The sequence below is a fragment of the Primulina tabacum genome, chromosome 15, assembly GCF_025594145.1.
Source record: "Primulina tabacum isolate GXHZ01 chromosome 15, ASM2559414v2, whole genome shotgun sequence".
Taxonomy (NCBI): Eukaryota; Viridiplantae; Streptophyta; class Magnoliopsida; order Lamiales; family Gesneriaceae; genus Primulina; species Primulina tabacum.
In genome coordinates, this window is record NC_134564.1 from 28802736 (window position 1) to 28946914 (window position 144179).

The following is a 144179-nucleotide window of genomic DNA, read 5'->3' on the forward strand; positions in this document are numbered from 1 at the left end:
ATTAAAAACGGGGAAAGAAAACGAAGAAACAAGAAATGCAACACAAGAGCAACAGTGCAGGCAGATTACACGCAAAATCAAGAAACACGCAAACCCACAAAAACAAATCTTCAACGAATCAAGAAACTAGTAATTCCCGGATTTCTTGGTCATATAGAGATGATTATTGGAGTACTTGGAAGTTGGAAGAAGAAAGTGCTTGGAAGGAGAATATGACGCTCACAACGCCCCTTCAAAGGAGATTCAACTGAAGTTTCAGGTAAAACATGGGATTTTTTGAATTGGTGGGGAAATTGGGACGAGATCTAGTGGAGGAATGGGAGTTGGAGAAGAAGGTTTTGTTAAATTTTTAAAAATATGCTAAGATGGTCACCACGTCAACGATGCCCACATTAGTTGCTTATAAGAGGAAGTTCTGTATCCTTCGGTAGATTGAAAGATACATATCGGTTGAGAGAGTTGATTTTGCATATAACGTTGTTGATCCGCTTTCAAAACCTACATCATGAAGCAATGAATTTGAGATCTATAAGTAGTTGACTATATGAAAAGTGAGATATTGTTAGAGTAGGTTTCCAGCAAACCAACTAGTTACTTGACCTTTATTGACTCTTATGTAAAAATAATTTTTATTTTAATAATATTTTACGGTTTTATCCAGTTATGACATTTAATTTATTCGTATACTCATTCAAGCTGCATAGATAAATCCATTGAATATATTATAGTATCATGAGGTGCACAAGTCACATTGATCATGAAATTTATTAGATATGTATGTATATTTTAAATGCGTTCCAAGTCAATTCAACTACCTAAATTAAGGAAAAAGACTGCTCAATCTCAAGATTAACATCTCTGATGTTAATGCCACGTTTCATTAGTACAAAAATGAAGATATCCAAATATACAGATTGATGAACATATGATAAGTCAATGAACAACTCTCCATCGGACTTTCCAAGTGGTTATCATTTATCTAGTAAATAAGTACGTGGTTATGATTGTGCACAATTAGTCCTTTGAATCGGGATAACATAGAGGCTCTACATACTAACGCTACACTTTGATTCGTTTATCTACTCCGTGAGGGTCATTAGGTGGTGACGTTGAGTGTAGTTACGATATATGTGGAAGTCGATGCTTTGTAGTCGGGGATTCACCGTTCACTTAAATGTGTAAATATCATGTGTGATTTGATGAGTTAATAGTACAAAAATCTGGTCAAAGTAAGAAATGTTTTACGGAAAGTGATTCCCTAATTGCACATACGATGTCACTAATATTACTCAATGATGCATCACATCGTTATCAAATTCATATGCAATTCTCTATGTACCAATTGCAGCAGATTCGACCGGGATATATAAGTTGAAGGGACCGTACTGTACTATAACCATAACCTAATGGTACTTCCATACATTATTACTGATATTTAGGGAATCATGAAGTGATACTACTTGACGCTCTTATCATGATTCGATGGGTGCAATCAGAGCTGGGTTCTGAAGTCCCTGTGACCAAGAAGTTGATGCAGAGAATGAGACAAATAAGGGTAAGCTCGTATAAAAAATAAACATTGTCTCGAGTCACATTAGTTGAGAATCCACGACTAATTGTATATATGAACCATTGAGAGTCACACAAGTATTTGATTATATGTTCCCGTTGAGATTGTCAAATTTAAGGAGTTGAATTTGATTATTAAGTTTGATGAAGGTCAAACATATAGATTATAATGGATTTTATAAGTGGATTCTATATTTGAAAGTTGTGGAAGTTATCTTGAATGCTAATTTTTTTAGAAGAGTGCAACTGTCTAATTTAGTGAAATAGTTCCAAAAATTGAATCAGCGAAAATTTTTTGGTCTTCGAAATATTCACTTTACATCATAATAACAAGTTTTGTAACATCGTCATATCAGAGTTGTCTGATAGTCAATCAAGATTATGATGAAATCATAATCATGAATTGTTTGATTAATTAAACTTGAAAGTTTCTAATTAAACATTGATTAGTTGAATTTTAATGAGACAAATCACCTAAGGAAAATTTTAAAAGGTTGTAGAATCTCATGGATAGACAAGAGCTTATCTAGTCCTATCAAATCTTGTCAAAAATTGATAAAATAAAAATAATAGATTTGACAATGGAGAAACTCTTAGTTTTAGAAAGATTATGTATAATTGAGATATATTAAATAAATGTTATCAAAGGTTGATTAAACACAACACAAGAAAATCTACACCTAGATTATGTACTCTCTCCCCCTCACACAACAAAACCTCGACCACCTTGTTGGACAAGAAGCCATGTCCAAGACCTTTCTGTTCCACCACAACACCATCGTCCGCCGTGGTTTCTCCGTCTTCTGGTGATTGATCTCAATGAAAAATCTTCCTTAGATTAATAGTGCAATCTAAAAAAGAAACACAATATTTGATCGTGAACTTAATAGAGCGATTGAAGAACGATATACGATCCAATTGATTGTACATAAGGAGATACAAGAAGAGCTATTACTTCTTAAACATTAGCATAGTTGGAGCCAAACAATAATCGCCAAAGGTAAATTTTTAATAAATACCATATGAATGGATTTAGAATCACACGACACCCAAATTAAGTATCGAACGTCAAAACCAAAATTTAAACTTCCGCCGCGTCTTGAATGCGAGAAATCTGTACTCCAACACGAGTCGCTTTATCATTGAGCCATTATAATTATTTAAAGGTAATAATTTTTCTATTAACGGATTTCTGTTTCATGATAAAAAATCATTGATCCCCAACCATGGAATAAACTCAATTTGATTCCAGATCGATTTCTATCTAAGATTATATTACTATGAGTAGATCTAGAAATAAAATCGTGCATAATACAACACATATTTAAACAAGGGCACGTTAATGAACTAAATCGCATTCATCATTTATCTTTTTTTATAATTTTTAGTATGCTCGGGTCAAGGTTCGAATCCGAGCTTTATTTGTTTTCTTCGTCCTAATTATAGAACTCTATTAAAGCAAATGTTCGAATTCTAAATCGAATCAATACAATTTTAATATACTTAAATAGATAATATAATATTAATATTAATACTAAAAAGTATCATCAAAACTTGTAGACGACTTGCTAGATATCAAATAAATTGATTAGGCTCAAATTCAGCTTGAAAGAATTTTGAAAATCGAAAATTCCATATATAAATCGAAAAATTGAGTTACAACTGATCGGACGTGAATTCCAAGCCCAGCCCAAATATTAAAATCGAAATTCCCCTCAATGGCATTATTACATGAACACATGTTGCCAGCAGACCTGCCTCAGCTCACACTGGAGGGTCGTTCGTAATCGGAGTTCAATCTCGGGATTCCGGTGAAATGGATGCCGGAAATTCTTCGGAGTGGCTTCCTCCGGGCTTTGCTGAGAAAACTGAGGTGAAAAACGGGAGGATCGTCAAGGTAATTTGTTTTTTTACTTCATTTTGTACAGCTCTCGGACGAATCCGATCTGTGGAGTGTTTTGCTCTTTTATTCCATCTATTGTTTCTCGGTAAGCTTGGTTTTTTGTATCGGGTATGATAGTTCATTTGATAGATCAAACTGGTGGTGTAACGGGTGTGATTATGATTTGCGGCATATATAACCTAAAAATGGTCAATTGGCACCTTTTTTCTCTTTAAGATTTAAGATGACATGGAGATCCCCTGGTGTGAAATGACCAGATTAGAGATAGGTGTTGGTTGTTTGAGAATTGAGCGTAATTAATCGTTTCTTATTGTTTCTTATTATTCTGCTGCTAGGTGTGAAATAACACTGCATAGTGTTGTTTTCTAGTTGTTGGGCATCAGGTATATGCTTTCTTGTGTTGGAATTTGGGTCAAGAACGTTACATAATAAAAACTGAACTTCTATAATTCAAATATCTCATTAAACAATAGAATGATATTTTTTGTGTTTAACACGAATCGATTAATTTACAAAACACAAGAATGAAGCCTATCCCATTACATCATTGTGCTTTATTCCATGCTAAATCCTCATCTATATTAAATGGATTTTATCTTGTTTTATCGTTGCTAACCTAATCTTCTTTGGTCTTAATCTTCCTTGGTTAGTGTGCGTAATTGTCGTGGTCTCTCATCGCATAACTGCATATCTGGGACATTTATTGGTCGCCTAAGTACATGTCCATACCATCTTAATTGCGCATCTTTAAGTTTCTCCTCAATAGGTGCAAACCCAACTTTCTATCCAATGTTCTTATTGCTTATCTTGTTTATCCTCGTATGTTTGAACGTCCACCTTAACATCCTCATCTCGGCAACTCTCATCTCTAGCTCTGTTCGTAGCCCAACATTCAGCTTCATATAACATATCAGGTCTAATTGTCATTTTGTAAAACTTCTTTTTAAGCCTTAGAGGTACCTTCGATCACAGAGAACACCTAATGCACGCCTCCATTCCAACTATACTGCTTGTATTTTATTTAATACATTTCTATCCATGCCTCCATCCTCTGCAAAAAAAACAATTCTAATTCTAAATACTTATGCCAGTGTTCTAAAAAGCGCGACTAACGTGAAGAGAAAGCTTTAATTTAGGTAAAAACGTGAAGAAAACGTTCAACCTAAGGTTGAGCACTTGAGCCCATGAAATGCCATTAAACATGAGTTTTTTAGATAAAATTTTAAGTTAACTTTTAATATTGAATTTTGAGTTAACTTTTATTTAATTTTATATTTTTGATAAAAGATGTTAAAATATAATTATAAATATTAAATATTTGATAATAAAAAAAATTTAAACAAAAGAATTTTAAAGGCACCAAAATATTGTTTATTTTTACTAGTGATAGAAAAATATTCTTAAATTTATACATTTTATTCTTAAATTGTGTTATTGAATCAATTGATGGACTTAATATAATAAAAATTAGGATAAAAACTAAAACATTTTTCACGCTTACTCTCCTACTAAACCCGCTTAAGCTTGTAAAGCTTGAACCTTGACTGTGACACTTCGTCAAGGCTTGCGCTTTTTAGAGTCTTGCTTAAAACTCACTTATATGTAACTTTTCATCTCCTATCGTCTGCTACTGCCAAACTTAAATTCCATATATTCTGTATTTACTATACTAAGCTCAAAACCTTTCACTTCCAATGTTACTTGCCAAGATTCATGTTTAGTATTTACTTGTTCACGTGTCTCATCTTTCAAGACAGTGTCACCTACAATCAACATGCACCATGGTATTGTTTCTAGGATGTGTTCAGTGAATTCTTCCATGACTAGTTTAAAGAGATAAGGTCTTACATTTGATCTTTGATGTAATCCTATCTTTATATGAAATTCTTTGTTTAGTCGTCTGAAGTCTTCACTCTTGTCATTGCATCCATATCTTTATTTGCTTCAATATATGCTACTTCAACACCTTTCTTTTCTACAATTTTCATCATAATTTCCATCCGGACTTTGTCATAAGCTTTATGTAGATCTGAATACCACGTGTAAGTCTTTTCCCAGTACTTTTCAATTAGTTGTCCGAGAAGTTTTACAGCTTCTTTTTCTACCTTCGAGGCATGAAACATGCTTTATAAATTATTCAATGTTGAATCTCTACTAGTTATATACTTCAAACCTCCAAGCCTTCTTGGTGTCACTTGTAACTCATTGTAGTATTGACCACGAGGGCATTCATAAAACAATTATTGTGGACGTTGATGAATAAACTTGTGAATATCACAATATATTCGCAAATAATTCTAGTGTTGGAATTTAATTGGAATTCTTCTTTTGAGTTTCATCAAAATTGTTCTTTTGAAGAGTTTTACCTCAATAGAGATCGTTCCTAATGGATATTCCTATGCCTATCTAGCACAAGTCAACAAATGCCATTTGTACGTGCGTTGCCATGTGTTTTTGACAGTACAAATCTAATTAATTTTCTTTTCCACTATAGTCCTGATAACTTATAACTCTTTATCCTTGGTGCGAATTCTTATTCGAGCCACCAAAGAAATCTGATTGGACTTAGTTCGATTAAATTCCAATAATCAACTTTGACCAATCAAATAATTTATTAATTTCATTCTATTATACTAGAATGTGATTGCACTCTCTATTTAATTAGAACTACTGAAGCCAATAATCAATATATTGTCCTATGATTGATCGATCCAATATCTTGAACGTAATCGTGTGACATATCTCGAAGAGAATGCTAATAGAATGAAGTTTTAAAATTTCAATGTGCATTGAATTTGGAATTCCAAATATCATGCTTATAGCATTCATTTTCCCAAGGGGATCGGGTCACGTGTCTACAAATGATCGCCATTTGGTTTTATCCTCGTTGTGTGGGGTGCAATTGCTTACTAATCTATACGGAATGAGATGCATGATGCCTAATTTATTTCTCGCCTTCACTTTGTGCTTATGATAGTTACTGATGTTTATATCGAGCCATAATTATGGGAAAATTAAAATAATAGTTGAAGCAAAAAAATCCGAAATACGCAAAATCATTGGTACATTGGACACATATTTGATCAAATTGCTTTTGGAACTGTATCCGTTGGTCATGCTGCAATCATTTATCATCTCCGGAACTTAAGCATTTCTTGTTTATTTCTGGGTAATTAATAACTATTGAGTTAAAGATAGGAAAAGAAAAATACGATTTTATAGCATTATAAAGTTTTTTTTTTCAAATTATTTTACGTTCTTTAGTTTTTTCTCTTCCATTTTCATATTTCGATGTAGGTTTTCATCCGCAACCTGTCCTGCCATAACCCACAACCTGCGCGGGCTCAACCCGATTTGCCCTCCTCCAAATGGGTTGAGATTTCCCCAACTCAGCCCGCCCCATTTTTATTACGGGGCGGGTAGACTCGGCGGGCCCAGCCCAACTCAACAACTCTAGTTCATTTGATTTGTTTCCTTCCTCCCATTTATAACGTGGTATAATGTCAAAGGAAACATTTAATGTAAGTTTTAATACGTGAGATTTGGGAGAGGGAATCTCTTATTTCCACTGAATAATAAAATGAAGTACAAAGCTGAATAAATAGGCTAGGCTAACAAACTAATCTACCCAAATATTTAAAATACAAGGATGAGATAAAAGATATAACCATCAAACAAATCAACCGATATGATTCTACCAACTAATAAAAGATCCTAATCTAATCTGATCTTAATCTTCAACACTCCCCCTCAAGTTGGGTGGTAAATGTTGATCATACCCAACTTGGATACCAAGTTTTCAAAGATTGGTCGGTACAAGGCCTTAGTTAGGATGTCTGCAACTTGTGTGTGGCTGGGGACGTAACAGATTTTCAGTGTCCCTTTCTCGAGCTTTTCACTTATGAAATGACGATCGATTTCAACATGTTTAGTTCGATCATGGTGGACTGGATTCTTGGCAATACTTATTGCTGCTTGATTGTCACACTTTAGTTCGATCACTTGATGTCCTCCTACTTTCAGTTCTGCTAATAACCGTTGTAGCCATATTCCTTCACACGTACCATTGGCCAAGGACCGAAATTCGGCTTCTGCACTGCTCCTTGCTACCACAGATTGTTTCTTGCTCCGCCATGTTACAAGGTTTCCCCATATGAATGAGCAATACCCAGATGTGGATCGTCTGTCAGTGGAAGATCCTGCCCAATCAGCGTCACTGTATATCTGTATATCTCTTAGAGCTGTCTTCTGAAAACATAGTCCCTTTCCAGGTGATCCTTTGAGGTACTTTAATATACGAAAAACAGCATTCTTCAGTCGGATTGTTCATGAATTGGCTAACAACACTTACAACAAATCCAATGTCAGGCCTTGTGTGTGATAGGTATATCAGTTTACCTACTAATCTTTGGTATCGTCCTTTGTCGATCATTGGACTTTCCTCATTCTTTCCAAGTTTTATATTTGGATCCATAGGAGTATCAACAGGCTTGCATCCCAACATCCCAGTTTCTTTCAGTAGATCAAGGACATACTTTCTTTGAGAAATAAAAATCCCATGTTTTGATCTGGCCACTTCCATCCCCAAGAAGTATTTCAACTGCCCTAGATCCTTCATCTCGAATTCTTTTGAGAGTAGTTGCTTGACTTGAGTGATGTCTTCTTCATGGTTCCCAGTAATTATAATATCGTCAATATATACGATGATAACAGAGATCCTGTCTGGGTTGGAGAGCTTGACAAACATAGTGTGGTCTGATTGGCACTGTATGTATCCACTTTCTTTCAATATTTTCGTGAATTTGTGGAACCAGGTTCTCGGAGACTGCTTTAAACCATAAAGAGATTTCTTTAACCGATAGACTTGATTAGCCGTTGTCTTATCTTCGAATCCAGGTGGGATACACATATATATCTCCTCTTCCAAATCCCCATTTAAGAAGGCATTTTTGACATCAAGTTGATATAGGGGCCAGTCTAGATTTGCAGCAATAGATAGAAGAACACGAACCGTATTTAACATGGCGACATGAGCAAATGTCTCCTGATAATCAATCCCATATGTCTGAGTAAACCCTTTGGCTACTAGTCTAGCTTTGTATCGTTCAACACTCCCATCAGCCTTATGTTTGATTGTGAAAATCCACTTGCAACCAACAGTCCGTTTTCCAGGAGGGAGATCTGTGATCTGCCAAGTGTTATTTTTCTCAAGAGCATGTATTTCGTCAAAAACTGCTGCCCTCCATTGTGGATGTTCCAGGGCTTCAGTGATGTTTGATGGGACCTGTACTTGGTCTAAATTCACAATAAAAGCTCGATATGCAGGAGACAATAGATCAAGAGAGACAAAATTGCTGATAGGATATTGAGTGCATGATCTGATTCCTTTTCTTAATGCAATAGGTCTATCATCGATATCATGGGAGTTGATAATTGACGTACCATGATTGTTTTCCAGAGGATCTGGGATCGAGGGAGTGCTCTTGGTTTGCTGATTGTGTGGTTGGTCTTGAGGAGAATTCCTACGAGTGTACACATGATCAAATGGAAAGATTTGGGAATGATTTGGTGGAAGGATTTGGGAATGATTTGGTGGTTGGGAATGATTTGGTGGGATAACGTCTACACCATCAGTATGTATGGGATCCAGATTCTGAAGGTCATAAAGGTCATGGCCGTGAATTCCTTGCTCCCCCTGAGCTGAGGAAGATGGAAAAAACGGATCAGACTCATGGAAGGTTACATCCATGGTGTTGTAGAATTTTCTTGTGGTCGGAGAATAACATTTGTACCCCTTTTGATTGGAAGAGTATCCTAAGAAGATGCATTTTAATGAGCGTGGGTCAAGCTTGCTTCTATGTTGGGAATGTATATGCACAAATGAGACACACCCAAAGACACGTAATGGGAGATTGTGAATTAGGTGTGAGTTAGGATAGCTGCTGAGAAGAGATTGAATGGGAGTTTGGAACTTAAGGACTCTAGAAGGCATTCGATTTATGAGATATGTGGCTGTGAGGACAACATCACCCCAGAAGTGATGGGGAACATTATGCGTGAATAGTAAAAAACGAGCTACCTCAAGGAGGTGTCGGTTTTTTCTTTCAGCGACACCATTTTGTTGAAGTGTGTCAACGCAGGAGCTTTGATGAATAATTCCCTGAGTGGTTAGGTAGTCTCCAAAAACAGTGTTAAAGAAATCTCGAGCCCGATCAGTTCGTAAAATTTGGATATTGGTGGAGAATTGTGTCTGTATCATGGTGGAGAATGTTTTGAAAATTGTAGACGTCTCACTTTTGTCTTTCATGAGAAAAACCCATGACAGACGAGTATGATCGTCAACAAACAGTAGAAACCACCGAGTACCCGTAATGTTTTTTATACGAGAAGGACCCCAAATATCGCTATGTATTAGGGAAAAGGGTTTTGATGGTGTGTATGTATGTGGTGTGAACGATGTGCGAGTGTGTTTTGAAAACTGACAAACATCACAATAAGGCAAATGAGAAGTTTTGTTGTTTACTAATGATGGAAATAGTTTCTTGAGATACAAAAAATTTGGATGACCTAGACGATAGTGCCATAACAAAAATTCGTTATTCCTAATGGATTGGACTGCGGAAGTATGGTGGTCAGGGGCATTGGAAGATGACTCTACGGGCGGCTTCATCGTGAATAGGTAGAGACCAGCACAACACTTAGCATTGCCAATCGTCCTCCCCGATTCCAGGTCCTGAAAAACACATGAGTCAGTCGAAAAAATGGTCGAGCAATGTAAGTTCTTGTTGAAAGCACTGACAGACAGCAAATTACAATGAAGTGCAGGAACGAACAAGACATTATGTAAGCATAATTCTGGGGATAACCAAATTGAACCCGAACCCAGAACTTTTGTACAAGAACCATCTGCCACTCGAACTGATTTAGAGACTCGTGAGGGGCTGTATGAGGTGAACATCTGTAATTGGCTGCACATATGGTCTGAAGAACCAGAATCTACTATCCAGTAGCTAGATAAATTAGTCTGGGAAATAAGGGTGAGGGGAATATCACCTGGGATTGCTGTACTACCCGTTCCGATGACTGAGGATGGCATCACATGCTGGGAGAATAATTTCTGTAGCGCCTCCAACTGTTCCTTGGTGAAAGGCGCTGCTATGGGAGGAGTCGGTTCAGAAACCACCGCTGTGAGCGCGGGGATCTCTGGCTGGCTTCCAATCAGGTGGTTTCCCATGTATCTTCCAGCAACTCTCGATGTTGTGAGTTGGTTTCTTGCAATATTCACACCAAGGACGTCCTGGAATCATTTTTCCTTTTGTGTTGCTTGAAGACTGCCCTTGATGAAGTCCTTGGGGGGCTGTAACATTACTAGTTGGAAAGCTATTTTGGCGTTGAACGACCAGTGCAGAGTTATCAGATGACTGAGGAGATGAGCCCAGCATCACCTTGCGTCGGCTTTCCTCCTGGCGAACCACTGAGAAAGTAGCACGGAGGTTCGGCAGGGGGTTTGTGCTAAGGATTCTGCCCCGGACGTCATCGAAGTTGTTGTTGAGACCCATGAGGAACTTGAAGACTCGTTTGTTTTCAATAAATGATCTGAACACCTTTTCGTCTTTGGAGCATTTCCAATCATGTGTCTCTGTCAAGTCAATGGTTTGCCAATTGCGGGTAAGAAAAGAGAAATACTCAGTCACTGTGGAGTCTTCTTGTCGCAGATCATGAACCGCCGATTCGATTGCAAAGAGTTCAGCCGTATTGTCGCGGCAGGAGAAGGATTCACGGGCAGCCTCCCAAACCTCCGAGGCAGAGGGATAAAGGAGAAAATTCTCCCCGATCTCAGGAATCATGGAATTGATTAACCATGCCATCACTTGGTTGTTTTCAGCCTTCCATGTTTTGTAGTTTGGATCGGTGGTTTCGGGCTGTGATGAGGAACCCGTGAGAAGCTCTTCTTTCCCTCGGCCGCATATGTACATGAATACAGATTGTGACCAAGGTAAGAAATTCTTGCCATTAAGTTTATGGCAAGTGATTGAAAGGGGTGATGCGTCGCTTGTGATTTGAGGAGCGGGTGAAGAGGTTGTGATTTGAGAGGTGGAGGCCATCCCGGATTGCGTCCCGTATTTTGTCATGGATCGGCTGCCAGTGACTCTGATACCATGTAAGTTTTAATACGTGAGATTTGGGAGAGGGAATCTCTTATTTCCACTGAATAATAAAATGAAGTACAAAGCTGAATAAATAGGCTACTGAAACCCTAAGGCTAACAAACTAATCTACCCAAATATTTAAAATACAAGGATGAGATAAAAGATATAACCATCAAACAAATCAACCGATATGATTCTACCAACTAATAAAAGATCCTAATCTAATCTGATCTTAATCTTCAACATTTAATTGCTCGTGGAAAAATGATAGAATCTCGACAAACCCACAAGAACTCATATTTTTTGTGTCTGATTGATGTAGTACTACTACAATGTCACCACTGGTGTAAAGTATCACTCCAAGAAGGATGTCATACATTGTGCTACTGAAGATTTTTTCCGTGATGCTCCTCAAAAGACAAACTTTGATGATAATGGGGATTCCTCTGACAATAAATTTGATGCTGTGAGTCTGCTGGATAATTATCATATTAATATTTTTCTGTATGTTGCCCATTAACATAGTTTGATTCTCCTGTTCACAGATATCTCCTAAATGGTTACCCGATGGATGGAGAATGGAGGAAAAAATACGAAAGAATGGTTCAAGTGCTGGATCTACTTACAAGGTATGTAACTGTGTAGAAGGAGTAAGTTCAAGTGCTGGATCTACTTACAAGGTATGTAACTGTGTAGAAGGAGTAATGTCAATGCTTTATGGCAAAGTTTCAAGCTGGTGAATCTTCACTTTATTTTATTGCGTCTTTTTTGTATGTTGTGAATTGATTAGTAAGCTACGATCCCACGAACAGAGCACACTTTCTCAAAATTTGGCAGATAATTAAAAGGAAAATTCCGAGAAGCTTGAGTGAATGCCTAATATGTACAACTATCATTCTTTTTTAAAACATTTTTTTTATATAAGAAATGATATTATATTGATTAATAAAAATAATTTAAAAAGCGAATCAGAGGTCCATATAAAACGAAGTGAGATCCATAGTCAAAATAGATTAACATAATACCAGACCCCAATTTTTATACAAATCTGAGACCAAAGACGATTTGAACTGTACAATCCTCGAACTCCAGCATGAAACCTTGAATTTTATCTTGTCCCAACTCTCCTGAATCAAATCTTCTCGATCTTGAAAGATTCTTCTATTCCTCTCCATCCACAAGGACCGGCTCAAACATTGTACCACCATATTCCGAAAAATTCTTCCCTTCTTCCCCAAATCCCATCCGAGATATGTTTCGAATAAATCCCAAGTTGATCTTGGAGATAACCTGAATCAAGCCGAACTCCGCCAAAGCTTTAAGCAAATGACAAAGTGAAAAAGGACAATGGATGATCAAATGGTCCCGAGTCTCCTCCTCTCACCGACATAATACACCAATTTGGACAAAGAGAACAAGAAGAAAACTTTTTTTGCAACATCTCAAACCAATGTAATTTCCTAGGCACTCCAATCCACGAGAATACTTGCACCTCGGATGGAATGGGACCTTTATAAGTTGCTGATAAAGAGAAAAAAAAGATAACTAGAATCTGAAAAGAAAGACTCGAAGAAATATTTTACTGAAAATTGCACTGAAGAATCCCAAACCCACTCATTCTTGTCTTCTGCAGTCTGTACCTTCGATCAATCTGACCCTAACTAACTACTCGATCAAAAAACCTAACTCAATTGCTTTCTCATTCTTGAGACACCGCTTAAAAAAATTATAAGAAAAAGTAGAAGGGTTGGATGAAGAATTGAATTGTGCAAAGTAAGAAATATGATGATTACGGACCTCGAAATATGGAATAAAGATGGGTAAAGATCATGAAAAAATGAATTCTCCTACCATCTATCTTCCCAAAACCTTATCTTATCTCCCCTCTTGACCACCGATCTCATTGATAAAAAGAAAAACCGGATAGATAGCGGAGATAAATTTCTAAGGACTTTTGAGGACAACACTTCTTGGAATAACCGCGTCCCACCCATTATTTGTGTCCTAATATTTGCTGAACACAATTTTTATCCGGAATTACTCCCCTTCACTAGAAAATCCCCACCATTATTTCTCTAGTAAATCCTTGTTCCTCAAACAAATATTGCCAATACCAAAACCCAGGGATGTAATCGAGTCGAGCCGAGCCGAACTCTTGAATGTTTGAGCTTGGTTCGTTTATAATCGAACCGAGCTCGAGCTTTATTTAACGAATATATGCATGGCTCACGAGCTTATTTAAGCCTTTATCGAGTCTAAACAAGCTTAATAAATATGAATTATACATTAAATTTTCATTATATTAATTAAAAAGTAAATTATATATTTAAAGAAAAATATATTATTCTTATTAAAATTTGTAAATTTATTTTAATAAATAAATTTAATAGATTTTTCTATATATTTTTTAAATAATATGCAAAATCAATAAATCAAATATCAAAACTATTATTTTTTCATCTAAAAGATTACTCATGAACTTACCAACGAACATGTTCACGAGCTAACGAGCCGAATACTGTAAAGCTTGAGTTTGGTTTGTTTATCTTAACGAGCCTCATTAAACGAGCTCAAACGAGCTTTTATCGAATCGAGCTTCGAATAGCTCACAAACGGTTTGGTTCGTTTACATCCCTACCAAAACCCCTTCGCTTCTTTGGTCTGCAAACTTGATCTCAAGTCACCCTGTGACCATGGTGATCCCCATCCGCTCCATCCCACAAAAAATCTCTCATTATCTTCTCCATGGCTTCTGCTAAACCTCGGGGTACCCTAAAAATGGACATGAAAAACATTGGCAACGCCTTCGACACTGCTGAAATCAAAGTCAATCTTCCACCTCTGGATAAGAAAGCAAGAAAACATTCTTCCAACTTGCCAACTTATTAACCATCTTAAAAAGGATTTGCTCCCAAAAAGAAACCCTTCAGAGGATTCCAGCCCAAAGGAACCCCCAAGTATCTTATGGGTCACGACTCCTTCCCACAACCAATTTCACAAGCTTAACATGTTCACATCTTCTGCTTCGCAATTGATCTCCAATAAAACGCTTTTTTCCAAATTTTGTCTTCAAACCCGACATCTCACAGAAAGAGTGTAAAATCTCAGTCAGAAATCTCATATGACTCTCGTTCTTCACAAAAGTAGTTCATCATCCGCCAACTGAATATGGGATATATCCACCCTCTCTATTTGCTTCCCAACCCCTACAAAGGTCCATCTTCTTTGTCTTGTCAGCCAATTGCCCAACACATTGACCTCCAAATTAAAGAGGAAGGGTGATAGTGGATCTCCTTGCCTAAGTCCTTTTTCACCATTGAATTTACCCCGAGGCCTGCCATTAATAAGAATCGAGAAATATATACTTGAAATGCATTCTTTAATCCATTTCTATCATCGCTCCCCAAAACCTTTCTTGAGAAACATAAAATCCAAGAAGCTCCAATCAACATTATCAAAAGCTTTCTCAAACCTGACCTTAAAAACCCATCCATTACTCTTCTTCAGCATATATTACTCCACCAACTCATTTGCAACTAGATAACAGTCTAGAGTTTGTCTACCCTCAATAAAGATATTATGAGAATCTGTGTCTGAGATAGGTATTATCTTCTTTAATCTTAGTGACAAAACTTTAATAATGATTTTGTAAGGACCAATGACTAGATTTATGGGCTGAAATCCTTAATTTGATCCTATTCTTGTTTTCTTGGTATCAAACAAATATAGGTCCTATTGATTATTCCATTGATAATTCCCCTTTCAAAAAATTCACTAAACACCTTCGTCAAATCCCCTTTGATTGTATCCCACCAATGTTGGTAAACTGCCATTGTGAACCCATCTGGGCTAGGTTCTTTTGTTTCATCATGTCAAAGACTGCTCTGTTAATCTCTTCCTCGGAAAAATATTTCTCCTAACCTGTCCTAGAAACACTGTCAATGGCGCTCCATTCCACTCATATTCCCCACCCCGTCAGTTTTACTATATTAATTTTGGAAGAACTCTATTAGATGAAGCTCAATCTGTTCTATGTCTGAAATAATTGATCCATCAACCCTTTCCAATTTATTGATGATAGTTATGCTCCTTCGCGAATTGAGTAGCGAGTGAAAATATTTTGTATTGCAATCCCTTCCCTGACCCATTTAACCTTAGCCTTTTGACTGATTATTTGGTTCTTTTTACAGATTAAATCTTATGAGGGACATGTAGCTTATCTTTTCTCATTTGCCAAAATGATCGATCCCTGACCTTAACTCTCCTTCTCGTCCACCTCACGAATCTTCTTTTCAATCTCCACACTCGACACTTGTAAATTTCCAAAGACCTCTCCATTCCACTTCGTAATATCCGTTTTTAAAACCATAAGCTTCCTCATGAATTTATATCCTTCCCAACCCTGAAGATCTTTTTTGTTCCACCAATTTGCAAATCTTTCTTAAAATTCTTATGCTCCAACCACACATTCTCAAATCTGAAAGGAGACGGACCCCAAATACCTTTAGAAGTGTCCAGAATCAAGGGGAAGTGATCCGATGTATTTCTGGGTAAGACCGGTTGTCGATGATATGGAAAATAATGCAGGCGCCCCACTGAGAGCATAAATCTATCGAGTCTACAGAAAATGAGAGATGCTCTCAAATTAGACCAAGTGAACTTTGCATTCCGAAGAGGTGAATCTCACTACTCCAACTCCCTAACCAGAGAATCAAAGCAAAGCATATTGCTAGTCAAGGAAATATTGTTCATTTTCTCACTAAGAGATCTGACCACGTTGAAGTCCCCCCACTACACACCAAAGCTCACCACATCTCACTCTTAATCCAGCCAAGTAATCCCAAATAGCTTGTCCGTCCCTCGGTTTACATGGCCCATAAACAGCTGAAAACCACCATTTGGTAACGTTATCATTTTCAACTTTTATGGATACTGAGAAGTGAGAACTCTCCTATCAGACTATCCTTAACCAACACCGATCTGGTATCCCATATTACCAAAATACCCCGTGATCTTCCAATAGATGGTAACACTAACAATTCCACAAATCTAGGGTTCCAAATGCTTGATACAAAACTCCTATCTACCCCCGTCTTTCAATCTCTTGAACAACTAAGATGTCCGGCTTTTTTTTCGCCCAACCGCTTGTATCAATCCCCTACGTCTACTTTAATCCAATCCCCTTAAATTCCAAGATAGGATCTTCATTTACCACTTCAGGGCCCCTATGAATCATCACTTTCTTGTAATTTATCCCAAAGTCCAATCGATTTAACTCCTTGTTTTTAGAAGTCTTCGATCCATTCCATTTTAAAGTTACTAGCGGCACTTTCTCCACCTCCAACCGAGATAGACAATTATCATAGACAGCCAATTGCTACCTCTGAACACTCTGAATCGCTTTCACCCCTTGATTTAGATTCACACCATCCTCTTCTAGATATTTTTTTACTCGAATCCTCCGGATTTTCAAATTCGAGTGATTTTGCTATATTAATCACATCACCATGTGACGAAACAAAGAAATATAATGGCGTAGGAAGAATCGAATTGAAAAGGTCGTTTAAGAGGTGAAATGTTAGAGCATGAACTTACCTTACCCACCCTAATGTCAAGAAAATCCTCGTAGATCAGCCTATCATTTCGCGTAAGAGTAGGAGATAATGCAAATAAGTCCCTCATGTTATCCAATCCTCGTGGAGTCGATGTCTTATTATCTGAGCATAAGGATTGAAGACTGTTCAAAACAAACAATTCAAAATCCTCGAGAGAACAAATTTCGATCGAAACATTATGAAGTTGGTCCTCCTCGATCTCTAAATCCTCACTGGTTAATCCCGGACTCTCTCGAATTGCTCCTCTCCCATTTTTTTTGTCATTTGCACATAAATCCAATCCTTCAAGAGTACGAGAGGGATAATAAAAAGATGAATTGACCTCATCACAATTCCTAGGAAAGGAATTGAACACCTCTTTGACTTTTCCGCAGCTACCCTCAGCGGCATGGTTTCCTATCGAGGCCTTCCTCTTCTGCTCTTCTCCAATACATTCATCTACTACATCAGAACTTTTCCTTAATCGTTCTTCATTTGGATTCAAACCCCCGATCTTCTTTCTATCGACCTTCTCCTCCGATCTTTTACCCACAACCTGAGCATATGACCGACGATCGTTAAAAGGATTGGCTGGTAGATGAACATAATCTAACCACAATTCGAATCAAGATAGGACCAAATTGTGATTGAATTTGCCTGGAACTGCTTATGAAACCATCTTCAGGTCCTTCGACTTTGATTTTAGCAACCGAAAGGTCCATAAACAACATAGTGTGTTTATGGATATCCAAACGACCCCCCCACACTTCTCGGCAATAGATTGCATCAATTCTGTCGACCACAATGTCCATGGAATCCCGAAAATTCTGATCCAGCTATTCCTGCATTCCATCACTAATTCCTTTGCATTATCTTCCTCCGTCCACTTCTCAAAATTCAGCGTGACTCTCATTTCGGAAAACCATCTCTTTAGTTTCAGATAAAATCTTGTTCGGCCACCACATAACTTTGTTGGCTTGAAAAAGAAATATTTCAATTTGCCCAGGACGAAGCGAACCCTTTCCATGATATAGTAATACTCTCCTTGTTAATGATTAGAGATGCGTTCCAATCCTTGTTTACTGATCTGTAAAGATGGCCCCTACTTCTGAATGTTGTCTGACAAACTTCTCCTTCATCGAAGCATTAGGTCGGAAAGATCGAGACTTGTGATCATGTTCCTTGTGAAACGGTTCCAAAGCTTCCTTGTTCCCTCTCAATAATTTAGTCAAACGAGAAGCCAGTCGTTTCCAACCCCACAGAGCTATGCCACTAGGTATGGTAATGTGCTGCCTATACCATGATGTTGAATATTGTTTACCTCCAAAAAATTTCTGTTGCTATTTCTCAACCTTTGAAAAGTGAGCACAAAGTTACTTCTCCTATAACGACCAAAAACCGATCCTGAATTATAATAATTGATGCATTCCCAGAGCATCGAGCAAACCCAAAGTGCACCCTTGAGGTCAATTTCCAAAAAGTAACTTGCTTTCCTAGTTCTTTGATTGAACCGAATTGAAGCCCCCCTATAGCTCACTCTAATACGAAATACTTTGTGTTCTATCTTAAATTCATCTTCCAACGGAATGTATAAAGGATCTCTGAAGTCTATCCAAGGTTGATTAGTCACTCTACACATCTACCTCATGAGTAAGAATCTCGACAACCACAAACTCAACGTTGAAACCTCAAGAAAAAAGCCACTGCCCGAAATAGAACTTGTGGAAACTAAGGCTACAGAGGCAAGGAAAAAGGGACGGTTCTGGGAGGCTGATTTCAGTTACGGTAGGCGCTGAATAATGACTGGACAAAGACCCAACAGAGGTGGCTAGGGTTCGCGCATGGACAGAGACACACAGAAGATAGGGTTTGCCTGAACAGAGTTGCGTGGAAGCTAGGGCTGTGCCTGGACAGAGGTGCACGGAAGGTGGGTTTTTTCCTGGACAGAGACGTGTGCGAAAGCTAGGGTGCTCCTGCACGAAAAATAAGGTTTGCGGGTGACCTGCAGGAGGCTAAGGTGCACACAGGGGCAAAGCGAAAAAATTGCGGGTGGTGGCAAAGGTTCTGCTTGGGAGCAGCGTGGGAAAAAAATTGGACAGACGCGGCACGTGGGCAGCGTAGCAAGAGACCATAGTTCTATTCCAAAATATTAGAATGAAGATACTCGAATCACTTGGAACTGAATTATGGTCTCTCACTACATTAGTTTGGGATTATTGGTTGGTTAACTATTTGGAAGCAATAAGGTTTGCTAGATTAAATGGAGTCAAGTTTATCTCTTAAGCCCACTTGGAGCTCACAACTACACAACTACATTTAAGCTTAGAGAATTTTTTTTCCCAAAGCTTAGAGATTTTTAAACATTGATGATCAAATATCAAATAACCACACTTGGGTTTCCCCAAGTTCAACCTGGGATTTATTTGCCACAGATCTTGGTCGTGCTCTAGGGAGGAGGGATAGAGTTTTCTGGGTTGTAGTGGTTCATTGCTTATGTTGGTCAGTTTGGTTGGAAATGAACTGGAGGATTTTTGAAGATTTATAAGACTCTTCGGAAGAATGTTGGGGCAATTAAGTTTAGGGTTTCAAGTTGGAGCTTTAATAATGTGGAGTTTAAATCGTTTCAATCTCAGACTTGTATATGAATTGTGGTCTAGTATTATTTTTATTCGACTCGTGTGTCTTACCTTACTATGCGGGGACCTCTGGTTCGCTTTTTGTAATTAATATCATTTGATAATATCACATTGTTCCTATAAAAAAAAATTTATATCAAATAACCTCAATATTAACCAGTATTCTTGAGTTTTGGAATCTGCAGATTGACTTCTTTTTGCAGTTTCAATGCATTGTGTCACATGGTTTGATTTATTATTACTAATGTTGAGGGGTTAAATTTTTGATTTTCTGTTTCAGCAATTCTTTAATTATAATAAATCTCTCTGTAAATGACTAGGAGTGAAAGGAAAGCTCCTATAAAAACTTTTGCGCACCTCTTATTTTTGTTTATTCCATTTTTTGATTTTGTTCTCTGTCATCCCTATCCCGAGGTCATAGAAAACCATCTTATGTAATCTGTAGATATTGCTAAATTGTATTTTGATATTTCTTGTTCAGAGTAGGGACTCTCATATTTGTTTCATTACTAAGCTATTCTGTTGTATAAAATTTTAAAGTTATTACGATGGCATTCTTTCAGCTGAGTAGAAGGGTGTTTATGACTTTGGATTTCTCATGAATTTCTTCTCATTCTTGCAGATTTATATTGATTCGTCAACTGGGCATAAATTTTATTCCAAGCTTGCTGTGGCTCGGTATCTCGAAACTATTGATAAGAAAAATGCCACAACCGAACAACCCAAAGTACGCATTGGCTCTTTCGTGAATTTGTGGCACAAGTTGTTTTTATCCTTGTTCCTTTTTCCTGCTCAAACAAACTTCTGTTTCATTCTTCATCGAGAACGCAAATGCGTGGACTTGTCTGCACCCTGTGCTCATCATTGAATATTATACGACGCCTAATCTTATTTTTGAGTAGTTATGTTTGACTGTTGAGAGAATAAATTAATTCTAGTGCTTCCTATATTTCGGTTAACATGTAGGTTGTCACACGCGACGACCGGAAACGTGGTATTGGAATGCTCCCAAAAGGTTGAAGTTAAACTTTTAGAGAACATTAAGCCTCGAAGTGCGGGAACAAATCGACACTAGTCTTTATTCTATGATCGGAAATCAATAGTCTTTACAACCAGAAAGTAAAACAATGGAATGGAACTAACAATTATGAGTACAAAACTAAATTACAGCAAAGGGAAATTTTAAAGAAACAACTGTAACAGCAACTCAAAAGCCCATCAGCAAAACTGAGTTTTTTCTTCTTATTTAACTTCATTCTCATTTTTATCTTGAGAGACCAGGAGAGGGGTAGTGTCACGGGAAATACTTGGCAAATTGGGGTTGCACGAGCAATAAACAACACACACACACACATAACTGTAATTGTAATTTCTTATAAACAGAAGCATAAAACATAAGCAGCTGAACATATGTCTTGGCTACATTCTCATAGAATATAACTGAAACAAACTCATATAAACATTGAAAATTCTTAGTTTTCTCATGGTTACTGATATCAGTCCTCTAGAATTAATCCTTCTAGAGGAAAGGTTAGAACATTGTTTTACCATCACAAAGAGTCTGAAAATCGTATTTTATTTTAGAATTTTCAGAAAAACAATTTAAAATCATTCAAGCATGTCCTACCGATTTAAAATATAAAACACGATTTTAAGCTGTAAACCCACTTATAGAAACTTGCAAAAGTGTCCTAGAAGCGCTGGAATAAATCCAGGAGGCAAAAAGACTCCAAAAGTCGGTTTTTTTCATGTCCTAGCAGAACCTAGTCTTGTCTTAGCCGAAATTTTGTGGAGCGATATTTGAGCGTTTTTCTATGAAACCTAAATATTCCTCTCGTTGGGTATTTATAGGAATGAAAATCTGTGGTTCCAAATGGGAAGTCGAAAAGCAAAAGTCAGATGGTTTAAGGATGGGGATCAGAATTCAAAATTTTTCCACGCCTTAATGAATAATCGATGGAATAGATCAATGATAGATAAGGTGGAACAGGAGGATGGGTCTGTGGTTACGGAGGAGAGCCAGATTGAAGAAAAACAATTATCAGTTTTTACCGGAATCATATAAGAAATCAGATGGTGATGGGTTGGAACGATGTTCTTTAGATAGGCTTGAAGCTGAGGAGTTGGAGATATCGTTTTCGGAGGAAGAGATTAAAAACGCAGTGTTCGATAGTGATGGATCCAAAGCTCCAGGGCGAGACAGGTTTACAATGGCTTTCTATCAAAGTGTTGGGATACGGTCAAAGTGGATTTAATGAAGGTGTTTGCTGAATATTTCCATGGAGGCATTGTTAATGGCATCACCAACGAAACTTACATTTGTCTTATCCCAAAGAAACAAGAAGCGGTCAAGGTTAAAGACTTTTGACCTATCAGTTTGATAATGAGCATGTACAAGATATTGGCTAAAGTCTTAACAAAAAGGTTGAAGAAAGTCTTGAGTAATACAATAGCTGAGAACCAGTGTGCATTTATTCAAGGGAGAGATTACAAATTGTTGTCTTATCACGAACGAAATAGTAGAGGAATATAGAAGAAAAATAAGAAAGGGTGGGTGCTTAAAGTCGATTTGGAAAAAGCGTACCATAACGTGGACGGGAAATTTCTGGATTTTGTGTTACAAAAGAAAGGGTTTGGTGTGAGATGGAGGAAGTGGATGAAGGGGTGTGTATTCAATGTCTCCTTTTCGATTTTTATCAATAGACGGCCACGGGGGAAATTTAAAGGTGAGAGAGGTCTAAGGCAAGGGGACCCATTATCACCTTTCCTTTTTAACCTAGTGATTGATGGACTGGGGTGTTAGGTAGACAGGGCTAAGGCAGCGAATGATGTAAGAGGGCTGGAAGTAGCGAGAAACAAAATAGAGATTTCTCACATCCAATTCGCGGATGACACTTTGTTCTTTGTCCAATCTGAGAGGTATATGCTGGCTTTGGTGGAAATTCTCAGTTCTTTCAGCCTCAAATTGGGTCTGAAAATTAATGTGGAAAAAAGCGTTTTGTTGGAAATTAGTTTTACGGAAGAGGAGGTCGAAGGTTTGGCGTTAGCAATTGGGTGTAAAAAAGGGAAGTGGCCGATTAAGTATCTCAGGGCACCGCTGGTGGCAATCCAAAGAACGTTGATATTTGGGAACCCGTGGTATCCAAAATGTCCAAGAAACTGTCAAGTTGGAAAAAGGCGTTTCTCTCAAGGGGTGGTCGACTTACTCTCATAAAGTCGGTGTTAAGTGCGATGCCAACATATTTCATGTATTTATTTAAAGTGCCAATTCTTGTGGCAAAAAGGATGGAAAAATTAATGAGGGACTTTCTGTGGGATGGAGCCGATGGGGACGCGCACTATAATGTAGTAGCCTGGGATCAAGTTTGTAAACCAATAGACAGGGGCGCTGGGCTTGGGGAATATTTATTTGAGGAATAAGGCACTTCTAGGGAAATGGTGGTGGAGATGTTTAGTGGAAAGGGTCTTTTTGTGGAAAAAAGTCATCAAGAGTATTTGTGGTCTACAAGATAATGGGTGGGACGTGGGGTTGGCTAGGAATTCGACTTTTAGAAGCCATTGGAAATTTATCTCTCGTTCGTTCCCGGCTTTTCATCGGTTGATTAGGGTGGTGCTCAAAGAGGGGAATCTTAGTTTTGGGAGGATATTTTGGGGGGGGGGGGGGGGAGCTCTGTCGTTCAAAAGGCGTTTTCAATCTTTGTTTCAGATTTCTACATCGTTTAACAAACCAATTAGTAACTTCATCAGTGTCGTCAATCTCCCGATTAACTCAAACTTTGACTGTGATGTACGTTTTAGAAGAGATTTAAATGAGGTCGAATTGGGTGAGTTTAACACGTTACAAGGGGTCTTAGATACAGTTAATCTGGAGTTGCGCACAGAGGATTTTTGGGTTTGGCAGGGGGATCCTTCCGGTTCTTTTTCTGTTAGGTCTTTCTACGATTTTTTTTCTTGATTAGCAATTTTCCTTTATTACCGTATTACAATAATATTTGGAAAGTAGCTATCATGCATAATGTTCAAGTTTTCTCGTGGATCGTGGTTTTGGAAAACTGCCGATTTGCAATTCGCTGCAAAAAAGTTGGCTTGTTTGTGCTTAATGCCTGTAGTGGTGTAGTTATGCCGGAAACAAAAGGAGGACCAAGACCACCTATTGATGCTTTGTTCCTTCACGAGGAGAGTATGGATAAAAACATTGCCAGGGTTGGCTGTCGAGTGAACAATTCCAAGAAAGGCGCAAGACTTGTTTCTTTTGGACCAGGCTTACTTCCCAGGGGAAGAAGTAGGAGCTTTTGGTATTTAGCAGTTCATTGCATCTTTTGGTCAATTTGGTTGGAGCGGAACAAAAAAATTTTCACAGACACATCAGAGTCTACGGACGAGGTATTGGAGAAGATCAAATTCAGAGTTGCCATTTGGACGACAAAGTTGTCAGAGTTTAATCACCTTTTTATACTAGATCTAGTTAGGGATTGAAAATTATTTACAGTTGACGATAGTGTAGTAGTCATTATGGGGTGTTTTACATATTTCTCATCCACTTTTTTGTAAATTTTTCTACTATTATAATAAAATTATCGTTTCAAATAAAAAAAAAGAAATTGATGAGTTGAGTATTTTGTTAGGTGTTTTAGAAACTGTTCATTTGGAGTTGGGTAGGGCGGATTTTAGGGTTTGGTTGGGGGACTCTTTAGGGTCTTTTTCTGTTAGATCTTTTTACGAGTCTTTTTTTTTCGGTCACTAATTTTCCTAATCTCCTTTATTTTTATAATATCTGGAGAGAACGTATCAAAGGTTCAAATTTTCTCGTGGACCGTGACTTTGGGGACTTGCAAGTCTTTGCAAAAAAGATGGCCTAACTGTGCATTATGTTCGAACTGGTGTACACTTTGCCGGAACAGAGAGGAAAATCAAGATGACCTACTTTTGCATTGTTCACTCACAAGTGGAATTTGGAACAGAGTATTGCAGGAATTGGATAGGAAGTGGATATTTCCAAGAATGACGTATGATCATAGTTGTCAATAGCCCCCGTAGCCCTCGCTATAGCGAATAGCGTGGCGAAGCGACACCACATCGCTACGGACCGCAACGCACCATAGACTTTGCAATAGCGCTCGCTATCCTCGCTATTGGCACTATAGCGACAATCGCGATAGCTGAAATAGCGTCGCTATTGCAAAACAAAGCTACATGCTTATTTTTTTGTCCTTTTTTTTTTCTAATTTTGGCTTTTTTGGCATGTACTTACTTAGGTTTTTGCTGGAAATTATATTTTTCTGCATTTCTTGATTTATTTTTGTGTCTTCTATGATATTTCAATGAAAAAACTTAAAATAATTTCAGGTTTTAGTATTATACAATTAAAGTTGATGGAATATTATGCTGGAAATTAAGATTTTTGAATTGATGTTACTATATGCTATATATTATAAATTTATATATTTATGACGCTTTACTTTCAAATAACCCTCGTTACGTTATTCGCTATGCGCTATAGCCATGAGCAACCTTTGCGCTACGGGGCGATATGTGCGATTGACAACTATGCGCATGATATGTTTCTTTGGATCCGAGATTACGCAACGGATGGAAATGTCGGATCTTTTGGAATGTGGTAGTTCGTTGCTTATTTTGGTCAATCTGGTCGGAGCGGAACATAAGAATTTTCAACGATATAGCAAAGTTTATAGACGAGGCTTGGGAAAGGATCATATTTAGGGTTGCTAGTTGGACGAGAAAGCTTGTAGAGTTTAATCATTCTTAGCCATAATCTTTTTAGTTACCCCCCACCCCTTCACATCATCTCTACATTTAGTGAATATTTTTTGTAATTTTATGTGAACAATTTATAGTTATTTAATGATTTCTTATGGAAAAAGTGGGCGAACTTCTGTCGTACTAGTCGTAATGTTTAGATTCAAGATTTAGCTTTGTGCTGTGGATAATTATATTTTTGTTGATTTTTACATGGTAGAGATGGTAGAGGGAGATGTCACATGAAGTTTCAATTTACCAGTCTGCTGACTATTTTGCTTTGAAGACTCAGATATTCATGTTGTGTTTCTAATTCTTTTATGTCTTTCTTATCAACTCAGCTTGACAATGTGGGTGAACCTTCTTTGAAACCTGACATGTATCTACAATGCAAATCCTTGTCAGAAGTAGATTGCTTCCATGCAAAAAATTTAAGGGTAAAGAAATCTTCCACTGTAGTTTGTGCTGCAATTAGCTCGATACTATTTCTGTATCTGTTCAATTTATCGTGCAAAATTTAGCTTCTAACTTCAAGAATATATAGGTTGCCTCTGATAGCACATCAGCAGATGGCTTGCCTCCATCAGAAGCAGGTATCATTCCCAGAAACAAATCGAAGAGGAAGACATCCTTCACTATGGTTTGTGCTGCTATGAGCGACTTATGTTTGATCCATGCAAACTATGTTGTAGTATTTAGTTCTTGACTTTTGAATTTTATCTAGGTTGACTCCGAGACCACATCCGCTGATGTCATACCTCCTTCAGTATCTGGTTCCACTCCTGGAAAAAATTCGAAGCGGAAGAAATCCTTCAATGTGGTTTGTGCTGCTATGAGCGACTTATTCTAGATCCATGCAAACCATCTTGTGATATTTAGCTCTTGATTTTTTTATTTTAACTAGGTTGACGCTGAGATCACATCAGCTGATGCGGTACCTCCTTTAGTAGCTGGTTCCATTCCCGGAAAAAATTCGAAGAGGAAGAAATCGTTCTCTGTGGTTTGTGCTGCTATGAGCGATTTATTCTAGATACATGGGAACCATCTTGCAATATTTAGCTCTTGAGTTTTGAATTTTTTCTAGGTTGACACTGAGACAACATCTGTCATACCTCCTTCGGTAGTTGGTTCCACCCCCGGAAAAAATTCGAAGCGAAAGAATTCCTGCACTATGGTTTGTGCCGAGATGAGCTCAATCGGATCAATCTACCTTATATAACCTGACTTTTAACTTTTCAACAATGTCTAGGTTGCCGTTGAGATAACACCAGCTGATGGGCTGCCTTCTGGCTGGGTAAAAGAAATCAAGACCAGTAAATCGGGGAATAAGATTAGAAAGGATCCGGTGATTAGCCTGTTTACCTTAAATTTATAATTTTCTGAGTGAAAATTGATGTGGTTTATGTGAAGCTTCATATTTTGACGTGGCTGTGCTTTAGTGCACTTTCTTACATGTGTTTTTTTATCATGTCTTGTTTATCACTCTGAAAATATTTTATCATCTAAATTTATTTTTTTAGTCTTATATTGTGAACTATGTCTCATTGTTTATGCCATTTTAAATTTCTGCAGTATTACATTGAACCTGTCAATGGTTACATGTTTCTCTCAAAAAAAGATGCTTTGCGGTATTTAGAAACGAATGATATTGGTAGTTGCGCCTGCATGCCAAAGAGGAAGGAATTTGACAAAATCAAGTTGAATAAAAATGAAGTCACTGTGAGTGAGCAACTTGTTTAGCTACTCTTATCCGTAATAATTTTTTTCTTGCCTTTAGTTCATTTTTTTTTCCGATTCATCAGTTGCTACCTTTTGTTTTTATTTATTTCCACCTTAATGTATGAATGTCTTTGGTTCAATTATCCGGTGTTATAAATGTTGCCAGGGTAGATTGCTCGTGCACCACTGAATCTGCTGAACTTGTGAAGTAGAATTTGGAAGCATCAATTAGCCATGATTAATTTATTTAACTGTAAAAATAGAATGAAACCCATTGAAGATCTTTATGCTTTAGTTGCCTGGTTTCACTGATGATTTTAGTGTGTGTTGATTGGAGAACCAAAGGTGATTTGTGGTACGATGATGCAAATTTGACATTACTTTTTGGATAGATTTTTCCTTTGGGGACCTTAAATGTGTGGTTTTTTTGAGGGAGAAATACGCTGCTTTATTCACGTTAATCTGAAAATGGGAAAATACAATGAAATTTATAGAACTCTATGCCTAACTAGAAATCTAAAACTAAGGAATAAAATCTGAAACTAATTATCCTAATCCTAAGATTTAAAATACAAATGCTTAAGATAAAATCATATCTAATCTTAATTAGTTGATAATGATACAATATTTAATATTCAACACTTCCCCTCAAGTTGAGTCATGTAGGTTCAACATGCCCAACTTGGAACACAATTCTTCAAAAATAGGCCGATGAAGGGCTTTTGTCAAAATGCCTGCAACTTGTAACTGAGTAGGAGTGTAACTCAGCTCAACAATCCCCCTTCTCACTTATAAAGTGTCGATCCAGTTCAATATGTTCATTCCGATCACGATGAACTGGATTCTTGTATATGTTGATGGCTGCTTGATTATCACATAAGATCCATTGGGTGATTTCCTTCTAACTTCAACTCATTGAACAGTCTCTCGATCCACATCCTTTCACAAATTCCACGAGCTAACAATCAAAATTCAGCTTCCGCACTACTGTGAGCTACCACTGGTTGTTTCTTGCTTCGCCATGTCACCAAATTTCCCATATTTCCCATACAAATGGACAGTATCCAGAAGTAGAACGTCTATCTGTGGGGGACCCAACCCAATCAACATCACTGTAAACTTTAATTGTTCTGATTGACGTTTTTCAAATGAGTACTTTTCCAAAAGTATCTTTTAAATACATTAACACTTGATACGTAGCTTCCATGTGTTCTCCAGCAGGGTTGTTCATGAATTGACTCATAACGCTCACAACAAATCTGATATCCGGCCGTGTATGCAACAAGTATATAAGTTTGCCTACTAGCCTTTGATATCTTCCCTCGTCAAGTTGAGGACTATCCCGGTTTGTTCCCACCTTGATGTTCGGATCCATGGGTGTGTCAGCTGGTTTGCATCCGAAGTTACGAACATACCAGTTTCCTTCAGAAGGTCTAGAACATATTTTTGTTGTAAGATCGAGATTCCCATCGATGATCTTGCTACTTTCATTCCCATCTAAGGTGTCCGAGGTTTTTCATTTCGAATTCCTTCGAGAGTAGAGCTTTTACATGTGACATTTCTTCCTCGTGATTCCCTCTAAGAACAATGATCTCTACGTAGACAATGAGTACTGTAGTCATTCCTTCCCCCAGATGCTTTACAAATAACGTGTGATCAGCTTGACATTGGGTGTATCCATCTCCTTTCAAGACATTGGCAAATCAGAAAAACTTCGACCTAGGTGATTGTTTGAGACCATAAGTTACTTTTGTAATCTGCACACCTTATTTTTTGTGACTGCTGATGCAAAACAAGAAGGAATGTCCATGTATACCTCTTCTTCAAGATTTCCATTAAGGAACGCAATTTTCACATCAAGTTGATGCAATTACCAATCTAAGTTGGCAGCAATTGATAAGAGGACTCAAACAGTGTTGAGTCTTGCTACAAGAGTAAATGTTTCCTGGTAGTCAAAACCATATGATTGTGTCACCCTTTGGTTACAAGTCGTGCTTTGAACTTTTCTATACTTCTATACACCTGTGTTTGACCGTGAAGATCCATTTGCAATCAACTGTTTTCTTTCCCGGTTGGAGATCAGAAATTTTCCATGTTTTGTTCTTTTCGAGAGCCCTTTTATCTAATCAATCGCAGCAGCTTTCCATTTTGGGTCATTAAGAGCTTCATTAATAGTGGATGAAATCTGCACCTGGTCTAAATTTGAAAGGAATGCACAATATGTTGGAGAAAAGCATTCAATTGAGATAAAATTCCCGATGGGGTGTTGTGTGCAACTTCTAACCCCTTTTCTTAGAGCGAGGGGTCTATCATCCAAGTAATTTTCCAACACAGGAGTATTTTTTCAAGGTTACCAGATTCTAGCAGCTTGGAAGAGTCTTGGACAGTGTGGGTTAGCGTTGGACCTTGGAGACTCCGTTGTGATGTTTTCGTCGAGAGTACACTTGAATTGGTTGAGTGGGATGTGGACCACTAGAGGTTGGGAGCTTACTAGTTGCTGGAGAATAAGACGGCTCGAGTTCAATATGGATTATGGCAGGTGGCTCGAGAGAAGAGATGGATGGTGTGATGGGATCTCAAGTGTTCGGTTCTACCTTGGATTTTCTAGAGGTTGGGAGCTCACTAGTTACTGGAGAAGAAGACGGCTCGGGTTCAATATGGATTATGGCAGGTGGCTCGAGAGAAGAAATGGATGGTGTGATGGGATCCCAAGTTTTTGGTTGTACATTGGATTTCTCCCCCTGAAGCGAAAAGCTGGGATAAAAGGGATCATTTTCGAAGAATGGGACATCCATAGAGGTATAGAACCTTTTTTGTGTTGGAGAGTAGCAGTTGTAACCCTTCTGATTTAGAGAATATTCAAGGAAGATACATCTGACGGCCCGGGGTTCGAGTTTATTGCTGCGGTTATGGGAATGGACATGAACAAATGATGTGCGTCCAAAGACTTTGATTGGGATATCATGAAGTAGGTGCGAGTTGGGAAAAGATTTAAGAAAAGTTTGGACAGGGGTTTGGAATTTAAGGACCCTAGAAGTCATTCTATTGATGAGATAAGTGGCTGTCAGAATGGCATCCCCCCGATAGCATTTAGGAACATTGTTTGTAAACAATAAGGACATGACAACTTCTAGGAGATGACAGTTTTTCCTCTCAGAAACACAATTTTGTTGAGGTGTGTCAAGGCATGAGCTTTGATGATTGATGTCCTGGGATTGTAGGTACCCCCTCAAAACTGAATTGAAATAATCATGGGCTCAATCTGTTCGCAAAATATGAATTTTGGTATAGAATTGGGTTTGAATCATGGTGTGGAACTGTTTGAAAATATGAAAAGTTTCAGATTTGTCTTTCATTAAGAAAACCCAAGATAGACGTGTGTGATCATCAACAAATAATAGGAACCAACGGATGCTACTAATATTTGTCACATTCGAGGGGCCTCAAATATCACTGTATATAAAGGAGAATGATTTAGACGGTTTGTAATGTTGTGACATGAAAGTGGGACATGTATGTGTGGACAATTGAAAAATAGGACACAAGGATTTAGAATACATATTTTTGTTAAACATCAAGGTTCAGAAAATTTGGATGTCCTAAACGATAGTGCCAAATCAAAATCTGACTATCTTTATTTGAATTTGACGTCAAAACAGAATAAGACAATGAAGGTTTGTAGGAATTGGTGGTCAGGGTTCTCTTGAAAATGTTCATCTTCTGAAGATACAGTCCCGCACATAGGTTAGCACTGCCACTCGTCCTACCCGATGCCAAATCCTGGAAAACACAAGAATCAACAAAGAATTTAGACGTACATTTGATATCGCTGTTGAGTAGTAGATTGCAATTAAGATCTGGCACAAATAAATAAGACTGTAGGAAAATATCCTGAGTTAATTGAACCGAACCATAACCAGCCACTCGTGAGCAAGCACCATTTGCAATGCATACTGTTTGGGAATTTTTACATGGACTGAAAGAAGAAAATTTTCCAAATTTCCAGCCATGTGATGTGAGGCACCAGAGTTACTTTCCAATTGTTTGATAATTCAAGCCACGTAATCAAAGCAAAAGAGGAATTACCTCTACGTGCAACATGACGGGTGCTATCCATTGAGAAGATGGTGCTGAATTATTCTGGCAGAACACTTTTTGTAGTACATCGAGTTCTTTTGTGAAAGGTTGGGAATCATGGGATTGATCTTCCGTTGCTGCAGCATTTGCTTTCCTTTCTCGAGCCGGTTTCCAATCAGCGGGCTTCCCATGAATTCTCCAACAAGTATCCAGTGTTGTTTATGCTTTCGGCATTTCAGACACCAAGGGCGTCCTTGCTCGAATTTCTCACTGTTGTTAAAAGGGTTGTGACGAACGTCCAGTACCCGAATCATCAAAAACCGGCAGCGGAGGCTTATGGACAACACTGAGGGCCAATGTGTCTGTAGCGGATACACCAGCTGAAGGTCCAAGCATTATTTTTCTGCTACTTTTTTTCATGGCGGACCTCCGAGAATACCGCGCCAAGACTGGGCAGGGTCTGGTCCCCAAAATTCAACCACGCACTTCATCAAGTGTGCTATTGAGGCCCAACAGAAATTTAAAGATTCTCCTTTGTTCCACAATTGCGCAATATCATTTTTATTGTTAGGACATTTCCACTTGTAGGCCTCAAAGAGATTGAGTTGTTGCCAGTGTCGTGTGAGGATGGTGAAGTAAGCAGTCATTGTAGAGTCGCCTTGTCGAAGGTCACACAGGTTGCTTTCAATGCCAAATAACTCCGATGTATTGTCTCTGGAGGAAATGGTGTCACGGGCAGCATCTCATATCTCCCTTGACGAATGAAATAAGAAGTTTTCTCGGATTTCTATTGTCATCGAGTTGATTAGCCAAGACAAAATCATATTGTTCTCGGAATTCCACACCTTAAACTTCGGATCGGTGGATTCAGGGCATTTTGATGTGCCGGAGATAAAGTCCTCCCTTCCTCTGCCGAATAAAAACGAGGACAGCTTGCGACCATTGTAGGAAGTTTTCTTCATTTAGTTTGTGGCTGAATGTTGGAGCAGAAGAGATATCGGCTGATGTTGGTGCAGAAGCCATTGTTTCGGGGCTGGAGGACTTGGACGGTGAAACCTTGCCGTATTTGATCACGGGGTTTCTCTCGTCTATGATACCGTGTGGTTTTTTATGAGAGAGAAATAGGCTGCTTTATTCATGTTAATCGGAAAATGGGAAAATACAATGAACTTTATAGAGAGCTCTATGCCCAACTTCTAAAACTAAGGAATAAAATCTGATACTAATTATCTTAATCCTAAGATTTAAAATACAAATGCTTAAAGATAAAATCCTATCTAATACAATATTAATATTGAAATGTCGGTTCTGGGTGCCTTTTTTTTGTGATGGCTAATCTTGCATTTACTCGTGTTGTGTGAAACTTTTGTTTTGTTTTTTTTTTTCTTTTTGGGTCAGTCAGAGGAGCAAAAGTTTTTTGAATTTGGGAAAGGTCTTCAACAGAAAATGTTGTATTTACATTTTGTTACCACACTATCTTATTGTATGAGGAAGCAATGTAGTAGCTTTCTTAGTTGGACATTTGACGTATTTTATAAAAATATGTCATTTGGCATTTCTCCTCAATTGTTGGAATCACTGAATTCCCATATTTAGGATATCTGGCGCAGTTTTATTGCGTTGGTACATCTCCTTGATTGTTAGAATCGTTGAGCTTCAGAATTTTGGATATGCAAACGTAGCTAAATGTCCGAATTTCCCTACCATTTTTTTATTTGTATGGTATGCTGATACCAATTATGAAATAGACAGGTTCAACCTATAAACTCATAGTTTTAATTATTAGTAAAACTAAATGTACTTTATAATTTACCCTGCGAAACATCTCTTACTCTAGTTTTGTGACAGTCACCATTTGTGCTGCTCAAGTATTGCAACTAGTTCTCCCATTGATGTAGGATTCTATGCAGATATGTCGCAGATTTCTCGCTTTCTCACGGATTACTTTTTATTTTTCTCTTCGTTAAATTCTTAATGTTTCAGCCTGACAATGTTGGTGAACCCTTTCCGAAGTCAGACACAGTCCTTCAAAGCAAATCCATGACGGATACAGATTGCAGTCCTCAAAAGAAGAACAAGCAATCTTCCTCTATGGTTTGTGCTGATGAGATCATCACTGACTGTAGATTTATTAAATCATTTCATTTGGTTAAACTTTATAAATTTTGTATTTGTCTAGGTTTCTGCTGAGAGGACATCAGTTGAGGGGTTACCTAATGGCTGGATAAAAGAAATTATGACAAGGAAATCTGGGAATAAGATTAGAAAGGATGCGGTGAACAATCCTTTACTATTCTCTTGTATCCATAAAAAAAGCTCCATGCATGTTATTTTGTCATATCTCATCTTTCACTTAGTTTTGTAGTTCAGTCATTTTCTTATGATGTATTCATAATTTCTGCAGTACTACACTGATCCAGTCACTGGTTACATGTTTCGTTCTAAAAATGATGCGTTGCGGTATCTGAAAACTAGTGATATTGGTAGTTGTGCTGTCAAACCAAAGATGAGGGAGTTGGGTGATCTCACGCTGACGCAGAATAAAATTCCTGTGAGTGTGTGGCTTAGTTGAATTCCGTTGTCTATACTTTATTTGTTTTGCCTTTTATTGCTTTGTTTCTGTGTTATTGAGTTCGAGAGAAGTACTTGTTATTCATTTATACTTGATACTTAATTTGGTATGACAAAAAGTCAATTTTTTTATAGCACGAGGTACTTATATTTACAAGGAAACAAGTCGACTTAACATCTTGACCTGGTTAGGGGACCTATTTAACTCAAACTAAATCAAAATAATGTTTCTGTTGAAATTTGGAAGTTGTGTTTCAACACTCCGCCTCAGTTTGAGTCATATACACATCATATGATGATCCAACAATGTTTTTAAGCTTGAAAAGCTTCAAAAGACTGTCTTGGTCAGTCAAGAAAACTAGGCCACTTTTCATTGTGAACCGGCATTTCTTGCTGCCTGGTCATTATTTATTAGGTCTTTGGCGACCAAGACATGTGCTGTATAGTAGCGAGTTGGACGATCAACATGCCACAGTTTCATCATTTGCTCATATCGGACCTAGTCAGGGATTGGAATTTTATTTGTTAACTAAGTCATACTAAATCCCTGACTAATTCGGTGTCTCGTGGGTGTAAACTCTTATCATTATTATAATAATATTCTAGTTTTTTTATCAAAAAAAAAAGACGTGCTGTATAGTATGACAGTTAGCCACTTTTCCATTGCTGATTGGGGCTTGATGATACACTTTTTAGGTTTTTACATATCAAAGCACAATATACAGGGAAAATCGGGTGGTGGAAACACATCTAGATAAAAATTGAAAGTGTTGGATTTTGTAAACTTGGTCAATTGCTCCAACAAGTTGATTATTTATTTATTTATTGTTTTTTGAGAACTTTTTTTAGCTGCCAAGATTTTTCACACTATGTCCTCACGGATCAATTCCTGGATTTATCATTAAAGAAGCCATCAGGCCAGAGGTGGCATACCATCTAACAGCTAGGTGTTTCTTCACCTTATTCTTTTCATTTTTGAAGACATTAAACTTCTTTTTTTGTTACTAAAAAAATAACTAGTTGCTGATCATTGGCCGGTGGGTGTCAAAAAAGTGGTGGCTTCGCTCTGGCACTAGGGTTTGCCACCTTTTTGTTTCTCCCAATCCTTATAACCCTCGTATCACGTGAAGAGTAGATAAATTGGGAAAAAATGACTTGATGATTTATTCTTTTATGATAAAGATACCAGCCATTCTGCTTTCTATTACAATATTTTTCTACCAATTTAATTCATATGTTTAATCACACTTATCATTGTATTTTGTTTACATTGAAGAAATTACTATACAAGAAAAAGTGTTGATCTTGTGGTGATTTAGTATTCTCAAGTTGATAAACTGTTGAATTTGTTTTGCAGCACATAATAGTGATTCTAAAGGCAGCTAAACGTGGTTATCGTCCAATTTAACAAAAAATTACTAGTATCTTACATGTGTTCATGTCTTGAACAAATTAATTAAATTTTAGGACATGTAAAATCATGTGCATATTTTGGGTGGTAACAATTTGAAATGTGTGGAAAATCAAGTCATGAATAATTAATTAGATATTAGGACATATAATCATGTGCATATGTTGGGTGGTAACAAAGGTGAGTTAACACTTTATGTGGGAAGGCTGACCTATGGTATATGGAGTATGTAGAACGGAAAATGGGCATTGGTTGGGAATGATTTTGCAACCTCATCATCGAATGATTTTCTGAAGTAGGAAATAAGGATGTGGTTATTGAGTTCAGTAATTTAACCAAGGAAGATGATCTCAGTTCATATCAGGAGAAATTTGATGAATTATTTTAAAAGCAAAAATCTAGGGCTTACTAAAGATTTATTTCTAGTTTTCTGAGATGATTGAAAACTGAAACAAGATTGGTGATACAAAAATATCGTCCCAGAACACATACCCAAGCAGTCAATATGGCAAGTTGGGAAAACAAATTGTAAGTGATAAAGAAAACTAACGAACAAGCTTGGAAAAATATGGGATGTAGTCATCCACGGGGAAGTATCAAACATAGTTCACTTCCTTAGAGTTGATTAGAAACTACTTATTATACAAAAAACCAGTTACCACCTTCCTCGATGAAGTCTAAAGTAGGTCAAGTCTTCCCTTGAAAAAGTTTACAAGCTTAGTATCAAGCAAGAAGAGAAAAAGAGTTTCGCTACTATTGTGATGATTAGCAAAAACCATACTGGTATTCTCATAACCATAAAGATGAAATAGAGAAAAATCGAGCATGAAATGCTTGAACAGGGTGACACAACCCAGCAATACTCTTTTTGCTTTCTTTTCTTTGCTAGTGAAAAAGAAAGAAACAGTAATAGTCCTTTTGCATCCTTTTCTTTACTAGTGAAAAAGAAAGATTCATCTTGGAGGTTTGTGTTGATTACTGGAAACGAATTGATCTAATAGTCACAAATATATTTCCCATGCCTATGGTAGAGATTTAATCTCTGAGTTGCATGGTTCTCAAATATTTTCGAAGATTGATTTACAACAAGGTTACTTTCAAATAAGATTGAAGGAGGAAGATAGGTACAAGACTGCTTTTGTAACACATCATGGGTTGCATGAGTTTAAAGTTGTGCCATTTGGCTCCACCAATGCACCAAACATTTTCCAAGCTTTAACGAATAGAGTACAAAAAGTGTATCTAATCCCATAATTATCTTACCAAGTTTAATCCTACCAAATCTCATCTAAATAATATAATATTTAGACATCCTGACAGCGATTTTCGATCAGTGACAGATCTAGCCCAACCTGCATCAGTGAATGCACTTGTTCTTCGATGATCACTTTTTGTGAAGAATAGACCTTTGGCAGGTGTCAGCCCCTGAGGCCTAAACTAACTCCCAAGAGGTAACAAGAAAACCTAGTCTGCGCCCTGCGGTCTGTAGAAAGTTTCCCTTGTGTTGAATATCGTTTCGTTTTCTTTATGTGGAATATCGTTTCATCTTCATCATTCGAGCCAAGGGGAAGAGTCTGGCGGTCTATTGATACTTGATACTGTGGAATCTGTCTAGCGGCGCCTAGGCGGCCTAGGCGCTGGTCTGACGCCCGTCTAACGTCTAACGTCTAACGAATTTTAGAACTTTGATCCACCGGATTTCCTTTTAACATTTATCTGTTATTCCCCAACTCAATCGGTGTTTGGCTTGGTCTGCACCCCAATATTCCTGTTTTCTCCAATATATCCAATATATACTTTCTTTGAGAAATAAAAATCTGTTACTTCTAGCAATTTTCATTCCGAAGAAGTATCTTAATGTCCCTAGGTCTGTGACTTCAAACTCCTTGGCCATCATCAGCTTAAGGTTCTCCATTTCTTGACAGTCGTTTTCTGTGACAATTATATCATCAACATTCATTATAAGAACGGTTATCTTCCCTTACGCCGAATGTTTGACGAACAGTGTATGGTCTGCTTTTCCCTAACTGTATCCAAACCTCTTGATGACTTTGGAGAATTTGTCAAACCAAGCACATGGGGATTGTTTGAGCCCATAAAGAGACTTGTAGAGTTTGCATACAAACTGACTTCCAACCTTCTCCTCAAAACCAGGAGGTTGACTCGTGAACTTCCTCTTCCATGTTCTTCATTAAGTAAATCATTCTTCATATCCAGCTGGTGTAGTGGCCAATCAAGGTTGGCAGCCAAAGGCAGATGAGGTATGCATCGAGTATTTGGGTCATGTTATTTCTTGGGATGTGGTCACAACTGATCCTAAAAAGATTGATAGCATGGTCAATTGGCCTATTCCTAAGAACCTTGAGGCACTTGGAAGTTTTATGGGGCCTAATGGGTATTATAGATGTTTCATAAAAGGCTGTGGAGAGATTGCTAGGCCATTGACCAACTTACTTAAGAAAGATAATTTTAAATGGAGCTCAGAGGCTACTGTGGCTTTTGAAAGGCTATCGAAAGCAATGATTGAAGCACCAGTATGGGCTTTACCAGATTACTCAAAACCATTTATATCGGAAACTGATGCTAGTCAAACTGATGTGGGAGCAGTATTGATGCAAAATAATAGACCAATTGCTTACTTGAGTCATGCATTATGTCCCAAAAATCACTCATCCACCTATGAAAAGGATATACTGGCCATTCATGATTGCGGTGACTAAATGGAGCAACTTCCTAGTGGGGAGTTCATTTATAATAAAAACTGATTACTCTAGCCTCAAATTTTTGAAGGGTTAGAAAATTATTATTTCATTACATCAAAATTGGTTGGTGAAACTCATGCAACACAACTTCACTATAGAATACAAGGAGGGAAGGGATAGTAAGGTTGCTGGTGCCTTATCCAGACTCCAAGAAAATGACTCGATGGGTGAGAAGTCTATGGAAATGGATTTGCAGGGTGGTCAGTCTCAATGTTTCAATGTTAATCATATCAGACCACAATGGAGGAAATAATAAGCAGGTACGAAGGAGACATCCAAATCAACTCACTTCTATCACAATTACTTACAGGAGACAACACAAGATACCGGTCCCGTACAAGGTTCAAGTCTTCTCGTGGATAGTGGCGTTGGGGAAACTCCCAACTTGCGACTCAGTGCAAAAAAGGTGTTCAAACTGCGCATTATGTCCACAATGGTGTAGTTTATGCCGGAAACATGAAGAGAACTAGGACCATCTTCTGTTGCACTGTTCGTTCTCGCGGGAAATCTTGACAAGAGTATTGCAAGAGATGTGTCGAATGGACCTTTCCAAGAAAGGCCCGGGACTTATTTATCATGGAGACGGTTTTCCCCAACGGCAAAAGGAATAAGAGCTTTTGGTTTATGGTTGTCCACGCCATCTTTTGGTCGCTTTGGTTGGAGAGGAAGAATATTTTCGGATTCGGCAGAGTCTTTGGATGAAGTATGGGCAAAGATAAAAGTCCGGGTCGCGACTTGGACAACAGTGCTGCCAGAGTTTAATAATTTATTTATTGCAGATTTAGTTAGGGATTGGAAGTTTGTTTTCAGTTGATTTTACTTTAGAGACTATATTTTCATTATGTAATCTTTTTCTGAGGATTACTATCCTTTGTAATCCATTTTCTTATTTTAATAAAATTTAGTTTCGTATCAAAAAAAGTAAAAAAATTGCATGAAACAATATGCGAACAGGAGGCGTTCTGATAGACATTTAAATGTTGGGAGAGTGGGTTTATCTTAAAATACAACCTTTCGGCAGGGAAACCAAAACCTTAGGGAACAAACAAAGCTTTTGGCTAAGGTTTCGGTCCTTATATGATATTAGAAAAAATTGGACCTGTTGCTTTCAAGCTTTAATTACCATATGGCTCAAGAATGCATCCAATTTTCCATGTGTCATTGCTCAAGAGGAAGATCAACCCAAATATCAATCAGGCATTGTTCTTCCTCCAGTTGATGCGGATGGCAACTTTCACATTTATCCCCAAGGGGTTCTAGCTCGTCGATTGACCAAACACTAGAACCGGCCTGTTGCTCAAGCTCTTATTAACTGGTGTAATACACTGCTGAAGGAAGCAACCTAGGAAAATTTGTGACAAGCATAGCACAACAGTTTCCTGACTTTCAAGAGGACAAGACTGGACTAAGGCAGTGACAATGTTACAAAAGAGTTAAATCTTAGAAAAAAAGGAATTTACTATTTATTTAAAATAGAATAAATGGCCCAGATTTTGGATAGAATAAACGTCCCGAATTTTAGTCAGTGGGAGAGAGATCTTTGTAACAACTCACTATAATTCAAGAAATCTCATTATGCTGGACAGAGTGATCATTTTACCATTTTGGTGTAATAAGACTCTTCTTTGTAATCAAATGTCACCAGGCTATAGTTCCACAACCCACATCCAGTCTGCTCCAGGAAGTACTCAAAGCTCAGCCTTAAATTTACAACCATTCATTTTCTAGGAAAATGACTAGCACTTCGCCATACTTATAGTCTTGCTTCTGTCAGCTACGGTAACCACCGAAAGTGTAATCTCCACCAATGAACAATCCAAATGTCTTTCTGTATTATTGTTGGGGAAGCTATGCTTCCAATGTCTATCAAATCCGTTAGAGCCCTTTTCCTCACGGAACTACATATCTTAATGGTGGTTTACTCCTATTTCCTATCAATGATATATCTCCTTCAATCTCTACTTCTCTTTCACATGTTTCTTCTCTGTCCTTTCCCATTGCAGTAACGTCTTTCTCTACTGTGCTGAGATTAAATTGCTTGGTTCTACCTTTATGATTCATTGTATACTTACATCACAGTAGCAGCAAAGCCCATTTTGTTGTCTTGCCTGATATTCAGTGGAGTTGATCTTTTCAATGGAAGATTTGGATCACCTTTAGACTTCTCCATCTGTATGTGGTTACTGGCTGGGGCTGTAGTAATTGAGTAGTTTTTTTTATCAGTTTTGGGAGTCGGAAGTGAATGCCAACCATGTGATATGAATATTTCGAAGCTCTGCCATGACTTACTATGCTCACCATTTTTGTTGAACATTTGGTACTTTACGGTGACTTCAAATGGTCACCTAGTCTTGAAGTTTTGCTCATGAAGTTGGCAGTCTAATGATTTATATGGTCAACATTCCCTTCTTATTTTGATGGTAAACTGATAACTGGTGTAGATTTGAATAGTTGACATGAATTCAGATTCATTTTGAATAAATGTTGAATTAGTATGCCTTCTAAATTTGTTCTTTTATTGCTACATGCTAATTTAGATATCTCGCAAGTTCTTATATATTCATATTTTTTTGTTCCTCTCTTTTAATTGGTTATCTTTCAGGTTGATAATGTTGGTTTTAACAATTTGAAGCCAGCCGTGCCTTCACAAAGCAAATCCATGAGAGATGAAGATTGCATTTCTGAAAAGAAGAATAAGCACACTTCTGCTATGGTTACTGTGATAAGATCAATAATAATTCTATATTTATGTCAAGCTTGGTTTTTTAATTTAGCTTCTGACGTTGGAATGATGTCTAGGTTCCCACTGAAAGCACATCAGCAGATGGGCTACCTCCAGGTTGGATAAAAGAAGTGAAGACCAGTAAATCTGGGAATAAGATTAGAAAGGATTCGGTAATTAGTTCTTTTACCTTTCTAATATACTCTCATGACCAATAATTCGACCATTTATAACATGTAGGTGTATGCACCATGATTTTGCACCCACTATTTGGCATTTGCACGTTGTGTGTGGTTTCTGCATGTATTCAATATCTATGTATAGTTTACCAAGTAGTTCTATTTGTATTAGTTGGACCAGTTCCTGATGTACCATATCTTATCCTTAATTTTATTCTCAATTCTGCAGTACTACATAGATCCGGTTGATGGCTACATATTTCTTTCTAAAAGAGATGTTCTGCGATATCTGGAGACAAATGATATTGGTAGCTGTGCCATCACCCCAAAGAGGCGGAAAATGGATAATTTCAACTTGATTAAGAGTGGAATCCCTGTAAGCAAGCTGTTTAATTTTTATCTTCATCTGTTAGTAATCTTTTGTACACGTAAGATGATAAACTGTTTCTAAAAGCATTATAGATCAATAGTCCCGTCCCTTTATTTGTGTAAGGCTAATTAAGATGTTAGCGAATTTCTGTGTTTAACTCATGTTTTCTTTTTATGCTTTTTTCTGTTGAGCATTCATCTTTTCAGGTTGACAATGAAGGTGAAACTTTTTCAAAACCAGAAACACCTCTGCAAGTCAAATCTATAACTGATGAAGGTTGCAATTCTGAACAAAACAAGGGCAAGCCATCTCTCGCTGCGGTTTGTGCAATATTCAATTCTATATCTGTTCTAGAAGTCTTGTAAAATTGAGATTCCCAGTTTTCAAACATAACTAGGTTGCTGCCGAGAGCTCATCTGTGGAAGGTCTACCTCCAGGCTGGATAAAAGAAATCCGGGCAAGTAAATCTGGGAACAAGATTAGAAAGGACCCGGTAATTTTATTTTCAACTCCTTTTTACCCAGGTGAAAAACATTTAATTTTATTTAATAAAAGATGCACGTTCCTGCAGCCTATTCGGCATGTCCTTTTTTGTATTTCTACTAGCGTTTTAGTCGACAGTATATTTTTAATTTTTGGACTACTTTCAATGTGAGCCATGCCTCATACTTCGTGATATGCTTACTTGTGCAGTATTACACAGATCCAATCAGTGGCTATGTATTTCGTTCCAAGAAAGATGTCATGCGATATTTGGAAACAAATGATATAGGTAGTTGTGCTGTCACACCAAAAAGGAGGGAGCCGGACGATTTGAAGTTGATTGAGAATAAAATTAATGTGAGTCAACAACTTGGTTAACCATTCTCATCTGTAAATAATTTTTGTTTGTTTATTGTTGCTTTATCATAATTTCTCAATTTCACAATGTTTAATTTGCAAAACGAGCAAAATGTTGATCTTTTGGTAATTAAGGCACTCGCTAGTTGACAGATTGTTGAGTTTCATCTCCATGGTCATCAGTGGTGTGGCCTTGAGTATGGAGTATTAGATGTTTTCTGTGTAGTTTTAATTTGGGATAGGATTGTAAGGCATTGTTTGGTGTACATGATAAGATATAATTGATTTTTAATCCTTCACTTATCATGTGTTTGGTACGCATGATTAAGATTATGATAGGTCCGTGCAGCCCGCACTGTAGGCATTATTATCCTCTCTTGTTTGTGGTTGTTTATCCTTACCTTTCATTTTATGATCACTCTTATTATATATCATTTACTTATCCTATCACACGAACCAAACGATGTCAAAGAAGATTGATCACAATGATAAATATAAATTCTGAAAAAGAGAAAGTTCCTCTCAACAGAACTTGATTATAGGATGTGGTAACGTTTTATTATGTGGAGTGCATATTGATTTGAGAGACTAAGAGTGAGTTTACTGATTTCGCAAAGTTGGAAGTAGTATTTAATTGACCTTCTTTGCTGAGGAATCTTAAATGTCAATTAGTAGGGTGGTTTTTTGTAGGGATAGGATGGAATGGTATTGTGTTACCGTTTATTTATTTTATCTTCCCATGTACAGCTCTTTAAATGACGTGAAAATATTTTTGAGTTGGGTACATTTGGAGAAGGGTTTGACATTGGTGTTGGACTACAATTAAAGGGTGTACATACAAGCTGCATGATCAATCTGCCTGAGCTCATAAATTAAGGAGATCTGTTTTTGCTGGATATTTGGCCCCGTAAGATATTCACTGTGTTTGTTTTTATATGTAAAAAGTAGAAATGCCGACACAATCAAAGTCAACAAGCCCAATCATTTCTCCCTGCATCATGATAAAATATTACGCAGTGTAAATTTCAGGTGTTAGCTATTAAATTCAGATTTTCGATGGGTAATTTAGGCATCTTGAGTGACAAAATTTTAATGATACAAACGTTATCAAGTGTCAATATGTCCCACAATTTCTTCTCATGTAGATGGTAAAACAGTGTCCCATGCAAAATTTTGAATGTTTCAGAAAATTAATCCAGATTTTTTAACGGATTTTAATTCATTCTAATTAGCACAAAAAGCTTTTCCTCCAAGGGTGGAGGGTATGAGTGCCTTACATTAAATAGAGTCAAATTATCATAGATCTACTGTCACTTAGTTACTTATGTTCTCAATTGTTCTATAAATCCACTCTCTCCTTTGGTGAATTTAACTTTTCAGGTTAAAAATGTTGCTCGACCCCATTTAATGCCAGATGTGTCTGTACCCAAATCCACTATAGACACATCTTGTACCACTGAAACAGAGAAGAAAAGCCAGCACTCTATCACTACGGTTTGTGCTTTGATAAGCTTAATACTAACTCAGGGTCTTATTTTTAACCGTCTTATACTATTTAGCTTTTGACATTTGAGAAATGTCCAGGTTGCCAATGAGTTCACAACAGATGATGATCTACCTCCAGGGTGGATAAAAGAAATCAAAACAAGTGAATCTGGGGATAAGATTAGAAAGGATCTGGTGATTAAAATTCCCTTTCCTTTTGTTGTGACAAAACCTCAAATATTTTATCTTTTTTGACATGAAAGATCATATCATTAAGGCAAAAAACCATGGAGGTACAGATACACTGGGCATGCTCAGAAATCGAAGACCAATAACAAACCACCAGACTTCTAATATACAAAGGTTACTCAAAACATTATAAAACGGTGAACAAATATCTGTATTTTCCGAAAGTGTCATCAACCCTTTGTTTTTCATTCTCAAATAACCAACAATGTCTTGCACTCCAAGTATGAAAATGACAGCTTCCATAACCATGTACTGCATCTTTGCCAGGGAAGAAATACCTCGGTGGACCCTTATGAATGCCTTTAAAAGAGCTTGTTGTGAGCCCATAAGTTTGTTATTTCTAAGCCATTCTGAAATTTTCGTCGAAGAGAATTCGAGTAGTGACAACAAAAAAACAAATTATCAAAACATTCATTAGAATCGCCACAAAGAATACATTTCTTCTCCACCCCATAAGGCTGTCTATCCCTAGTCTGAAAGTTCCGATGGGCAAACAACCATACATAGAATTTATGTTTAGGAATGAGGAAACTCTTCCATGCCAGGGGTTTCCAAGGTCAGTTTCAATAATTTGAAGCAAAAAAACTATAAGGATTGTACATATCATTTTTTCCATCAAACCAATCACCCAATAGTGCTATAGAATTATCCATTGAACCTTAAACCAGAATCTCATCACAAATCAAAATGATTTTCCTAGCAAAGCAAGAATCATTCTTATGTACCTTTTGTCTCATATGCTTCTCCTTAGAAGAAAAACTTGTTTTATTCATTTGATCCACAAGGTATCTTTTTTCGTTTGTGAATATTACACAATGTCTTGGCAAGTAGACCATTATTCCATGCCCTCAAGTCCCATAATCCCATACCATCATTTTCTTTTGATACACAAAAGGTGGATATGCAATCAGCGGATGATTACTTGTCCGCATAAATTTCCCACACGAGTAAATTGTGTCTATGATTCCAAAAGAAATAGGTAGAATTGTAACCAGAAGCACTCAATCCCTTGAATGACAGCCCTTGTAAGCTCAAGTTTGTCTGAATAAGACAAAGTGCTTCTTGGCCATGCTTCAATACGCGCTGATATACTGTCTACCAGCACATCATAATTGGCAGCACAAAGTTTTGGGTGGCTAAGGAAATTCCCAGATAATGAAAGGGAAGACTCCTACCTGAAAGTCCGTAATCTGCAATATTTCTTCTCTAATCAAAGTATCCACGCCTGTTAAATGAATGTTTGATTTGAGCAAGTTGGCTCTCAACCCAGCTGTACGCCCAAACTCATCCAGACATATCACTAGTTGGCTCTGAAGTATATATCATCATGCTAGTGTTTTATGTATTTATTGCCTGTTTATATTTTACAATGTAGTATTTAGACCAACTTATCAGTGAGAAATGCCTCTGTTTTGATGTTATTTCTACAGTATTACACAGATCCAGTTAGTGGCTACATATTTCGTTCCAAAAAAGATGTTCTGCGTTTTCTGGATACAAATGATATTCGTAGTTGTGCAATCAGACCAAAGAGAAGGGAAACAAATGATTTTCAATCGATCAAGGAAACCCCTGTGAGTGAGAAACTAGTCATTGTTTGCTTTTGTTACTTCATTTTCTTTTGCTTTATCTTGCCATTTTATTACTTTACTCAACAGAAATGGTTGAATAAGCAAATTGTTGCTCTCTGGGTAATTTTTGCACTCTCTAATGGAAACTGTTGAATAAGCAAATGTCAAAATGTCCTATAATTTCTATTTGTGTCCATGTTATAGTCCATAAATATGAAATATTTTGTGAATAAGATCAGGTTTTTAAATTCAGTACAAAAATGCTAGCCTCAAGCACCTAGTGTCAGCCGTTATTATCATTTATTAGATTCAAAATATCTCAGATCTGCAGTCCCTTTATTCCTTAATTTTTTTAATTTCTTTCAAACTTACTGTTTTTTTTAAAAAAAAATTGTTATACTTTATCTTCTCAGCTTGACAATTCTGGTGAATCCTCTTTGAAGCCAGAAGCATCTATGAAATACAAATCTATGATAAATGCAGCTTACATTACTGAAATTAAAAAGAACAGCCAGCAACCTTCGCCTGCGGTTCGTGCTATGATGAACTCTACAATATGTGTGAGCCATCTTATACAATTTTTTTCTGACTTTTCAAAGATATCCAGGTTGCTATAGAGATTGCATCCACTGATGGGCTACCTCCAGGTTGGATCAAAGAAATCAAAACTAGTCAATCTGGAGACAAGATTAGAAAGGATCCGGTGATTAATGATTTTATACTTAGATTTTTAATAGCAGAACCTGAAATATATATGGCAAGGAAGCATATGCCATTACACATCTTGTCAGCATTTTTTGTCTCTCATTCTAAGATATTGCTATGTATTGTTTGGACTAGGTTCTAGTGATCGATGCTCCTCACTGATGTTATACTTAATTTCCACAGTTTTACACAGATCCAGTCAGTGGTTACATATTTCGTTCTAAAAAGGATGTTTTGCGGTATCTGGAAACTAACGATATCAGTAGCTGTGCCAGCAGACCAAAGAGGAGGGAAATAGATTGTCCCAGTTCGATCAAGAAGAAAACCTCCGTGAGTTAAAAACTTGGTCTATCACACTCATTTATGCATATTTTTTTCCTTTAATATTTTTAATTTTCGTCTCATATATATTCTCCATTTTATGATTTGATTTCTGATCGAGTTTTTCTAACACAATAATTTAGAACAATTTAATATCTCCAAATTGCTCGATATTATCACAAGTGTACGTGTCAAGTTTTAATATAGCTTAACAAGTATGAAGTGTCGTCCCACAGAGATTGATGTATGACAAACTTACCTCAAACACAATTATTTAGTTAACTTGGACAAAAAGGTGAAATTTATTAAACTAAATTAAAAGTTAAATAAAATAATTCAACAAACACAATATAAATAACTTAAATCAAAATAATAAACAAACAATTGTTAAGATCTCATTTCACATACCCTTCAATCTCTTCTAATGATTGAATTTCAATTCATAAGTCGCGCTTTTGACGGGATTCCTTAGTTTTTCAATATATTCTGTCAAGCTATATTAATCTAATTAACAAAATACAGTAACCAAGTGTCATTGTGTTATTTAATAATTGCAATCGTATTGACGAACCGTGAAATCCTCTAGCTTTCGACCTATTGGAATGTTTATGAAAATTCTAGATCCATGAATTATGTTACTCTATCATATTATAATCTCATGGCGATCTCAGTTATAACACAATCATTTCGAAGTTGATCATGCTTCAAAGATGCAATAAAAACACAATAATATAATCATGTATGCTTAAAAACAAAATTCAATCTTCAAAAAGAAATCAAAACATAATTGTTTGAGGGTAAAATATCCTTAATCGCAACAAATAGAAAAGAGAAAAGGAGAAAACGATGTGCAGAGTTCTTGTTCTTCGCTTGCCATGTCCCTCTTCCCTCTGCGTTTCTCCTAGGGTGGCGATTGATTTCCCCTGTGGCGTGCGACGCCTGATCTTTTTTCTTTCCTTCAGTTTTGGCCGTCCTAGTGCGAGATGCTCTGTTTACGACCCACTTTTTCTTTAGTTCACATTGGAGCGGTCGTTTTTGCCCGCCCTAGCCTGACTCGTTTTGTCCCTGCCTTATGTTTCCTTCAATTCGTGTTGGGCTCGTAATTTTTTTCACGATTTCATGGCTCATATTCATGCCTCAGCGAATTTTCTGACATACTTCCCAAATACTAAAGCATAACACAAGTCGTTGCACACCCATTGAAATGTACACGCTACATTTTTTAATTAAACGTGAATGTGTGCCTGTTGTATTATTTATAGTAGCATGCACTTCAAGTAGACCACATTCACATAATTGCAAGACAAATCAATTGACATGGTGCAAGCATACCTCTTATGCATCCCTTCTCCACTACTTATTGACGAACAAACACAAATCACCTGGACTTTTCAGGTGTGTAATGTGGCTTAGATGTGTGCTAGAAAAGAAAAGGTAAGATGTTCACAAGGAAGGGAGTACAATGATTAATATTGAATTACGCACAATTAGATTTTCATCTGTCATCTTTATCCTCCATACATTCCCCATTTTTCTTTCCTTGAATTTATTTGGAATCTAATTTCATTCTCTTTTCACGCTTCCCCCCTCACCTTAAATTCTCCGTTTATGTAAGTTTCTTTTTGCAAGAAACTATTTTCACTAGTGCAAATGAACTCCCTGGTACGAATATTTTTTCTCTTGTTTCCATTTTTTTGGATAAATGTCGGAATGTAGCTCGAATGCAAATGATGATGATTCAAATTGTGATTTAAACTCACTCGATTTCCATTAGGCTCAACGGGATAACTAAGGATTACATGTTTTCTGGGTAGGCTTTGAACAACTCACAAGTTGATGAGAAATTGCTTAAATCATGTTCATGTTGCTGGTGTGTAAGATTTGCTTAGAAAGATGTGCATTTAAGTTCCACGAACAACTAATGCTTTTCAAATCTCAAACAATTCATATGAATTTCATGATTATTCACACAATTCACTAGTCACAACATACGTGCTTGTCAGATTCAGCATTCAACAAAAAACTTCATGTTTCAAAAACAAGGGTGTCCTAAACAATGGTGTAACCAAGATCAATGTACATGTCTGTCATAATTTCATATTCATCATCGGCCGAAGGTCACCATCATATCGTCTCGAACTAATTTTTACATGATCCGACACAACTCAATGCATATATATGTGTGCGTGTGATTATTCAATCAACAATAAAACAAAACATGAGAACAAAACGTAATGCAAACAAAACATGAGAACATAGCATCGTGCTTCCCACACTAAAACATTACGTTGTCCCCAATGCAACAAACAAAGACACATGACATAAAACCTCACGTATCAATCCATAATGGTCAGTTTAAATATAAAACGAGATAAAAACGAAGCTCAAAGAACGAGAAGACTCCCCTGATTGATCGTAAGGCGGTGGGCTTGAGGACTGCGGATGGACATGAATCTTCTTCTACTGCTGCGAATTTCTTAGGCCACCAATCTTCAAAATCTTTCATTGTGCACACCTTGCACGAAAATATAAGGGATTAAAGATGATCAAGTTGGTAAGAAAACAAGAACGCGATGCAAGAACTAAACAAAGTAAAAATGAAGTAAAATTCTTGGATTGTCTCCCATGTAGCGATCGATTTTTATTCGTCGGCTTGACCCTCAGAAGCACTCATCAAAGAGTGGCCGACGCCCAAAGTGTCATATGACACCGTATATGGGTCTTGGTTTCATACGCCTTAAAGTCTGGTTTGATGTGCACACTGTAAGTTCGTCACCTCAAAAACACTCCATAGAATGGTAAACATCTGAAGAGAACATTGGTGTTGCCTCTTAGAGAACAAAATCTTTTGAAATCGGTGTTGGAGGAAGAGAATGATCCCGTAGATGTGTGTATGATAATACTATCGATGAACTCAAATTGATAGTTTTGGCAACTTCGTCATCCCCGAAGTTTATTGGTGGCTCATCTTCATATGATACTTCTTCCGACTGAGGCTCAATGAATGGTGCGAGATGCTCTGTTTACGACCCACTTTTTCATCATTTCACGCTGGGGCGGTGGTTTTCGCCTAGCCTAGCGCAACTTGTTCTGTCCCAGCCTTATGTTTCCTTCAAGTTTCCTTCAATTCGTGTTGGGGCCATAATTTTTTGCAGCCCTAGCACGACTCTTGCTGCTCAGTTTTGCATCCACCAACTTGAGTTCGTATTTTTGTCACTTTTGCTTGTAAAACAATCAATTCAAGTGAGAAGTGGCTCATATACACTAACTATGAAATAAATTAACAAAAAACGGATGCGACCGACACAGCAAAACTATGTAACATATTCAGACACGTAAAATCGACACCTATCAACAGAAGATGTTAAGTGAGCAAAGTGTCGCTCTCAGGGTAATGCATGCGTTAATGCAGGTCAAAAGTAGTTGTCCTGAAAATGTATCAAGAAAGCGTTAGTATATCACCCATTACAAGTAAACGTCGTTTAGATATGTCCAAAATATTATACCTGGGCGACTGATAATGGTACAACTAAAAAGACTTGGCATTTGTTTCATATAAGGCTATGTCAAAATTTCCCTGGCCTAGGCCAGATGGATGGTCATTAAGCACGGATACACTAATATGTATATTGATAGTTTACAGTGTGTTACAAAATTAGACTAGACAGGCTGGTCCAAGTAACATGTTTAGCTGGGGAATGGTCTGTCCGGCCCTGGTAAACCTATTTAACCATGGTTTTACTAATGGTTCGTAACTAATATTAATGGATCGATAATCATGGTCGGCTACCCTTAGGCCAGTGAAACTTGTTTTTTACGTTGGTACAGGCATCTTTGTTCCCAGTCCAAAATAATCATCCCTTTCTTCACAGTTTTATAAAATTTATGGTTCGCTATTTTGTTTTCTAAATTAACAAAAAAATAAGTTTATTTGTTTGTAGTCCTCCCCAATTAATAAAAAGTTATCCAAGCAACTAGAGACCAAGACCAAGCTCTTTATTGGTGAAGAATCAAACGCAAATGGTACTTTTTTTTTCCTATTTTAGGATGAAACTAATTCAGTGGTCTTTAGCCATTACAAACATCTGTAGTTCTGACTGGGTGATTCGTCTGTTTTTAGGTGAAGGTGTTTCCAGTACAAAAACTCAAGCGGCATCAAAGGCCGATACCTTTACAGTTGCATCTGCTGGATCTGTCAGTCTTAAAGAAATGTTTTCATGTGAAAATTCAAATAAACGTTTTGACATGAAAATGGGCCCTGCACACACGGAGGATTGCTCTAAACAAGGTGAAAAGGCAATGGCTGACGTTTTAGCTATTTGCTCCTTTATTAATGATACTTTCACTGAGGAGAAATTTCTCGATAGTGAGATGGAAAATCGAACTCATGGAACTCAGTCAGAATTACGAAAATCCAAGAAAAGAAGAGATTTGAACTTGCCATTACGTGCTTCAAAGAGACTCGCGAAGTCCGAACCTGAGATGCTCTCCAATGTGGAATTAAGTGAACGAACATGCAGGGCTGCTACTAAGAGATCCTCTGCAACTAGTGTTCCTCGTGTTCCTCTGCCGTCTGATCTTGGCCCCACAAAAAAAGTTGCAGATCATGCAAATGCCGTCGTGGAAACTCTTCGAGGAGAAGATCCATTAAACAATGTTGAAAAACCTCTTGGAGAGGGCAACGCCACTTTGAATGAAGAGCCATCAAACAAAGTTAAAAACCCTCTTGCAGAGGACGATACTAATTTTAAAGAGCAAACTGTAGGGAAGACCAATGGTAAGCAACCCAATGATGATGTAACATCCCAAGATACGCAGCCTTGCTATGAATTTGGGGACTCCTGGACTGATCCATGCCTAGAATTTGCATATAAGACACTTACAGGGGAGATACCACTGGATGATACTTCACCTTTTCCAGAAATTCGTTACAATCAAGATGGAGGCATACAAACATTAGCATCTGAAGAACCCTCCATGTTTGAGAGTGAAATCCCCCCAGGGTTTGAATCCACTAATCAAAACAATTCTGTTGGAAATGTACCTGCGAGTCCATCCTTCTATCTCTCAGCCGTGGATGCGTTGTTCGAAAGTGAAATTCCCCCTGGTTTTGAATCAGTGGCACAAAACAAGAATGCAGACAAGTCGCCAGCAAATCCATCATTATCTTCCCCACGAGTATCCACTGAAACAGGTTTCTCGGACAAAAGATCCTAGATAGTAAAAAACCATGTAGGAATTTCTGAAGACTTATCAAATTAAACTTTATGTTGAAATAGAATGGCTACTTGAATGAGGAATTTGAACCACCACCTGTCTGTTTTCAGCTAATTGGGGACAAAATGTTGATGCTGTCAGTTTCCGGTGTCCTTTCCAGATACAGTTTTAGACCAGCGCATATTGTTGTGTCAATATTTTGAGGAAAACTTGCAGACGCACAAATGTGTTCTCTCTTTGGCATGATTATAGTTTCTTGAATTGTTTATGCGACAGACAACATTCCAAAACAATGAAGTGTCGAATGTAAGTAACCACTTGTTCTAAAAGTTTGAGCTTTTAGGCGTCACTACATCACAAGTTTATGCGTCAACATGTCTTCTCCTATATAGATTGGAGACTAGGATATAATTAGATCTAGTGAAAATAGATGTCCACGCTCATGTTCATCAACTATCAGCCAACGAAGGCAAAGAAAACAACATAAAGACCTATCAACATAATTAAATGGGAAATCTCTCAAACTCAATACAAACATTTAAAAATTTCATTCTTTTTCTCATCCATACATTTTTCCTTTTATTTGTAATTTTTAAAAACATATATATTTTTAAATTTCTAAAAATAGTTTTAAATCAAAATTATTAACATCGTTCATTTTATTTTTGGAGTTTCAGTCACAAAAACTCATAAAATTTAAAATTATATTTATTTAAAAATTATTACCCTACATAACAAAAAAAATTTAATATTTTATTGACTTATAAATTGAAATTAATAAATATTTTTAATTATTAAAATTAGTTTTTTTATTAATTATTATATAACATTTGATGTTTAAATATTTTATATAATTTTAATTAATCTATATCTCGATTTTGATTATAATTCAAAATTCTTGCACATGATATTTTTCATTGACTTGTATGTGTGTGTGTGTGTGTTTGTGTGGTTGATACATAATTTTAGAATTTTAGCAACATACATATATAAAAATAACTATAATAAATTATATATATTAAAATTTTATAAATTTACAATAATTACAAATATTTTAACATACTTATTTTTTATTTTTAGGTACAAATAATTGTTTTGTTTATTTTTTTTTATTTGAAATATTGTCAAAAACAAAATTGATATATTTTTTTATACAAAATTTTATTTAAAATGAATGAAAGTATTTTAAGTTTGATTATTTATTACTATTGAAAAGTATTATTATGTATTTTTTTAAAATATTAAATATTTAAATAAATATGCTTTGAATTAAATAATTGGAGTTTATTTACAATAAATTTAATACTAAATTATTTATTGTTTTTCGTAAAATCAATATGTAAAAAATATTATATTGAGAAAGAGAAATATTTGAAATAAGTAAAAGTTATTCACGTTCAATTGTAAGTTCAAATAAATTAAAAAAAAAATCACAATAATACATTACAAAATGCATAGGAATTTATGAAAAAGTTTACAAATATAAAAAAAATATTGCAGAATAAATCTACAAGATTATGTGAAAATCTTTAGAAATCTGTGAAATTCTGCAAAAGTCGGTAAAAATTCGTCAACCACAAAAGTCTGTTATTTAAAAAAGTCAGCAAATCTCTACAACGAATACACCTCTTAGGATTTTGAATTTGTATGTCCAAATGTGTTTTAGAGTTTAGAAATATGTTTTTGATCAAGGTTGCATTTGTTTGCATTTAAGTTTTTTTTTTTTTTTTTTTTTTTGAAGTATTTAGTCTTAAATAATTCACATTACACAGGATTTAAAATATCTTGGTTTTGCTCAAAAAATGATTTGATCGTGAAGTTCAATGATTAAAAAATAAGTAAATGAATTTGAAAAGCACCCAAAATAAGTAAATGAATTTGAAAAGCACCCATATAATTAAAAATAAATTTGAATTAGAGGTTAAAAAAAATCCATTAAACTTGTAGATTTTTACTCCAAGAAATTTTTTAGCATATTTGAACTTCCACAATATTTATAAAAGCAAAGTTCGCTAAAATAATAATACACAAAACATTCTCCAATTCGATTGAGAATAATCTCACAAATTTTCCTGTCAACCAAATAATTAAAATAAATTTAACGTAAAGATTTCAAAAAAAAAAATCCACCACTATTTATATTTTTTTATTTATGTTGTTGCATGAGATACATATAAACTAAATATCATAATGAATAAAACGTAAAATATTATTAAAATAAAGATGATTTATAACATAATAATCAATAAAACTCAACCTAACGGTTGGCTTGCAGCACACTACTTTAACAGTTGGAATATCTCTATGTCTATACCAATGGAACATGGTATACGTTATCACAAATATTAGTCTCAAATTCAACGACATTTATCATTTTTTTAGGCGGCTGAATTGATTAGGAATGTATTTAGAATATAAAATAAGTAAATATGTGTTTCATAATATCCACCAAATGTACGATTTCATATTTTATATAATAGTATATTATAGGTCTTTATATTTATATTTTGCCCATAAGAACGTAAAATTTTATTAAAATAAATATTTTTTATACATAGAGTAAATAAAATCACTAAACAACAATTGGCTTACAAAGAAACTATTCTACCAATCTCTTACTTACCTTAGAGCCAACTACTCATAAGTTTCAAAATCATTGTCTTGCGATGATTCTCGAACAGTGTTCCTGGTAAGGGTTTCGTAGGTAAATTAATCATGTTATTTACAGAGGTGACTATTTCCACCACTATGTCTCCACGTCCATCAATCTTTCGGATAATGTGAAACTTCCTTAGTCAATATTTGGATCGCTGATGAGACATTGGTTCTTTTGCTTGCGTTATAGCATCACCTTTTTTTTAGTACATCAAGACTGGATTAATTCCAATGAGAATTACATCCAAATTTTGGCGAAATTCTTCATCTAAACAACCTCATTTGCAGTAGTTGATGCTGCAATGTATTTTTTCTCAGCAGTGGAATCTTGCTTAAAAATATTCTAAGAGGCAACACCTCCATTTAACATGAATACAAATATAGAAGTCGACTTTGAATCCCCATGTCCCATTGAAAGCTATCCAAGTGGAACTACTGGGAAAATATATATAAGTAGTAGTACATACATAATATAATGTAGGCTACAGCTTTTGGATCAAGCATATCTAGGAAAACATTCACATTCACATTCCTTTTACAGTTGAAACGAAATCCTAGCTACATATATTCAAGAATCATAACCATTTCTGCTAGATCTTTAATCAGGTTTCGGATCATGCACAGTAACTTTTTGTTTCTAAAACTGTAAGTGATCAAACCTCCTTTCACCCTAGTAATATGTTATGTTTGATCGGACCAGACAGACTTAATAGTGGTGTCTGTCGCATTTACTTATTATTTATAACTTTTTAAAAGCCTATCCTAGTGAATATACACTAGCTCGCTAGTACTCACTAACATTTTGCACTTTAAAAACATTTTTCTAGTTGACAGTTTTGTCTAGATGGCTGAGAAATATGCCTAACAACTATTAACATTAGCTCGAGTTCAAAATAAATTTTAAAATTGTATATTGATCCCATTTAAACTCTATCTTCAATCCTAAGAATAATTAATACACGAGGCGTGAATACAAAATCCATATAATATCTTATTATTATTACATAATATTTTAACAAGTAATATGCTATGAAATTAAACATGTCGAACGACATTCTCAATTAAGATAAGAGATCTTATTCCAAACTTTTGATTTATCATAGTAAATAATCCACATCTAAATATCTAAAACTACATTGATGTACTAATCATAATAAAATACTAATGTTTCGATATGTATTACACAAAAACTCCTATTAGCTCGTTTCATGAGTTAAATTTTTAGATGAATCTCTTACCTACCAGACAAATGAAAAATATTTTTTTTATGCCTAAATATTATTTTTTTGTTCCAAATATGAATCGAGTCTATCAATCTCACGTATATAGATTCGTGAGATAATCTCACAAGAGACCTATTCCATATATTATACCATGTTTGTAAAATATAAGATAAAGCATAGTTTCATATTTTCATTTAGTAATGATTTATTCAAGATTGTTAATTTTTTTTAAAAAATGAAAATATGAAATAATGAGATTATTTTAGGTAAACTAAAAAAATATCATCACGCCAACATTTTAGTGATGAAGCGGTATAAAACTCTTTCCATAAATTAAAAAAAAAGGTGTTAATTTGATGTCACACGTAAAAAAAAATTCATCCAACAAAGTTTACTTTTACAAGATTTCTCAATCGATTAACAGTAATACATATAAATTTCATTGTTTTAAAGATGGTAATAAAAATACCCCGACTCTTTTCGCATCCTAACCCTAGAGTTCTTCTAATTTACACTCAATTTAAATATAAAAAAAATGAGTGATGGATTTTTATTGATAAGACGGGTCAATCCTGTCAATATTTATAATAAAAAAATAATATTTTGATATAAAAATTAATATTTTTTATAAATGATTAGATTTATCTAGCAACATTGATCAATAAAAATATATATTTTTTAAAAAAATAAATAATTTTCAAAATAAATAAATAAATAATAATTATAAAAGATACGTGTCCCTTAGCCCTTAGTTCTAGCAGTTTCCATTTCCACAGGACAGCCACCTTAAGTTAATTCATCAAGAAAATAAATTAAGAACATAAACCCGACACATCCGGCAAAATCTAGGCCGATCATTCACCTGCCCATATAAATCAACAGCCAAGATTCGACCTCCCTTTCAACCTTCACATAAAGGTCCCTAACCAGATTCTCCTTCACAATTCAAGATTCATTCAGCTGACTGTTGCGACACACACTTGGCCTGTAAATCTATAGATTCGCTTTGCTGTATCTATACCTCTGCTGATGGCGGATCATATCAAGGAAGATGTGAAAAAGGAGGAATCTTTTATGGAAAAGATTGCCGACAAAATCCGTGGTGGCGATTCTTCGTCGTCGTCTGATTCTGAGAGTGAGAAGCCGGCGGGGTTTAAGGATAAGGCGTACCGTCTCTTTGGGAGGGAGAAGCCTGTTCACAACGTCTTCGGCGGTGGCAAAGGTGAGTCAGAATAGAGAAGAAAAAAAGAAAAAAATCCGTTTAAAGTTTTAGTTCATTTTGCGTGCGTGTGTGTGGATGTATTTATGTATATTTTGGAATTTTTTGCTATATTATGCATTAATTTCTGAAATATTGAACCTGTGAAGTTTTTGAAATTTGGGTTCTTATTCCTGAAGTTGGATCCAGATCTAGTTAGTGAAATTGAAGGGATGGTACTGATTAATTTTCTAATTTCGTGTTAAAGACTTGAAGTGGAAATCCACTCGAGATGTTGTATGAACTCTAGGAACGTTAATCATTTATGTTCGATTAGTCAGTTGAGATATTTGAAGCTAAACATGTAATCTAAATGAAAGTCCTTGAAATATTCTGCTGTAGCATGTATCTGAAATTGATCTTTAATGTTCTTGATTCTTAGCGGCTGACTTGTTCCTATGGAAGGACAAGAAACTTTCGGCTGGAGTGCTTGCTGGGGCAACGGCGATCTGGGTTTTGTTCGATGTCGTTGAATACCATCTGCTCACATTGGTCTGCCATAGTTTGATTCTTGTGTTAGCTCTCTTGTTCCTTGTGGTCAAATGCTACCACTTTTATTAATAAGTAAGATGTCAATCTATTTACTATGATATCTTGCGTAAATGGGATGCTAATGATTGGTGTTCTGCTTCTCGTTTAGGTCTCCACCACGAATCCCAAAAGTAGAGATTCCCGAAGATTCGACTAGGCAATTTGCATCTGATCTGAGGGTTGAGATTAATCGGGCATTTGCTGTTCTCAGGGACATTGCGATGGGAAGGGATTTGAAGAAGTTTCTCTTGGTATGTTGTTCCTTCACTTGAAAATTGACTGGTTCCTATGGCTCTCTTGGCTAATGAGATAAGTTCTTTTGTAATTTTTCGAAATTTGATTTAGCTGTAAATGGATCTATTACTGAAGATCTTACCACTGTAATCCCATGCAAGTTTCTAAAAGTAGATTACATTATTAAATCAAATTTCAGTTCATGGTTTCTTTAACCTCTAATCTACTTGTGTGTGGCGATGAGTGAAACTGAGTGGTACTATGTAGTAATTTATATTCTATATCTTTGTTACATTTTGAACTCATTCTTCTACACCAAATGCTGTTACTAAGCAGGTGATTGCTGGCTTGTGGGTCGCGTCATTTCTCGGAAGTTGCTGTGATTTCTTGACCCTACTTTACATAAGTACGTCTGAGAATCAATATGATGTTATCTAAATTGTCATTATTTATCAAAATGATCATGTTCTAACACAATCTTCATTTTACAAACAGTTGTTGTGTTGATGTTCACTGTGCCCGTGTTTTACGAGAAGTATGAACGCCAAGTGGACTCTTTAGCTGAGAAGGCAAATGCCGAGTTTAATAAACTGTACGCAGTGTTCGATGCTAAAGTTCTGAGGAAGATTCCAAGAGGGCCATTGAAAGACAAGAAGGCAGCTTGAGCACATGTCATGTATGCATTTTCTGGAGGTTTGACATGTTCATCTGCTATTCAGGTTTCGTGAGGGTGTCATAATGTTTACATATGTTTGGATGATATGCTATCTTTTTTCGATTTCGTTTAGGATCCCAAGTACCTCGTCAGGATGAAATTTGGAATGTTACACAACACGCAGTATTCGACAATGATGTGAATTTCTGTGGTTGATTGTACTTGGCGTGGCTCATCGTAATGTAATACATTTTGTTCTTGCTTTTCATGTCGGTTTCATAATATCTGTGCGGGTAAATTTAAGTGCAAAATTACGTACGTAAAAAAGGAGAAAGCTTAATATCTCCAGCTTGGTATGTTTTGGCATGATGGATCCTTGCTAATGCTTCATCTTCGAGTCAACTAAGTCTGCCTGGTATTGCGTCCGCTTCTGATTCTATTATTATGAAAATTATGTCGTGACATTATCGTCTTGGTCGCTCTAATTTTAACTGTTTGATATGATTTTTTCCTTATTTGGCAATAAAATTTCTCAATATACTTGTGAATCATGTCAACTGGCTAGGCATAGTCGTACTACTTTTTCTCCAAAACCATATATACATCATTTACATCGTGCACTTTGATTCACAGTGATATTTGGGGTCTTTCCCCACTTGCTAAGTCTTATGGTAAACAATGGTTCATAACGTTCATTGATGATCACACATCGGTTATAAGATGATCCGAAACTTAATTTCACTCTCAGATCCGCACCTTTCGTATTGTTATACTTTAATTCACTTCTTGGTGCCTATCTTGTAAACAATGAGGTTGCTCATGTTCACCAACCATATTCACAAGTATTTTGTGTTTGGGGGCCATTTTAATAGCCACCTTTATCATAAACCGATTACTCAGTCGACACTTCAGCTTTAAGACATTCATATCTACTCTCACTCACCATTTACCTCATATCTGTCATTCTCACCAACTTCCGCTTGAAACCTTTGGATGCACCATCTTTGTCCATAGTCATAATCCCAACCACTGTAACCTTGATCCTCGGGCTTTCAAAAATGTGTCTGTCGGGTACTCTTCTGCTCATGAGTGTTATCGGTGTTATTGTCTTCTGACCAAACGTCTCTTTGTCTCTCAAGATGTTACTTTCTTTGAACATGCCCCTTATTTATCTCCCACTATGCTTCATGGGGAACTATAAGAGCATGACAGATGCGAATTATCCATCCCCATCCACGATTCATTTACCAATTTGAGATAGACAAATATTTCTTCAATTTTATTTAAACTATATTGATACAAAAATCCAATTATATATTCAAATACTAATAATAATTAAACAACACACATATAATAACATTAATAATCCATTGTTTAGTAAACAAGAAATAATAATATATTATTATTACTATTATTATATTAGTATTATCATTAGGACGGGTTCGGGGATGAGATAACATCCCTAATTCCTATATCCACCTCCCGGATCTGATGCAGGATTTGAAAAAATCCTAGAAACCAAACTCAAATCCGATGACACGCTCTCGAACTCACGTGGAAAATTGCCATCCCTACTTGTTGGAATATTCCATATCTCCTTAGCATAACTTAGGAGTAGGTATCTTGTGAGACGGTCTCACGAATCTTTATCTGTGAGACGAGTCAACTTCTACCGATATTCACAATAATCCGTCTCACAAAATACAACCTCGTGAGATCGTCTCACACAAGTTTTTGTTTTAACTTAGATATTGGTGACATTCTTCTTCACAATCCTGTTTTGGACAAATATTCGACATTGGGGAGAATCAATACTTCAACCAAAGCTACAAGTCTAATCAAGGCTAAAAAATTCTCAAGCAAATATCTATGTTGTCAAATCTTACCAACTATCATGAACCTGAACCGATGATGGATGATCAGTGAAGTAATTGTACCATCCTCTTGAGTTCCGTATAGCAGATAGGAAAGGTGTGAGATATCGTACTTAAAATCTTATACATAAATTTGTTTCCTACTCACATCTTTCCTCGTGATCTTATGTTTCTACCTCTAGTTTGTCAAGTGTCATAATTCTCAGGTATCTATCGAAGAAGCTCCAAGTATTATTCGTCTCCCCTTCTTTCTAAAACTAAGGAAGATATCTTAACAAACATCCGAACACATAGCAGGATGAATTACAATTTTGAATAACTCCAGTTCACGTCTAGATCACTTAGCTGGACTAATGACAGGGAGAACACCAAACAACACACGTCCAAATCAAACAGTAGGATGGATTGCAACACATTCAAACTTCACGTCTAGAATACACAGCAGTACGAATTACAAGTGGGTACTATTAAAACACATGAGGAATTTAAATGAAATTTTGTCTTGCTGTATGGTGTTTCTTGAATCAACACGATGTGAAAAATAAATTAGCGAAGGCTATTGAATGCTCTTGAATACTGAGAGAATTAAGCGTCGGTCACATGTTAGTTTCAGTAACTTCATAAATGACCAAATGATGGGTATTTATACCACTTAGTCTGCTGGTAAAAAAACATTTTCTGTTTTTAAAATCTTCAACAGAGTACGGACTGTTAGAGTAGTTGTCCAGCAAGTTAACTTATGACTTGAGTTTTATTAACTCTAACGTAGAAGTGAGATTTATTTTAATAATATTTTACGGATTTTATACATTTATGTCATTTACTTTATTTGTATACACATACAAGTTGCATAGACGAAGACATTGAATATACTTAAGTACCACGAGGTCAATTTCGCGAGGTTGATCATGAAATTCATCACGCGTGTACTGAATATTCTAAATATGTACCTAGTCGATTCAGCCAGCTAAAATTAGGATAAATGTTGCTTGAGCTCGATACTAATCTATGTGATGTAAACGACACGTTTCATTGGCAAGGTCATTGAGATGTCCATTCATACAAATGAGTTCTAATGATATGTATCACTGAACAACCCACCATCGGACTTTCCAAGTGGTTATCACTTATCAAGTGAAATAAATAGTACGCGGTTATGATTGTGCACTATTAATACTTAGTCCTGGGACAACATAGAGGCTCTACATATACTAGCACTATACTTTGACTCGTTTACCAAATTCAGGAGAGTCATCAAGTGGCGATATTGAGTATAGCTTCGAAGTACGTGAGTACCAATGATTTGTAATTGGGGATTCTCCGCTCACCTGCGGATATAGATATTTTATATGATATAATGAGTTAATAATGTAGAGAATCTCTAGCTAGAGTAAGATATGTGCTTTAAGGAATGTGGTTATCTAGTTGCACATCTGATGTCACTATTATTGCTCAAAGATACATTCCATGGTTATTGAATTCATTTGCAACTCTTAATGTACTAATGATTGCAGATTTGATCGAGATTTATGAGTGAAATGACCGTACTGTTCGCTCATAACCTATTGGTTTGTCTAGGCACTATCAATGATACATATGGGGTAATGGGACGATGTTACTACACTCTTAATGTGATCCGATAGGTGCTATCATGCTTGTGTTTCTTGTAATCACAGATATGATGCACATAATAGGGCAAACAAGGATACGATCGAATAAGAAACAAATGTTGTTTCAAATCACCTTAGTTGAGTGAACATACGACTATATATATCCCTGAACTATTGAGGGTCACACAAGTATTGGATTATATGTTCCCGTTGAGAGTTAAATTCAATAATTTGAATTTGACGAATGTAGTTTGATGTAGATCAAACATATTGCTTCTAAAATAGTTTATGAGTAAAAATTCCATTATTGGAAGTTGACTATTAATTAAGTGAGGAGTGCAACCACCAAATTTAGTGAATGAGTTCACAAAATAAGTAACTGTCAAAAATGAATAAGTGAAAAATTTTGTCCTTCGATTTTTTTTTTTAATTATATGAACGAGATCTTTACTCTCGATACATCAGTGTTGCCTCATTATTGATCGGGATTATAATGAATTCACAATTATTTAATTAGTGAATTTAGAGTACGCTAATTAAATAATAATTGAGCAATAGTGACTGATGTATATAAAATTCACATGAAATGTTTTAGAGTCTATAATTAATTATTTAGTTATTTGATTATTATATATAATTTATTATCAATAGTTTATAATTATTTAATTATATCAGTTATTTTCAGGAATGAAAAATACATCAGAATTTTAATAATGAAAATAATAGAATCATTATTCAATTAGGGATTCAAGTTGAATCGTGATTCAAGAATAATCTTGATAGGATTGAGAGAGATTTTATTAAAAACATGTTATCAAAATTTGATAGCATATAACACACAATTTGAGAGTGAAATTAATCAAGGATCTTGAGTCTCTTTCTTCTCTACTCTACAAGCAAAATCACCCCTTACCTTCTTGGAGAAGTTCAGCCGAGCACCACCACAACTCAGTCAGTGCATCGCCTACTGCCTCACCGTGAAGCCGCCGCACCGTCATCAGAGTTGCAAGATTCCGATGATTACTCTCAGCGCAGAATTTCGCATAGATCTCTAGAGCGATACGAGAGACGTAGTATTTGATCGTTGACTTGATTAGGTGATTGAAGAACGCGGATTTATCCAGTGGAACGTTCATATAGATTTACAAGAATGACTATTTTTCAGTTACAATCCGGAATAGTTTGGTGTCCAACGTTTAAATCGCAAATGTAAATATATAAATATCCTATGAATGTTTAATTGAATCATACAACATCCAAATGAGTTTTAATTGTTAAAATTCAAGATTTTAAAAAAAATTTATTGTCAAAACACAAAATTTTAAACTTTCGCTGCTCTTTGGGTGCGAGAAAATGGTAGTTCAACACGCACTTGCTATTACTGATTCTTGTAGTATATTCAAATTTAATTTTCCAGCGAGTATTTGGCCAGACGCTACTGTGAGACCTCCATTGTTCGATTAAGCTTCGATTCTTGAGGTATTGAACTCAAAATTCCAGCTCTTATTCGAATGTATAGACTGCCGAATTTGGGAAACTTATCTGCTTCGATTTTATTCATTTTCTTCGATTGAAATGTGTTATATTAACGTATATATTGGATTATTGTTGTAGTTTCAATCATTGGACGAGTTTGAAGTATAATCTTCAACCGAAAAATTGGTATCGAACTAGTTGTTTGTATATTGGAGAATTATCATTTATACATTGAATATTGGAGCAAGAATTAGTTAAATAAATAGTTTTATTTGAAAAGTTTGAAACTAAACGATTTGTTCAATAATTCGATAATTTTAGTTGAATTTTGGATTTAATGCGTGATTTGGAGAATCGTTGGAAATATTATTCAACTTTGGGAATTTTGGAGAATATTAAGACAGTTTTTGGAATTATTTCGTTAAGTTCGATTTTTAGTAAAATAAATTCAACTTTAGTGATTTTGGGAACTAGTGGAATATTTAGTTATTACCTATGAATTATGGAATTATTCAGCTTGTTTTATTATTTTTAGGCAGAGCAGATTAAATTTGATTATTGTTTTCCGTTGAAATTGATATAGGTTTGATACAGTTCGATAACATACGATGGTAACATATAAATTATGTATTAAACATATTTATGTGATTTTGTAGTTGTTAGCGCTTCTGTGGATTATGAGTCTCTAAACTGGGATATACTCGAACTAGAGTCTAGAAAATTTGAGTCTTGGCCTCAAATGTTTGTTGCGCTTGTGTTTGCTAATTTCCAGCATATTTATATGTTTATATGGTTTGTTTACTTTCATTTTATTTACTATTTGTTATATCATAGAAATGGAAGGAAATAATGAAATTTCTGTTGAGAGAATCATTGTCATGGTCACGGTATACCTCGCACTATTGTTTATCATATTGATGTTGACCAAGCTGCTGGACAGTTAGAACAACTTAGGATAGATGAATTAGTTGCCCATTTCCAGACTATACATCCACCTCGTTATAGTGGCACTGAAAGAGTCGAAGAAGCTGAGTTATGGATGTCTGAGATTGAGGATCTATTTTATTTAATTGAATATCCACCTGAACGTCATCTAAAATTATCAATCCACCAGTTGAGAGATCGTGCTAAGATGTGGCGGGCTACTACGTTGATGACTCTAGATGCTCAGTGGATTGTTCCATCTTGGTATATCTTTAAGTTTAAGTTAGGAATAGTTATTGTCCTCTATATCTTTCTATGGTTCAAAGGCTTCTGAATTCCATAATCTAAAATAGGGAGATAAGTCAGTTGAGAAATATGTTGATACTTTCTATGTTATGCTGAGGCATGCTCATCACATCTCTGCCAGTCAGGAGCCTTTGTTGAGAGTTTTGTTGAAGGATTGAATGATCATCTGCACCATTTTTTTTTCTATTGTGAAGCCAATGAATTATCATGAAGTTATGGAATCAGCTAAAAGAGTTGAATCAAGTTTAATAAGTGGTAATCGAAATCCTACTCATCATCATCATAAGTCTGGGAGGCATTTTCAGTCATCTGGTTCTGCATCTCTTCGTCCGAGAGGGAAGCAATTTGAGAAATCTGGTTCTAGCTTTTCTAGTTCTAGGAATGAAAGTGGACAGTGTTACAAATGTTCTTATTGTGATCAATGTGGAGGAAAGTACTTTAGTAATCACTGTGTTGGAGTTCAAGGGGTTTGTAATATCTGTGGCAGATCGGGTCGCTTTTCTAGAGTTTGTCCTAGTCAATTCGGAAAATCAAGTCAAGCGGTTAATGGAGCTCGGAGTAACATATTTCCACACTATCCCATTCTTCTCAACAATCTAATCGACCAATTCAATAGTTCAGATGACAGAGTGGTCAGAAGCAGAATCAACCACCTATTCGTGTTTTTTCCATGGTTGAGCACTAAGCACAAACAACTACATGGACTCTTATTACAGGTAACTGCATTCTATATGACTTTACAAAACGAGTATTATTTGATAATGGAGAATCTCATTCGTTTATTTCTCATGCATTCGTTGTCTCGCATGATCTTTGCACCACTAGCATGAATTCTAATCTATCAGTTGCTACTATGATTGCAAAAATGATTATCACTGATAATGTGATGTTTAGTGAGTTATTGTTTCATGTTGTATCTGAATCTCATAGTCCTACCTATGCATGATTTTGATTGTATTGTTGATGTGGATGTTCTGACCGATTGTTACGAGCCATACTTGGCATTCAGGTATCTACTTCAAAAGAAACTTGTTTAAAACTACCTGTAGGTGGTAGGGGCCAGGTTATTGATGTGAGGTGGATCCAGAAAAGGGGAGGTTCTAGTTATAATCCAGAAACGATTCGTATATATATTTCACAGAAACGTGAAATCAAAGTAGGCGATAAAGTAGCTGGAAGACACTGGAAATAAGGGGACTGTTATTGAGTAATATTTCGTTTTAGACCAAATTTTGCACCTATGGAATTTTTACGATAGAGGTTATCAAGATAATATTCATTTAGTCTCCTCCATCAAGATGACTCGATTGTTAGATTCTGACCATGAAGGTTTTCTGGTTTATGATGTTGATATATCGCAAGATGACCAACAAATATGACATTCCAGATGTTTGTGAGTTTTTCGGAGGTGTTCCTAGAAGAATTTCTTGGTTTTCCACAAGAACAGAAGTCGAGTTCATAATTGAATTGATGCCAGAAACTGAAACTATTCTCGAGCAATGTACTGTTTAGCTCATGTCGAGTTGAAGGAACTGAACGAATAATTATAAGATCTGTTAGGTAAAGATTATATCTATCCGAGTTCATCACCTTGGGGTGCTCCTGTTATGTTTGTCAAAAAGAAAGATGAAACGATGAGAATTTGTATTGATTATTGACAATTTAATAAGTCTACTATCAAGAATAAATATCCACTTCTTAGGATTGATTACTTGATCGATCAATTGAAAGGTACTTCGATGTATTTTAAGATTGATTTTCGTTCCGCATACCACCAAATACATGTTAGACAAGAAGACGATCCAAAATCAGCTTTTCACACAAGATATAGGCACTTTGAATTTTTGGTATGCCGTTTTGGGTTGACAAATGCTTCGGCCGTGAACTTTGGTATGCCGTTTTGGGTTGACAAATGCTTCGGCCGTGTTCACGGATTTAAGGAATCATGTATTTCATAAATATCTCGATCGTTTTGTGATTGTTTTCGTCTACAATTTTGTTTATTTTAAGTCCGAGTAAGAGCACACAAAATACTTGAGATTAATTCTTCGAATTCTTAAGAAGAAACAATTGTTTGCAAAGTTTTCCAAATGTGAATTATGGTTAGATCAACAAAAATTTTGTAGATCCAAGTAATGAAGTAAAGTGGAAGTAGTTTTGAATTGGGCAAAAAAACAACCAATGTCGAGAGATTTTAAATTGAAGCAACTATATCACAATAAACATGAATAAACATTATGACTCAATATTTGAAGTAGGAAGACGTTCTTCTTTTTTTTTGGCTGAATAAATAATACGGTGAAAGGCAAGATTTTGAAATATTTATTGGATATTTGGCCGGAATCTAGTAGAGATGTACTAGTTAGACTATTAACAAATGTGTGTGTATCAATTTGTCATTTAACAAATAGTTAATGTACCGCATTAATTTTTACTCTTATTTATGATGATTTAAGCACGACTGATGAATTTTGAAAATTTTATATTATTTTAATGATTTATGCATGGATATTGGTTCATTAATTTTGTAATTAAGATTTATATTTTTTGTAATAATTTATGTATTTTTTTAAAAAAAATATTTTTGACAATTTTTTTAATATTTGACGGGTTGTCCCGCCTAATCCGCAACTAGCTGTGGGTTGGGTTGTGTTGGGTTGAGGTTTTCCTAACCCACCAAGATGGCTGCCCGAGATAGGGCGGGCTGGCCTATTAGACAACTCTACTCACGAGTCAACTTTGTGAGATGAATCTTCTGTATAATCTGAACAATGAAATGCATTATTTTTTACGTGAAAAATATTACTTATTTACTGCAAAAGTATCATTTTTTTGTTTGTTATGATATGAAGAAATATTGTCTAATATGTGTCGATTTGATTGAAAAATATTTGACTTATTAACAGTATTATCTTGTATGTCTAAAATATTATTTTCACTGAAAAATATCATTTTTTTTAGTTGTGTTATGAAAAAATATTGTGTAATATATAATGAATTTAATTAAAAGTATTACTTTTATGTCAAATGTATATTTTATAATTTTTGCTGATTTGAGTGAAAATATTATTTCTTATTTCAAAAGTATAATTTTTCACTAGAAGTAATAATAGAATCAACTTGTCATACCAATATAGATATATCAGATCATAGACCTACTTATATGTATAGATATATATGTATATATAATACTATACATTAATGAAACTTTTTAGTACTAACTACTTTGCTACGTTGTGGAACTCTTTTCATAATCATGAAAATAAGTTTTACTTCTTTATATTTTCTATTCTAGCGATTTATTCCTATTCAACGTCTCTCTCCAAATTATATATATATATATATATATATATTCTTTTACATCACATGAGCCAGAAAAACTATACTGAACAAAGATGAACTATTTACACGAAGAGAGGCACACTTAAATGGTACAGATATCATATATTATTTTCCCTTCTACTCACACGAAGAGAGGGGTTTTATTATGCTTAACACACTAACAAACACAGCAACCGCAATAATACAAATTGCATGCCCAATATTGTTCTTATTAAAAATTATAGAACATGGTGTAAGATAATCTTACGTTCAGGTTTGATGTGTGATGGAAGATTTAGCTGGTTCTGATGGACTAGTTATGTCTCTGCTACTAATAAAGTTGAAACCAAGATTGTTCGAATATGCTGCCACTAGATTCCCACCATGCACCCTTCCTTCTGCGGCTGAGCATGCAACAGATGGAGGAGTTGATTGGAAACCAAAATAATTCCAACAGCTGTTGGAAGTCAAGATGCTATTCTCCATCATTGTTATGTCAGCAGATGTACGTTCGATCATGAAGACTCGTTTCAGCTTAGCAGTATGATTGGCCTTAGAATCCTGAACAGTTCGTACAGTTACACCACCATGAACCCTTTCGTCTTGAACCAGAGTACTGTGAGCTGCACACAGTCCAGCCTTCCCCCTAATGAATGAGTCACAAGGAACTTCTCCGTTGCCAAATTCAGAGTTAAGGCAGCCCCAGGAGCATTTCTTCCCTTCACCATGGGACTTGCAGAAATCAGTGCTGCCCTGGGCACCTTTTCCGCACCCCACAATTTTACATCTCTTGCCTCCACCATGACGGACACAAAAGTTAGTTCGCCCCCTGGCACTCCTTGTGCACTCAATTACAGCACATCTCTTTCCACCTCCATGCGCAACACAATAAAGGGTCCCTCCATGCACACTCTTCGGGCAAAATCCACCTCCTTGGAAGGAGCAACGTTTGCCTCCCCCATGGCCCTTGCAGAAAGAGGTGCTTCCTTCTGCACCCTTGTCGCACCCTGGACGTGTGCAGCGTTTTCCACCTCCATGTGCCTTGCAAAACAACGTGCTTCCTTGAGCACCTTTGCCACATTCAGGATGCTGACATCGGCGACCACCTCCATGTGAGAAGCAGAGACCAGAAAGACCTTCTGCGCTCTTTCTGCAATTCTCTTTCAGGCATCTCTTTCCACCACCATGTCGAATGCATAATCCTGATTTTCCTCTGGCAGCTCTCGTGCAGTTATCAGCAATGCAACGCCGGCCACCGCCATGAGCAATGCAGAAATCAGTACGTCCTTCCGCACTCTTTGTGCAACCAAAAAACTCACAGCGTCGACCACCACCATGAGCCTTGCAGAATGCAGTCCGGCCTTCAGCTCCCTTGAGGCAGTCAGGACGCTGACACCTGCGACCACCGCCATGAGCAATACAACGACCAGAAGCACCTCTTGCTCCCTTCAAACATCCCACAACTTGACACTGTTTAGTATTGCCATTACGATGATGTAGTGACTGTGAAATCCCGGAAGTACAGGCGACTGAACTTTTTGGTGCTGTCATTATATTTGAGAAAAGATCAGGAGATACCAATTTTCGCTTCCTTCCCACCAGAGCCTGGTTCGGATAGTTGAGGTCTTCCATGTTCACCGGCAACAGAAAAGGGGGAGTTCCTGTTGATCCTTCATCAGTGTTCAAACCTCCACGACTGGCAACCATCTTGGCCACTGCCCTCAGGGCACTGGAGTTTGGTTGTGAAGCTGCAATATCAGACACAGCTGGCATGCTAGAAAGGCTTAACTGCAGATCAGCATTGGGTAACATATTCAGGGACTTCAAATTATAGCTGCCTGATTTCTCTGGGCATGATGATTTTTCACCACCGAGAAGAATGGTGAAGTTCAAATCTAGATCCATCGATGATTCTTCTTCGCTTCCCTTCGCTGAAGGCGTTGGGGTGCATGCAGTAACTGTACTCTCCTTGCTGTCTGATGAGCTTGATGAATTGCAAAGGTTGAGATCTAGAGAAGCTTCGACTAGTTGATTAGCAAGACCATCTACTAAACTCCACTTTCTTTTGACTCCTTTAACAGAAGCACAGGGGCTTTTGAAACTAGGCGAAACAAGTTTTAATGTTATGTCTGCATCGCACACAACTTCAGTTCCATCTCCTCCAACTTGAATGGAGTAAAGCATATTCTTGAACAAGATAGGTGTGGGATTAGCAGCAAAACTCAGATTGTGTCTTGAATCCATTAACAAGTAGCTAACGATGCAATTCTCTTATAACAGTCTGCCTAACTTCCGGGGTTAAAGTTAATAGCTACAATACTAGGGGTTAGACGTCTCTATAAGAGTACACCAATCCCCCACTCACAAATCCTGAAGTGTCACGTCGATCCATCGGAAGTAACAGGTGGTCAGAAGTATATTTAACAGTTGCGACACATGATACCTTCACAAGAATTCAAGTGTTCCAAAACAATCCGGTAGTAGGCCATCCTGCATAAGGGGTAGACACAAAATATCAACCAAAATAAACACCAAAGCACATTTAATTTTCACACTTTTCGAGCACCTAATTTTATATATCACCAACTATAACTAAAAGGAAGTCATTCCGCAACACAAATTACGGAACAAGAGTCAGCTTTAAAAAGATCTGCAAAGTTTGATGAAGATAAAATCATCAAGAACAACAAAGCTCTATAGCTCGAAAAAACTTTTTTAGGCCTTACACTCTATTATTGGGTGGATAAATTTTAAAGAGCTGACGACAAAAGAGCTCCATCTGTCAAAAACATATAGTTGATCTTGCCAGTAGTACAAATTGAAAAAAAGGAGAGAAAATTTAATTTTTTTTCAACAGATAAATTTATCATTAAACTTGTTTCAGATGATAAGAAGTAGATTCACATCAGTGAAGGCATTGACATTTCACTAATGGGATATGCAAGAAAGCAATTTTTTTTCAAAAAATAAAAAAAATACAGTAGGAAATTACTTTAGAAATCATTACTCTAAGATCTTTTCCTTACACCTCAAAAAAAAAAAAACGGCAAGCGTATAAAGTATAAACAGAACTCAGCTTTAATTTGTAAATTAAAATAGAGCGATAACTCCAATTCCCCGACATGTTATTTCATAGTCTCCGTCAATAAGAAAACAAATGAAGAAACACTTCAGCTTAAATTTGAAAATCGATTATTCAATAAACCAATAGCGGAGATAAGAAGCATGCCGCAAAAAGAATACCCGGGCAGAGGCATATTTACTGAAATCTAACACGTAGCACAAGGTCCGATAAGAGCGACGCGAATATATATCACAAGAAATGCCGCACAAAATAAATATTTAGTAATGAACTAATTTCGCCGAAATAGAATCAGCTCAAATCTCCCAAAAAAAACTTTCTGGAACAAAACCAATAAATTACATAATCACAGAACGATTCAAAGCTCCATTTTTTTAAAAAAAAAAAATATCGATCTCAAAGATTTTGGAAACATGTGATGGTGAAGTCAAAAACACCTCATTCACGGCTGAATATGACTTATATTCGATCAGCAATCCAACGCATCATCAAACATATTCAGCGGTAGATACATACATGATTTAGAGAGACGGCGACTGGAGCTGTGAACGATGAATCTAGGGCTTCGTGAGCGCCGCCAACTCGCAAAAGTGTCGTGAGAAATTTATCGACCTCCAAGCTGTGCCCGTAAGATTAACTGAAAACGACAAGAAATCGCACGTTAACTAAAAACGGCGTATGATAGCATCTCCATCAGGACATTGCGATCTTTTTTTTTTTTTTTTTTTTTAATAGGTTGAGGTTATGTGTAGATAACTGGCCAATTGACCATTTCGCCGATTTTTTATTTCATAAATGTTTATTAATAATTATTTATCTTGTTATTATCTCAACCTCAAAAACTAAAAATATAATTTATTATTTAAAATATAAATCAAATTGATTCATCTCACATAAAAAAAACATTTAAAAATTTGATATCTTATAAATTATAAATTATTGAACAAAATATTTTGATATGTCAATAATATGATTAGTTTTTAAGATAAAATATAATTGTTAATGTTTATTTGGATACAAGCTAGTCCTATAAATATCTTGGGATACCGTCGACTAGTTTTCCTCTGAAACTATGTGTTTTTTTTTTTTGGGTAGAACTTTCATTCTCTTAAGAATTAAGAATTAATTAAAGAATTTATTGTTTTCCAGATCATAAATTTTTTTTCGGTTGGATATACTAAGAAATTATAATTAAATAAATAATTTATTGTTTCTAATATTTCAAAATTTATTTCTGTTGGATTTAGTAAGAATTTGCAATAGAAAGTCTTGAATTTTTATCAATAATTTTATAGCAATTTTTTTTTTAAAATATTACGCTTTTTAAAAAGTTTGTAAGCGTCCACCCTTACAAACTGCGGACACTCCAACGTGGACGTCCACCTATTCCGGAGTCCGTGCTTTGTAAGCACGGACTCTGTATATTATATTGTATTTTCGTACCTTTTTTCCTTTCTCTTTTTTCGCTTAATTACCATCGGTTCATTTTCTGAATCCATCATGTGAAGTCTGTAGTTCTGAATTATCACGTGAAGTCTGAAATTCTGAATTATCACGTGAAGTTATATAATTGAAATCTAAATAGTCTTCAACATGATTCGTCTATATAATTGATCATAACTTCGACGAATGAGTTATCAATTTTCTCTTGATTTTTCTCTCAAATTTCATTGGCAAAATGTCTGACATCGATGTACTCTTATATTTTGGTGGTCATGTAGTTATCGATAATGGATCGGTTGAATATAGCATTCTATTTGTTAGACCGATACGAGTATTACGATCTATTAATTTGTTGGAGTTGGTTGAAGTTGTGCATAAAATGTTAGGATCGATCCAACGATTTTTTCTCTAAAGTTGTCAACAAAATATTCATTCATAGAGAGATCATCTTGGCATGAAATTCAAATCAATCTCATTGATGATGATGCTTTACAGTTTATAATGCAATGTGACAATATGCTTGCATTTATACGTGGAATCAAATTCAATTGAATCATGTTGGATTTGATGATCATGAATCCTATGTTCCACATGCATCCGATTCAGGTTTCAATAACCAACCCGGTACTTCTACATATGGTGGTTTCCAGGATCAAGAATCTTATGCTCCACAAGTTACTGAAGGACTCGGTAATATAAATTTCGATGATGTAAGTGGGTCTTGGGATCAATATATCAATGTCTCGTCGGAAGAAAATCATGCTCCATATTGGTCGAATCCAACATTAGATACGAGTGCTCGTTGGCCGGATCTGGCCACTAATGATGATATTTGGAGGATTGATTCTGAACCCGATATGTCATATAGCGAGTCTGAAGAAGAAGACGTGAATACTTTTACAAATCCTGATGAGGGGACATCATCTCGACAACAACCTCGTGACACATTACAGAGGCAGACCGTACCATTTCTTTCAAACACTTCTGAAATGCCATCATTTTTCAATAATTTTTTTGGTGAAGAGCCTCCTGATTATGTCGATGTACCTTCTGCAGTGCAAACAAGCTATTACAATCCGGATAGAGGTGAATTATGCGTTAATATGTTATTTAAAGATAAGAATGATCTTATTGCATCTGTGAAGGATTATTCAGTCAGAGTGGTCAGGCGTGAGTACCGTGTCGTGGATATTGTGGAAGTTACGTTGCAAAAATAATTCTTCTACGATCATTTATCGATGGGGACTTCGCGCTTCTTTGAAGGCCAAGACTGGTTATTGGAATATAACAAAACATGACGGGCCTCACACATATATATCTACCTCTGTTGGTATAGACCATAAGAATTTGAACAGTGATATGGTGGCACATACGCTATTGGGAGTTGTTCGCTGTGATCCTTCGTACGAGATTAAGTATATCATCGAAAATGTGAAAGATAAATATGGATATCAAATCTCGTATACGAAAGCATGGCGAAGTTTGAAACGTGCTATGGAAATTGCTTGTGGTGCATGGGAGAGCTCCGTTCAATTACTTCCAAAATATATGTGTGCTTTGTCCAAATATAATCCGGGAACAGCTGTGGAGTGGAAGCATCTCAGAGCCAACACTAAAATGAGTAAGACACTGAACTATGTTTTCTGGGCATTCACGCCGTGTGTTGATGGGTTTCGGCATTGTCGAAAAATAATTAGTGTCGATGGTACACACTTGTATACCAAATACAAGCACAAAATGTTGATCGCTGTCACTCTGGATGCGAACAATTGGGTTATTTCGTTAGCATTTGCTATTGTGGATGAAGAAACAACAGATTCTTGGAAATGGTTCTTGGAGAACCTAGGAAGACATGTTGTTCGTGGTGAAAATTGTGTGTGTCTTATTTCTGATATGCATAAAGGAATCGTGCGCGCAACTGAAGATCTACCATTTTTTCAACCTCCTTACAGGTGTGCATCGTTTTTGTTTGAGACATGTGTGTTCGAACTTTAACGCTAAATTCAAAGACGTGCATTTGAAATATTTATGCTGGGAGGCAGGCACACAAAATCAAATTTGTAAGTTTGAAGCAATAATGGAGGCAATAAAGCAAAAAAACATTTTGGCGCACCGATATTTGGCTGGAATTGTGAAAGAAAAATGGAGTTTGGCTCATGACGGTGGTTGGCGTCGTGGGGTGATGAAAACCAATATGTCGGAGTGTTTAAATAGTGTGTTGAAAGGTGCTCGTAGACTTCCTATATCTGCCATAGTACACTTGACACTTCTGAGGTACGTATAATATTTCATTGAACGTGTGACAAGAGGTGGTCGTATGGTTCAGGAAAATCAGTTGTGGTCAGATTATGCATGTCGAAAGTATGAGAAATGGGCAAGATAATCTAGTGAACATCGTTTTGCCAAATATGATGTACGTGAGCAAACTGCTTCGATTGCAACTGTAGGAAGACCAAGTCGTGGCCAACATATGCAGGTGGTCAAGTTATCAACGAGTTATTGTTCATGTGGTAAGTGGACGATTTTTTGCATCTCATGTTCTCATGCTATTTGCACCACAAAGTGGCACTCCTTAGGATCCCACGACACTTGTGCAGCCATGGTATAACATATCTGAGTACTTTGCGACGTACGAGGGCAGATTTCAACCTCTTGCAGATGAGCGATACTAGGATCCTCCAACTTTCGAATTGCACCACAACCCTGTTAGACGTGAAAAAATAAGAGTTGGTAGAGACAGAACAACTAGGTTGAGAAATGAGATGGACACAGCGGTTTATAAACAGAGACAACATCGATGAAGTCTTTGGTTAAATTGTAATAACGCTTTGATATGTTAAAAATAAATTGAAATTTTTTTTTATAAAAAAAAACTTGAAAACATTATCGCTCGGGCGCGACGTGCGCTGGAAAAAAAAAATTTTCCAACGCGCGCGAGCGATAACTTGTTGCCGCTCGGGCGCGAGCAGTGCACTGGAAAAAATTTTTTCCAGCGCACGTCTCGCGCCCGAGCGGTAAAAAATTACCACTCGGGTGCGAGCCCCACCCCCCTTCCCCTTTCCCTTCCCCTTCTTATTCCCCTTCCCTTTCCCCTTATCCTTATCTCATTCTCAAAAAAAATTTCAAATTCCTAACTCTAAAACTCTCTCTCTTCTCTTTTTTTCTCAAGTAATCCCTTCCAATTCATGATTCAAGCAATGGCTCCGAAGAAATCGAAAGGTAATCTCAGCTCTTCCTCTTCTTATTCCTTTGACAGATCTCGATTTGTGAGTAAGGCGGCTCGGGCTAGGTATGAGCATGCCGAAATTCATAGAAACCCGATTACCGAGTGGGGATTTCGTAGACAAAGGGAGGATCAATACGTAGGGCCTCTTGTTGGGTTGGAGAGGCGGAGATGGGAAAAATTTGGAGCTCAACCTAACACGGCGGTGGTATCGGTTGTGCGAGAATTTTATGCCAATACAGGTGAAAGGACGAATGACAAAGCATTTTTCCAGGGTACAATTGTGTCGTTTGATTCGGGTACAATCAATACATTTTTAGAAACGCCCGAGGTCGATGATTTTGCCTTCCAGGCATTGGTTGCAGCCCCTGATTACACTGTGATACTCGACACCCTGTGTCATCCAAGGGCAATCTGGAAACCAGTAGGGGGGCCACCGAGTTGTTTTGATGAAAAATATCTGAAGACCGATAATGCCTTTTGTATTTGTTTTTGGCAAGGAGAATGATGCCGGTCTCACACAAGAGTGAAGTACAAAAGGAGCGGGCCGTGGTGCTATATGCTTTATCTGAGGGTTACAACATTAATGTGGGAAAGCTCATCAATTCTCAAATTATGATGAGCGTTCATAATAGACACATCGGGCTTTTATTTCCCACTATCATATCAGAGTTGTGTGCGATGGCAGGGGTTGTGTTCTGTGATGATGAAGAGTGGCTCCAACCAATGAAGCCCATTTGTGGACAGGACTTGCAGCGGAAATATCATAAACGAGAGTTAGACTTCAGGACGCATGAGGGAGATACAGGTGGATCGAGCACCGCCGCCCCGCGTCGCCCACAACCCCATAGACGGTCCCTAAACGACAAAGTAGATGAGACTCTTGCCTTCATGGCTCATCAGCAACAATTTAACTTGAACCACAATGAACATTTCGCCTATGTTGAGTCCATGATGCAGACAATGCTAATCCACAGGGGTGTTGACCCAAGGACCATCCCTCCACCTCTGCCGTTCATTTCTCTGTTCCATTTTCAGTATGACTATCAGCAGCGAGGGGATGCATCGGGAGTGCCACCACCAGAAAATGATGAGGATGAGTCGTGATCAACGATTCATGATGCTAGCTGAATGAGGTATGTGATCTCATTCTTTTCTTTGTTTATTATTGTACATTGGAGACATTGCATGTACTATAGTTTGGAGTTCTTTAATTTTAATTTACCTCTCACATATGAGCACGATAAAAAGAAGAACAACAAATTTGAGGACATGGACGTCACTTATGTTTCTTTCATCTTATCTTTCGCTTGTGTATTTTCTTGTGTTGAGATATGTAAATGTTAAAACATTTTTTGGACGTGTTTGTTTATATGTTTGATTTCAGCTTTGTTTAATTGTGTATCTTTGTTTTTATTCGGCACTTTTGTTTATCTTATCTTTCGCTTATGATCACTATAATGTAGAAATAATAAAATTTAGACGATACAACAATGCAAACGGTACAACAAAAGAAATTATATAGTTACAATTAAATTGAAGAATCATCGTCATAATTACAATGATACAAATGGCTCCCTGTTCCACAATCAGGGTGGATTGCGTCTTCTTGTCCCTCTACGCAATCCTACATCTTCAGGATTTCCTCGTTCGAGTAACTTGGAAAATTGATAGGTGAAATAACATTCCTCTATGGTCGAATTTCATGCACAAGATGCTGAGGACCAACATCAAGCAAATTTGTAAAACTTTGTATGTTCGACCAAGACGGAGTTTGAAAATCCTGCTGACCAAACGAACAAAAGTCGGCAATCCCTGAATCACTGAAAAAACCAGGTTGAGTAGTAGAGGTTCCTGCAATATTCAAATCAGTTGCCGGAATAGTAGTAGAGGTTCCTGCAAACCCACTTGGTTGCCTAACCATATCACTTCCCCACCCGAATAATGACTGATGCGAAAAAGGAGAAGGCGTACTGAAATTTTGCTGGACATTTAATTGTCCGGCAAAAGCATTGTACAGGTATGGTTGAAAACCAACGACATTAACTGTAGGTGATATGGTGCGTACATTTATTCGATTGTACCATTGGAAGTAGTCTTCGTCAGTTTGCATCGATCGCCCGTGTCGTACCCCTTTAGCAACATACATCAACCTACTATTACACAACTCAATTGAATTTTGATGATAATATCTCCAATTGGTGTTTCGATGACCTATTCTCGTTATATTTCGACGGCAGACACTGGAATTGATTATCATCTTCCGAATTGTCTCATGACCCGATTAGGACGATGCATCTCCACGATGTCAAAGAAAATAAGGGGACAAACACATCGCCAAATTTTGTTGTCGTATGAATTATTGATCGTCTTTACATCTATGTCATTCTTCTGGTAAACGATCCAATTAAACTTTAAAAAATAGAAATGTTCAAATTAAAAAGTAATTTAATCAAAACAAAATAATCTTCATTTAATCACTATTAAATATTAAAATTGTATAATACCTCATTATGATTCATACTATCTAGAGAATTCCTTATAATTCTTACAGCATGGGTTGGCGAATGTGTGTAATTAAATCCAATTTTCCACCTACAATTTAACAAAAAAATTTACATATCAAAAAATTATAAGAGATATATTTGATATTACCACAATAATTTTTAAATATTATTGTGCACCATATGGAGAAACTGGAATAATAGCATCTGGATCAATGGGAGGTACAACTAATGTCAACCCATCTCGATCGGGGTTAACACATTCAATCATGTTCCATGCTCATACCTACTTATAATAATAAAAATATATCAACAAAATTAACAAAAACATTTTGTTAAATAATCACATTACATTAATTATACCTGCAGGATATATAAAGGTCCAGCCATTGTAGTCTTCTCTATACGTGATGCGTTACACAACTCACGGTATAGAAATGCTAGAACTGCACTACCCCAACTATAAGACTTCACGTTATCAATATCCCGTAGCAGTTGCAAAAATATTGGTCTAGCAGACCCTCCTTGATAGTCAGGGAACATTATTCTTCCAATAATCATTAACGCTACACAACGGGTATATTTGAAAACATCTACTTCTGAAATATCATCATTAACAAGGTTAGACATACAATGATCATGTAATGCAGTCATAGACAAATGACCAACTTTCAAATGTTTTGATGCTGACACAAATCCCAAAAAATCCAAACAGATGTGTTGTCATGCCTCAACTTTATGTGACACATCTACTCCGGTGACTGCTTCACCATCAATTGTTAGACCCCAAATTATTGGAACATCTTGTAACGTGACTGTTGCTTCACCACATGTAAAATAAAACGTGTGTGTCTCGCGTCGCCAACGTTCAACAAGAGCAGTAATCAAATGATTATCAAACACTTGTGAGCCACATTCTAAAACTCCATAGAAACCCATATGATTTAAATATGAAAGTACACGATTTTAGCTTCCAAATCAAATTATCTGACCTCTTCACTTTGACAATATCATCAACGGTTAATGATGATACATTTGATTACATATGTGTCGTTTGTAAATAGAGGACACTGGAATCTTCTGGACCTCGATGATCTGTCATTCTGAACTAAATTGTCGATCTTTTAAACTTTGTTCAACGGTAAGCAACGATCTCAAAAATTGTTCGGTGACGAAGGAAGAAATTATAACGATCGAAGAAATTGTGATATACAGAAGGAGAAATGAAAATGGAAGGAAATGAAAATGGAAGGGTGAGGAGGAAGTAGTGGAGAACAAAGAGAGGAGAGAGAGATTGGAGGGATAAGATAAAGGGATAGGATAAGAGTGGACGGTCCGTGCTTAGCAAGCACGGACGATGGAGCGTCCGTGCTTGGTAAGCACGGACCATGCTCCACATAATCATGGTCTGTGCTTCGTAAGCACGGATTGAAGTATTTTTTAAATACTTTTATTTTTAAAATTTATTTCGAAAAAAATTAAAAATTAAATTAAATATAAAAAAACCCAAAGATATTGGATACTTATTATTGTTTGATTTTTTAATACAGTGAGGAAGGATGTAAATTAATCGAATTGAGTCGAATATTATAAAAATTTCAATGCTTGAATTAAATATATTTGATTTTGAGTTCGATTTGAAACAAATTTTTAAATATTTTTTGGCTCGAGTTCAACTCAAATGAAGTTCGAATTTGTATTCGATTCGATATGTTCGAGCCTATTTGCGAGCTATTCAAATTATTTCTTGGATATTAAGGTTCGAGAATGAAGGTTTGAAAGCTCTAAATGTTCGAAATGTATATATTTTAAATATATACAAATATTATATTACTGAAATATTAAGGCTCGCAGACTATCGAACAAACAAATTTTGGCTCGAAAAAAGTTTAACATGTTCGTGTTCGGCTTGAGTTTGATAAGTTTGAATACAAATCAAATATTTATCGAGTCAAATCGAAAAGCTCGCGAACCAGCTCGATTCGTTACAATCCTAATATAGAGTTAATCATGGATCTCACATGTTTGGCCCAACAGTGATAATTAGAATTACTATAGGGATAACATCCACATTGTATTTAAACTCAGCCTGATATTAAACTTGTCTCGAACGAAGCAGGTCTACAAGCGGATCTGGGGTGGGTCCTGGTATTTAGTATACTGGCCTTGCTATTTATATCTATATAGATAAATATAAATACATACATATAAATAAATATATATATATATATATATATATATGTGTGTGTGTGTATATATATATAATATTTATAGTTTTAATATATTAAATAATAAATACCTTAATCCCTAATTTTAGTTCATAATATTTTAAGATTGAAATAATTGTATTTTATGCTATATTTAATATGAAAATATATAAGTATGAATTTTATTTTGTTATGAGTTGAACATAAATTAATATATTTAACTTGTGATAATAATTTTTTTGTCACTAGATATTATTAATATGAAGTTGGAAGGTAATTTTGATGGAACTAAATATTATTAATTTTTAAAATTTTTTATAGTGACAAAATAAAATTTTTTGTTGGAATCGCAATAGAGTTTAGAGGGAGGATTAATAAATTATTTTAAAATATTTTGCAAAACTTCAGTTGTCATTAATAGTTTTTAGGTTGTTAAGATGAATTCTTGAACGACTAACTTAGTTGGACCACTGAAATTAAACAAGTGTGATTGACTAGTGTGATATGTTATATATTTGTTGCAAAAATTATTTAAAAATAAACGACTAGATATGCAAACAGATAGCATAATGTGCATAAGGTAAAGAAGACAGCTATTTATAGATGTTCAGAGATGAATAAACCACGTCACTCCTTCTTTCACTTAGAAAAGATTTCACTAAAAGACTTTGATTTTACAACATTTTGTAACAACTTACATCAACTAGGTCATTTGTAGTGATGATGTTCTTTGATCTGTAAACATCGATAGACTTTTCGTTTAGTACCTTATGAACGTGCAGATTAGTTGACGGTCCGAGTTGATATTGATTCATTTCCATTAGTCAGTAGATTGGAACAACAAATCATTGGTGTTGTTTGTCTGGATAAGAAATCATTGCTACCAAAATTTTGTACAAGACAACAGACCAGTTGATTTTAATACTTGCAGTTATAATAGTCATTATTTCCAATCTTTCTACTGTGAAGGCATCGAAAGAGCATGCCTTCGCTGTTAAGGGTTTGACCGCTATATCACTCAACAGTATGAATTCAATCTTCATATCATTCTTATTTCCAAATGATTTGAGAGGAGCACCTGACAATGAAAACTTGGTTTTCATTTCTTCAATAGGTTGCATATGACAATGTGTTGAACTCTGTGATTCTTTTTGTTGACAGACCGAATGTGTCAGTCAGCTGTTGTTCATTGAAGGAGAAAGTTTGATTAGCAACAATATAGACAACAACTTCATTTTCAATCATTGTTGATGCAAAGAATTGGGATAGCCCTTCTTTATAGATATGGCTAGAGAAGCCAAGGAATCCCTTTAGTCCGGTGGCCTCCAGAGTTTTGAACATGGCTACCATGTCATCATCCAGCAAAAGATAAACTGTATCGAAGTTGATGTGAAGAGTGTTGTTGACGAATGAAGACATTCTGATTGTTATTGAATAGTTTTGAGATAAATACGAATGCTTGTAAGCTGATTAGCAAGGAAGAAGATAATCAGTAAATGTGAAAGAAAATTAATTGATAAACTTATGAATATATATACAATCTTGTGGGACAAACATGTCAGTCTACGTGTCAGCATGTTTGTAGAGGCTTTCAAATTTTGAAAGGTAAAAACTTAAACAACAAAGCCAAAAAAAAGGAGGTAAATAAATATGTCGTGTAAAACTAAATGGAATATTTGGAAGAATAATGTGGATAGTTGACCTTTTTGTCAGTTTTCTTTTGGGTAATTTGTTGACAGATAAGATGTTATACCCAAAAATCAGTACACATAATTATTTAATTATGATTTAGGTGATGTGTGCTATTTGTTTAAATTATTTTAAAAGTCTATACGTTTATTTTTATCTAATTTAAAATATTTTCTCGAGTTTTAGTTTTTCATACGAATATTCGATGTCGGACCGAAAAAGGAGACCATAAACGATTGAGGTGCTAAAATTTAATGTTATATTTTTATTTTAAGCCAAGAAATTATTTATTTTAAAGTATTTGTGAATTTTAGCATTTAAAGGTCAAATTTAATTTATCGAGTGAAATCAAAGAATGTTAAGCATTTTAATTAGAAAATTTTGAAAAGTAGGAGATTTAAATCCTTTCACTCGAGATATAACATTTTTATAATTATTTTATGTCTTAATTAATTAGTTTGAATTTTATTTAATTTATTAGATGAATTTAGGATTTTAAGCATTTGTAATTGTCATTTTTCAAAATTGTGGGATTTAATTATTTATCATGACATTTAAATTTTTAATAAAAGTTGTGATTTAATTTAAAATACCTAGTTAATGTTTTTAAGTATTATAGGAGGATTAACCCCTAGTTCTCACTCACAACTCATGCCTCAAACACTCAAACACACACTAGCCGCACACACAAAAATCGTGACTTCTAGCTTAGGGTCTGAGGGTTTTGGCGTCCTCTCCTAGCAGCCACCATCAGCCGACTTTCATACTATTTTCCCTGAAGATTTTCGTCACTTTTGAAGCAAGATAACGCAGCAAATCGTTCTCCGATAAGCCTTCGTCTTCCTCACATCGGTATTCGATAATTCGTGTGTTTAAAACACAAACGCATGTCTAAACCATTCTTTGACGCATCAATCACGTTATATATTGTATATTGATATGAAATATGCATGAAAATTATTTGGTTTGAATATATGAGTGGTAGAACTTTACCGATATCGTTTTTGATACAAAATACGTATGAACTTCCACATTTTCTCGAGTTTCTTGATCGCAGGCTTCGCTGGACCGATACGAAGGCATGCTGCTGCATATGGTCGTGTTATGGAGTGTGTTTAGATGTTAATAAGTGGCCCGAGATGTGTCGATAAGCTTTTGGTTCGAGGGTCGCAAAGAGGGCTGCGCGAGTCCATGTGATGGGCTGTTTTGGTTCGGCCGTATGTTTCAGTGCACGGCTGGACCAAGGATGGGGTGTTGTGTTCTATAATCTCAGGACTATGATGCGCCTATAGAGAGTGTTCAGGCCATAGCAGCGACCTCCGTATACACTATGGCAACTCAATTATAGCCTCATATGTCCAACAAATCAAGGCGACCTCTGTCATATCAAATCTGAATCAAAAAGTGGCTCAAGATGTAATGCAATGATGCAAATCAATATCATCAACTCAATGTCACAATAAGCTCTTCTCAATACAACCATCATCAACAAATCACAAGTAAATCATCGAGCCATAAAATTTACAATTTAAAATAAAAATGATACTTTGACCTCGTATGTTACCGACCGTAATACATCTTTTCAAATATTACCAAAAATAGATCGAAAGATGTGGTTGAGAAGTCCTGAACCTCTGAAGTTTACTATAAGTCAATAACTCGGATCATTTATCAAAATAAAGCAGTTTCTGTTCAAAATTCGTAATTAATTTAATTTTACTTCAAATCAAGACCCGCAAATTGGATATGCAATAAAACTCAAAGCCCAACAATTATTGTTCACAAACTTTTGTCGAATAAAGTCATTTACACAGTCGTTCATAATCTCAAACATACAACATAATTCCCACGAATTCTACGTCAATGAATTTTCTGGCACATTTTAGTATTTTGAGCATATCTTCCTCAATATCCAATGGAATCAAGCCAATTTGGTATCATTTCAAAGACAAGACAATTGTTCTATAACTTTCATTTGAACATCAAATCCAGAATCCCCATCAATAAATCCCAGAATTCGAACAAACAGAAGGCATGTACACAAATATGCACTAACTCGGAGTTCATGATCATTTTTAATAAAAATCACATATCTCTTTCACTTCTTCTTGGAATTGAGTGATTCAAGAACAAAATAGAACCTAACTCAATGATATACAAGTTCGATGAAGACCCTAACATCAAAATCCAATACAACCGTCCCATATACACGAAATACAGAAGGTGTAAAACTGTTTGTGCATATAACAAGAAACTATGCTCATATTCATTTTAAATTCAAACCAACTCAAATACATCTTCAGTATCTTAATATCTCAAATATCAACTTAAATATCAATTCTAAATTTCAATCTATTTCCGAACTTGAATAAAAATGAGAAATACTTACATCATCTTGAAGCTCATGATGAGAGGACCACAAATCTATTTTCATTTCATTATTTTCTTTGACAAATCTCCTATAAAATGAGAAAAAAATTTTGATAATGGAGAGGAGATGGATGATGGTTTGCGTGAAGGAGGAGGAAAATGATGAAGAATGAATGATGGAAGTCAAAGTAGGTTTATATAGTCACTTTTCGTGTCTGTAGCGCTTCAACGCCATTTTCTAGCGCCGCAGCGCCAAAATTGCCGCAACTCTGGTGCCTAGGCGCTACTATTCTAGCACCGTAGTCCTTGAATAGTAACTCATGAACAATATTTATTTTTTTTTGAATTTTTTTTTTAAAAATTAGGGCATTACATATCATATGTCATCATCTTGAGCTGATAGATGTGTCTGCATTTGGATTTTCCAATCGTCATATTCTTCCTTTGAAAATATTGGATTTTTGATAAATGAGGTCGTTTGATATATCAGATATTGGAATAAACATCTCTAATACTACTTGTTATGATCAAATATAACAGTTTAGAGGGGGATGAACGAATTGTTATACAGCTATGACAAATAATGTTAAACTTAAGTTGTGTTAAAAACTCAAATCAATATTACAATCAGAGTGAGTAATTTGAGCTACTAGAAACAAGTTCTAAGTGCATAAACTGCTCAGATTACTTAATGAGTATGATATAAAAGCCGCAACTCAGTTTTCGACAACTAACTTTTAAGCTTATACGATAGTCTTAATAGGACAAATAAATAGCAGTAAATAAAGAGGCAAGAAAAATTAAAAGATGAAGCTTTTGAGTGATGCTGTATGATTTGAATGCTTGATAAAGATTGATAAAGCAGCATCAGTTTTTCCGATAAATCTTTAGTCTTCATGCATTCCTTATTTATAGGTGTTGGTCCCCAACATCAATAATATATACGGTACTCATAGATATACTGGGTAGCCGACATTTATGCATATATCGCCACATGTCCTTGTTGTTTTGTCAAATATAGTATCGGCCAATTCAAATTCCTTGGACACTAGCTGGAAAGAGTAACCAACAAATCTTCTTTCTTTTATTCTTGCTGAAACTTTTTTATATATATATAAACTTGGAGATATACTGTATGTCTTGAGAGAATGTTGACAAACTAGTCTTCAAGTTGATCTGTCGTGTTTGAACAGTTTGGTTCAAGTCGTGCTGATAAAAAAACTCTCTCAGATCAAAATAGTTGAACAATTTGATCTGTATGTTCAGTTTAGCTGGCAACAACATAGGTTGATCATCGTACTTGTAGTTTTATTTAATCCAGTTTAATAATCTGCATTAATATAAGTTTGAGTTAAATTAGTTTATTTTGTGATCATCAAAACTTAGATATAAATTTTATCTTAACATTCATTTTTTTTATTATTTATTAATGTTTTTATTATTGTTGTTATTATTTTTAAATGTTGTATTATTAATATTAGTAATAATTGCTAGGTGTTTATTCACACCACTCTAAAACACCATCATCATAACAATAAATATTAAAAATAAACATTTATGTAATAAAATATACTTGTAAACTTTTTTAAAAATCATTTTAAACCCAATTAACGAATTTACTACTCACTATTTAATTTTTAATAATTTTTTAAAATACTATTAAAAATATTAATAATGAATAATAAGATATAAAATGATGATAATTTGAATAGTACTAATTAGAAGATACAAATTAATAACCAATAATAAAAAAATGAAATAATTAGAAATATTAATTAAATTAATATGAAATTAGTTAATAATAAAGTTACTCGATTAATTATAATTATAATTAATGATGAAAATTATAATTAAATTACTGATTATATCAGTAATAAAATTACTAATGAAATTATAATTAAATTACCGATAATGAGCATAATAAATTTATAATAAAAAATAAATTTTAAAATAATAAAAAATGAAATTTTATTTTAATAAATATACAATGAAAATCTAACATAAACTTAAATATTTATAAAAAAATGTTTTCACTAATTAACTCTACGAAAAATTAAAATGGATTTGTCTAATTTTTTTTTAAATTTATATTTTGAAATTTATTTATTTAATATTGTTTATCCCAAATGTTTGAAGTCACTTAACAATAGAAGCCCGTAGAATGTGAGAAACCTAGTAGACAAGCCCAAGAAGAGGTCAGTTGAAGACTACGATTGGAGGAGTTCGTCCACGATCCACGATGAATTATCTCGGAAGATGACCGAACTGTTCAGTGGAGTGGAACAAAAATTGAGAGAAAAAATCAGAAAAATCGTCTGCAGCAAAGTTTATTCAAATTCTCTCAATAATTTATCTGTGTATTTTTTCAATTTCCAATATTGTAGTTTCTTTAGATTTTGGTATATTCCTCCAAATTTCTTGTAAAAATGTCGTTCAAGTTCATAACAACGTAATTCAATTTGATTATTCATGGATTTTCTCTACAAATTTCATCATATTTCTCAATTTATATTTTTGCTTTGAAGTCATAACGAAAAAATTAGAACTAACGGTCGAATCAAGACACACGATGCTTGATAAAGAAGTCGAATCATTCCATATTTGACACGATTACGTATCTGACATGCCACACAAGTTTTCGTGAGAAACAAATATATTTAGATTAAATTTGTTTTATTAATATTTAATTATTTATTCACTTGTTTCTAAAATATTAATTAATTAATACATAACAAGAACATTTTGATCATTATATTATATATTAACTATATATCAATTTTACAATTATCTTTAACTTAAACGGTAGCATAAAGTACAATATCCTTCCCCAAAATTAACTAATACTTTTAATTATGAGGCTAAGAAAACCTGCGTACGACCCATTGACACACCTACCTACTCGCGAACTGTATCGTACCGTATGCCGTGTTGTGATGCACAAAGAATTACTCTACATGATCATAGAAAACCCACATAAAGAACGGGAACAAAGATTCCACTTGTAAAGGGTAAATCTATTTTTGTGTTTACTCAGTTTCAGGAAACCAAGAATCACACTACTATTTTCTCTACAGTGAGAACATGAAAGTGGCTGGATTTTAGTTTACATGGGGCGGGGTAGGTTAGTGGAAAATAAACAATTATGTATCGTAGAAGAGAGAGAAAAAGAGCGATGAAAAGGTTGGAGACTGGTAAAAGTGGAGAAGGGCCAGCGAGAAAGCGAGAAAATTTGGGAGAAAAGTTGTTGAGAGTGGGGAAAAGGGGCGGGCACGCTACCCCTGTGGCACCCTTTTGGAGGCCTGAAGAATTGAGACTCCTATCATTAGCTACAGCGTCTCCTCGTGGTGATGGTGGGGATGAGGAAGCGCAAGAAAAACGGCTCACTTGTGTAGGAGATAACCCTTTTCAGGTTCCTCGTGTTTCTGCGAGAAAACTTGCTGCCACCCTGTGGCAGCTTCATCATTACAAGCTGCCGTTGGTGAAAATGAACCACCATAGGCTCCGCCGCCTCAACCGCCAGCGCCACCAGCAGAAGGGTGCTCTTGAACCGCCTGATTCTTCACCTGGTTTACCAGACATGGTAAAGTGTTCGATACTTTTGTTTATATATTTTGAAGGGCTAATAGTAGAGTGCATAAGATTCTTGTTTTCTCAATAAATTAAATATGTATAAAAGATGTGCCCGTCCTTATTTTTGTTTTCGTAATTGGTTGGTGTTTCTTTCTTTTCTTTTCTTTTTTTGTTTTTTTTGAAATTTGGAGGTTGGATTTTGTGCCCTTGATTTACTTTGTAAGTGTAGTTCGATTTTTTTATATCTAAGTTTAATCTTTCATTACAGGAGCTTTTTGGTTTTTATTATTATCTAAGTTGAATCTTTCATTACAAGAGCTTTTGTGGTACCAACGAGTTTTTTAAACTGTTTCATGTGGTATGCTATTGATTTGTTCAGGGTTTGTATTTATACAGGTGGGTGGTTGATCATTTTCAGAGATGGTGTTTGTTATTGTTAAATGCCTCTTCCGCAACCCTGAGCTAACTTAAGCACACATATTATGTGCTATCCGTGCCTACATATATATGGGGTTTTACTACGATTGGTGGCCATTTTCATGTAACAATATTGTTTCTTGGCTTTAAAATACTTTATTGATCTGGCCAATTTTTTCTGCTAGCTTGATGTTTATTGGTATTTGGGTAGAGCGAGCTTGCCTTCAATATTATCCTGGTATTAAGTCTTCAATTTTATTACATTTCATTCTATCTTTAGGAATTCCCACCCGAATTTGATTCATTCCATATACATTTTACGTCTACTTTTTTATCTCGTAAAGCTTAGTTATAAATGCATGTTTGATTATGATTATCAAAAATTAAAGTTACTCTATTATCACATATAATCACGGCACAGAGTTTGCAGCATAAGGTGTTATGTTTTTGTGTTTTGCGTTACTCATGGTTCTGATTTTACGGATGTTTTCTTTCGGTTCACAATGCCAGCCTGGAAGTTCCACTAGTTTGAAAAAGCATGTTGCTGCGACGCATATGCAACATCATCGTTCAATTGAGAGGAGTAATCATGCTCTACAACCTATGTCACCAGCAAGTTATGATAGCTCAATGGAGGTACTATCATGCTCTTTCAGTTTATTTTCATTTCCTTTGTTTTTATGCGATGATTATACATGAAACCGAAAGAGATCTTGGAATTTTATAAGACTGTGGTTTAGTTTGCATTCCACCACTCTGCAAAGCAAATCCTGGAACCATTTATCCATTCCTTTCTGCCTTGCCTGTTTTGCACTTTGTCTAATTTCTCTGTCTAGCATGCAAATACTGCTTAACAGAGATGGTTTCACTTGTCGTAGGATCTTTTGATTTCTTATTTGTTTGCATTGTAGTACTGTGTGGTTGTATTGTCTAAATGGATTTTCGAAATGGTTTGATGATTCACTAGTTTATACTGTTCCAATCTTTAAAGTGACTTTTTGTCCTTTGCAGCTTGCACCTTACAACCCTGCAGTTACCCCTACCAGCTCCATTGAATTGAAGGGAAGAACCGGGGAGACAAGTTATGGCTTAAAGACATCGACTGAACTGCTTAAAGTTTTAAATCGTATTTGGAGCCTGGAAGAGCAGCATGTATCCAATGTCTCTCTTATTAAAGCATTGAAAAAGGAGTTGGATCATTCTCGTTCACGGATAAAAGATTTGATGCGAGCTCGGCAAACTGATTGTCGCGAAATAGATGAGTTAGTGAAGCAGATTGCTGAAGAAAAACTCACTAGAAAGAACAAGGAGCATGATAGAATCAATGCCACTGTTCAGACTACGAGGGATGAACTTGAGGATGAGAGAAAGTTGAGGAAGAGATCAGAGAGCCTGCACCGTAAGTTAGCCCACGAGCTTGATGATGTGAAAACTACTCTTGCCAGTGTCTCCAAAGAATTGCAGAAAGAATTAAAGTCGCACAAACTCTTGGAAGATCTTTGTGATGAATTTGCATGGGGAATAAGAGATTACGGAAAAGAATTGCATGTTTTAAGGCAAAAATCAGATAAATCTTTGGATGAGCGAGGTAACCGCGACTTGATTCTTCACATATCTGAGTCAGTGGCTTGATGAACAGGAACAGATGAAGCTGGAGCTGGAACATGGTTCGGGAGAAGATAAGTCAGCAGTGTATAAGTTGTGCACTGAAATTGAAGCTTTAGTCCAGACAAAAAATGATGGTAATCCCAAGATCAATGGTAACAAAGTATTGAGGGTTCCCATATTCCGAAGAAAATCACTTGAATCGATCCCACTAAATCTGGCTGTTAGTGCTCCCCGAGATGAGGATGACAACGACGACGACTCTGTAGGAAGTGAGTCCAACTGTTTCGAGCTGGAAAAAACCAGTGAATCCAACCTAAAATCCCAAGAAAATGAATACCTAAAAAATGGCAATGACGAAAAACTGAAGCAAAAGCAGGTGAAGAAAACACTTGGGTCTTCTGAGAGGGAAACTGGTCTAAATACATCTAGTTTGCAAGTGAAGTTTGAAGAACAGATGGCTCAAGCCATGTCACAGGGTGAAAAGATAAACCATGTTGCAGAACACTCTGTCGCTGGGAACTCAAGTAGAAGCAGCAAAAATAAATAGCTCCGAGAGGAACCATGAATCTGAGGGAATCACTGGGTTGAACACAAATTATATGATTGAAAATTTGATTAGAAATCGCTATTTGTTATCAGAAAGTGGAAATGTACAATCTGATCAAGATTATGGGGTAGTTTCATCCGTCTGGAGGAGTCATCCTAGTCCAATCCGCCAGCGGACTGAAAAACTACCATCCCGTGACATGAATCTCAACAAGTCATATTCAAACTTGCTGAAGGATTTGAAGGAAAATACATTAAAGGCAAAGCTTTTTGAAGCAAGAACAAGGGGACAACGATCACGCTCACGCCTAAAGGCTTCAATCTAACATACATATAAATATATGACTTCGAATTGTGAATTTTTCAATATACCCTTATTCATTTAATGTATCAAATTAAATCAATAATTTTTTTGATGGGTTCTTTTATAATTTATTGTCATCTTAAATGCTTTTGGATATTAATGCATATTGAATTTATCAATTTATCCATAATTTTTCTTTGTTGCTAACTAAAATTTGTTACTAAATTAGTGTATTTCTTCATGGTTGTTAATGAATATTTAATATTTATATCTTATCTTTTTTTTTTATTTTATAAATTGATTTAAGTAATAATTAAATAAATAGTTACTCAATAATTTATTTAGTAATTTCATTTATGATTCATCATATATTATGATAATATTTTAGATAATAATGTTTTTAAAATTAAAGTTCTATTATTATATATTTTGTTATCAATTTTCAATTGCGTTCTAAACATAATACAAAGTATGATTCTATTACGAAATCATCATATATAATATATTGATTTGTTATCTTGTTTGTTCTTTTCAACCTATTAATTAATTTCTCTTTTATACATATTAATTAATTTATCATTATATATGATGAATTTGAATATATAAAAACTATTTTTCACATTTCAAAATAAAATTGTTATTTAATATTACTCACTTATTAAATTAACTAAGTTTTGTTTATAAATTCATTATGCATTATTACTATGACTGCAACTTAATAAAGCGTATGTGATGTCATAGAGTGGTCCACCCTAACAATTAATATTTGTGTTTAAATTATTATTAGTAATTAAAACTACTTTGTGTTCGATGAAATTATTTGATTAGTGAGAATAAATTTGATTTAGAAAAATGATTTCTAGAATGTAAAATAACAACTATATCATATTTGTTAGGTGCAATAATTGTTTAAGTAAGATATAACAATCCAAATGTGACGTTTGAGTTGTTTTACGATTTTAAAAAATTTTAGTTAATGTGTTATAACTTTTGATAAAGCGGCAAATGCATGATCTTACAATTGGTATATATAAGAGTCAAAGTCATGAGATCGATTCTCATAGATTGCAACTAGTGTAATGATTGATATTGTTGGAGTGCAATAATTGTCTTTGTTGGATACATTGATCGAATCATGACGATTGAGCTACTATACCGTTTAAAATATTTGAGTTGATGTGTAATATCTATTCTAAAAAATGAAAAAGTTAAACAAAATTCTCAAGGTGTTAAAAGTTAGCAAAAACACAATTGATATTTAACTTAATAACAAGTTTAGGGGTTTTATTTTAACATCATTATGATAATTTAGTTAATTAAGAGAATTTGATTTGACAATCACTATATGCACTCCATTTAAATACATTATGAGTTTGGTTTTAGTAAAATTTACTATTCTCTTAATTTTATTTTTATTGTTTTTCATTGTGAATGATATTCGGATGAAAAATATTTTTGTTAATTTGAGAGAGCTGTCATTATGTTATAATCATGCAAATTGAAAAATGTTATATAAAGTGAATATATTTGATTTACCGTCATGGTGTATTTTTATTTATTGTGTTTTGATATATTTAGATTAATAAATACTCATAAACAAGATGTTATTCAAACGATTTTAAAAATTATCTAAATCTCTTTATTATATTTTTTTTATTAATCACTCACGTGCATCGCACGTGATCATTCCTAGTTTTTCCTTAAATTAATAAGTTATCTTGTATTTTGTGTATTTCATAACTTTCTTGTCATCTTGAGAGATCTTGATCTGTGAATATTAGCCGGGTAATTTCCTTTTCTCAATGTTACATATTTAGAATTGTACTATTATTACATGGCCGATTGAACAGGTAATGGAATCCATTTGTTTCTAAACTGTTGAACGCATTATTGATGTTCGAAGGGAAAAAAAACGAAGTGCTAAAATTTTGATTTTTCATCTCTTCTTTCCTTTAAGCACTGTTATCCTAAATAGTGAATTATCTGGCTTTTACTATTCCTTCATCATTAATTTGAGTGCTGATTGCTTGTCCCTCTATCATTCTCCAATATATGGTGGTCCATGGGAAAATCCTCGAAAGATACACTTTATGTGGTTCAGATCATGTCCATCACCTTAGTAGAGCGAGCAAAATCTGTAAGCAAGAACTGGGCACATATTGCACACTCAGACTACTGCACAAAGTGTTGTATGGAAATTTCCATAGGATGCGAGCCCTTAATTAGGAAGCTTTACCCAAGTACTCCTTTATTGGTCACATGACATTGGGAAGATGAAGGATTTTTTTTCTTTTCTTTGGGTTTCCTTCTATGATTAGTCTTTTCGTCTAAAACCATTATAACCGCGCATAAGGTGTGAAGAAGTGGACCTGGAAAGCAGGCAAAAGCAAGAGAAGGGTTTAAGTAATGCTTGTGTCGCATTGAAAAAACTTCTGAGTTACTTCTAATGTCATCTCACCTGTCACGGAAATAGGATACTTTGCATCATTCTAGTTGACAAGAATTCATAGGAAATCACTTTTTGACCCCTTTGGCATCAAAGCAGCTCTTTTCTATCTGCTCAGTGAATTCTCATCATGTGCCTTCATAAGCCACAAATCAAGAATTGTAACTTGTTTTCGTCGAGAAATTTTTCTGGGATTGTGTTATTTTGCTCTTAGATGGACTGTGGTTCTGCTTGGTGAACTTGAACATGGAGGTACACATTAGCATGGAAAAATGGAACCGCCCCTATTTAATGGACCGAAACACGATTTCTTGATGCAATTTATGTTAGAATAGGTGTATAACGAGCTAAATTGTGGTTTGATCTTTATTGTCTCTTATATAAAAACAATATTTATTTTAATAATATTTTATAATTTTATCCAATTATAACATTTATTTTATTTGTGTACTCATGCAAGCTACATAGATAAAGTCTTTGAATATACAATAGGTATCATGAGGTCTATTTCTCAATGTATGATCCTGAAACTCATTAGGAAGGATATTGTATATTTTAAACTAGTTCCTAGTCAATTCAACTGCCTAAAATAAGGATAAAAACCGTTCAAGTTTGATAATAACATATTTGATATAAACGTCATGTTTCATTGGTAATGACATGAAGATGTTCATTCATACAGATGGATGATCATTTGATGATGCACTGAACAAACATCTCTTGAACTTTCCAAGTGGTTATGAAACGTCTACTGTTTTAAAAGTGCGGAAATATATATATTTTTTAAAAGCTCGCAATTACAAAATAACATTTAAAATAATCGTATTTATTTGTCAATAAGAATGACACAGTTTAAAAATAACTAACGTCATCTAAAATCAACGTAAACGTATAAAAATTTTAATATCATCAACATATAAAAATGTGTAACTCCTCTAAAAAAAACATGAATCAATAAGCGGAAAAATAATGGTCCTCGGGTCGTGTCACCGCACATCCCGCCTGCCTACTCAGTTTTCGGCACCTTCGGTCCCCTGATCAAAATGCTCACCTACATCACACACGCCTAGTGAGTCTAAAGACTCAACACACATGTACACTGCAGACATGAAATGTATGTTCATTATGTTATTTTCCACTGCTGTGTGCTACGTATATGTATTTGTTATTACTGGTACAAGTGTGTTGAGTCTATAGACTCACCAGGCGTGTGTGATGCAGGTGAGCATTTTGAGGAGGAGACAGGAGGTGCTGAACTCTGAGTAGGCAGCCCTGGTGCGATGACATAACCCGAGGACCGCACGATTTTCCGCATTTTGAGTCATGATTTTGGAGAGGAGTTAAACATTTTATTTACGTTGAAGTTTTCATGATTTGTACTCATTTACGTTTACGTTTGATGTTGGTCATTTTAAACTGTGATATTTTTATCGTCAAATAAATACGATTATTTTAGATGTTATTTTGAAATGGCGAACTTTAAAAAAAATATTTCCGCATTTTAAAACGAGTAGATGTTACAGGTTATCACTTATTGAGTGTAATATTTTGCAGTTATGGTTTTAGACCATTAATCCTTTGACCCTAGACAACGTGGGAGTTCTACGTACTAGCTTGCATTTTTATCCGTTTACCAACTCCGTTGAGGTTTACAGGTGTCGAGGTTGAGTGTAATTTCAAAATACATATGATTCAATGTATTGTAATAGGAGATTCATCGCTCACCTACATGTGAAGATATTCTATGTGATCTGATGAGTTAATATTGCAAGAAATCTCTGACCAGAGTAAGACACGTGAATTTTGGAAATGTGTTTCCTCAATTGCACATAACATTTCAGTATTATTACTCAAAGATATATCACATTATTGAATTAATTTGCAACTCATGATATATCAATGATTGCATATTCGATCGGTATATATGAGTTCAAGGGACTGTATTGCACGTTAACCATAGTTTAAGGTTTTTGCAGGCACTATCAGTGATATCTAGGGGATCATGAGACGATGTTACTAGACGATATTACTATGATGTGATGAATATAATCAAATTTGAGTTATGACATTCTTGATCAAAAGGTTGATGAAAAGAATGAGGCTAATTAGAGTAAGCCCGGATGTGAACAAATGTTATGAATCACGTGAAGTTGTGAACCCACAATTAGATGTATCTCTAAACCATTAAATATCACACAAATATTGGATTCTGTGTACCTATTGAAATAGTCGATTTCAATTGGTGACCGCAATTTGATGGAGATCAAACATATTGCTTATAAATGAGTTTATAAGTGGATTCCACACAAGTTATGAAATTTAGCTTAAACTGTTAATTAAGTGAGGAGAGTGAAACTGTCACAAAACTGATAGCTGCAAAAAATAGATAAATGACAAATTTTGGCCTGAAGAATATTTGTACCATCAATACAACGGCGCTATCCGATTGTCGATCGAGATTATAATAATCACAATTATTTATTTATTGAATTCAGAATATACTAATTAAATACTAAATTAGTATTGATGACTGCAATGTGCAAGATTCTCATGTAATATTCTACAAGAATCTAAATTAATTATTAATAATTAATGAAATAATTAAATAATAGATATTTAATTTTATCTATGTATGTATATGTGTGTATATATATCCATAGATACCTATATATACACATACATACATATATAAAATTAAATATCTATTATTTAATTATTTAATTAATTATTAATAATTAATTTAGATTCATGTAGAGTATTACATGAAAATCTTGCACATTGCAGTCAAATATAATTGAACAGTGACCGAACTGATAGCATATAACTAATCTTAGAACTAAAGAAGACTTATAAAACTGAAATAGACTAAGTAGAACTGAAATAAATAAACTAAAATTCTAAAAAATAAGTAAGTCTTAAAACTTATAATCAGATATTGAAAAACTATTCGATATTAGAATTGAATATCCGAACCGAATGTATTATTCACAGAACAGATATAGCATAACTGAAATACTCAAACTGAAGCTAAAAGAGCGTTCAAACTGAAAGAACATCAGTTAGAACTGATTACCAAGTATAAGACCAGTTGAACTGATAAGTCGCCAGTTTGAATCTCGATCAGTTATCCACGTCATCAGTTGCAGTTTTAATCTCAGTAGACAAACTGATATTTCGTACCTGAGCAGAATAGTCGACGTATAACAATCTGATATATCGTACCATTGTTAGAAGGATGTCTACATGAGCAAAAAAGATAACTCAATGGACACCATTAATTAATGCATTCAATGTGACCGTTGGGATCGAAGACTATAAATAGTTGAGGAGTTCAGTTATGGAACAAGAGCTGAGAAGAGACAATTTTACGCGAATATCAGTTACACGACTACTCAAAAAACGATCATTTATCAGTCCGTTGCGATTCATTTTAAAGTTCATATCCAGTTTGAAAATCGCAATCTCAAGCTCACACTTCACTGATTTATTTGTAGCAATCAGGCTACTCATTTAAGCAATTTAGTTATAAACTGATAAGTGTAAGAAAAGCTAAGAGTTTCAGTTTTGACAGTGTTTAAGTCCAAAATGAAGTGGGTTATTACACTAATTGTAATTAATCAAAGTCTTTTAATTAAAACATATCTTTGAGATAGAAGGGATGACGTATGAGCATTTGAATTATCTGAACATCAAATAAAATATGTGTGTTCATTTTTCCTTACCTTCAGTTTTTACAATATACAAACCAAGATATTCAATTCTATCTTTCAGTTTATTTCCACACTATTTTAGTTAACTGATTTATATTGACATACAAAATTTTGAGATCGGTTCCTCAAAGAACTGACTCACATTAAATAGAAACTCAAAAAACCTAGGTGTTTATTTAACCCCCTTCTAATTACTTTACCCGAGTCAAACGATCTTAACAAGTGGTATCAGACCAGTTAAATCTTGTTCTTGAATATTTCTGCATACATTTATCCGATTCATCATGACTTCTTTCAACAAAATTCCGATGTTCTCCAGAGAAAAATTTGATGACTGGAAAATTAGAATGCAGGCTCATTTAGCTGCACAAGATGATGATATAATAGATTGGAGGATATTCGATAAATCCCCACAGGGCCGGTCTTAGACTTTGAAGGGTCCGGTGCAAAAAAAAAAAAGGCCCTTTCTATTTATATAAAACTAATACAAAAATCAATGATATAAAGATAATTTCATTATTTGATTACATAAACTAATATCTATAATAAAAAATATTATATTCCAAATTGCTAATAATCAATATCGTTACATCATATAAAAAGAAAAATATATTTTATTACGATTAACGGTGAAAAATCGATCTTCTTGCATTTTTATCAGCAAAGTCATCAATCAATATTTCATAATCAAGTTTTTTCAGAAACTCACTCTCAATCGAAATCATAGCTAACACATTCAATTTTGTTTGGGTCATGGTTGATCTCAAGCAAGATTTCAACCCAATATACCCCTACCCACTGTTAAATTTTAGAAAATTTGAAGATAAAATCCAAAGCCCAAATATCCAACCCAATATACACCTAACCCCATTTAATTGGGGCCCTATCCAGCTGGGGGCCCTGTGCGGTAGCCCCATATTGACCACCTCAGGGCCGCCTCTGAATACCCACTCTTAAAATTGTACAAACCACACCACAATAGCCAGTCGAAGAGATATATGCTTTTACGAGATCTTAAAGGATCTCAAGACCACATGTGAAGTTTGGTCTGCTTCTTGAAGAAGTCAAGATGAGCCTCTGAATGTAACTTTAAAGAAGAAATATATGATGATGAACCATCCAAGTGGCTTGAAGCCATGCACTCTGTGATGAACTCCATGTATTCAAACTAAGTTTGGTCTTTAGTAGATCCACCCAAGGGATTGTTCACATAAGATGCAAATGGATTTATAAAAGAAAGATTGGGACGATGGGGGAGGTGTTGATGTTCAAGACTAGATTGGTAGCTAAATAATATACTCAAAGACAATGAACTGGCTATGAGGAAACATTTTCTCCAGCCGCAATGTTCGAGTCCATACTGAAGAGATTTTCTATGGAAGAGTCCAACATATGATATCTATCAATGTGTCATGGTGTGATTCTATATAATATTTCTTGGAAATTGTTGAACCCAAAGTAGTTAAATGGTAAGATTGATGGAATAAAACATGATTATAAAGAATGATGGGTCATTCAAATTAGATAGGAAAATTTTCTTTCATGTTTACAATGTGTCTAGATTCAAGGTACCTAAAGGTGTGAATAGTGAATAAGTATCCTTAATTTTATGAGTAAAAGTCATAAATGTCTTGTTGATTGGAAAGAAGTTTGAATTCACAAGGTTGGAAGAGTTGCAAAACATGAATTTTGGAGGCTCCCAACAAGGTTTGCAAATGGTCATGAGGATTTTATTGGAGGAAAATGCAATATGGCATAGAAATACTGGTAAGTTATAAGGGGGTTGGTTTAGGGATATGGGGTCCGACATCTAATTGTCTGTGGAAAGCAATATGGGCCCTTATAGGGCATGTCACATAATCATCTCAAACAGAATTAAAATATAGAGAAGATTAGATTATTGGAAGATATTAGAAAGTTTTTTATTTTTTTGTAGACTTCTCAATAGTTTTCAGTTATATGTCTCACTTAATAGCCCATTTTTTGAACTTTTAATAGGCTAGGAGATTTAATAACCTTTCTGCATTTTACAAATCTTCATTCTTTGAAGCGAATTGGGAAGGAGCACTACATAGAGTCCTAGTTGTATTCGATTCTAAGTTAGATAGTTTATTCAACTAGCTCACTGAGTGGTTCAAGCTTGACTTTGGGATTTACGAGCCTAGTTTTGCCTCGAAAAATTTAGAAGCTCGACTTGTTTACATCTCGACTCGAGCTATTTACATTCGGATGAAATAGACAGTCTAAAAAACAAAATAAAGATGCTTATGACTAAGAATGAAAACATGCAATCTGAATTCCAAGTCATAATGATTGAAAATTAAAGGTTGAATAATTTGGTCAACACTTGGACAAAGTTCTTCTGTTTCATTTGGAAAGATGAATGAAATGCAAAAGCAAACTGATGACAGAACTATCCTAGGATTTATTAATGATGATTGCAGTTCTTTTGAAATAAATACTCAGTTGTGTCTGAATAAGGGCAACTCTAAAGTCATAAATTATGTTAGATCCAGTACAGTATATGAACACATGGAGCCTGAGATTCAGATCAGTCAACCTATGTATCCAAAAAACAAAAAAATTCATAGTGGACTTGGATATGTACCAACTTGAGAGCTCTAAAGTAGAGCTGGCTCCAAAGTAGACATAGCAAGACTGGATATGACTCTTGTTCTAGATCGAGTTGGTCTAACAACGATAAAGCGAGACAAAACTCTATGAGGGTTAAACATAACCACTACTACAATCAAATCTCAGTTGGAAAGAGATGTAGGCTTTTTAACATGAAGGAAATGCCTAGAAAAAGTTTTGTTAATCACACACCATGTGATAACGCTAAGATTCTAGCACAATCACACACCCTTTTGAACACGCATAATGGAAAATCTATTTGGATACTTCAGGTATGGGTCCCAAAAAAAATCCGATCTAGACCCAAATAGATGCGTGTACCAAAGTTATTTTAAATATGTGATTTCAGGAGAGCCAGATCGATCTTCTAAGGAAGTCCACCAGATATTTAGACAGTGGATGCTCGAGACACATGACTAGCTATATCAAGCTGTTATCAGAAATAATTTATTATAATGGTCTTAGAATCACTTTCATAATGATTATAAAGGTAAAATTGTGGGTAAGATTATACATGATAACATAATATTAAGGATGTAATCTTAGTTGAAAATTAGTGTTATAATTTTATTAATATAAGTCAATTATGTGATAATGGATATATTATAGAATTTCACAAGCAACATGCACAATTAAAAATTTAAATGGTAATATTTTGTTGGTTGGAAAAAGTTATAGAAATACTTATAAAGTAATCGGTCGAAGGATTGGCGGAAGAGCGGCCTGGAATCAACAAGTCTGCTCTCAGTGCTCTCATCTCTGTCAAATGGAAGGTACTCTAATACGCAAAAATATTTTGAATTTCTCGCGACGGCCATTAAAACAAAGATCAAGGGTATTGTATGCATACATCAAGTGTTCTATTTTTTCTACCAACATATTATCGGACGAGCTTGTCATACAAAGCTTTCTCATTGTAGTTTACCTACATTAGTTCAGATGTTTATTTAGTGAACATCAAATGATATCGAATGCGGATTCGCAAAGGAAAAATGACTATTGTATATTCATGTATCAATCTTGAATTTTGTTGAGTGTAGGATATGAGTGAGGGTGAGAAGAAAGTCTGGAACATAAAGCTGGAGAAGCCATGGAAGTACACAAGAAATTAAAGGAAGAATACAACAAGAGATTGGAAGCAGAAGCCCATAACAATTAGAATTGGAGATTTCTCTGTTATGATGTTCAACTTGGCTTATATTGAACATCTAGATTACTAGACTGATGACGCTGGTTTTTCCTTCTTTTTTTTTCCCAGTTGTATTAGATGCTTCAAAAAAATTAAATAATTTATTTAGTAACGTGATAATAATAAAATAACACAAAAAATCGAGTTAGAAGGTCTGATACACGTCCATTTTATTAGATGGATCTTCAATTCGATCAGATTCATGAAACGTCTTATGGAAAAATTTCGTAAAACCGTCTCATAAAAAAACTTATTTATAAAATAAATACCGTAAAGATACCGTGTCTATAGTTTGAGGAACAACTGGAAGTTGCATTACAGAAAGAGATTTTGGATGGATTAAAAAGTCATATATATATATATATATATATATCAACCTCCTACCTTCCCTAGTGAAATTCTTCCTCGTATTCCAGCCCCCCGTTATTCAATATATTTTATATTAGTTATAGTTTTAATTTTATTTTCTATTCTTTCCTTTTCATATATGTACGTGTGAATTTTTTATTAGACGAATATTTTAATTGATTTATTAAAAATATTAAAACGAATTCTTAAGAAATGTAAAACTAAAACGAATTCTTAAGAAATGTAAAATTATCGTTGAAAGTCAAACATTAATTTTAAAAGAAAAATAACGCCAACGTGTCATCCTATCTTTCACGTATATTCATCATACTTAAAATTATATAATTTATTCCATAACAGGGATCTATATTTACAAAAAATAATAAAAATTTTATTTATTGATCGATGATATATCATGTAAGTTTTTATATTTTTAAATACAAAGATTGAGTGAGCCTGATTTAATTTACTAGTTAAAATTGAGATATTTTGATCAAGAATATACATACACACATATATATATATATATATATATATATATATTATATACAGGGCCGTACCTCCTGTGAGACGAGAGAGGCCATCGCCTCAGGGCCCAGCCCTCACAGGGGCCCAAAAAAAATTAATTGGTCTCATGTTGTTGAGGCCTGCACCTAAATAATATGTACATTGACATTTAAAAAAAATTAGACATTGACGACCTATTGAAAACATGATTAAATATGATGATTGTGTTCATTGGGATTTAATCAAATCATGTAGTACCCAAACAATAAAGCTACACGGCTCATTAATTAATTTTTTAAAAATTTTGTATGCATAAAATAGTAATGTTTGTCCAATATATTTATTATTTTATCTTGTGTCAATTCATGTGTTAAACTTTTATACTTTACGTGTCGATTATTTGGCTTCTTTTCTTGAATTTATGTAGTTGAACCCATTTCAAAAAATAAAACACAAAAAATTGTGATACTTACCTATTTTACATATCTTTATTTTATATTTTCTTGAATAAAATATTATATTTATTATTTAAAACAAATCATATATTTTTACAATATTGATTCATTATATTTATCATTTTGTTATTTTGATAGATTATATTGATAAATTTCAATTTTAGCAACATATCTTACAAATTTTGCCAATTTCAATCTTTTTTCCAATATAATTGTTCATATGACACTGTATTACGTTAGAGCCATGTTGATGTTGTAGCGCACGAAGAAAAAAATCGCAAAAATATAAATATATAACTCGTAAATTATATTTTTCTTATATCTATTGTTAGGTTATTTTTAATTTACAAACTAAGCTTTACGGTTATTTATCAAAACAAGATTTTTTTTAAATATATCGTCTCAGACCCTATGAATCACAGGTACGGCTCTGAATTTATATACACATACATATATATACATATATATATATATATATGTGTCAGTGTGGAGTAGAAAAGAGTGGAGTGAGGGTGAAGATGACACATATAATGTAGAAATGTACATGGAGAAGTGTAACACGCAATCGGGACTATATAAACAATTTCAACGAATCATTTCTGCTTATCTAACATCTCCGTAATGGCCAACTTCTCCGTCACCACCGCCGTTCTCTTCTGCTTCTTCTCCCTCTCGCTCGCTCTGACTCCGCTGAACACGCCGGAAGATGACGACGTCGCCACCGCAGTTTCCATGCCCCTCCCTGATGCCAGTCCCGCTACGACCAGCGATCAATCCGTGCCAGTCAACGCCGACGACAACCCTCTGTCCCCGTCCACCGCCGTCCCGTTGACCAAGATCTCTCTCCGCCCGTTCTACCGTCTATTTTCGAAATTCCCTTGCCGCCACCGACACAAGTTCTACAAAGATGATCCGATGAAACCCCTCGAAATACCCTACGGCAACGACATGCTAGTTTCCTCCAGCGAGAACAGTAAGTTCCAGAATCCGGAAGCTCTGCACGGTGGATCGTGGCAGCAGGCGAAACTACACCACCATCAACACCACCACCACCACCACCACCATGACGAGGACAGTGACAGTGACAGTGACAGTGAAGATGAAGACGATCGGATCAAGAAGATGGTACTGAAACGCCGCCATTTTGGTGCGGAGAAGAAGCTGAAGATACTAAAGAAGCACTTCCGCCGTGAAAATGTTGAGGAAGAAGAACATCATCACAAGAAAGAGAGAGATGGTTTCATGATTCGCGTGCGCAAATTTTTTGACCATTATTTCTAGATGGCGTGTTTAATTATTGTTGATATCACTAAGTTTTAATATGTTTCGAGTGAATTAATAATATTTCGAGTTGGGTTTTTTTTTTTGTTTGAATTTCTCTGTGGAACTTGTCATATGTTGTACTTGGTCCATTCTGTATTGATCTTCTTCCTGCACGTGAGTGTTCATGCTGTTCTTGTATTTGTCAAGAGTTCTGTTCGATTAAAGCTAGATATTTTCAAAATTATTAATCTGTTTTGACGTAGCTCAATTATCTGTTAGAGGATTCCATTGAGTTCAAGAAATACTTGAACAACCCAAATATGTATTTTAGTATGATATATTCAATCATTTCAAAGAGCTAATGTGATCTAGAAGGCAAGACATTTGAATTTGACAAATCATCTTGTGGTGCATATCAAAATCAAATTGGAGAAATAATTGAGTGGACCTTGGCGACGACCACATTCTCCATTTTGATGGAAGACATCCATGTCTACTATGAACTTTAGACTTTTGAAACACTTGTTCTCATCTTCTTTTTAAAATTAATATTTTTTCACTTGTTGATTGATGATATGAGAACGTCTATAAATAACAACAATTGAGGTCTTTAAGCACACATCCAATGAAAATATAAATACACTGTGAGAACTCGGATTTTCGAAGCAAATCACACAAATAATAAACATCGGGAATTTTAACTCAAGCTTGTCAAATTAAAAGATCAACTATTAGAATTGAAATTTCAGCTCAAGTTGTGTAAAATTCAGCATTGCAGAGCTCGGGACATCGCAAAAACCGTAAGACCGAAGTCGAGTATCTCGATGCTACAAACCCCTAGCTCATGAACTTGAAACTTTAGCTCAAAGAAACTTCATTTTTATGTCCTAAATAAACCAAAATTGTAGCCAAGGGAAGAGCTGAGAGATTGGACAAATTTAATGTACAAGAAATGGATATTGAGTTAACCAAAGTGACTGTTGGTTGTGGATGAGATTTTACTACTTGGGCACCAAGTTTTCAGCCAAGATCACCCCTTGAAGTGTCACAATTCAGCCTATAAATACCCTACCATATGCTGAAGATATGCTAGACAAAATCCTCCCAAAGCCTCTCAACAATAAGAGCAATACAAGGCTGCCAAAATCGTGCCTTCCAAACTGAGTTCGTGCACTAGCGAAGTAACGTTTCAAGGATACATTTTGTCCATTTTTTCACTTGTAATTCAATCCAAAAAGTGTCCAAAGAATTCAGGTGACAATCGAGTTACAATCGAGCCATTCGAACCACACTAGTCGGACATCCTCGAGTAAGAAGTTGCCGTGTTCGTGGGTGACTAGTCGAGTTCGTACAACATCTAGCCAAAAATTTTAAGGTGTCTTTCTCTCCATTTATCTACCTGACTTGGAGCCAAGTAGTGCCCAACCGAGCACCAAGAGTTTGGGAAGCAGTCGAGCACCAAGCTAGATACGATCAAGTCTACCTCGATCAACCAAAATCGTGTGTTCCTAGTCAAGCTTGTGCAGTTTCTAGCTAGCATTTTAAGGTGTTTCCCTGCCTGAGGATCGCGTCCAGAACTTATTCGAGGTACTGTTCAAAATATTGCCCAATTCCTGTTTGGGTTCAGTCTAGGTTTTATCCAAACTTTAATCAAGTTTGAACCACATATTTGAATTACTGTAAGTGGGCTTTTATATGTTTTAAATGCTTATGTATGTGTTAAAATTCGATTGTATACTGTGTGTTTTTCTTTGAACTGTTTGCTTTGTATTTGCATATTTGCTAAGTTCTATTTCGATCCAATTCGTTCTGTCCGTTTTGTTTCGATTTGATCCTTCGATCCGTCTGTTTCGTCCCAATGGGATAAGTTTGTTTAATATGATTCGAATGATGGCGCATTGAAAAGCATGTAAGGAAAAAGATAGCATGTCTATAGGAAGCCCAAGACAATTATAGTTTATGATCTTTATTATAAAATCTGTGTGCATTATGTGATTATGATTTGATAAGATTTTGTTATGTTATGATTCTATTCTATTTGATATATTTTGGTCTTCTGATATAAGTCTTGAACTCTGTCTGTTCCGTTTTCGTCTTCTGCTCTGAAAAATGATCATTTTAAAGATATAAATATATATAACTTGTTATTCTGATATTCGATCGACCCCCACTTACTGATGTACTTTGATCGACCCCCACTTACTGATGTAATGTGCAGTGAAAAGTGGATATCTAAATTAATAAAGTAGTTTTTACCCTAAAATATACATTTTGGATGTGGAAGATGGTGTGGATGTTTCAAGATAATAGGAAACTCATCATGGATGTTTATACAGTTTAGAATACGTATGACCACATTGAAGGTAATGAAAGAACAATCATTTGCATACATCGTTTGATAGTAATATCTAAATCAATATTATATGATAAATTATATTTATCACTTGAGAAATAAAATATAAATAATTAAGTATTTTTGACTAATAACGAGATGATTTTATGAATGTAAACATCATTAAAAATTAAACATAGCATATAATCAAGTAAAATCGAACATTTAGATTCTTTATCTCGTTGAATTTTTATTATTAACGTTGGCTTGATTCTAATTTGATTTTTAAATAATTGATCCAAATTATTCTTGAATTTTTAAATAAAATTATGATTATTTTAATTGCAGTATTTTATATATTTTTAAATATCACACATCTGGTAGGAACAATATTTTATTTATCATATATTAGAATTTTACAAGGGCAGTAGGAGAATAAGGGGACTTGAAGAAATGACTCTTCCAAGGGCTCTTGTTTGTTTCAGGCCAGCTAACTTCTTGTTGGATTCTTGTGTTAACAAACTTGGCCTTATTTTCTTATTTGGGCTTTGGTTGATGACACTTGAACTACACTTTTTTTTTTCTTCTAGGCAATTATTGGTATATCATGTGTAAAAATTGATTTTGTAACCATACAACTCTAATTAATTCAGATTATGTTTTATGATTATTCTGGATTACATGTAAAATATATATCGTGGTCATATCCATTTAAAGATCCAACGCCTACATTAAATCAAATGAAAAGATCCAACGCCTAAATATATCTGATACGGTAAAAAAAAATTTATGGTTTTTTTCTAAAAAAATTGTTGCATATCAAGCAGAATTCAAAGTTCAAACAATAGGGGTATTGTCTTTTTCCAAAAGGGAAGTTAAAATGATAGTAAAGTAAAACCCAATGTTCAAAATAAAATAAATAAATAAAACCCTCCAATTGGACGAGGTGTTCTCGTATAACAATACCAATACAATATGACAAAAACTTGTGTGAGACGATCTCACGGGTCATATTTTGTGAGACAGATCTCTTATTTGGATCATCTATTAAAAAGTATTACTTTTTATGCTAATAGTATTACTTTTTATTGTGAATATCGATAGAATTGACATGTCTGACAGATAAAGATTCGTGAGATCGTCTCACAAATAACCTACTCATACAATATACTTAATTATTACACAAGAGACATCAAGCACAAATCATTTTCATTTTCTAATTTTTTAAGCGTTCATGACCCGCCTGCGTAAGGGTTTTTCTGCAGACTATGAATATAGTTCTCATAAGATCTCCCACCTGGAACTTATGATCGGTTCCGTCTCGTTTCAACTTAAGTTATGAAATGAAACGTAATAACAAATCACCGAATTTCTCCACATTCTTTAACATGAAATAGATACATACACAGAAAGGACCTTCCAATCGAAAATCGATAATATTTTACCAGCTTAGGGAGTTATTTGATTGCTCAATTTTGGCAGCATATGAACTTTCAATCCCTTCCTGCTTGAAAATAGAGCTTGTTAGGCCTTGCGAGTAAAGGTGAAAGCAGCTGAGAAATAAAGGTAACGTTCTGGTTTTGATGTACCTTGCAGGACTTGAGCAGTGGCTGCAAAAAAGATGACCTGAAAAATTTGATCGACTGTCCCAGCATGCTGTTTTCCAGTTCTGTTATAGGACAAAAGCCCAAGAAAAATGTCAAAATATATCGCATTGCAGTCGTGTTATGAATGTGAGGTAGAGCTAGGAAACATTGGCAGCATACCATCCTCTCCATCTGATCGCAAAGCTCCCATGTTAAGTTCTTCAAGAAGCTGCAGATTGATCGAAAAGTGAATGAGTCGTAAAACTTCAGTCAATACAGCACTGACATGACACGTAAATAAGTCCGAATCATCCCTTCAAAACCATCAATGTCTGAATCTAATAAGACTTGGAAAACTATGATCTTTTCAAACTTCAGGTGTTATTGGAGAAGGCAGCCTAAAGATATAACACAATTAAATCATCGCAGACAATAATTTCCAGGCCACTATCAAGTCTGATGTTAGTATTGTTTTCTTTCACTGTACAGACGAGTCATCCTTATCTATACCTCACGATAAACCAGGAAATTAACAAACAAAAGATGTAGTAAATTAAGTCCAGTGCACAGAATCGACAAGTTACTGAAAATTTTCTATGAGAATTTAGCTCGAGGTGGCTAGTGCAATCACTTCATCACATAATTCCATGTAATATTTTGAAATTATTTTATGCCAAATTGGTGAATGTATTTGTTATATATATATATATCAGTGAAGTCAATATATGGAGTCAACATACAAAAGATCTGAAATTTCAATGGAAGCATGAGAAATTATACCTCAGCCAGGAGCAATATAGTATTTTCATCAGAACATTAACTCAGCAAGTAGCATGTATCTGGAAGGTAAATATTTTGATTCGAGAAATTCTCCCAACAAACATCGACCCCCAGCAGAATCTGAAGCTATTTCTTCGAAGGAGTTGATGAGAACATTTACATCAATCATTAATTTAAACTGCCTCTAACTTGCCGAGTACTAAGATGTCTGGGCATTTTATATGACAACTTGCAACACAAAATCAAAACAAAAATTCAATGTAATTTCCGAGCCATAAGGCAGGTTTCGCACCTTTGAAAGGGTTGGAACAGAAGAGGGATCAAATTTTTCACAATGCTTGGGATCGATGGGAACACAAACATGACCTAGAGGGAACAAAAAAAAGAGAAAAAAATATAGCAGTCAAAAATGAGACCAGAATGCTTCATGTCAAGTATCTTCTTTGCATTCATATCCTGGCAAATCTCTAACTAGAAACAAAACTATGTTCAGAATAGAAACCTGTTTTTGGGTGTATGCAGAATGGTGCCTTCAGCAAGTGATTCATGTGCTTTGAAACCTGAGATTACAGCAAAAATATTTCATGTGAGTGATGATCATATAGGTACTGATTACTGAATGGTAAACTAAGCTACATAATTTGTTGGTTGGCGTCATAAGAGCAAGTTAATACAAAAATTATGACCAATTCACAAGTCTCAACTTACTGGAATGTAAATCATTGGAATAGAGAGAAAAGAATGTTTCCAACCTCCATATCAAGTCTTGGATAGGTAAAAGAGAATACAATCTCTTCTACGCATCTACGGATACCCGGCAACTGAAAATGTAAGCAATAAGTCTCAGGATTCAGACAAATCATCATGTTCATCTTGAAAAAGCTAGCTACAATAATGTTATGATAAGGAAACTCGATAATGCTTTCCTTCGGTTAAACTAGAAGAATATACGGTAGGCATATAAGAACAAGTAAAAGAAATTAGAAACTGAGAGGTAACTGGATCAAGCTGCGAATATTTCAACGTTTATCTTCTAAAAAGTCCAAAACACTCGAATTAGTCATTTAAATGGAGGGAGCCAATCATCAAGTATCTCGTTTCTTCTAGAGTTTGTTGTTTTTATGGTTGTAGTTTTCTTTACTTGCTGTGACTTCATAGAAAAAATACTAAAATGTCAGGAGGCCTACCTTCTGTTTTCCAGATTGCAGAAGGTGTTTAAGATGCCCCCATCTAGCAATATTAACATCATCTCGAGAGCGTTTGTTATCCTGCCACTTCCCTCGCAGCTCAGAAGTAATAGCTGCATAACTTGGGAAGTAAATAACTTAACCAGGAAAGAGAAAAACAATAAGAAGTCATGTTAGCATACATTCATCGGGAATCATCGCCAGTATCTTTTCACATTTTTCCTCATCCGAAAACAATTGTTGAGTCGAAAGCAATTTTCCTTCAAAAAAGTCTTTCAATATAACGGTGTATGATCTCCTGCAACACCATAACAAAGAGTGTAATTGGTGGTATGGAGCATATTTAATTAATAAATCATATGCATCATACTTACGCTAAGAAAGGATGAAGTGAGAAACCACCCTCAAGGGAAACTTTTTTAAGGCTATTTTCATTTCCCTGAAGGAAAAAAACACTTTTAACACAGAACACCATATGTTGAATAGACAACTGAAAGTAAGTTGTTCACAATGAATGTAAATAACCTTGTGGATGTGTAAATATTCAGCAATAGCAGCCCTTTGATCATTTCTCAACCTAGTATTTAATAGAACTTTAGTTTGCATTTAGTAGCTAGAAACTGTATATCAGCTGAAATAATCCCAAAATAATGCACCATTACTCACCTTCGTGCTTTCCCATCACAAACCCAACAATGAACACCACGACGGCAACTGTATACCCACAAAATGTGGTTATATCCAAAATCATCTGCAGAGAGAAGCATATATAAGGATAGCATGGACATGAACACGTTGAACAAAGCATCCAAATAAACTCAGACAAGCATTTTTGCTTTTGTTGCAGGGAGAGTTGCTCAAGAAACAATCAACAGAATGGCTGAATTTATGGTGTTAACGAACAAGAGCAAAGGGACTTAAAAGTGAAAGTCACATCAACAGAAGACAGAGTAAACCCATCTTAATTATTATATACACACAATAAGAAACCCCATAGATGTTAAGACATAGAAAGTTTGATTTTCCAAATCATAGTACAATCAATGTCATGCATCCTTAACGTCAGAGTAATTAGTCCAAAAGAAGTTAAAATGAGTAACATATTATTGTTTTTTCTCTACAGGTCTGTAGATTAATATTACCAGAATAACACCAGTTTTATATGACTGAACATTTACCAGAATGGAGTAAAAAATTCTTGTTTGAGTTAGAGCTCAAAGCAAGGATAAAAAGACCCAAATTGGTTCTGCTCTCCGACCACGATCAGTCACTTAGTAAGTCTTCTATATAGTTATTTCTAAAGAGTTATTATCAAAGAATTCTCAATCGGTGAAGGATGATCCTCTCCGAGACAAGTACTTTGCTTTTGTGGAGCCGCCTGGATTGCCTGATCACTACGCACCTTTTGAGTTCCCCGGGGGGAGTTGCGAAGCTAGTTCCCGAGTAAAGCAAGAGGGCTCACGGGATATGGTTAGGATCCAGGATTGAGCTCCCCTCCCTTCAAGAATTCTTGTTTCGTACTGATACCCAGGCGGTGAATCAAAAGCGAAGGAGGAGGCCCATTTTTTTTTGGCTGGACTGAGGCCGGAATACGAGCTGATCAAAGTTCAGATCCTTGCAATATTTCGGCTATTTATTTGATGGACGAATGTGCCCCGCCCGTTTCCTTATTTCTTTGATAATAGAGTTGGCTATCTTTGTGGCATCGATTGTACAAGTTCATGAAGAAGTAATTTGCATGTTTGGCATGTATGTTTTGCTTATCAATCCCAACAAATACCACTCTCATTCTACCCATCATAACTTCAAAATGACTGTTGAACCATTTGAATATTTTTTATAATGTTTCACTTCAGACCTCTAAGCGCTGTATCAATCACTTTTATAGCGACTGTCATCAATGGCCAGCATTCTGAGCAGACATCAGCTCCCGAACAGCAATATCTAACATCGTCATAATCCGATATATCCTACCAGACAAACAAGCAGGGGTCAAATCCATGCATCCTTAAAAATGGTTACAGTTGCGTTTTGGATAATATTTTAACAATCAAATCACAAGTGTGAGAAAACAGTGACTTACTATGTCAAATATAAGTTCTCTCTCCACTGGTGTGAAAACATTATCACCAGACTGGGAATAAGCATGCCTCTTCGCAGGCTGCAGCACAAAGTGAAACAACATAGATGTCGAAGAAAAGAACAAAAACTATTGCACTGACAAGAACATCAAAAAAAATATCAATTTCAAAGTGTTAAGTTATAACTATTGTCTAATACAATTTGATATTTTTTAAATTCATAGTATCCTATATAATCCTACGGTAAAATTTTCCAGCGAGATCAAGAAAAATAAAAACTTAGATACCACTACCAGCAACCATCTATACAAATGATAAATAAGCTATACTTACATCCACACTATAAACAGGACCTAAGTCAATTTTGAAAGGACATTTCTCCTTTATGGCCTTTTCCAGTTCAGCAGTAGTGTTGAAGGACTGAAACCGCAAATATATGTCATTATCCAAAGTAAAAGAAAATTCTCTTCGCCCAAAGTAGGAGTGATCACACCCAGGATGTTTTCCATCTACATGTAATCGATCAAAACATATAGTTCAAAAAAGTGAAGGGAAAACAATAAAGAAACACGAGTAGCTATAAATCATGCTACTGAAAAATGTGGATCACCGTTTCCATATGACATCCATTTATGCATATCAGCGTAGGGAAAAAACTTTCCTGAAAAGATTAAAAAAAGCTTCAGATATTTTGTTTTAAAAATTACTCTTTTATTCGAGGAAAAGAGCATCATAATGATCAATCAAGATCATAACTGCAAGCATGTGTTTCAACCAAATGCAGTGATGCAAATTCAAGAAAGAATTATTAATTTCAATTCTAGAGATGCGCTTGATTTTTCCGCCTGAGCAATGGAACGAAATCTCCATCCAATCCAATATTATTTCCACGAACATCCAAAGAATCAAAGACGAAGATTCAGTCCAATATTTCCAGCAGTTTTACCCAAAAAGTGCATAGGAGGCAACAGGTAAAATCATACAGATCAAATTAAATCGCATAAATCAATGAAGTTAACAAAAAGTAAGGCTCGAAGCAAACTCCACAAAATTACCATAGTAAATTTTGAGGAAATTGGCATTGAACCCATCAGGAATTTCATTACTAGTCTTTTTCTCTGCTTTAACGCCGTCAATTTCCATATCTTCCCTTTCTTCCGGAACTCTTTCTCCAACCATTTCAGAAAATTCAATTTTCCCGCAAAGCACGTGTAGAATACGGATCAATTGGTCCCAAACAACAGATAGAAAACTAGATTTTATAAACCTAAGTCTGAAAAATTACAGCTGAATATCCAAAATCACGTGCAGATTAGCATTCATATAATCAGATAAACTTACGAACAAGAAAATGGGACGGCGGACCTTCCGTCTTTGAAAAGGCTTACGAACGCTGCTCCTTACGATAAAGAACCAGAGCCAATCGGAAAGGAGGTAAATTTCCCTCTCTAAAAGTGGAAGCCCTTGGAATGAGCCTGAAGCCGCTCTTCTTGCTTTTATGGTTAATGAAAGATATGTTTGAGTGCCCGTTCTTCTCGGCTGGAAAGAGGGCTTCGAAGACCTTGTTCCGCCGGAAGCAACGGCGGAGTCCGGATCAGAAGGTGGAGACGGAGGTGTGAAAATGGCGGGAAAACACGAGGGAGAGGGTGATTTGGCGGGTGAAGGTTGATTCAGCTGATCTATATATATAAAAACATGGTTTTTGTCAAAAATAATAATTTTTCGTCGAAATATCATTTTATAAAAAAAAATATATAAATATTATGAATCTTGAAATAAGTTTACTACAATAAATGATAACTTAAATTATTATTTTGAAATTACCTTAATTTTAAAAAATTAATGCATGGTAGTTTTCTTCCAAAACCATATGTATATTGTACATCTTGAATTGTCTTCTTAAAAAATCAAATAAGAGAGCACAAGAAAATTAAAAGAGTAGATTCAAAAGAGTTTCAAATGGACATTAAATTACTCTCAATAAACATATATATTACCCTCAATAATCATAAATGTTTGACACTCAATGCATGCAATTCGAGTTTTTCATAATTTGAAAGAGTTAATGTATGATATAATTTTGTCAAAAGCATCCAATGCATAATTTTTGTCCATTGGGATGTCTTATTTGAATTCTAAATTATAAATAATGCAATATTGCATATTATATTATAAACCAATTTTATTCTATTTATCTTACTAAATTTATCCACTCCAAACTTGAATTTTGAAATGACTCCTCTTTTCAGCACCATATATGAGTCGAATCCTTCCAAAATGTAATGTTCGTTTAAATTTAGATTTGTTCGTTGTTATGAACTACCTACATATGGAAACAACGAGAACAACGAGACATTAAGTTTGAAATATGTCTTTCATGATCGTGAAGTAAAAAATATTATTCTTCTATTTGTACAAAATTTTAATTATTACGTATTATTAATGTGATAATTTTCTTCTATATTACAAGGTTCACGGATACATGATAGTATAAAATGTCCCCTAATGGAAATGATTAAACCAATTCTAAAGAAAATATGCATCTTATTAAAAGACGCCTTATAAAATTTATTGACATTGCTTTGGAATACACATAGTAAATGTTAATAAAATAACTTTTTTGATTTATACATTTTATGATCACATGTTTCATTTTTCTTTCGAAATAATAGGTTGTTGTGTATATTATGAAGAAATTTTGTAGATAAAATCACAACTCATTTGTATAAAAATATTAATGAAACAATTATTTGGGAATGTGGATTTAGACGAAATTACTGAATTTTTAAAAAAAGTATTTATCATTAATTTTATTGAATGTGATTTAAAATATTTTTTTTACCGCATGTTAAAATATAATAATATATAATATTTTGAAATTAAAGAATTAAATATGTATTAAGGTTGGTGGTCGACATCAATACACTAAACACGATAAGCATAATGACATTGCCTTAGATTAACACAAGCTAAAATTTTTATATATGATAGTGATTATTAGTCAAAAAAATTAATAGACATGCATTATATTTAAAAAAAAAATTTAAAATTAGCGAGAAAATAGTTTTATTTTTATTTTATATAACTATATTATTTTTTTCAATTTAAATATATATTCATTTTTTACTAATTTTTAATAATATCATCCCGTGCATCGCACGGGTTAAATACTAATAAAACAAACTAAATTACACAACTGTCCTCAAAGTTTAATTTATTCTCTTTTTATATTTTAAAAAATAATTTATATGTAGCAAGAATATTTTATAGGTGTCTATTTAACGAGTCACCTTTATTCAAATTTAAATAAATATTGCTATATTAACTATTAAAAAATAATTTAATAAAATATTAATTTTCAAAAAATTATTCAATTTATACATGATATATTGTGATTGTATAATTTAAATCAACATATAGATAATATATTGTGGGTAATTATAAGTTTGATGATGTGTTGCAAACAGAAAAATATATAAGTAATATAATTCAACATACAAGTAAATTCAGCAAAAACATATCAGCAGATGTTCGCGCTTACTCGGAAGACCTCATCTAATCCATATAGATCAACCAATATCAATTTGAAGAAGCATTTGATAAAAATGAACTTAATGTCATCCGACCATACTGAATATTTTTTTCGGGTGAACTTTGAATATTTCCTTATTTGGTCAAGCCCAATAATAAGCAAATCATATGATTCAGATAATGTTGGTCAGGCCCAATAATAAGCAAATCATATGATTCAGATAATGTTCTGGGCACAAAGGAAAAATTAATATGATCGTTCTACATAAGTGCTCCAAAAATTAATTGTCGCATTCTACATTGAATAAAAACAAAAGACACATAACATCGAGTACTATTTTTGTTATGGTCTTACTGTGAACAATTCTAGCCATTCAAATTTGAATGTTTCAATCACTCTATGTAAGGACAATTCAAGACTCAGATACGACTCTATGAACTGCTTATATAATTTCATCTATCTGAGATTTTCAATGTAAAATCAAGCTTTGTTGACATACAATCAAGCACAAGCATAAAGTTTTGTCTGATCTATTTGAAGGATCTTGGTTTTAATTTCGACTCAAAGTGTTTTAAATTTGTATCATTTAGCGTGTGAGTATTTGTAACCGGAAAAAATAGTCTTTCTGTGCAAATTCCTGAAAGTTGTGAAAGGTATACTAGCAATTTCACTAAGGCATTTGGTAAGTCCCACTGAAGTGCGTTGAGCTTCTAATTATCAAAGTCTATTGGTGAAATTATTCTGAAAACAGAAGAACGAGAGATGTAGAAGTGTTTTGCCCTTAATTAAAATTCCATAAACAATTTATTGTGTTTTTCCTTTTCAGCACATCATTTATTGTATCTGTCAATTGTTTTAGGTTTGCCGATTTTGATAATCTTTTGGTTCACTAAGTTCGGCTGGACTATTTCCTCACATTTATTCGATAAGTTGTCTGTTGCACTCAGAAGTTAGAGATTTGATATTGACTGCTAACAAAACTTGAGATCCCCAAGTTTAAGAGAAGAAAATTATGTGAGGTATTTATTTACCCCCTTCTAAACACTTTGTTGTGTTGTAAAAATGCTAACAATTTTGATTTTAATGATAAAAAAACTTATTATTGTGTTTCTAATATATTTACTCAAGTGTGAAATTACCAGTTTAAGTTGGAAGCTGAAACTCGAATTAGCAAACGGCTATACTCTAGTAAGGTGTAGTTTTTTTTATGATATCTCACAAACTAGAGATCCAAATGACAATACGCCAAAAGGGTTGAAAGGAAACACAAATTTATACAAGTCATAATCAGGCCAGTCATGTTATTTCAGAAGTTATCTAAGCTAACCGGATGCTTCAATGTACAGCTAAAGGTAACAGAAACAACAAACGGCTAGACTTGAGCAGTTCTGGTATTTTGGTTATATCGCTCAGCTATATTATCAGAATGGAATGATTCAACATACGTTATAATCTAAGAAAATAGTATACAAATCATCTTCCAAAGTTAAAGTTTGAATCAAAGCTTAAAAAGCTGATAAACCGTGATGCATTTGTTGGTTCTGCAACGCGGATACAACTACCGGCTAGACATGAACAGTTATAGTAGTTTGAGCATAAATATCTCATATAAACTTGAAATTGAGTGATTCTTAATTCTATGGAAAGCTTAGAAAAAAGGAATAAAACTTTTTTGTTCATCTATTTTCCCAGATATCGATTAATCAAGAGCTATAATCAAGAGACCAAGCAAGATAGACTTGCATCATCTTGTACATAGTCTTGTATATTTAGCTTATCTCATTTATACAAGCGATTCATAAATCTTTGGAAAGCTAAGAGAAATGGCTACAATTTTCATGTTTTTCACTTTGTACAGAAATAGGCGAATCAAGATATATACCAGTTAGAGTTTAACCTTCAACTCCAACCGTTGAAATCCAGTCGCTAAACTTCGGACCCCAACTCTAGATATTGAAATCCAGCTGCTGAACTTTGAACCGCCAACTTAGCCGCTCCAAAATAGCCCCATATGAGAAAATGGCCTGCAAGTCAAATATGACCGTTTTAAAGTCAGAAACAGTACAATATTTTCCAGACAATCATATTCTTGTTTCAAACGTTCATATCATTCTTTAATGCCATAAATACAAAATTTTGAAGAAGAGACAACAAGCCTTTGATAAAGATTAAAATCATGAGCATATTGTACAACAAAAATAAGCTAGAATGATGGCAAACCCAAAAATGGAGTCTAAATAGATATATTATCTTAGTGAGAGTTATCTCCTCTATGTGAGAATATATTTGAGAGATAAATACACTGTAAAAAATTAAATCCTCAAACACACAATCACTTATATATATACATTAAAGTGGATTTTCAAAGTTTAGATGAGTTATAATCTTTACACAAAAGATGTAAAAGATTGTCTTTGTAGTTTTGGAATAAGAGACGTTAAATATTATGCAGATTATGAGGTTACAGTTTACAATTAAGAGTGTACGAGGAGTTTTGATTAGGAAAATGATAAGTTCTAAGTCGAAATGAGTTTGTATAAATTGTTGTAAAAATCAAAGTCTTCTAGTGAATCCTTCCTAAGTGGAAGCAGGGTGACGTAGGATTTGTTAATCTTCGAATATCTATAAAAAAATTATGACTATTTATTTATCGTATTTACTCACTATTATTACTATTTTAAGATGCATTGTTGAAATATTTTATGTGTTCTTACCAAAATATTGCATACATAATGTTAGAGAAAATGCTTCAACCAAACCGTTTTTATACATTCAACTTGCATATATTTTAAAGATTTTCAAAATATTTTAATATGTTTTTAGAAAGATTAATTAGATTAATTTCGGCTTTGATTTGAAGTCAAACTCGATTTAATTTCTCAATACTCAGTTCATTTTTGAACATTTTAAGAACACGCTATTGTAGCTATTTTTATCGCAAAAATATTTTAAAATGTTTATTCACCCTTCCTATAAACACATTTTCGATCCCAACACACCTACATCGACCTTAACAAGTGGTATCAGAGAAGGTTTATCTTGACCTCTGAACCATCAAAATCAATGGCCTCATTCAACAAGATTACAATGTTCTCCAAGGAATAATTTAATGACTGGAAGACCAGAATGCAAGCCCACCTTGCGACTCAAGATGATTATATGTGGTACATAGTTATTGATGGACTGATGTAAATCATGAAAATTAATGATGTTGTTGTTATTAGCGGAGAACCTCAAATGATCAAAAAATCTCAAATATGAATTGTGATACATCTTGTCCCACATTTAAAAAATTAAAGATTTAAAACGAGTTTATAATGGCTTACAATGGACTTCTATAGTAACTTAAATTAATCATTTTCGTAAAGCGATGACGAATACGAAATAGTTTCTATAGGGGCCCATTGTGCAGTCACGCGTGTTCAAGGTGTGACAGAATGGTATCAGAGACGGTCATGGGCATGGAACATCGGGAAATAAGTGCTAACAGGGCAAAGTGTTACGTGCATGAGAGCCACTTCTTGAACCTGCATGGCAAAATGCTATATGACGGGAGCCACTTCTTGAACCTGTAGGAGCCACCTCTAGATTATCGGCGTTGGTGGATCGAGTGGTCAGGCCGCTACGAAGACGTCACGTTCTGAAGGAAGGATGATTGTGATACCTCTTGTCCCACATCTAAAAAATTAAATATTTAAAATGAGTTTATAATGGGCTTACAATAGACTTCTATAGCAACTTGAGTTAATCATTTTTGTAAAAACGAGGACGAATACGAAGTAGTTGCTATAGGAGCCCATTGTGTAGTCATGCAGATGCGGGACCGGGCTCGGAGCGTGATATGAATGAACTTTAAAGGATAAAAAAACAAATCTTGACAAAGTGGCCAAAGACATTATGTAGAAAACTCTTGATCAGATTACAATCAACATTATTAAGAAGTTTTACATTGCCAAGAGTTTTGGCAAAAGTTAACTCAGTTATGTGAAGATAATGATTAAATCAAGGAAAACAAACTCACCTTGGCTATGCAGAAGTACGAAAATATAAAAATGAAGCTTGGAGAATCTATAAGTGTTTTCGATGAGATATTTTGCGATGTAATGATAGAGTTATCTGCTCTCGGAAAATTATACATCAACAGAGAAGTCGCTTTGAAATTCATGAGCGAATTGCCTACATAATGATATGTCAAAGCTAATTATACAAGAGAATCAAATTATTTGAACAATGTGGAACTATATGATTTGTTTGCAAATATAAAAGCATACGAGTTTGAGTCAGAAACAAGAGCTTTAGGAGAGTCATCCTCTATTCAGCCAACCAAAGCCCTAACAGAAAATGTTGAACCAAATCATGAGAAGATTGTTGATCAAATCAGTGATTATCCAATATCTTTGTTTGTGAAGAAATTAAGAAGATCTATTAATAATAATAAAAGACAATTTCAGATCAGAACAAGAGCTACAAGAATGATTCATCTGAAAATGTTATGGCTTATTTCAATTGTAGAAAGAGAGAACATTTCACAGTTAAGTGCCTAGGCCGAAGAAAGATGATTCAAATAAGCATAAAGAATTCAAAAAGGGCGATAAAAAGTTCAAAAAGAACAAAAGACAATTAATGTTGAAGAAATCAAGAGCAAATGAGTTGATTCATATTTTACTATGCTAATTCAGATAGCCAATCTAGTAACAGTGATGATGAGAAAGTTCAGTGCCTTATGGCCAATGCTGAGCTGGAAATGACAAAATACGAGGTTTTCAACTTTGACTCTATATAACTTACACGCAATGATCTTGTTAAATCATCGTTTGATATACTATAGGAGTACTCAAAAGTTTCTAAATCATTCGAGGAAGTCAAAACTGAAATATAAGCTTACTTGTCCAAATCAATAAATCCAACTGTTTATAGAAAGAAAGTGTAGCGCCCTTACCCGAAATGCCTACATAAACAAATTTGTCATACATCAATAAAGTTTCATTAAACATAATCAGAGTTCTAATAATATGCGGAAACTGATAAAACCAATAGAAATAATAACCCAGAGAATCTCTGCTACACTAGCGATAAGACCTGAATAAAATGTTATAAAATCATATAAAAATCTGTACAACACAGAACTGATGCTCTCCATGGAGAAACACTTGGTCATATGCAACCTTATCCAGAAGATCTTGCCATTGTTTTTCAACTCTCACATCTCTAATGGTGCCAAAAGGTAGGGTTTCCTAGAAATAGGCGAAACACTTGGTAATATGCAACCTTATCGAGAAGATCTTGCCATTGTTTTTCAACTCTCACATCTCTGATGGTGCCAAAAGGTAGGGTTTCCTAGAAATAGGCGTTGTCACTAGCATTAACTCAATCCCGAAATCCACTTCTCTCATTGGAGGCAATCCCAGAATATTGTCGGGAAACACATCAGGAAATTCATCCATCATTGGGATATTCTGGACATCTTCACCTTCCGTTGATGTGTCAATAGCATAGATGAGGTAACCGTCTCATCCTTTCTCTAATGTGTGTTAAACTTTCAACATAGATATCACAGGCATCGGAGGTCGAGCTCGCTCACTATAGAAAAATCAACTCTCATCTCCTTTTAGGCGGAACTGAACTAATCGTTGATAGAAATCTACTATAGCTCTATACTTGGTCAGAAAGTTGATAACTATGATGCAATCAAAGTCATCCATGGCTAGGATAATCAGGTTCCTGGATAGATACTATCCCTCAAACTCTAGAAGGCATTCTAACACTAGGCATTTAGCAAGAACTTCTAAACCTATAGGTGTAGACATGGGCATCATAACATTAATGAAATGTATGGCGACTTATTTTTCTTGACAAACCGAGATAATGTTAATGAATGTTATACTCATGTATCTAACAAGATATATGCAAGAATACCAAATAAAATAAATGTATTTGTTACGACCCTTTCATAATCGGCCTCGGCCTGCTCCTGGTTATGGGCAAAATGTTTTCCCTGGACTTGAGGACGCTGTTGAGATCCTGCTCATTGGGAACCATAGTTCATCTATTGAACTGATACCTCAGACTATCTATCTCCATGAGTTCCCGAGCCTTGTTCACTCTAGTCTCCCTGATAAGGCCAAATCTTACAAAGATTTTAGGGATTTGATTTGATAATATTTGCCCTTATCTAGACTTTTTATCCTAATTATGTGCTTAATTTAATTAATAATTGTAGATTTGAATAAAAAGTGAAAAGTGTTTAAATTAGGAGATAAAATAAATTTGCTAGATTTCAAAGGAAATAAAATATTCTTATTCCTTGATGATATTGAATTTTTGGAGAAATCTATGTAAATCTTGACAAATATCTTATCTACACTTTCTTTACTTGATATGGGCTTAAAAAGAAAAAAAGGAGAGGCCCATTGAGGAGAATAAAAGGGCAGAAGCGTACAAGAGAAGAAAGGCAGCCGAGAACAGAAGTACTGAAGGAGACGGAATAGGAGAACAGCGCGAAAGAAGAAAAAAGGGGAGGAAGAAGGAAGGCAAAACCAGCGAGGAATTCCTCACACGCTACAAATCACTGAGATTTCTTTCATTCCTTCTTAATCATGTTTTCTGCATTTAATTTAAACACTGATTTTGGCTTTTGTTTTAAGTTTATGGAGTAGATTTTTATAGACTAAGGCCATGATAGGGCCGAGACATATTATTTTTTGATGTTTTGAGTTTAATTCAATTAGATTATTTATTTTATTCATTGATTGATGTCGTTTATCACGTGTTCTTTTAATCTGGCCAATTAAATAGAATATTTGTTGGTTAATCTAAAATCGGAAGGCGATAGATTAATATTTGCTTCACACATCAATCAACACATGGTTAAATTGACTAGAAATAGTATTCGATTTCAGTGTGCGACTTTAGGTTGAAAAACTGGAATTTCACAGCGATCTAATGCGGTTAAATCTAATTAAATTCAGTTAGGAATAATTGGACTGTTAGATTTAATTAGGTTTATTAATTCGAGGAATCGTTTAATAAATAATTTTGGGAATTCCGTCGTGAATTAAATAATTAATTTATTGAATATGAATTTGACACGTAGATTATAAATTGTCTCGGTACCGTTGTGCGCCTTAGTCGTTTTTAAATAATTTGAATTTGCGTCTAAATTAATAGTTTGTATTAGTTTTGCTTTAGTTAATTTATTTAAATCGTGTTATTTAGTTTTAATTAATTTATCTCCCATCATTTGAATTTTATTAGCCTTAAACATCGATCTCTGTGGGTACGATACCTGGACTCATCTCCAAATACTATTACTTGACATAGTCCGCTTGCTAGATTTATTCCCAACAGAAATCGTCGGTCACTCCCCATTTGGGGAAATTTTTCTTAATATGGCCCATGCCACCACAAGTGAAACAAGATCTAGAATCATTAAGGAAATTATCATACGGTAATTCCTTACACAGTGCTCACACTAAAACTTTTTTCTGCCAAAGTGATGGACGCTAGAAGAACCTGAAGTTGATGACAATGATTTCTTAAAAGATTGACCTCGTGGCCCCAAAGAAAGGCCCTCTGTTTCCACACCACATCTTTCTCCTCGCAATATTGATCTCTTCTTGCTAACAACGGTAGACAAGGCCCTCATAAGAAGTAAGATTGTCATTGACGGTCACCTGGCCATAGATGTCCTTGTTCAACTCATTTAGAAACATGGAGTACTTTATTGCAGAATTCTCAATGACACAAGGAGCAAAGGACAAGAGGTCGATGAAGCACCTTTGATACTCCTCGATGGAAGAGTCACCATACTGCATGGTTAGAAGCTCTATTTCCTTCGCCTAGCGATGAGATGGGGGAAAGTAGTTTGTCAAGAACGCCTAGCGGAAATGTTCCCACTGGAACTGTCCAAAATGCTGGACCAAGGTCTCTGATGTGGCCTTCCACTGCTTCATAGCCTTCCCCTGAATCATAAAATTGGCCATCTCCATTTTCTCGCCAAAAACACTTCTCCGTCCGTTCCACACCTAAGCCACATCTGATCCTTCCTTGCCGGTAAGGGGTGGAGGTCCAACTTTCACAAAGTTCATAATATTAACCTGGTCCTTCCGACGCCTATCCCGATGATCATGGAGATGATCAAGGTGGTGCTCTTGAAGGTGCTCCTCATGGAGGTCATGAACATACTCATACTCATGACGACTACCATGACTGCTGCCCTTTCCACGGTTTCTTCCTTCTGACATCCGAATGGAAATTTTTGAAGCAGTAAAACCAAAAATAGATTATCCATTTCGAAAACATCTTTGCATGCTCAGATACCACCTAAATGTGACGCTCTTATCCAAAACGCCTACATTAAAAAATTATAGCATGCAATAATAAAAATTAAATAACCACTAATCAGATTCGTAACACAAAATGCTGGAAACTTGATAAAACCAATGGAAAATAAAGTTAGTACATCTCTATACTAGCGCTAAACTTGAATAAAATATTATACAATCATATCGAAACTATCTCAACCCGAAAATAAAATAACTAGAAATAAACCCTGAGGAATCTCCTCTCAAGGCACTTGATCTCTACTGGCCACCCCTGGCTCCTCCTTGCCCGTCCAACCTAAGACCTGTCCCGTGGAATGCGTGTCTAAGATTAAAACAAAGATGGAGTGACACATCACCCAATACATAAAGTATAAGTTTACAAACCTATATATTCATGCATGAATCACGAACTGGTGATCATGTATCAAATTGGAAACTCATGATCTATCTATTTCTAGGCCCTGAGTGTGTATCTCGCTGGTCCATAGAGTCATTTGGTGTCTCACACACTCATGTAAAGATCTTTGACATGAAATTTCCTTGTTATCATAGCACGTTGGTCCGTAGAGTCAGTGGGTGGCTCACGAGACCCGATCGTCCAAAAAATAGGGTCGAGCGACCCTTATTAGATCGAGGCTTATCTCAAAGAATTCAAGGATTGACAAGATATGAAAATACCACATAAAATATCATGACAGATAAAACATCCATAATAATCATATGACAAGTAAAATTCAACACATAAGCATGCATGCAAAGCTATATATCTTAGTCTGTACTTATGTACCTCTACTATAGTGCTACATTATACTGGTTGTCTACTTGCTCCAAGCCTATATATTATCAGATAAACACTATTACTCCTCAGATACGATTATAACTTATACAGTATACCCCAATCATAGCTAAGGCCCTCATATCATACATTCATCCATCATCAGCCCCTTGTGTTCGATAGTTTTTCACTTGTTTTCTACTCTTACAGATCTTCCGAAATTGCTTTGAAGCTTGTCGGAATGAATAGAAAAGTCTAGAATTCACAAACACTTGAGATTACGCTATATAAATGAGTGTAAAATTTTGATTCTCGGATGGCATATTTACAGGCTGAGTTCAGAAGCTCTAAACTCGGATTCCCGTGCAAGATGGAGAGAGAGGAGGGTGAAAGAGTGAAATTGATATTTTAGGGAGTTGAAAAAAAAAGAAATAAATCCTAACAAGAGAATTGAGAGCAAATTTGTGATTGAGTTTGAGATTTTGGAGCAATTTCCTTATAATATATATATATATATATATATATATATATTGGTTAGGAGTTACATGGTCATCTAAAAATTTATATATATATATATATATATATATATATATTGGTTAGGAGTTACATGGTCATCTAAAAATTTAAAAATACAAATAAAGATAAATAAATATTTTTAAAATTTTTAAAGATTTTCAAAAGTTGATAACATATGCGAGTTAAATATAAGTTCCAAATTTAGTAGAGTATGGTTATAAAAATTGAGTATTTTGTAATTTGATAGACTGTCGCTAAAATAGCAACGATCTTCTTAAACCGTCGCTAAATTTAATATGCGATGGTTATATTAAAAACCGTCGCTACTAGAGCGACGGTTTATTAAAAACGTCGCTATAATAGCGACGGTTTATTATAGCGATGTTTTTAATAAACCGTTATAGCGACGGTTTATTATAGCGATGTTTTTAATAAACCGTCGCTAAGCCACCCGTTTTTTTGTAGTGGATGTATTTTTTAAAATTAAAAAAATGTTAAATCAAATCACCAAAAATAGTTACTTTGTGGCCTCATGCATTATAATATAAAATAGTAAGTATAATATAAATGTGCGCTTATCTGTTTGATTACGTTAGAGTCGAAATGAATAATGATCAAAGTTAATGTTTTACTTTATTTCTTTTAATCGACAATAATCACATGTTCAACTATCTATAAACGACTTAAAAATTTCCTAAACGTGACAAAATTAGTTAATCAAAAAATTAATTAGTTGCACAATCTAATGAATTTTGATTTACAAAAACGTATTTAATTAATCGTTATGATATATGCTTGCATATATTATTAATAATATGAGAGATAATTAATTCCATTGTTCCATTTTTTAGTAAAGCAATTTATCGGCCCGCTTCTAAAATTGTGATATAACACACTTTAAAACCATCAATGGATAACATTTCATTTAAAACTAAACAGTGTCAAAATCGGATCCGACCCGTCAACTATACACATGTTGACTTGAAAAAAAATCAAGTTTGGGTTTGAGGTTTTCATATTCGCCGAAAAAATGAACGGGTGAGGATCAATCTAGGTTGATCCAAAAATTTTACTTTTTTCTTAAAAAATAATATAATTAATAAATATTGGTTATATTTTTATATATGGTATATTTGATAAAATATTTATTATATATTTATATCATAAATTTTCATAATTAATATTTATTTTGTACATCTTTTATTTTTTATACAATTATTTATTTGATATAGTAAATATATTTGAATTTTCTATCATTAAACTTTAAAATTTAAATCATATATAAGATAAATTTTGTTATTACATGTATAAATTAAAATATTTTTTTTTGAATTTAATATTATTTTTTAAAAAAACAAGTTGAGTTAGGTTAGTCGAGTTTGGGTTGTAATTGTTCGCATTAGTTTGAATTTGAGTTGAACACTTTTTAAATAGTACTATGCATCAATTCCAACCCGACCCACACGAGATGACACCCCTGATCAAAACACTTCTTCTTATAGTACAACAGCAAGTCATCAACCCTCTCACAAGCACGACAAAAAAACAACCTCAATCCAAAATGAACTTTACCACACATAAAACACACACGAAATCCTAGAAAACCATGAACATGCCACAAAACAATACAAAGAAAAAAGAGACCAAATATCGAGCTACGAGTTATCACAATTGTTGCATCTTTTATTACTGCAGCAGTACGACGATAACTGTGATATTATCTCTACTGCCCTTTGCAATGGCCAGCTCGACTAGGGTGGCCGCGGCGTCCGAAGCGCATTGTCCCGCTAAGTGCCGGCTCCCTAGTCCCCCACGGAGACTCTTAGATTCGGTTCGCTCCGTGACCGTGACTTCCGGCTGGGAGCTGATGTATGGTTTCAAGTGATGATCGCCTGTTGGTGGAGACATACATATATACAGTGTGTATATACTAATTTAATACAGTAGTACTGTAAAATATTTAGAAAAATCCAAAACCTGTACGCCAGAAATTAAATAGTGGGTTATGTTATTATGTACCTATGGACCTCGAAGTGGGAAGCACCCCTTGTACACGCCAACCCTTTCGGTTTACGATACTTCCTCCCGCAGCCTCAACCCTCTCCTTCTCGTCTGGTCGCTCGGGCTAAATGTTCACAATAGATATAAATATTCGAGAATTTTAAGGAAACAAATTGTGAAATGTGGATAAATTAAAGGTGATGTTACTGAAGTAGAGGTAATTGGATTCATTTATCCTATGCAATGTCAAAACAACATGAAACTAGTGTGAAATTAAAATCGGGATTTTTTTAGGCCTTGTCGGCATTTGTTTATCACTAGTGTTTCGCGGTGATATATAATGTGTGACATGTTAATTTTTTTATTTTTTTTTATGTTTGATAATTTTTATGTAAAAATATATATATTATTTTATTAAGATATAAAAGATTGATTGAGATAATTTGAATTTTGAGATAAATAAGAGGAAAAAAAGAAAAAAAATATGGATAAAAATTACTATTAAACGTCCACAAACAAAATTAGCTAATAAATAATATTAATGTCAAAAGAGGAAAAAAAAACTTTTTTATCACATACATACAAAACTTTTTAAACACTTATTTCTCGAATCATATACAAAAATATTATCATACTAAGTAGATAAAATGTATATATTTATTAAATATGGCAAAAACTTGTGTGACACGGTCTCACATGTCGTATTTTGTGAGACAGATCTCTTATTTGGGTCATCCATGAAAAAATATTACTTTTTATGCTAAAAGTAATAATTTTTTATTGTGAATATCGATAGAATTGACCCGTCTCACAGAAAAAATTCGTCAAACTGTCTCACAAGAGACATACTTATTAAATACAGACAAGAAGGATGCCAAACATTCAATTAAAATCTTATATTTTTAAATCACACCGTATATCCGGTGAAAATAAAATCGATAGGCCGAGATTAAATCAAAACATTTAAAAAATAAAATAATATTATATTTAAATAAGGGACCTAGAATGTTTTTTTTTACACTTCATAATTTAGGGGGAAAAAAAAACAAATATTGCAAACCAAAAACTCGAAGTAGGACAAAAAAGGGAACCTTGTGATTACTAGACAAAGGCACGGGAGCTCCACCTCGACAGAGCACCGCCCTGGAATTACCGCAGTTTGCCACCACCACATCCCCACTCCCCACCAGCACCGCCGCCGCCGTCGTCCCCATCGTCCTCTTCGCCACCGCCGCGCTACTTGCTCTTACCTCCTTTCCCTTGCTCTCCTCGAATTCCTCGTCAATTCTACTAAAACAGTCCTCCATTACCGTCTTCCAATCAAAATCATCCTCCTCCGGAAATTTCTTCGCGTTCTCTATATGCTTTTCCAGACACTTGCGAAGCCTCTCGCTGCACACTTCGGCCACCATAGCCCCGCCGTGACCATCATACACCGCGAAAAACGAGTACTCGTCGGCGAGACTCCCCTGTGGCGCCACAGTTACTGCATCCTCCATCACTCTCCTCCGGCCCATCATCGAAACGTGTCCATATACTAACCCGCGGGTTTCATTCTCCGGCGTCCCTTTTCCGTGTTCTCCTTCTTCTTCTTCCTCCTCCGCCGGGGAAGTCTTTGTGTTCTTGGGATAGGATTCGAACCCTCGGCGTCAGAGCCGATTTTAGTTTCTTTATTTCGGACCTGCTCCGGCGAGGCTGTTGCGTTTCTTCAGAGCAGAAAACCATCTCCTTGCTCGAATCCGCCATCATTTCCGTCGCTAGAACATGGGTGGCCCAAACCTCATTATATGTATAGTTTTTTTGTAACCAATATACATTTAATTCTCATTGGAAATAAAGTTCGTCTTATTAAAATACGAAATATTTTTTAATTTTATTTATATTTTTTCAGAAACAAATATATATTTAGCACTTTCATAAAAAATAAATAAATTATAATATAATAATTTAAAACAATTGAATCTCTTTAATTTATTCGATATATTCACAAGTGCATAATTTAAATTTTAAAATAATATAACAAATACGAGTATGGTTCTCACATAAATTGATATATGCTAAATTTATCTAAAATAATATTCTTTAGTTAACTAAAACAACAAGAAAATTAATTAATAAACTAATTAATATTGAAATAAGGATGAAACACAATATAAATTCAAATAATAAACAAACAATTGTTAAAATCAAAGTTCACATATCCCTTAATCTTTTTTAACGATTGAATTTTAACTCAGAAGTCATGCTTTTGACGAGATTCTCTAACCTATAAATAAAATATGTTAAGCTATATTAATCTAATTAACAAAATGCATTAACAAAATGTTCTTATGTTATTTAACAATTGCAATTAAATTAGCAAACCGTTGAATCTTCTAACTTATCTATTGGACTATGTCTAATTTTAATTTCAAGTCAAGAAATTAAGTATTTTAAATGAATTACGAATTTTAGCATTTAAGGGCTAAAATTAATTTATCGAGTGAAATAGAGACATTAAGTATTTTAATTAGCAAATTTCAAAAAATAAGAGATTTAAATACCTCAACTCGAAATACAATAATTTAATAATTATTTTTATGATTTAATTAATATAAATTAGTTAGTATTTAATTATGAATAGAATTTTAAAATTGTAGGACTCTTAATTTGTCAAATTTTCAATTAATTGGAGGTCTTAATTATTAATTTAAAAGCTTGATTAATTAACCTAAACACCTAATAATATTCTAAGCAATATATAAAAGAGTCATAGCCCTAATTCCTTCACATCACACTTCACACGACACACACACACCAAGAACACACACCATACACACACACACACTTGGCTGTGACTTTCAAGGCCTACGGATTAGATTTTTTTTTTTTTTTCAATTTACTCCAAGCAATAACCTTGGGCAACCATCACAATACAATCTTTAATTTATTTAGCCACTTTTCATGTCACGCCCCGAGACCGGGGTTAGTCGACACCGGCGTTATTCAACAATCACATAATTGCTAAACAATAAGCCTCGTAGTACAGTATAAACCAAAACCAGTTTATATCATAAATACCATAAAAATATAATCGTCTTTACAATAGTAACTCTGAAAACGGTACAAATCTGCGGAATCGTTTATAACTTGAATTAAAAACTCACAAGAACATATTCTTAATTAAAATTCTTCATGCGTCCACTATCAGTCCAAAAACTTGTGTCTGATTCTTCTTTCTCTATTTCTTCTTCTAATTTATCTGGGGATGGTAGAGTAAGGGGTGAGTGATATGGTCGTCACTCAGCAAGTGGGGGCCGTTTGAGCACAACATAAAAATATTTACAATTTTCGAAAATAACACGTAAACATATCATGCATTTCATAACATATCATCATATTCATATCATAACAGCACTGCGATTTTTCCACCTTCTGTGATTTACTGATATCAGTCCCTAATTTTTAATCATCTAAGGGGGCGAGGCCATAAAACGGTTCTATCCCATCGTGAAGGGCCATATGTTGGGATTCCCACCCATTTTTAGTGAATCCTCTCAGTGCCAACACGTAAACGTACCAAAATCGCACAAAAAAAGAATGTAGAAACAGAGTGAAGGTGCTCAACCGAAACTTTCGAAAACGAAATAATTCATACGAAACATATTTTAAAACAAGCTCACTTACCTTAGACTGGAAGAAAACGTGAAGAACTCGGAAATCATAGAAGAATCATGCTTTGAAAATGCAACAGCACCTCTACTGAAAAATCAGTCGCATTGTAAAATTCCTTGCACCTTATTGAACCGTTGGATCGGGCTCAAACTTTTACAGTACGTTACCAAGTACGTTAGTTAAATTATGAACCGTGGAGATCGGGTTTAGAAGTCTTTTTGACCTGCTTATGGATGAAAAATCGTAGGTATGCTGTTTCTCGTCTAAAATCTGAGCAATTTTCTTGCGAAGGCTATAAACAAAAAACTATCCATTGGATTTGACTGAAATTTGGATATGTTATTCAAAACATATCAAAGCATATTCTGAACGATGAGATCGGATTCCAAGTATTCGAGCGAGAGAAACAAATTTCTGAACTTGGACAGAATTTTGATGACTCGTGCAGAATTTTGGAGAGCAAAATTTCGAGAATATGGAGAGAAATTCGAAAATTGAGGTGTAAAATTTGAATTGGAGGGTCCTCCTATTTATAGGGGTGAGATTAAAATCTTACCATAATCGAATTGATATTGTTTCCAAAATTTTGAGGTGTTCCTTCCATAAATCTCAAGATACTCCTTCCATAAATATTGATATGCTTCCTTGTTGAGAAAAGATGCCTTGCATGTAATATTTTCTTCCAAATTTGATTGATATTCAGTCTTATTTCGAAATTAATACATGATTTGTACAGAGTTTTGAATTTCATGTATTTATTGGCTTGTAATTTCCAATACCATGTATTATTTAATATTTTCGAATTTATTATAACTCGAAAATAAATTCTTATACATGTCTATATTTAATTAAATATTTACCTGCCCAAAAATTTGGGTCTCAAATTTCAAGCCATAAAACGCAGCAAACCGTCTCCATTCGTCCTCCGTTCTTCCCCGCATTCGTTTTTCGATATATTGCGTGTTTTAATGCCAAAGCATGTATAAACCTTTCCTTTATGCATCAATCATGTTATATACCTCATTTTGATATAAAATATGCATGAAAACTTGTTGATTTGATTATATTTATGCTAGCCACATGAAGCGAGGTACCGTGTCCATTATTTGGAGTTGGCAGTCAATATCTTTGCCTTGAAGATATGTCGACATTATTTATATGATACATATTTTATTATTTATACAGATCATAAGAGTTTGAGACTTTTTTACACAGACAGAGATGAATATGAGGCAGAGGTGGTGGTTAGATTTTTTAAAGGATTATGACTATGAGATTGGATAACATCCTGATCGAGTCAATCTCACAATTGTTGCATTGAGTCCCAAAGTGAGTTGTACGGCCGAGGATGTGAGTCATCTATCGGCTATCGGCTATGATGATGTCTATTGTTATTTGTGATATGATTTTGACATCTCGACAAATCATATGCAGGATTTCAAATTTATTATCTAAACATGATGTGTACGGGTTGTATTCGAGAGGCAGAACTAGCAGATGAGAAAGTTCGGCGATGGAAGAGGTCGATTTCTCAGAAACAATATAACCGTCTTAGAGTAGCTAATGATGGTAGTTTGAGGATGAATGATAGATGAGTAGTTCCTAATACATCAGTTTAGGTGAAAGGGAAAGAAACATAATGTGATTGATTTTGTACGTCGATGTCTCAATTGTCAATAGATCAAAGCTGAGAGGAGAAGGCCGAGATGTGCCTTGAGTAGCTTAGAAGTGTCGACATGGAAATTAGAGCAATCTTTATGGATTTTATGACTCATTTTCCAAGGAGCACTAGGAGTATTGATGCAATTTGGGTGCTTTTTTTATTAACTGACGAAAGTTTCACATTTTATTCCTTATAGCATGAGAAATACGTACTTGACGATGACACAGTTGTATGTGCATGAGATTATGTAGTTCCATGAGATTTCTGTGTCTATTTTTTAATATATAGAGATTCTGGATTTACTTCTCATTTCTGGGAAGGATTATAGAAGTAGATGTGAACAAAGTTGATATTGAGTACATATTTCATCATCATACAGATGGTCAGACTGAGCGTACTATTCAGATGTCAGAAGATATGTTTCGTGCCTATGTAATGTATTATAAATATGGTTGGCCTTCATCTATTTCATATATGGAGTTTGTGTGCAATAATAGTTATTAGAATAGTATTCAGATGGCTCCATTTGAGACATTGTACGAGAGCATTGTAGATCTCCATTATATTGGGATGATGTTGATCAAGCAACATTTACCAGTCTTTAGATGATTCGGTAAATGAAGCATAAAGTAAAATTGATACAACATCGGTTGATAGCAGCTCAAGATATGAAGCCTGCCTATACAAATAAAAGAATGAAGATCCTTAGAATTTCAGCATGGCGAACAAGTATTTTTGAAAGTTTTCTCGTTTTCGTTGCCCAATACAATTTGGTATGAAACGGAATTTTACGTCGAGGTATGTCGATCTGTATGAGATATTGCAGCAAATAGGTACTTTGGCTTATCGTTTGGCTCTATCTCTATCTTTATCTGGTATTCATGATGTATTTCATGTGTCGATGTTGCCGAATTATGAGACAGATCCTTCATATGTGCTGGAGATTACCGAGGTTCGGTTAAATCCTGGTGTATCTTTTGTATAGAAACTCGTTTGTATTCTGGATCGATCTGAATGGAAGCTTCGTAGTAAGCTTATACTGATGTTGCAGGTTCAGTGAGAACATATGGGTGTCGAAGAGAATACTTGAGAGACAGAGCAACATACGAGGAGCTCTACATCTACTTATTTTGATGATATGACATATTGTTATTTACATATGTTTATATTCTTGTTACTTAATTTAGATGTCAAAATTCATTTTAAAAATTGTCCTAAGAAGTATAATAATTACTAAATAATTAACAATATTAAAATAATGAAACATGTCATATCTTAGTAATATGAATTCCAAATGAGTTGAAATTTGAATATGAAGTAGAAAATATAGAAATAAACAAGTTTCATCGTTTGAGTTTTGGAAAATTTAATAGTTTAGTTGTCTAAACAAATATGTATGTTTTGGAGGGATTAGATATTATATATATATTATTATATAATATAATAGTAATAAATTGAAAATTAAGCAAGATTCTCAAAATTTTTTTCGACTTCGTGACTTATCGGTTTATTCAATAGACGAATCGACATTAGTTTTGGGATCATTAACACAAGCTCTTCAATTTGAGGCATAAGTTCCATATTTCTGGATATGAATGGAACTCTTCAATTTTTGAAATAAATCCGATAAATCATTACGAATCTGAATATTGTTATATTATGTGTGATTTTAAAGAAGAATAGAAGATTATAGTTGGATTATTTGGAATTATTCCCAAATTATTATAGCAAGGAATTTTAATAGTTGAATTGAAACTGGGGTGTTGTTTTGTCAGTTGTTATTAAATCAGATTATATATTCGGAGTTGACGATGTATGTGGTATCTTTTTATACAAAGTCTTTATTATTTAGCGAATGTGTTGGTATGAACCTCCAATTCTTCAAGGAAAGATTTCTCGTTTCGTTATACAAATTCCAGTTCCTGGATTAATATAAGAATCAAAGTAATGTGCTTAATATTGTTCATATAACAATCATCACCTGGGATGTATAAGAATGGACTCGTGGTAATTGGATTTTTCACATCCGATCTTCTGTCATGAATTTCATTCTGTCTGTGAGTCGTTTTCAAGGTTTATGTTCCTCAAGAAAATTTAGTCCAAAACCATATAATCATATTATTTTCTTGGAATTTTTTTGATATGAACCTCCAATTCTTCAATGTTTATCACTTCTTGATAGATTCTCATCAATATTTGTTCCAAATAATAAATGGTATTAAAAGAGAATATATTTCTTTATTTTGTAATATCAAATACTATTTCTACTTGTCTTCATTCTTCTGGATATCTAAGTTTTCCTATTGGTGAAAAACTTTTTGGTGTTGATTGGGTCTCTTGGACATGTGTTTTTTTATCATCCGTGACTTGTTATTCTATCTCCTTGAAAAGATAGTATTTTCGTTCCATCCTAAGACTCTGATTTCTTTATAAAATCGGTTTATCTTGGATCTGGATATTTGTTTCATGTTTTACGGGAAAATCGATTTTTTTGGATAGATTTACTGAGAAACTTTTTTGAATGTTTATGGTATTTAATAAAATAGTTTCTAATAAATAATTTTTAATGATGTTTATTAGATAGATCGTATGAAGCCCAATAAGTCATATAATATGGTCTATTACCTTCTTTCGTCAACATTTTTTCCTTGATATTTTGGTGCAATGTTAAGGCTCGGTTAAAATCTCGATCTGTCAGGTTTTAGACAAATGGATAAATTACTACTACACTTTTCATGCACAAATATTCTCTGAACAGTTCTCAGTATAAAATCTTGAAGATCACTCATCGTTTATCGCATATAGTCATATCAATGGGTGAACTTATTTTTTTCCTTAAAAGTAGCTTTTATCATGATCTAGACCGCTTCAATATGAATCCAAGACATGATTCCTGCTACTTCTGGCTTGCGTTTATGTAATTTGTTTTATTTTTTTAAAAGGAATTAATTGCATCTCCATTTGGTTTCTTGTAAGTTCCATTAAGGCGATCATTTCCCTTCTTAAAATCTTATAGATTAGATTATGCTATTTGTGTCTTACGCAAAAATTTCCTAAGAAATTTTTTATTTGTACTGCATAGAATTTTTGATATCTATGTAGGCTAAGGTTATTTTTCATGATCTTTTGGATCATGTTATGAGATATAGTTACATGGATAAATAAGACAAATATTCATATGTTTAGTGTTGAAACAATTCATCTTCAGTCAAACTTTGACTCTATCTCTATCTCTCAATCAGATTCTTCTTGACTCAAGACTTACCATTCTTCATATATACTCTCGTTTGAAGGAATATCCTCAAACCGGTATACTTGAACTGGGCCTTGGTAAAAATAGTTTTTCAATATCTTGAGTTGGTTCAAAACACCTTATTTTTTTCTTATTTTCTGGACAGTTGGTCGAAATGTGATATCTTAATCCACATGTCTATCTATTGGTGTGAGCTCTTCTAAAATTTTTTTTTGTTGGTGTTCATCCCGAGCTTCCAGATGAATTTGATGTTTGAGTTGACATCCTACTTCGTGATGACCCACTTATTGGTTCAAATTTATAAGATCTGACTCTTTTTACACCATATTGTTATTGTTTTCTAAGTACTTCCATTCAATCACTTCAGAAATAAGGATGAGATATAAAGCTCTTCCTTATCTGCATTTGTAGTTTAATTACAATAATTATTGGCAGATAATTTTCTCTATACATAAAGGAGTACGTTTGCGAATATCCCTTAATATTTTGTAGTTAATTTGTAATGCTGCCAAATGACACCCTTCTACTAATTTTCTTTAAGAAAAGAGGCACTTTCTAACCAAAGTATTTGGATTGCCAGGGATGTATTCAACTTACTAGAATTTCTCTCCAGGTGTCACGCCCTAGTGACGGGGTTAGTCGACACCGGCGTTGCTCTCAAATTTACATTCGAAAATAACAAGCCTCAGAAGTACAAAATTCAGAAACCCGTATTTTTATTCATAATACTAAATAATTCATTGTCTGTTACAAACTCAAATACTAATATTTTACAGCGAAAATGTAAAACCAGACATAACAATGTCTTAACAGATACAGCGAAAACATAATTGAAAATCAACAGTCTTATTCACCAGCCCCAAAACTGATGATGCTCTTCTTCTTCTAACAATTATCCCTTGTTCTTATCTGAGATGAGTTTGGTGGGTGAGTGATATGGTTGTCATTCAGTAAGCGGGGGCGGGAATAACTCTCAGTTTTCAAAATCATTTTCAACAGAAACAGTAATAAAAATAATATACAGAAACTCTTATTTTCAGAACATGAATCAATATTCTGGAATCAGTATTCATAAATCAGTATTCAGAACAGAAATCAGAAATTTAATAAGTAAGCATTGAGCACGTTTGTGAATTTCATGGCTAAACTGATATCAGTCCCATATATGTTCTCTCCTCTAAGGGGTGAGGCCAGTAATCAGAATTCAGTAATGTTCAGAATATATATTCCTATCATTAGTTCACTAGGTTTCAGTGCTTAAAAAATCAGATATCAGAAATACATAAAACAAGAATTATCAAACTGATTTCAAGATATTTATACATAAGCACACTTACTGTAATTTGCTAGAAGTTTCGGTTGAAGTCTGAAAATATGCTTGCTCTCACTACTGGATTTTCTGCTTGAACAAAGGCACTACCTTAACTCGAATTTTCAAGTGATAACTCAAGATTTGTGTAACACCAATTCAGAGATTTGAGGGTGTTATTTATAGGTGAATTTTTGACTGTTAGCCTCCCAAATCAATGGCCATAATCTACCATTATGTACCATTACAGCCTTTATTCCATGTTAAATGCTTCAATTACAAGTCAAAAGCAGAATCAGTAGCTGTCTGCTGGAAATTCGTGCTACTGAACTTTTATGCTACTGGATTCCATCTGCTGGAAACATACCAGCTTCTGAAATATCAGTTGCTGCTGGAATTGCTAGGTTCTGCTTAACTTTTTGCATTGCTGCTGAATATTGCTAGCCGCTGCAAAATGCTAGCCTACTGCTGGAATTTTGGGTTCTCACTCCAGGGACTTGACATTTTCGCTATGAAAAGTTGCATTGTTTTGCTTTCTTCAAATCCTAAATTCAATGAATATTTAGTGAATAATATAATATATTCATTTACCAAACAAATTTTATGTAATTCAAAACTATAAGGAGCTTGAATATATTTATTTTTCTTGTATGTATCATGACTATTGAAATAATCAACCCCTATAAATTGCGCTTTAACTAGGGTAATCATTCTTGTGGCTATCTCTTAAGATTCTCTGGCTAGGGCTGACTCTTCAGTCTATGCCAAAGTCATGCCCTATGAGATTTTATTAGATCTCATAGACTCATTTCTAAAATTTTAATAAATTTTTCTCTATTGAGATCAAGTGTTTCAGCTATAATTCTCATAGCCGATGTTCAATTATCTTTGAGATCTTCTTTATTTTTGAAGTCTAGTACATCAAGGTTAAGTATAACCCCATTATGAAGTATCGGTTCTCAAATAGTCTTCACATAATGTGTTTGGTGTTACAGAATTTGATTCTTTCTTGACCTTGTTCTAATTTGGGTTCTTCCCATACTTGTATTATAGGATGTCACATTTTCTCTCTGTGGTTCTTGAGAAGGTATCCTATTAACAAGGGATTGGTCGTCACCAGTTGTTTTTGTTTTCAAATTTACGACATCGAGATTTGCAAAAGTCTCTGCAAGGTCTTGATGATCATTGAGACCAATCATTTCTACATTTGTCATCAGATTATTTTCTTTTATGATTTAGTCTTGATAAGACTGATCATTATATTGTCGCCGATTAAAGGTTTTATGCACTACTTTGACATTCCATCTTTGATGTAATAAGGATTCGGTACCAGAGAAGGATGATAAACTTCTTCCATCGATCTTATTACTAGAACTGGGTTGGTGTTATGTGCTTTGGATCCTTGTTTCAATTTTTTTAAGGCTTCAATAATTTCTTTTTGTTTCATAAAGATCTTTTTGGTTAGAATTTTTTTTTAATTACCCTTAGGTTTAGGTGATTGACAAAATTAATAGCATCAAGTTGTTTCAGGATCTAGTCGCTCACTTCATTGGGTAATGGATTTTTTAGACAGATGGTTTATTTCAAGCATTTTAGGAGTTCAAGTCATTCTGTCTAGAAATCCAACTGTCGTACTCCACTAAACTCCAGTTGCAACACAACCTTTGACAATAGATCAATCCAAACTATTAAATGTAGTGCATGAGTTCAAATAGTTGTTTTCCACCCGCATTGCAGAAAGGTCAGTATTAAGGATTCCCAAAAAGATGGCGAATTTCAAGCCGTTCAGTTGAAAGCTCAATATAGAGATATTACACAGTGTCCAACCAACTCCTGAAATGACAGGAAGCCACTTCATTCGGATATGATGTATAAGCTTTATCAAAATCATGGAATTAAAGTCTAGATAACATTTAATGATTAATACTGAGTATGTCCATATTGTCAGAAAACAGTACAGATGATCGTTGAAAAGAAATTTCGATCATTGAGCATTCAACTATAAATAGGCAATGCATTTCATAGAGAAATGCTACCAAAACTATTTCAAATCGCTGAAACTTTCAAGAAATATGAGTTTGCAAACTTTCAAGATTTTTTAGCACACTTAGAGTCTTAATATCTTATAGCTCAACCAAAGCACATGTTTATCAAAATATATCAGATCTTCAAGAATCAATATGTGCTACCTCAACCAAGTCAAGCAGTTACAAAGCTAGCCATTGGGTCATTAACCAAGGGTTCTTAAACAACCAGACATTGTAAAGTGATCACTAAGAGTTTCAGTTTAGGCATTGAGATAAGTCCTAATCGAAGCAGGCAGTTACAATACGTTGTTAAATCAAAATCTTTAAGTAAAAACCTTTCTAAACAGAAGAAGATGTGACGTATGAGTTTTATCTCGAATTTGCATAAAAACTTGTGTTCTTTAGTTACGCAATTTCACTTTCTTGCATATTCAAATTTTCATACCGCTTCTTATTAAATTTCCACCCGTCGTGTTTATTACAATCCTAATCGGACCGTTTCGACACTTGTTTTATATTCACAGTAATACAATAAATCTAATTATTCAAGAATATTTCTTGACAGTTTGAAAAACTGCTAAATACATTGTATAGTTTTCAAATATTTTAGAAGTGTTTATTCACTTCCTGCCTCTATAAACATGTTTCTAATCCTAACATCTTTAATTTGTTGTGTTGCATAATTTAACTGATTGTAATAATTTTATATCACCTATCCTAAAATTTTAAAAAAAATCCAGGACTATTTATATGAATCTAATATTTTGAATCATATAATTTAGTAAATCTATGAAATAATTTAAAAAAACATATATTAAATTTAAACAACTCAAACATATTACTAGCGAGAATTTTAATTTGGCCAGGTGCCCTAACACTTGGCTCACAATTGTACCAAAGTTATGTGTCACCAATTTACAGCATAAATAGCCTTCCACGTTTCAGCCACACAAACCTCAAATCCTGCGGCTTATATTCAGATAGACACCATCGATTCGGCACATTTTACGCGGTATCGGGTGAATTTTAAGGTGAGTCAGAATTCGAATCTTAGACTGTAATTGATATAATAAGTTCATTAATTCAAAAATATATAATATAAATATAAAAAAAAAATGTGAATTAGTAAGTTGTCGAAAATATAAACTGAACTTTTTGTTCAGTCCTTGTGTCCAGGAACATTTGTTTATGTCCACTCTTTCACATTTGCTATTAATTTTTCATCACTTTCAAAGAATGAAAAATATATATCGTCTGATATTCAGGAAAGATGCCTTGAATATCAATTCCAACCAAGTGAGAGTTCAGATTCGAAAAAAAATGGGGATGCAAAATTTTGCATTTTAGTTGATGAAGCGAGAGATGCATCTAACAAGGAGCAGATGACTATTGTATTAAGATTTGTGGATACTGAAGGCTTTTTACGAGAGTGGTTCTTTGCCATTGGACACGTGACAAATACAACTACTGCAACACTAAAGAAAGAAATATCTTATGCACTTGGTCGTTATGACTTGCATATCCACAACATGTGTGGACAGGGATATCATGGTGCTAGCAATATGTGTGGTTCTTGGAATGGATTGCAGGCTCTTTTCTTTAAATATTGCTCGTGTGCATATTATGTACATTGTTTTGCTCATCGGCTTCAACTAGCATTAACTGCAATTGCTGAAAAAGAGGTATTCATTTGGTTATTCTTTTCAAAATTAAATTTCATTTGTAATCTTGTCAATGCATATCCTAAACGACACGGTGAGTTACATTCTGCTCAAAGAATTGAAGTTATGCATATGGTAGCTACTGGTGAACATGATATAGGTAGAGGATGTAATCAAATTGAAAATTTATTACGACTTGGAAAAAATCGTTAGAGTTCTAATTTCGACTCACTTTGTAGCATGATTGATATGTATAGCTCTGTGATTACCGTGTTAGAAAATATGATGAATGATGGAGTTTCTAATTCAATTCATGGTGAAGCTAGTGATGCATTGATTGCGATGAAGTCTTTTAATTTCACATTCATATTACACTTGATGCATAAGATAGTGGGGATAAAAAATCTGCTTTGTCGAGCATTGCAAGAGAAATCTCTAGATATTTTAAGTGCAATGGATTATATTTCAACAATTAAAAATTTGTTTCGTAGTTTGAGAGAAGAAGGATTTGATAATGTGAAAGAAGTTTGTGTCAAGTATGACATTGAGATACCTCACATGGAAGCTCGTTATAAATCTAGTAAAGGTCGTTCTTGTCAACATAATGATTTAATCACAGTTGAGCACCAAATATCGATTTGATGTATTACAGGTGCAGTAGATTTTCAAATTGAAGAACTTAATAATATATTTAAGGATGAGACAGTTGAACTTCTTAAACTTAGTTGTGCTTTAAAACCTAAACAAACCTTTAAGCTTCTTAATGTTGATCATATCTATCGACTTGATGATAAATTCTATTATCTTGATTTTGATTCACAAGATTTGCATCACTTGAAAATGCAATTGGATCACTATAAACTTGATGTTGCTGGCCATGAAAGATTTCAGAATTATCAACTATTTCTGAATTATGTCGAAGATTAATTGAGACAAATAAGTCAGGAACCTACGATTTGATTGACAAGTGATTTATACATTTTTATCTACGTCGTTTACTTATTTATCGAATATGATATATTTATTTAATTGACAGGTTGATTCGTATTTTTTTAACTTTCCCCGTTTATACATCAACAACAGAATGAGCATTTTCAGCAATGAAACTTGTTAAAACAAATCTTCATAACAAGATGGAAGCATAGTTTTTCGGAGATCCTATGATAATCTACATCGAACTAGATTTGGTTGAAAAAATTGATAACGATTTAATAATTAAAGAGTTTTATTCTAAGAAGAATCGAAGAACACAACTTCAGTATTGTTTTAGCTCCATGTTTTTGAAGATATTAAATATTAAATACTATATTTTCATGAAGTCAACGTTTACATATTTTTTATTTTAAATTTTTTAGTTAAATATTTATTTTATTAAATACAGCATGGGAAGGAGCCAATCCCAGGTAATTTTGAATCCGCCCCTGACCCAGACGGCTCGGGCTGAGGCGAACATTGCCAGGGTGGGTGATTAGCGGCTGCTCTCCACATATAGTTGGAGGCATACAAGGGTGGGGAGGCGTGGGGCGGAGAGGAAGGCAGCCATCCTGCAAATCATGGTGTTCAAACAGATCCTGGGGCCCAAAGCTTTCATGTTTTTGAAGATCGGGTTCGAGGCCTGCAAGAACTAATCCAAGAGACGGTTCTTCTTCCCGAGGATAGAGCGGTAAATTTCCGAACATGAAAAAAGTCATCGACTCTGACCCAGACAACATCATAGACTAGATCTATAGTAGTTTTGTATTTCCTCACCTCCCCAGCTCCCCCTTATCACCATGTACCCGTCTTCTTCTTCTTTTTCTAATCAATGAAGTATATAGCTTTACGTTCTTGTATGTTTTTCTTTAATTATTTCTTCTGGCCCTTTGGCCCTCAAATCAAGATTAATTTCAACACACCTTAAGCGCCAATTTTTAGACCAAATACTCCCAACTTAATACATTATGTCACGCTCCGAGCTTAGACCAAATACTCCCGTCTTAATACATTATGTCATGCTCCAAGTCCGGGCCCGCACCTGCGTGACTGCACAATGAGTACCCAACTACTTCGTATTCGTCCTAGTTTTACGAAAATGATTAACCCAAGTTGCTATAGAACTCCATTGTACCTCATTATAAACTCATTTTAAATCTTTAATTTTAAAGATGTAGGGACAATGGTATCATAATAGCCCACGCTAAAGCATTACCGAGGAGCGAACTGAAGTGCCGAGGCCTCCTACCTCGGGATTAAAGGTGTCGAGGAAAACGTACTCTAAATACTACATATATCTCATACCATATGCGTAAAATATGTATAATGTGTAAAACATTCGGAAGTTTGAAAAAAACAAACAAAAGTGAAGACTTTCTCGGAGTATCTAATTTGAAAAAATATGCACAGATACTCAATTTCAATATTAAACATAAAATAAATAGGATTACAAAAAATTTGAAACCAAATTATGCAAACAAGTGTCTCATTTTTAAACAATATATATTACAAATTTACAAAACCTATCTAACATTCCTATAACCGTTGACTCGTGGATGTGTGTAAATTTTGAATTCAATCTTACATCTAATTATTCCTCACTCCTCAGTGGTATGTAAATATCTTCATTTTATACGAAAATCGACAAGGAAAAAATCATGTATACCTAGCATAATGCGAGTTTATTATCAGTGATTTGAGGGTGTCGACTGCGAGGATGATAATGAAATCGAGGAAGTAGGGGTCGCGGTTGAGGTGGGAGGCGAGTTCCGACACAACGGGCAACTCCCATTGAGCTTAAGCCACTCATCTATACATCCAACATGGAAATAGTGATTGCACGGCGGTATACTCCTCAGCGCCTCTTTAGGTTGGTACTCACACAAGCAAATCGGACATGTGCCATTGGCCGGGTCTGGGAGCCGACCGCTTTCTCCCAACACGGTCTTTGGATACGAGGCGATGGTGGGCATGTCCAGACCACCAATGGTTCGGACCACTGACTGAGGTTCAGGAACTGTGGTGGCTGAATGGTCGGAGTTAGGACGAGTTCGAGCCTTGATCATGCCAAAGGAGTAACTGGCTAGCCCAATTATGCATAGTAATCCCGGTATTCCGATTCCGACTATGATCCCATATTTTGCACTTCTTGGAAGCCCTGCACATATTATCGTGGGATGATTAGGTAAGTTTATATATATAATATATGTAGTAAAAAAATTTTAAAATAAATAATTAAAATGTGTATAATGCTGTGTATCTCCGACAATTTTCTCCGTAGGTTATAAGCGAGTTTGAGGACTAATTTTCTCAATTAATATTATTATTATTATTATTATCATCATTATCATCGTCATCATCGTCAAAAGAGTTGATATTGACACTTCATTTTTTATTATTTATATTCTATCTGTGAATAAATATACACTTCATTTTTTTATTATTTATATTCTATTTGAGAATAAATTTGACATATATTTTACGCATGGAATGAAAAACATAATATAAAATTGAGTATAAGTATCAACTCCTTAATATTCATATTAATAATATTAATAGGAATAATATATACGGATTCAAGGATTTCCCTAACCAGTCATTGTCCTATTATTATTTTTGAAACGAATATAGAGATTAGATCACACCTCCGAACTCAAAAAAGTGGAAATGAGGACGAATATAAAGACGGCAATATAATTTGAGAATGAGCGAGTTCGTGAAGACGAGGATAGTAAACCTACCCCGTCTCATGTTGTCATCCCTATGTATCTTGATATTGATATAAAAAAAACATATAGATGTTAACAAAGACTCATTCTAAATATACGACGGTGCACAATTTTTTTTTAATCGATAAACATAAAAGTTGCTGTTTCTATATTTGTTTAATGTGGTGAACCCCAACCTACCCCGTATATATTTCTTTTATTTAATCACATACACGTAGTAGCCACATGTATAGTCAACCAACTAAAATTAATTTGGTCATTATCTCGTTACTCATATTAAAAAATTTATTTTTTTCGATTCGATCCGAAAAACCGAGTCGGTTAACCCCCGGTTCGGTAAAATTTGAGTGGGGCTCAAATGAACCTAGCCCAATGTATATTCGGAGTAGGCAATATAGAAGTTTACT

At 34.8% G+C, this 144179-nt stretch overlaps 6 protein-coding genes and 2 pseudogenes across 13 annotated transcripts in view; 4 read left to right on the forward strand and 4 right to left on the reverse strand.

The window, feature by feature from the left end:
• The first annotated feature begins 3169 nt into the window (after positions 1-3169).
• Positions 3170-52181, forward strand: LOC142526781 (uncharacterized). Of its 6 annotated transcripts, none has more exons than XR_012815350.1 (28): positions 3170-3466; positions 11945-12088; positions 12168-12302; positions 20475-20579; positions 25951-26046; positions 26154-26249; positions 26334-26429; positions 26514-26609; positions 26694-26783; positions 26859-26954; positions 27182-27328; positions 33389-33499; positions 33585-33680; positions 33810-33956; positions 40752-40868; positions 40949-41044; positions 41280-41426; positions 41627-41740; positions 41818-41913; positions 42114-42260; positions 43641-43754; positions 43845-43940; positions 45425-45568; positions 45979-46095; positions 46173-46351; positions 46454-46600; positions 50533-50614; positions 50712-50811. XR_012815350.1 is itself a non-coding variant. In XM_075631365.1 (28 exons), exons 1-28 carry the CDS (start codon positions 3386-3388, stop codon positions 51806-51808), a joined length of 4146 nt encoding a protein of 1381 aa, XP_075487480.1. In that variant the 5' UTR covers positions 3179-3385; the 3' UTR covers positions 51809-52181. The 6 variants fall into 6 exon arrangements, 5 of the variants coding, with proteins under 5 accessions (XP_075487480.1, XP_075487483.1, XP_075487481.1 ...); XM_075631365.1 differs by having other exon boundaries at positions 3179-3466; positions 46173-46268; positions 50712-52181; XM_075631366.1 differs by having other exon boundaries at positions 3180-3466; positions 40752-40862; positions 46173-46268; positions 50712-52181.
• LOC142526782 (reticulon-like protein B4) lies at positions 17071-58632 on the forward strand (annotated as a pseudogene).
• Positions 58633-67921: 9289 nt separating this feature from the next.
• Positions 67922-71664, reverse strand: LOC142526528 (uncharacterized). 2 transcript variants are annotated; one of them, XM_075630989.1, is made up of 2 exons: positions 71474-71664; positions 67922-70365 (listed from the first exon to the last, which is right to left on the reverse strand). In XM_075630989.1, the coding sequence occupies exon 2, from the start codon at positions 70117-70119 to the stop codon at positions 68146-68148; it is 1974 nt and encodes a 657-aa protein (XP_075487104.1). In that variant the 5' UTR covers positions 70120-70365; positions 71474-71664; the 3' UTR covers positions 67922-68145. The 2 variants fall into 2 exon arrangements, with proteins under 2 accessions (XP_075487104.1, XP_075487105.1); XM_075630990.1 differs by having other exon boundaries at positions 71395-71664.
• A 2095-nt stretch (positions 71665-73759) lies between these two features.
• Positions 73760-74395, forward strand: LOC142526043 (uncharacterized). The gene has a single exon (XM_075630317.1). The coding sequence runs from the start codon at positions 73760-73762 to the stop codon at positions 74393-74395; it is 636 nt and encodes a 211-aa protein (XP_075486432.1).
• Positions 74396-87330: 12935 nt separating this feature from the next.
• LOC142527322 (uncharacterized protein At5g41620-like) lies at positions 87331-90890 on the forward strand (annotated as a pseudogene).
• A 16044-nt stretch (positions 90891-106934) lies between these two features.
• On the reverse strand, positions 106935-112994 carry LOC142526995 (uncharacterized). 2 transcript variants are annotated; one of them, XM_075631701.1, is made up of 16 exons: positions 112412-112994; positions 111967-112017; positions 111690-111865; positions 111359-111436; positions 111134-111245; positions 109942-110026; positions 109801-109852; positions 109650-109714; positions 109458-109573; positions 109276-109388; positions 108841-108909; positions 108591-108648; positions 108381-108454; positions 107489-107537; positions 107312-107391; positions 106935-107226 (listed from the first exon to the last, which is right to left on the reverse strand). In XM_075631701.1, exons 1-16 carry the CDS (start codon positions 112533-112535, stop codon positions 107164-107166), a joined length of 1365 nt encoding a protein of 454 aa, XP_075487816.1. In that variant the 5' UTR covers positions 112536-112994; the 3' UTR covers positions 106935-107163. The 2 variants fall into 2 exon arrangements, 1 of the variants encoding a protein (XP_075487816.1); XR_012815372.1 differs by lacking the exon at positions 106935-107226 and having other exon boundaries at positions 107326-107391; positions 108089-108454.
• A 12973-nt stretch (positions 112995-125967) lies between these two features.
• On the reverse strand, positions 125968-128300 carry LOC142527148 (putative protein phosphatase 2C 8). The gene is made up of 3 exons (XM_075631872.1): positions 127596-128300; positions 126523-126628; positions 125968-126395 (listed from the first exon to the last, which is right to left on the reverse strand). Exons 1-3 carry the CDS (start codon positions 128022-128024, stop codon positions 126190-126192), a joined length of 741 nt encoding a protein of 246 aa, XP_075487987.1. The 5' UTR covers positions 128025-128300; the 3' UTR covers positions 125968-126189.
• A 14212-nt stretch (positions 128301-142512) lies between these two features.
• The window catches only part of LOC142527840 (RING-H2 finger protein ATL22-like), a 2788-nt gene continuing 1121 nt past the window's right edge, over positions 142513-144179 (reverse strand). The window contains exon 2 of the mRNA XM_075632814.1: positions 142513-143201. Coding sequence (XP_075488929.1) covers positions 142732-143201 — 470 coding nt within the window. The 3' untranslated portion in view covers positions 142513-142731. The remainder of the gene's footprint in view (positions 143202-144179) is intronic.

Excerpts from the sequence above, each read along its gene's own strand:
- LOC142526995 (XM_075631701.1), bottom strand. The coding sequence starts at position 112,535 with ATGGTTGGAGAAAGAGTTCCGGAAGAAAGGGAAGATATGGAAATTGAC. Across the intron at positions 111,866-111,966 it reads ATGGATGTCATATGGAAACG|ATGGAAAACATCCTGGGTGT; the intron begins GTGATCCACATT and ends GATTACATGTAG. Across the intron at positions 109,853-109,941 it reads TGTGATGGGAAAGCACGAAG|GTTGAGAAATGATCAAAGGG; the intron begins GTGAGTAATGGT and ends ATTAAATACTAG.
- LOC142527148 (XM_075631872.1), bottom strand. The coding sequence starts at position 128,024 with ATGATGGGCCGGAGGAGAGTGATGGAGGATGCAGTAACTGTGGCGCCA. Across the intron at positions 126,629-127,595 it reads CTTTGTCTAGTAATCACAAG|CCCGAGCGACCAGACGAGAA; the intron begins GTTCCCTTTTTT and ends GTGAACATTTAG. Across the intron at positions 126,396-126,522 it reads TCCCACTTCGAGGTCCATAG|GCGATCATCACTTGAAACCA; the intron begins GTACATAATAAC and ends CTCCACCAACAG.
- LOC142526528 (XM_075630989.1), bottom strand. The coding sequence starts at position 70,119 with ATGGATTCAAGACACAATCTGAGTTTTGCTGCTAATCCCACACCTATC.
- LOC142526781 (XM_075631365.1), top strand. The coding sequence starts at position 3,386 with ATGGATGCCGGAAATTCTTCGGAGTGGCTTCCTCCGGGCTTTGCTGAG. Across the intron at positions 12,089-12,167 it reads CTGACAATAAATTTGATGCT|ATATCTCCTAAATGGTTACC; the intron begins GTGAGTCTGCTG and ends TCCTGTTCACAG. Across the intron at positions 41,741-41,817 it reads GCAAGCCATCTCTCGCTGCG|GTTGCTGCCGAGAGCTCATC; the intron begins GTTTGTGCAATA and ends AAACATAACTAG.
- LOC142526043 (XM_075630317.1), top strand. The coding sequence starts at position 73,760 with ATGGTGGCACATACGCTATTGGGAGTTGTTCGCTGTGATCCTTCGTAC.